This window comes from Oncorhynchus keta, chromosome 35 (genome assembly GCF_023373465.1).
Source record: "Oncorhynchus keta strain PuntledgeMale-10-30-2019 chromosome 35, Oket_V2, whole genome shotgun sequence".
Lineage (NCBI taxonomy): Eukaryota > Metazoa > Chordata > Actinopteri > Salmoniformes > Salmonidae > Oncorhynchus > Oncorhynchus keta.
Window position 1 is genome coordinate 34,239,802 of NC_068455.1, and position 102,849 is coordinate 34,342,650.

The 102,849-nt window shown below is 42.4% G+C and overlaps 4 protein-coding genes, 1 long non-coding RNA gene and 1 pseudogene across 7 annotated transcripts; 2 read left to right on the forward strand and 4 right to left on the reverse strand.

The window, feature by feature from the left end:
* Positions 1 to 9,458: 9,458 nt before the first annotated feature.
* On the reverse strand, positions 9,459 to 34,418 carry LOC118368409 (chloride intracellular channel protein 4). Its single transcript, XM_035752477.2, has 6 exons — positions 33,965 to 34,418; positions 16,640 to 16,749; positions 14,010 to 14,135; positions 13,765 to 13,871; positions 12,541 to 12,722; positions 9,459 to 11,087 (listed from the first exon to the last, which is right to left on the reverse strand). Exons 1-6 carry the CDS (start codon positions 34,031 to 34,033, stop codon positions 10,923 to 10,925), a joined length of 759 nt encoding a protein of 252 aa, XP_035608370.1. The 5' UTR covers positions 34,034 to 34,418; the 3' UTR covers positions 9,459 to 10,922.
* Positions 34,419 to 40,366: 5,948 nt separating this feature from the next.
* srrm1 (serine/arginine repetitive matrix 1) lies at positions 40,367 to 63,874 on the reverse strand. 3 transcript variants are annotated; one of them, XM_052496923.1, is made up of 16 exons: positions 63,707 to 63,874; positions 61,945 to 62,034; positions 61,350 to 61,472; positions 58,144 to 58,314; positions 56,202 to 56,287; positions 55,866 to 56,105; positions 55,427 to 55,741; positions 55,052 to 55,296; positions 45,958 to 46,038; positions 45,770 to 45,838; positions 45,441 to 45,582; positions 45,217 to 45,297; positions 44,632 to 45,096; positions 41,898 to 42,084; positions 41,465 to 41,650; positions 40,367 to 41,228 (listed from the first exon to the last, which is right to left on the reverse strand). In XM_052496923.1, exons 1-16 carry the CDS (start codon positions 63,725 to 63,727, stop codon positions 41,217 to 41,219), a joined length of 2,514 nt encoding a protein of 837 aa, XP_052352883.1. In that variant the 5' UTR covers positions 63,728 to 63,874; the 3' UTR covers positions 40,367 to 41,216. The 3 variants fall into 3 exon arrangements, with proteins under 3 accessions (XP_052352883.1, XP_035608371.1, XP_052352884.1); XM_035752478.2 differs by having other exon boundaries at positions 40,367 to 41,235; XM_052496924.1 differs by lacking the exons at positions 61,945 to 62,034; positions 63,707 to 63,874 and adding an exon at positions 60,975 to 61,096 and having other exon boundaries at positions 40,367 to 41,235.
* Positions 63,875 to 67,012: 3,138 nt separating this feature from the next.
* Positions 67,013 to 71,754, reverse strand: LOC118369256 (L-threonine 3-dehydrogenase, mitochondrial-like). Its single transcript, XM_035753711.1, has 9 exons — positions 71,619 to 71,754; positions 70,246 to 70,450; positions 69,679 to 69,721; positions 69,412 to 69,482; positions 69,096 to 69,245; positions 68,805 to 68,977; positions 68,046 to 68,136; positions 67,677 to 67,946; positions 67,013 to 67,289 (listed from the first exon to the last, which is right to left on the reverse strand). The coding sequence occupies exons 2-9, from the start codon at positions 70,433 to 70,435 to the stop codon at positions 67,144 to 67,146; spliced, it is 1,134 nt and encodes a 377-aa protein (XP_035609604.1). The 5' UTR covers positions 70,436 to 70,450; positions 71,619 to 71,754; the 3' UTR covers positions 67,013 to 67,143.
* A 2,638-nt stretch (positions 71,755 to 74,392) lies between these two features.
* On the reverse strand, positions 74,393 to 82,515 carry LOC118369099 (myotubularin-related protein 9-like; annotated as a pseudogene).
* A 1,132-nt stretch (positions 82,516 to 83,647) lies between these two features.
* Positions 83,648 to 86,322, forward strand: LOC118368412 (protein FAM167A-like). The gene is made up of 2 exons (XM_035752480.2): positions 83,648 to 84,143; positions 84,728 to 86,322. The coding sequence occupies exons 1-2, from the start codon at positions 83,775 to 83,777 to the stop codon at positions 84,989 to 84,991; spliced, it is 633 nt and encodes a 210-aa protein (XP_035608373.1). The 5' UTR covers positions 83,648 to 83,774; the 3' UTR covers positions 84,992 to 86,322.
* Positions 86,323 to 94,917: 8,595 nt separating this feature from the next.
* Positions 94,918 to 96,126, forward strand: LOC118369258 (uncharacterized). The gene is made up of 2 exons (XR_004822532.1): positions 94,918 to 95,389; positions 95,534 to 96,126. It is a non-coding gene; the product is annotated as an uncharacterized LOC118369258 (long non-coding RNA).
* The last annotated feature ends 6,723 nt before the right edge of the window (positions 96,127 to 102,849 follow it).

Genomic DNA, 102,849 nt, shown 5'->3' on the forward strand with positions numbered 1-102,849 from the left:
CACACACAGACCTGCTGATGATTGAGCAGAGATGGACACACACACACACACTGAAATGCCTCAGTCTGGGGCAGACGAGGTGTTGATTTTTTACTGTAACCAGCGGCAACCAGGCCAATGGAGCTGTTTAATATGGGCTGGAGAGAACGGGGGAGGCTCTCCGTTTTATGATCTCTGGAAAAAAAGACACATTTCCAACCGATGCTCCGTCCCAGGTTATGCGGTTGAGCCACAGGAGAAATGGACCTGCTGGGCTTCCGTAGCTCAATGAGTCTACTGAGCATTGGGGCAGACAGAAAACAGGGACTCTTCCAAAAATGGCACAGACACAAGCACGCACACACAGACAAACGTCCCTTTCCAGGCAGACATCTCAGTGGAAAAATGTGGTCACAAAGTGAAGGCCCAGGAGCATGAGGGAGAGCAGGACAGAGTAAGAGAAGGAGCAGGGACATGGTGGCTCTCTTATGGACAGGCCTGGGGAGAAGGCACCACACCCACCATGGACAGAACCTAGAGGGGCAAGCCTGGGCAGGATATCCCATCCCAGGTCTCGGAACTCTCTATAGAGGATTTACTGGGATAGTGAGAGAAGATCAAACCAATACACTGATTTTCTGAGGCTGTCTTTCAGTTCAATTTATAGACACTACAACAAGGAAGTATCATGAAATACAGGTGGACTGGTGTGTGTGTGTGGGGGGGGGGCATGCATGCGTCAAATTTGTGTTTCTCTGTGAGTCTGTGTGTACCATCAAAGCCAAACTTACCCAAAAATCGGCATGATTTGAAACAGTGAGGCTACAGTGCATTTCACTACAACCGAGCGGGACCTCACTCCTAATAAATAGCTTTTATAAAAACAAGATGACCGCCTCTAAGTCCCGGGAAACAGAACCAGACACAAGTGAACAACAAAACCGACCGGGCTCCTCCAACCTACGCTGCCTTTCAAGCCGCGCCAGCCCTGCGGCCCAGCTCAGGGTTCTGGTACCATATAACACTGATCCACTTCAGACCCTGTTCCAGATTAGCCCAACCTCTCCTCCATCGTTAAAGGTACTGAACCACACCATTGTTCAACCTCCTATTCTTTCTGTGCCGAGCCAGAGCCTTTACTGCAACATGTCCTGTGAGATTATGAGCAGACAGGGTTGAGTCTGGCCACAGAGATCACAGCTCCCTGCAACAAAGGAGCAGGCTAATCTAGGCTTTGTGGAGGTCTTATGTTCAGAGCAGGCCTCCTGGTAAACTGACATCCTTCAGGAGTAACACTTTCCATCTTATCAATGGTTAAAGCATTTTGTCTAGCCGTCTGTTACTTACGTAAAGCCTGCACTGGGCCTAATTGAGAGCTAAAAGCCATTAGGAGAGACAACCTGCCTCAAACACTCACGGAGGCCCTGTGTATTGTCTACTGTGGTAAAGCGGCAGGGCAATGGATATAGGCCGGGTTTTCCTTCCTTCTCCCCCTCCAGTGTTAATTTTAAATGTGATGGCATCCATTATGGCTCCTGGCGAGTAAAGTAGACACCTTGCTTTGGAGATCAGAGGACTGAGAAGCTGGGGGCGGAGGAGCACCTGCGGTAAGAGATCAGAGGTTCACTTTGGAGAGTGTCACACGGATCTCATGCGCCTGCTGTGATCTACTCCAGGGTTTCCCAAACTTAGTCCTGGGTGCACATGTTGGTTTCTGCCCTCGCACTACACAGCCGATTCAAATAACCAACTCATCATCAAGTTTTGATTGTTTGAAATCAGCTGTGTAGTGCGAGGGTAAAAAAACAAACGTGCACTTAGAGGGACAGCCAGACTGAGTTTGGGAAACACTGCTGTACTCTACTAACTGTGCTGTTTGACTGTACTCTATTCCACTGAACAATGAGTCTTCTCTACTCTACTAACTGTGCTATGTTTGACTGTACTCTATTCCACTGAACAATGAGTCTTCTCTACTAACTGTGCTATGTTTGACTGTACTCTATTCCACTGAACAATGAGTCTTCTCTACTAACTGTGCTGTTTGACTGTACTCTATTCCACTGAACAATGAGTCTTCTCTACTAACTGTGCTGTTTGACTGTACTCTATTCCACGGAACAATGAGTCTTCTCTACTCTACTAACTGTGCTATGTTTGACTGTACTCTATTCCACTGAACAATGAGTCTTCTCTACTCTACTAACTGTGCTATGTTTGACTGTACTCTATTCCACTGAACAATGAGTCTTCTCTACTCTACTAACTGTGATATGTTTGACTGTACTCTATTCCACTGAACAATGAGTCTTCTCTACTCTACTCTTTTCTATTGAACACAATACTGTGCTCCAACACTCTACTCCACTGTAGTTCTCTATATTATGTTCTGCCCTACACTAAAGCATTCTGACAGTATAATCATCTCCTCACCATATCTTTAAGTTGTGCTCCGAGTAAGTGGCCTCCAGTACTCTAGCTGTAGTTTCACCATGGAGACTTGGTAGGCAGGGGTAGGAGCCGAGTGAGCGTTTCTCTTTAATAGCCCTGGCCTCTGCAGTAGCTGGCGTGAAATGAAAGCCAGCAATTTGGAGATGGATGGCAGACCCAGCACTTCAAAGACCTCTTTCCCCTGTATACTGTATGCCACAGGTCTAAAAAGGGAACCTGCTCGTTCACTTTAGTACAAAGACACACACAAACACGCACTCCCAGACACACACACGCCTCGGATGATCTGTTTGCTAAACATACTGGTTCTTTTCCAGGGAATCACATTGATACTTTTTGTTTCTATATGCTAAACACAGACATACAGGCTTCAATAAACGCACAAGCATGCACGCACAGACGCACACAGCAATAGTTTGCCACATACCAGACAGATATGCCCTGAGGGCAACTCTGACACACTAGCATAGCATATAAATTGCAAGGTAAATCTTCTCGTGGGGGCGTATAGAGGGGTGCTGACGGAGCGAGTCTTTTATGTCTAATAGTTTGTCACAGACAAAAAAAAACAGAACGCTATTGTAATCTCATAAAGCCACCCACACAAATGACCAGACATACCAATCAAGAAGAAGATACTAAGCTCATGTAGAATGCATGTAACTTATACACAAACTTCCTACAAAAGTGCTAACCGTAGAGGAGATAAGAACAATGGCAGGTTTCCCAGTAGTAGTTTCTTAAGTATAACTGCTAGCCGACTAAACTCAACTCCACAATTTACAATGGAGTTGAGCGCCGACTAGTGTAGGCGGACTCGAGTCCGACTTCACATGAAATTAAGTTTTAATCAAACACTACTGATTTCAGCACCCAAAGAATAGCCCACAATAACATAGAACGTCAGCGCTCCAGGCCGCACACATTAGTCGCCACTCAACTTCATCGTAAATCGTGGAGTTGAGTTTAATCGGCTGGTAACTGTGTGTCTGAAAGCGGGTGTTACGAAAGAAGTGGGTAGATTAACAGCGATGGGTGTAACACCAGTGGGTGGATTAACAGCGATGGGTGTAACATCAGTGGGTGGATTAATAGCGATGGGTGTAACATCAGTGGGTGGATTAATAGCGATGGGTGTAACATCAGTGGGTGGATTAACAGCGATGGGTGTAACATCAGTGGGTGGATTAATAGCGATGGGTGTAACATCAGTGGGTGGATTAACAGCGATGGGTGTAACATCAGTGGGTGGATTAACAGCGATGGGTATAACATCAGTAGGTGGATTAACAGCGATGGGTGTAACATCAGTGGGTGGATTAACAGCGATGGGTATAACATCAGTAGGTGGATTAACAGCGATGGGTGTAACATCAGTGGGTGGATTAACAGCGATGGGTATAACATCAGTAGGTGGATTAACAGCGATGGGTGTAACATCAGTGGGTGGATCAACAGCGATGGGTGTAACATCAGTGGGTGGATCAACAGCGATGGGTGTAACATCAGTGGGTGGTTTAACAGCGATGGGTGTAACATCAGTGGGTGGATTAACAGCGATGGGTTTATCATCAGTAGGTGGATTAACAGCGATGGGTGTAACATCAGTGGGTGGATCAACAGCGATGGGTGTAACATCAGTGGGTGGATCAACAGCGATGGGTGTAACATCAGTGGGTGGTTTAACAGCGATGGGTGTAACATCAGCTCTCCATTATTGGTTAGACCAGCCATAGCCCGGAACACCGCAGTTCAGCTTAAATGTTTACATAGCAGTTTAGGAAAACTAACGTAGCAGGTTAGGAGACTCGTCGTGCAGCCCAATCAGCCACGAAAAACCGCCTTGAGCAGCAACAAATCTGCCCAATTAGCTTATTCACTTTCCATACACCCACTTCTGTTGATCCACCCACTTATTTACCACATCCACTTTCACACACACTACATGTATGCAGTTATCCATCAGTGAATCCCAACCACCACAACCCCCCACCCCACCACCCCACTCCTACCAACCCGCTCAGAGAACCCTCTGTTTTCACATGTTGCTGACGAAACTCAGAGGGTGACTTCCAGGGAGTGGCGATGGGGCCACTAACCTCATCAACCTCAGGACACACTCCTGACTTGAAGGATGCAATTCATGTTCCACTTTCAAATGATAAAACAAGCATGAAATTCTAATAAACAAATCACCACTGTTGTTTTGACAATATATTAACCTCCGTAACGTGTGTCAAGTCTCACAATCAGAGATAAACAAATGCACGTGGCATAATTAGGCACACCTATCCATTATTTTGTATGAAATTACAAACATATCACAGTGCATGTCGGTATAGCAGTTCACTCTGAAGCCTGCAGCCTCAGCTTTGGGACACTTGTGCAAATGGCGGAGGCGTACATGAATGCGCAAATGGGGGGCGAGGGGCAACGGGAAGTGGCTGAGTTGGGATTCAGGCCATGACTCCAGTTTCTGCCAGGTCAGGAAAACTGTTCCCTCCAGGCTTGGTGTGGTACAGTGTCCTCTAGTGCGGCCTGAGGGGCTGTCTCACAGACCACCCTCCACAGACTGTCGTATGCCCCTCACTGCCAGGCCAGCACAGAGCCACACTCACCACAATGTGTGAGTGAAGGGGCCAGGGGGTGTGACACCAGACCAGCTCAATGGGCAGCCCAAAGAGACACCACAACTCCCTATCTCCCACAAGAGTCCCCCATGCCCTGCTGAGAAACCTACCCTCTCTCCCACATCTTAATGAACCCTCAAACAAACAGTGTGCACACAAACCTGCCATGGTTAACTGCAGGCAACATGGGGAACGGCTCCTCTGAGTAGAATATAACTCTTTCCATTCGTAGACCGCCCTGTTAAGAGGATGGAGGGGTGACACGGCGCCACAATGCCATAAGCTGTGTGGTAACTGGCACAGACCTTGTATGTACATGCTCTTTAATGCTGTTGGCAGCCTGCTGTACCCCAGTCACATCTACAGTGCTATGTGTTGCTGAGCCACTGGCACATTGTCCTCAATGGGAGACTGCAGGCCTGTAAAGTAACTCACTCACTGACACAATCACATTGCCAGAAACTGTCAACCATCAGAAGAAACATGGAACCAGTCAGTCAGCTGCAGCTAACATCTGATAGCCCAATAATAAAACATTGACTTCTGATATAAACCAAAACACATGCAAATTCAAACTTAAAACACTTCATATGAAGATCTTAGCAGCACAGCAGAGAGACATACAGTAAATAGCCTACCCGCAACCCCCCAGGGGTAAGGATTATATACCTCTGCTATTTAAGGTGATTGTGGCTTGTACAGCAGTAGGCCTGTGCAAATAATAACAGACAAGGCCTCTAACACAGCCAAAAACGAATACGTAAGTCATAGGAGCACGATACATGGTGCTTCTGACTTTCATAAAGCCAGATAGAAAAACACACCTTGCTGGAGGATCAACATGTCCAACTCCCGGCGCTTTTCTTTTGCTAACAAGTCACAGACACAGTGTTTTTCTATAGGGACGTGTCGGATGCCAAAATATTTTCTCCATAAAGCCAACGCTGCCGAAGATGTAAGGCGCAGATAAAGTGCATGGAAAGCATTATGGGGCTGTGAGATTTACAGAACTGGAGTCCGGGAGGAATATTTCTGCCCCGTCGCCTTCCAAGAACAACAACACACCGCGTGCCCGCCTTGCCAGAAGCGGGCGCTTTTCGCGTCTCGGGTGGGTAGGTGCGTGTGAGGGGTACGTTAACATTTTTCAACAGGACAGCCTGGGCCTATACAGTGAAAGCTAAACACTGTGCTTTGTATTGCGGCCGGTGGCACAAATCAACAGTGAACAGCTCTTGGCAGTCAAAGTGGCAGCGCAAAAACGATCATGAAAATAATATTTGTCCATAAAATTTAATTTAACACCAGTCTCTGTGCCTCTAATATAAACATGTTCTTCATCAGGAGCCATGGGATGCGAAAGGCCAGATAATGACTATGAATGGCATTTTGTTTCTTCAAGACGACAGCATAAATCCACTTTAGACTGTCTGGCTCTATCAAATTATTTTTGTTTGCTACATAGTATCTATGAACTCTATTCAGTATATAGAAGTGTGTAGGTTTTTAAGATGGCCTGCTATCCCCTTCCCATCAGCAACCCGATGTCCCATTCTATGGCTAAGGGAACCAGAGGGTTGCAGGTTTAAAGCCCAGTTGGGACATCACTATGTACTTTTGAGTGAGATACTTTGCTAGGGTAAATATTTATCTAGCTGTATAAATGGGTGTTGTGTGGAACGTGTAAACCTCTGGCGCTGCCCTGCACGAGGTCTAATGCTAGGTAGATATAATAATACCCTACTGTGCTCTGAGATACCAGTCAGTCACTATGCTAACAGACATGAATTGTGAAATATGTGAAATTATATTTTTTCTATTGGATTCTTGTGACAACAGATAAACAAGACATTCAGTTCTAAAGAACAAGGGTATTGGCTGAACAATTGTCTTAAGTGCATTTAACATTGTTTGGTAAAAAAAAAAGTTTCAACCACTTGCTCAAAAACACAATTTAACACTATTAATATGGCCATATAGTAAGTAACCAGACACATGTCATCTTCTCTCAGGAGACAAGGCCATTGCAGATCATGGTGACTGGCTCCCCCTGTTGGTCTTCTGGTTCCTGCCTCCCTGTTCTCACCCAGAGCATAGCAGGGACTGGAACACAGCACGGGCTTAACATTTCGGACACACAACAACCCCTCCCTCACACAAATGACACAATTACCCTAATACACTATACCAACCTCCCCCCTAATGGATGTGTGGTCTGACTCTAAATGATAGCCAGCCTTGTTTTAGTCAGACAGAGACACAAGCAGACAGACACACACACAGCTCCAGTCCATCCATCTGTTTACGTCTGGGTGGATTTCCTCTGTGTGAGTTATGAGGAGACTGTGTGGCAATGCTATTCAGTTAAAAAAGAGAATGTCTGGGAGTGAAACACAATACTTTAATGATCTGGAGGGCACCCAATTGTACGCCCCCACACGTCTTCCTGCTTGCACAACTTTGGGAATTATCTGCGAGTAGAATTGACTTGTTTGTGCAGTGGAACAGAAGAGAATAAGAAGCAGGCAGGCTCCAAAACTTCAAGCTGGAGGCTGATTTTGAAGGCATCTTCAGGGGGGTTGGACATTCATTCCACTATAGTGAAAACTACGAAGAGGTCAATTAGTTAAACTAGAAACTGGTCTTAGTCCAGCTCCTCTGTCTACCATCAATAACACATACTGTAACCAGTGGTGGAAAAAGTAGACATACCTTAAAACCTCTTAAGGATTACAACCCTTTTTTTCAATTTTTGCCTAAAATGACATACCCAAATCTAACTGCCTGTCGTTCTGGCCCTAAAGCAAGGATATGCATATTCTTGGTACCATTTGAAAGGAAACACTGAACTTTGTGGAAATGTGAAAGGAATGTAGGAGAATAACACACAATAGATCTGGTAAAAAAATAAAATAAAAAACGTTTTCAATTTTTTTTGTACCATCATCTTTGAAATGCAAGAGAAAGTCCATAATGTATTATTTCAGCCCAGGTGCAATTTAGATGTCCACTAGATGGCAGCAGTGTATGTGCAAAGTTTTAGACATCCAATGAACCATTGCATTTCTGTTCAGAATGTATCAAGACTGCCCAAATGTCCCCAATATGTTTATTAATAACTTTGTTCAAAATTAGGCACTCCTCAAACAATAGCATGGAATTCTTTCACTGTAATAGCTACTGTAAATTGGACAATGCAGTTTGCTTAAATTCTTGTTAATATTTCTGCCAATATCAGATATGTCTACATCCTGGGAAATTGTTTTGTTACTTACCTCATGCTAATCGCATTAGCTTACATTAGCGCAACCGTACCATGGAAGGGACATCGATCCCAAATAAGTTTCAAATAGAAAGCTACTCAAGTAAAGTCACCCAGTAAAATACTATTTTTGTTGTAATTATACTTAAGTATAAAAAGTTGAATTTCAAAAATATACTTAAGTATCAAACAGTAAAAGTATAAATCATTTTAAAATCCTTATATTAAGCCAAGCAGACTGCACCATTTTCATATATATATATATATATATATTTTATGGCTAGCCAGGAGCACACGCCAACACTCAATATTTGCAAAAGATGCATGTGTTTAGTGAGTCCACCAGATCAGAGGCAGTAGGGGCGACCATGTGTTCTCTTGATAAGCGTGTGAATTGGACCATTTTCCTGTCCTGCTAAACATTCAATATGTAATGACTACTAAATATTTATGGAGTAAAAAGCACAATATTTTCTTTAAGAATGTAAGTAAGTAGTCCAAAAATATAAATAGTAAAGTACAGATACCCCCAAAACAACTTAAGAAATACTTGAAAGTATTTTTACACCACTGAACATAGCACAAGGACATACACAGTAACTGTAGGCCGCCAGGTCATTAGCCCAGAAGGGTGTTCCAGAAAGCAGGATCATATAGTTAGCCAGCTAACTATGATAAGCAGTTAAATATATCTTGATTGCCTGATTCATTTAGGAAGCTTAACTTGTCTTGAATATGGGTTGTTGATTAATGAGTAAATTATAGCATGCCAATTCTATATTCCTCAAAAATATGGTTATTTTTGCATTTTTATGACAGTTAGCTGGTTAAAACTCATTGATCCTCTTTTCTGGAACAACCCACAGGCAAATCACACCCAGAAACCAGAGTGCCAATAATAGGTTTTTCAATAATGTCAATATTTTTTTTTTTTTTTTTAAAGCCATGACATAGCCTGGATCTTTTCTTCTGAAATTGACATACACATGTCATAATTGCAGTGATTTTTGAAAACCGTCTGAGCAAGAGAAAACAAATCAGGCCAGAGGAGATGTCTTCTAGTACTAAACCCCCCCCAATTCAAACCAACCAATGAATGTATACAATTTACACATTGAACTCTGAATAATCAAAACAAATATTTACAAATCCTTTTATCAAATTTGTATTACAACAAATGTCTGAAAGGATAGCAAAACAAGGGGAGAAAAAAACAAAAAAATATTTTTGCTTTATCCACACTAAAGCATTTTTAAACTATGACAGAATACACTCACTACCGTTGAAAGCATTCTAAATAATGAGAACATGAAATCCTAAATGACAGTCACAACATCACCGGTCTCCTCTCCCCGACGACCTATCCTCATAAATATCTTTAGTGTCACCTTTTCTGATGGCTGATTGGGGATCTTCTGTATGCGATAGGAGAACGATGGAGAGTGTGTTGTTGTTACATCACTTAGTTTAGATAACAGGAGACATTCAATCCACAGTGAGACCCGAATAAAATGTCCCCTTTTCGGTGACTGAAGTGGAATAGAAAACTACCACTGCTGACAGCACAACACAAGCTAAAGATTTCCCTTCGTACTGTACAGCAGAGAGCGAAAAAAAAACATGTTCATTTTGGGCAAATTGAGCATTACTGCCAAGAGTGTCAGTGTCTATATGGAGCAGTGATATGAGGCAATGCAGTGATGAAGGACAGTTTGTATTCCCATACAAGTCTAAAAATGGTTGGTTTTGTTTGCTACATAGTATCTAATATTTCACGCATCTTAAATTCCCTTGTTCTGAGCTGAAAACATCTAATCTAAGGACCTGGCACATCTGAGCCGACTGTAGACTGAGCTCAGGTAGCATAAGTGTCATGGATGTTTGCACCCATGTGTCCACATACAAGGTTATGGAGTAAATGGTATCAGAACGTGGACAACAGGTAGCCTTACCTGTATTATAGTTATACCAATTGACTCAAGCAACGCAACAGTAAAATTAAGCATATCGCGCTGATATGTCAACTGTGGTTTGGCCTAGCGTCTAATGCAGTACATGCAGTGACACCTGCCCTCATTTACTCTCTAGAGCCAAAAACACTGAAGCTTTCAACACTGTTTAAACCAACTCCTTCGCCAACACACAAAATCAGTCTTGTAATGGTTACTTTCATAGCAAGCATGAAATGCAAATCAATATTGAACAGACAACAGAAGGGAAAAAAACGCTTGTGACCATATTCCCTTGTGGAAACAGAGGGTCAGCCGGAAGGCCACTATAGTGTGTGTATCGATGGCCCTCCAAAACTGATAAGCTCGGATACACACTAGCCTGCATCCAATCTGGCAGGTAGCTCGACCAACTCGCCAGTCAGACGCCTCGAAACAATCATCATAACCAAAAGAAAACAAAAAAGCAATAACCAACGGACCTTTGAGATTCATGTACTCAAGAAATCTTCCAAAAAATAAAAAGGGAACGGAAGGATCAGATATTTATGCATTAGGTTTGCTTTAAATGAGCTAAGGAAAGGTCGTTCATAGTTCTTGCTCGTGTCTGAACAGACCAGTCCCAGTGCTAGGGGGAGGGGGCATGGAGTAGCCCTATTTGACCAGCCTCTTGGCCACGTCTTGGTAGGCGATCTCAATCTCTTTGTCGCTGGGGCAGGTGTTGGTGAACTCCTCACGCGTATAGACATTCTGCAGGTACTGCCAGATGCCCATCATGTCCTTGGGAATGTCAAAGCCTCTGTACTTCTTGGTCACCACCTGTGGATGGAGGTGGATATTGATGAAGTGAGTTAGTCTCAGAACAAACATCTAGAGAACGTGTCCCTCTTCAGGCAAAGAGTGGTACAACATGACTTGGTCGCAGAATGGCATATGCTTCCAAGATACCCATACATAAGATGTTTTTGCAAACAGCAGTATTCCAGCATTGGGCTACCTTATCAAAGGTAGCTTTGATAAGTGATCACTATAATAGTCGGTCAGGCTCACTTGGGGAATAACGGCGCCGGGGGAGATGGCTGCCGTTTGACGGGCTCCTAACCAGTTCTGTAAGTAAGCATTTCACAGTAAGGTTTACACAGGCTGTATTCGGCGCATGTGACAAATAATAATAGATTCGGGGTGACAATGTGGCAGTATGTATGACAGCAGTGCAGTATTTTGAACAGTCTCTAGTTATCACACTTTCTTCCCTCCATATGGATTTTACCCTATGACAAACAATGTCAGTAGCCTATACCAGGGTTTCCCAAAGTCATATCTTGCCCGTGGTGACACGTGGTCTGCAGTTGTGAGGCCGGTTGGACGTACTGCCAAATTCTCTAAAACGACATTGGAGGCAGCTTATCTAAGCGAAATTAACATACATTCTCTGGCAACAGCTCTCAGCGCTCTCACACACACTCCTGGGTCATTTGGTTATATATTCTACATCACTATGAACTTAAGATATTTGGCATACTACAATAATATTTAATGCAGGCGTGGTCATGATCCAACGAGACCCTATTGAATTGTTTGGTGGCCATATTGGAAAAATACTTCTGTGTGATTAATGTGTGAATCCTGGGATGACCATGTATCTACAAATCTTTTCATTTATTTTTAAAACTGTTTTAGCAGCTTGTGTGAAATGTGGTGCCTCTATCACCAAAGTTACAATACAAAAACATAACTGCCCCACTTCATGGAATTCTATGGCTAAACGTAAATTATTCTGTCAGTGGCATAATATGGGTGATTTTTAAATAGTTGTAGCTGTGGCTTTCAAAGTTGGTTATATTTCCAGAATCACTTGTCAAACAATGTATCAGGGTTTCCTTTTTAAAGCAATGTATACGGGTAATTCTAGAGGTCAAAGGTCAAAGTTCTGTTGACCTGAACATTCAGAAAAATTGTTCTGATGAATAGTTGTGAATCAAAACTTTCCAATTGCACATGGTTAAAAAGGGTACACGTGACCAACAACTTCAGTAATAGGGAAAAACGAATGGGAAAGGAGGGAAGAACGTGATAACCGGAGAAAGCTCCACTTCTCGCAACGACTACCAGACATTTTCCAACTCTAGGACCATAGCCCTTCAAAGAACTCACTATGAGACATTGTAACCCCAAGTGAGCCCAAAGGCCCAAATTTGGGGGTCTGGCTCATGGACTACATGGACTCTGCTAATGTGTGTAGAATATCCTGTTTTGATACCCTCAGTCTCACCTTGACGATGTGCAGCTTGGGCAGGAGGTTGCAGTCAGCCAGTGTCATCTCGTCACCATCCAGGAACTTGCGAGTGGAGATTTTGATGTCCTCGATGCTGTTGTGGTCGATCTCGTCAGGCAGTGGGGAACGCAGGTACTCATCCAGCTTCTGCAGGGTCTTCAACAGCCCACGCTCCAGACCTACAGCACAAAAGGGAACATTCATCATCTCTCATTACACTATCGCAACTACTGTCAACTGCATTATAGCATTCACAAACCAGCCTGCCTGCATTGTGTTGAATATTCTGGACCCCTTCCCAAACAGACACTACAGCAAACACACAGCAGAGGGCAGCATTTCATAGCAAGATGGCAGAACTAGAGCTGCCGTGCATAAGTACTTTCAGACATTCCTCACTGACAGTTTTTAGCATTTTCTTCGAGACCCCAAATAAGGCATGGTCCACTCAGCCAACATAGATAGCAGGGGTTGGACTGTGGTTTATTGAGCAAATTCTACTGATTTCATTTGATTGTAGAGTATGTAGCCAGTTGGAGAGAGTGTGACGAGGCATGCGTTTGACATTTTAAAGTCTTATAAACAGGGCATGCTTATCATTCAGATAGGACTGTCAGCAGTGGTGTTGACATAGCCCAGAAGGAATTCAAAGCCAACCATCACGGTTGGGTCAATATTACAGCAGGGTGGAGAATAGAAACCATACCATCCAAGATACCAAAAGGACATGAACTGATACTCCATGTCATAAAACAGATTAACATAGCATACAGACAGAGAAACACTAGCCAATATGACCGTGGCAAAGCTACAGTATACCGTCATCTGTTGTCGTGTCCAAATCATGTCTTCCCATGGTCACAACACAATATGATAGGTAAGAGAGGTGCTTTGAGCTCACGTCCATCTCTCTCGGTTGTTTTTACCAGGCTGTTTGGATGTTTCTTTTAAGAGAGCCCAGCCAGGTGACATAGGGGACAGGGGAAGGAATGGGCCTGGGGACAGAGAGGCCACCCCAGAGAACAAAAGCCCTGTGTTCCCGTGTCAGACCCCCACTCTCACCCAGCCACCAATCACCTCAGGCTACCACTGTCGCTTAGCAACCACAGAACTCTTCTTGCACCACCAGTGTAACTCCATTTCTAAGTATTGCTTCTTCACTGACTTCTGAGTAGTAACCTGGAACTACATCTATCTATCGTATAGGGATGGAAAGCTCACCCTCGTTGGCATCTGGATTGGAGTTCTTGATGAACGCTGAGAACTTGGCAAAGATGTCCATCCCAGCTGTGTTGGACTCAGGGTGTCTGGTGCCAAGCTTGGTGAACCTACACACTCACACACATACAAAACCGATGATCCACCTGGTTAGATCTGACAATCAGAGAGTATACTGTATCGTAGGTATCTACTCGTGGAGGCAGTCTGATGTGAAATGCTGTTGCCAACCAGACCAGACGACTCACTTGGGCGGGCTGAGGACATCCTCTAGGAACTCCTCGATCTTGTTGACGTCGGTTTTGACCTCCCCGTTGAAGGTGATGAAAGGAGGGTGTGTGCCTGGGGCCAGGTTCTGGAGGTCTGCAGGCTTCCTAGGGAGCAGAGAAGAGAGGGGATTTAGTGGGCATGTCACAACGCACTGGTAAATATTCCAATCAGACAAATTATTATCTTATACTGTATTAAGAGAATGCCTGGCAGATAGGAGCGTTGGGCCAGCAACCAAAATATTGCTCGGATCGAATCCTAGAGGTAAATATCGGTCATTCTGCCCCTGAGCAAGGCAATTAACCCACTGTTCCCCAGGGGCCAATGACGTGGATGTCGATTAAGGCAGCCGATTCAGAGGGGTTGGGTTAAATGTATTAGACACATTTCAGTTGAATGCATACAGTTGTACAACTGACAAGGTATCCCCCTTTCCCTCTCCTTGATGTTGTTGAAATGTCTGTCTTGTTTGTACAGATGACTTCACTGCAAAACCAAGTTTCCCCTAGGGATAATAAAGTTCTATACTCAAACTCATTTTATATCCCTATAATCCATCTAGTCTATCTACTCTTTAAAATCATCAACCATTAAAGTGTTATTCTGTGTCTCCCAGGGCCCAGTTCTATTGCAGATCAGTGGAGGGGGCTGTGGCCAATAGACGGGACACAAATCCCTGTCCCATGCTAGACTGTTCCAGACCACTCTGGCCTTCCACAGTCCTCCCCCTCACACACCCTGGGTTGGACTTTATTTTCAACAGGGTCATGTATGCGCATGTCCATTCTTCTGTCCACAGTGATATTTTGGTTTTGTTCCAGATGTCTCTGGGAGGTGAGATGAACAGACAGAACATAATGAGTGAGTGATGAATGACCAATCAACAGCATGTAGCCCCGAGTCATGTTCCATAATCAGCCACAAAAAAAAGAGAATGACAAAGTAAAAAGCAGAATACTTTTTTTTTTGTGTCTGCTAGTTAGTTATCAGGGTTGTCATGTCAGAGCAAAATTTACCAAAGTGAGGCGCAAATTAACTTTGATGCAGAGAACAGCCTACCACTAATCTAGCCATAGAGACCGCGTCACATGCAGGCCAAAGGTATGTGCAAAGTACCGCGATTACGGTCTCCCTACAAGGGGAGCTGTGAAACAGACTCGTAAGACCAACTAGTCACAGGGGCACCAAAACAGGAAGTGACCTCAATCCTTTGGCATGAGCACAGGAAGCACCCTCGCCCCATGGCAACATTAAGGAACAGTGGGAGGGGGTAAGTGTAATCTCAAAAAGATAACTAAAATGTTACTCAAATTCAGCCAAACAGGCTTTTTGAACAGTTTTCCAAAGCAAGGTCATAACATTAAAGGTTAAAAAATGTACTGTCCTCGAGTTCCATACAGCGACAAAACAGGATTAAATACATTTGTGCAATACTTTGCCTCGTTCTGTTGACTGGAGCGTGAACACACTACTGTGTGGAAAATGTGAAGCCTTTATCAGTCATTTTTTGTTAAAGGTCAAAGCAGTATGTGGTCAGAACTGAACAAAGACATGTCTGACAAAAGAGGGAAAAACAGACACTGAAGTGGGCGGGACATCCTCCAATGCCTTTTACAAGACCTCTGGAAGCTCGTCTCGTTCGTACACACCCTCACACAGTTATAGATACATATGCAAATACATTCACAGATAGCCAAAGACAACTTCCCTGTGCTTCAAAATGTTTAAAAAAAGAGAAGGTTGCTCTGTGTACTACCCAGTCTTGTTTTGTTTCCAACTCTAGATTACCCACAGGACCAACCGTGACAGAGGTAGCAATGTTTGAGATTTCTCAGGAGAAGAGATGCTAAGCGATGCATACGTATCTGCATGGCTGAGCTATACCCTCTACAACACTTCATCAGAGCCTCCTGTATACTATACTGTCAGTCAATGATTTAAAAAAAGGCCCATGGAAATCAAGTTCATTACTATATCTGAAAATAATCACACACACTGTATGGTAATAGCCCTGGCCTGGGAAGAGGACAAACTAAATCAGGAAGTGTTCAGGTGATGCATTGAGGAATATAATGGTTGGGCAAGGAGCTGCCAGGCAGCCTTCTACAGAACATGGACAAGAACTTTTTCTGCACTTTCAGCCAAGACTAAATCGACTTCAAATGACTTTGGGAGGGGAAGCCGATCCTTTTAGATTCTGCTTTGATTTTAGAGTAAGAAAAATACAATTTACCCCCAAATCTAGGGAGGAAGTGAGCACAACCTCAAACAGCCTCTCCAGAATGCAGCTAGTTTATTTTCCAGATTTCTCCAGGTTGGGAAAGGGTCATGGGAAAAACAAATAATCCGTAAGGGTGGTGAAAATGTTTGAGGTTGGATCAGAGTGTTAGTGGAGAGCCCAGAAAAGCTCTGAGAGACAGCGAGCGAGAGAGAGAGAACATTCCCCTGGCTCTCCAGGAGCAGAGGAAGTGTAGAAGGCAGACCTCTTCTGGGGGAAATGAGCTAGCTAGCGTGACGTGGTGGTGTAGTGAGCGAGAAGGCTAGTGTAACGTGGTGGTGTAGTGAGCGAGAAGGCTAGTGTAACGTGATGGTGTGCATTCTCCCTCACCTCTTCAGGTCCACTGTGGTGACGTTGAAGACCACTCCCTTTAGCCACAGGATCATGAAGAGTCTCTGTGAGAACGGACAGTTCCCGATGCTCTCGCCATCACTTCCAGCCTGAGAGGAATCGGGAAGAAGGTCAGATTACATCAGCATTATTTACAGATAACGGATGACACTCGAATGACATTGCGTTTGTATGATAGGCTCTTGTAAAACCAAATAAAATGCACCAGGCTTAAATTGATTAGAGAAGTGGTTCTCAAACTTGATCCACAACCCCCTCAATCACCGTACACGCAAACAATCTCTGCGCAAATGTAGCCTGTCATTATAGCTAACGGTGATGCATTTTCAAAAAGCAAGATAAAGACTGTTTTACACCTGCATTTTGAGATGAATGTAATTCATGTTTGCCACCAATATCAACTAGGGATATCATGTAATTTCTCTGGAGTCCAGAGCAGGATCGGACAGAAAGCATGGTCTGTCTGTAGCCTTTTTCTTCCTCACAAATAATACAGTGACCAGAATGTTAAGTCTTCATCCCATAATTATTGAAGGCAGTGTGATGTTACAGACATATGTGAATTATGAAAATGATCAATGAAAAAAAGTGGCAGGTACCCCATTGTTCTGGTAAAGATGCATCTGTAGCAGACTGAAACAAGTGCTTTCTGGTCACTAATCTGGATAACGGTCAAGATGCGGTTCTGAACCTACATGAATTTGGTGCAGTACCATAGTTCAATGCTATTAGCCAGATCGAATAGGCAAAGGTATGAATATAAAATACAAATACACACGGAGTGTCCAAAACATTATGAACACCTGCTCTATCCATGAAAGACTGACCAGGTGAATCCAGGTGAAAGCTGTGATCCCTTATTTTTCACCTGTTAAATCCACTTCAAAATCAGTGTAGATGAAGTGGAGGAGACGGCTTAAAAAGCCTTATTTAACCTTTAAGACAATTGAGACATGGATTGTGTATGTGTGTCATTCAGAGGGTGAATGGGCAAGACAAAAGATTTAAGTACCTTTGAAAGGGGTATGGTATTAGGTGTCAGGCGTAGCGGTTGGAGTGCGCCAAGAACTGCCACGCTGTTTGATTTTTCACTGATAGTTTCCAGAGTTCATGCCCCAATTTAGACTGTTCTGAGGGCAAAAACAGGGTGCAACCCAATAAGGTGTTCCTAATGTTTTGTATGCTCAGTGTATGAAGCCCATTAAAATGCTAATGTTTCGTATGCTCAGTGTATGAAGCCCATTAAAATGCTAATGTTTCGTATGCTCAGTGTATGAAGCCCATTAAAATGCTAATGTTTCGTATGCTCAGTGTATGAAGCCCATTAAAATGCTAATGTTTCGTATGCTCAGTGTATGAAGCCGATTAAAATGCTAATGTTTCGTATGCTCAGTGTATGAAGCCCATTAAAATGCTAATGTTTCGTATGCTCAGTGTATGAAGCCCATTAAAATGCTAATGTTTCGTATGCTCAGTGTATGAAGCCCATTAAAATGCTAATGTTTCGTATGCTCAGTGTATGAAGCTGATTAAAATGCTAATGTTTCGTATGCTCAGTGTATGAAGCTGATTAAAATGCTAATGTTTCGTATGCTTAGTGTATGAAGCCTATTAAAATACTAATGTTTCACACTCAGGACCCCCAGTTTGATAACCACTGGAATGGAGTTAGAGAATCAAACATGGCTGACCGATCTAAATGAGTCTTGTAAGCTGATCGCAATAAAGTCAAGGTTGAGCCTTAAATGCAGTAGGGTCTTGGAACGCTGATATCATCAGACCTCGATTGTACAATTTCCAATGACCAGCGGTGTTCTACTACACTGACCCAGCACAGGCCTATTTAGAGCAGAAATGTATTCTACCACACAGTTGAGACTAGCTCCCTGACACCCAGAGAGCAGGCTGACCTTTGTCTCAAACACTTCAGCACACTTCCACAGCAGCCTCCATTCTTCCACACTGGCAGTCAGCCAAGTGGAACACAAACCCCAGATGTGACTAAGACAGAGCAGGACAGCGTTCTTGCGTTTCATTAGAACATGTATTTGAGTGGGAGGGGAAGGAGGATATGTCTGACAGTGCTTAATCAGCATGCTTCTCATTCACATATTTTGAGTTGTGAAACAACATTTAGTTCTTAGAAGAACTGTTATCAGACCATCTCTGGACATGAGGGGGGACAAGGAACTGCCCACTAGTAGAGATCCACCACCACCCAGGGGATTTTCCCTTCCTCAAATAGATCTGTTACTTTTACCTCCACTGTATGACAAACTACTACTGTGCATTGGAATAATGTACACAAAGACCTCCAGCCCAAGCAGTAAAAAGGAGCCAGTGAGGAGAATATACTAAACACTCCACTGGCAGACAGTGTCCTATAAAACACACCAGAGATATCTCCAACTACCACTGCTAGCAAACACTCCCCCTCACCCACTTCCCCCTCCTCAAGTGGTTCCATATCAATAGGGCTCTTCAGTACAGGCAAGTGCCAGTATCCAGCGAGTGAGTGGGGTAATAGATGTGGGAGAGAAGAAGAGACTGGATCCCAACGAAGGAGTTTAATGCAACTAACCTCTCCTCATGCAATATGTTACACGTGTACAGTAATTACTAAATTAGGAAATTGGGCAAGATTTTATTTGGATCGTTTGTAGAGCGTCTACAGATGGACTATCAGAGTAACATTTTAACTAACCGTAACCTTTATCCTAACCCCAAACGTAACACTTAGCCTAACCCTTATTCTAAACCGTAACCTTAGCAAGCAGTTGCTTATCAACAGATTGTCTATCCAAGTGTAACTGGAAAGTGAAATTAAAATATTCATGAGTAAAGACCTTGTGTAAGCAAACATCGTATAGCCAGAAAGGTTTTTAGCCTTTGATTTCACTCTAGTAAATAGAGTATTTTCAGTTAATGCCAGCTCATTCCGAGTTTGTGCTTGGATTTCTGGCATTGACAGCGATACCATACTACTCACATCTTGCTACTCTCACTATTGATCGCTCTACAACTGTATTTTCTGACATCAGTCCAACTTCATTATGTTTTTTCCTCTTAAGTGGATCAACTCAAGCAGTCTTCCACATGGTCCGAATCTTCCCCCTTCCCAGATTTACACAACTGGTTATGGAGTGTTCCATACAGACAGCGAGCTCAGAGGAAGGCCATTCTCAGAGCCAGTCCATTCTGAAGAATGCCCAGTATTCATCCATTCAGAAGGGCAGGGACGAAAGGAATTTCTTCCCTCTCCAACTGTAACAAGTCTTCACTAAACTGAATGGTTGCACATTCCCTCTTGGATCCTGTGTACTTTTCAGCCACTTTGTATCTGTCGATATCCTCTCGCCTATCCATCCTCTTCATATTTCTCTCTTGTGCCCCCTCTCCCTCTGACCAGCGCAGAGGGTATCTTGAGGAAAACTCCTCTCAGATTCAGCCCCATTCCAACATCAAAGACACGCATAAACTAATTAAAAATAGCATACCACAGACTTGAGTTATGGACTGACGGACCTGTGCCAAGATCGGGCTTTCTGGAACATGAACAAAATCATATTACTTCACATGGATCTAACGTCCCCCTCCACCACTAGAAATATGTCCAACATTTTTATTTTATTTTATTTTTTTAAACGTAGCCAAAAATCTAAAATGTAACATTTTTGGCCTAAAGTTATGCTATGACTGAACAGGGGACTTTCCAGACTGTTCCAGGCAGTGTGTCCAGCTAGCAGTGCCCTGCTGATTCGCTCCCTCTTTGCTGTGGAGGTCCGGTGTGTTCTCTGTTTGATCTGCCTGCTGCTAGAGGCTGGAGTTGCTGTTCTGTTCTTCAATATCTCAAAAAAGGTTGAATTCGATCAATTGATTCCATTACTGTCCTGTGTATGAAAGGTTTTCTATCAAATCATCGTATTGCTCAGAGAGATGAGTTCTTGTTGGTTAATGTGTCAGGGGTAGGAATGACAGTATGACATGGTGACTGTTCCCATGACGATGGAGGACAGACCCACATGACAAGCAGCCCATAATAAAAGAGGTGATTATCATGTCAGAAGTTTCCATGTGAAGGGCATCTCTGAGAATAAAATGCTAAGTAGACATAAGACATGGATTTCAGCCATGTTCAGAATACAGTGTCTTTTCCCCCCTCATAAATCTACACACAATACCCCATAATGACAAAGAAAACAGGTTTAGAAATGATTTGCTAATTTATTAAAAATAAAACAAATATTACACTCACATATGTATTCAGACCCTTTACTCAGTACTTTGTTGAATAACCTTTGGCAGCTATTACAGCATCAGGTTTGATTGGGTATGACGCTACAAACTCGGCACACCTGTATTTGGAGAGTTTCTCCCATTCTTCTCTGCAGATCCTCTCAAGCTCTGTCAGGTTGGATGGGGAGCGTTGCTGCACAGCAATGTTCATGTCTCTCCAGAGATGTTCGATCGGGTTCAAGTTCGGGCTCTGGCTGGGCAACTCAAGGACATTCAGAGACTTGTCCCGAACCCACTCCTGTGTTGTCTTGGCTATGTACTTAGGGGTCATTGTTCTGTTGTATGGGTGAACCTCTGGCCCCAGTCTGAGGTCCTGAGCCCTCTGGAGCAGGTTTTCATCAAGAATCTCTCTGTACTTTGCTCCGTTCATCTTTACCTCGATCCTGGCTAGTCTCCCAGTCCCTGCCACTGAAAAACATCCCCACAGCATGAGACTGCCACCACGCTTCACCGTAGGGATGGCGCCAGGTTTCCTCCCAACGTGACACTTGGCATTCAGGCCAAAGAGTTCAATCTTGGTTTCATCAGACCAGAGAATCCTGTTTCTTAGGGGTTTAGAGTCTTTTAGGTGCCTTTTGGCAAACTCCAAGCGGGTTGTCATGTGCCTTTTACTGAGAGGCTTCGGTCTGTCCACTCCACCATAAAGGCCTGATTGTTGGATTGCTGTAGATATAGTTGTCCTTCTGGAAGGTTCTCCCACAGAGGAACTCTGGAGCTCTGTCAGAGTGACCATCGGGTTCTTGGTCACCTCCCTGACCAAGGCCCTTCGTCCCCGATTGCTCTAGGAAGAGTCTCGGTGGTTCTAAACTTCTTACATTTAAGACTGATGGAGGCCACTGTGTTGGTGGAGACCTTCAATGCTGCAGGCATTTTTTGGTACCCTTCCCCAGATCTGTGCCTCGACACAATCCTGTCTCAGGGGCTTTACAATTGCTTTGACCTCGTGGCTTGGTTTTTCCTCTGACTGTGGGACCTAATATAGACAGGTGTGCCTTTCCAAATCATGTCCAAGCAATTGAATTTACCACAGGTGGACTCCAATCAAGTTGTACAAACATCAAGGATGATCAACGGAAACACGATGCACCTGAGCTCAATTTCCAGTCTAATAGCAAAGGGTCTGAATACTTATGTAAATAGGTATGTTTAAACATTTGAATACATGTCTAAAAAAAACTTATCTTTGTCATTATGGGGTATTGTGTGTTGATTGCTGAGGAAATGTTTATTTAATTTTAGAATACGTCTGTGACGTAACAAAATGTGGAAAAAGTCAAGGGGTCTGAATACTTTCCAAATGCACTGTATGAATGGAGTGAGCAGCAGCTTTAGGGGTGAGCTCAAGCAAAGCCCGTGCTCAGATAGTAGAACAGATGAGAAACTGTGGCTGGCTATCAGTCAGAACATGGCAGGGATCAATTCCACTGGAGGCTGCAGACTGCGAAAGAAGACATCAAAAACAGGCCTTGTCTGATCTTCCAGGTACACATCAGAGCTGCAGAGAGCCAAGCCCTAGTCTGCTACTGCCACAGACTCCCTGCAGCCCTGCCTTCTCTGAGATGGAGGTTGGGAGGGAGAGAGAAATGGTAGAGAATGAGGGAAGACAGAAATAGACTGGTGGAATTAGCATAAATCTAGTTAAGGAAAAAGGGAGACAAAAATAATAGAGTGGGTGAAAAGGGTCTAGGGGAAAAACAAGCAGAGCACAAGCCAACTAAGCATTATTGGCGGGCTTGCTTGGTGCTCTCCCCATCCTGGGCCCCTCACTAGGGGCAGGGGGCAGAAACTAGTCCGGAAATGAGGATGATTGTAAGCGGTGCATTTCTGCTTCTGACACAGCTGTATCTTCAACACACAAAGAAACCCTCTTAAGACGCATATGAAGAAGCTGATTTACAGTGAAGTCGTGTAGATATTCACAAAGCCACAGAAAAAAGGACATTCAAAAAAGGAAACAAGACATTCAAATCCATAAGATGTATTATTTACCTAAATATATTTATGAGCTACAAACTTTCTAAAATTATAAGCCATCCGATTGAGGTATTTGACAGACACAGTAGCTGTGACACTAGTCGTGTCCGTTAACTGTCTCTTTGAGTGGTGTAACAGGCCCTCCAACACTGTTCTCTCTCAAGTGTCCATTGCTTTGAGCAGTGTCCCAGAACCGTTGCATTCAGCATTGTGAATAGAGAGCTCCTTTTGGGGAATAACCAGCAGAAACTGTTTGTGGACGGTTCTGTGCATGTTACTGGATAAAAAAATGACCGATAAAATTTCATGAGGTAAGAAATGATTTTGGGCCAGCACCTAATTTGGTCATGAGATCACACTGATGTACGTTTATTTTCATTTTCAGATATTCGGCAGTGCTCATAATTTCACATTTTATATGTGGTAAGAAAACTGCAATCCCACAGTACTTACTGAAAAATATTACTTAACAAGTCGGCCATCATTCACTACATGACTTAGCCTTGCACTATTCATTTATCTTATTCATTTGCAGGTTAAAATTAGTCAGGAGATGTTGATGATTGCATCATATTCCAAATAAATTGTGCCAATGTTCCTATTTTACTTACAGCAAGCAATACATGCTACTAGAACATTAGGCTGCTGATATAGAAGTACAGAGAAAAACAGATTTTTTATTGAACCTTTACTTAACTAGGCAAGTCAGTTAAGAACAAATTCTTATTTACAATGACTGCCTACCGGGGAACACTGGGTTAACTGCCTTGTTCAGGGGCAGAACGACAGATTTTTACTTTGTTAACTCTGGGATTCGATCCAGCAACCTTTCGGTTACTGGCCCAACGCTCTAACCACTAGGCTACCTGAGTCAACACAGAGACACAGTTGTCCATCCAGTGGAGAGGATGACTCATGCCGAAGTCACTTAAGGTCCAGGGAGGCCCATCGGAGCACAATGGGACCGCAGTCATCCCCCTCCGTCACCAATCTACAGGAGACTAGCACAATGGGACTGCAGTCATCCCCCTCCCTCACCAATCTACAGGAGACTAGCACAATGGGACCGCAGTCATCCCCCTCCCTCACCAATCTACAGGAGGCTAGCACAATGGGACTGCAGTCATCCCCCTCCCTCACCAATCTACAGGAGACTAGCACAATGGGACCGCAGTCATCCCCCTCCCTCACCAATCTACAGGAGACTAGCACAATGGGACTGCAGTCATCCCCCTCCCTCACCCATCTACAGGAGACAAGCACAGCCACGTTACCAGTGTTGCGTTGACCTCAGATCATGATATCACGTTCACCCTTATGGAGCTACTTCTATAATGACCATCTTGAGGCATGTCAAGTCTGATGACACTGTAGGTTTTAAGCATCAGGATGTTGTAATACGCTGGCTTCTCAGCATTTTAACTGGCATTAAAAAAAAAAATGGGTATTCTTCCTCCCATAACATTTTATGGCTAAGAACATCCCAGCAATAGAATCATGAGCTGTACCACTCTGCCTCCCTCGCTCACAAACACACTTTAGGGAATGTATAAAATACCAGTGCCTTTAATCATTAGTGCCTTTAATAAAGATCTAACCCTTTTAAAAAGTCCTCATCATTGAGGCCAAAACTCTCCACCTGAGTGGTGGCTGATCAACGCTTCAGACCAGGACTGGTAACACGTCTATTGTTTTTCCTTTGGAGAGTTCTGCCCTGTCTGATCCAGGCCTAATTTTAGTAACATGACAGCCATGTCCTCCCCTCCACTCACAGTTAACATTCTAAATTGGGTGGGCTCGAGTTCAGGCCACACTTTTACCAAATAAGGAGCTTGGTGGGGGTCAGCCAACAAGTGTTCCGCTGCCCTCCTCTCGCCCCATGACACAGGCGGAATGTCCTCAGGGAAGGGTTATGTCATGCCTCCCCTAGGCTGGACAAGCATGCAAACTGGGTGTGGCTGGGATGACTGGGGCAGCTGGGACTGACTGGGCTGGGATGGCTAGAGTTGGGCTGGGATGGCTAGAGTTGGGCTGGGATGGCTGATGTAAGGCTGTTACTTTGAAGGGAAGGGACTGATGCTGACTTGGCTAAGGCTAGGTTTGTGGTCAGATGGATGATGGTGGTGGTAGAGTCTCGCCCTACAGGAAAGGAAATGCATCAAACCCTGGTGTGGCTCTGACTCATGTGGACGACATGGAGTGGAAACCTAACGTCTCCCAGACAGACAGGCTGACAGAGGTAGAGGACTTTAAAACTTGCAACATGAAAGTTTCTTTGGGACACTAACCAAGGGGTGGAGAGGGATAAGATTTAGCTCACGTCGAGTCATCAACAACGTGACCAATTACTCTCTCCAGGTTAAGAATAAACATAGAAAATATAAAGTCAGGTATGAATTTGAGTGAAACATGATTCAGGTAAAGTTGGAAGGAAATAAGACAGAAGGGAGAAAGACAGACAGGTGTGTGCAGGAGAAGTAAAGTTAAAACAATTCCTGCTGATCTGTGTGGCAGTTGTTTAAAGAGTGCGTGTTCCAACACAAACTCCGCCCTGGCCGGGTCAATCTGATAGAGGCAACTTTAACACTAAATGTAGTGATTCCCTCAAAAGACTACTGAAGTCCAGACCATTCTGAACAACCCCTTGGCTCCAGTATTGTGCTATAGGTGTTAGTACACATGGCAGCAAAGCCTGCACCATCACCATAAACCAACACCAGCCTCATTTGACATTTGAACTACACTAGGCATGGCTCGCTATCGCTCATTTTACCAGTGTAAAGCAGGATGTGAAACATAAGCAGATGGGATTGAATTGGGTTACACTGCCTGCCCTCAGAGTAGATTCCTTACACCTGAGGTCCAGCACTCAAGCACCCAAGTTACAAAAAAAATCTCCACACATGCAGAGATCATCCGTTAATCTACTCTGCTTCTCAAAGACAGCGGTTGAAACAAAAACAAAAAAACGCACATTTGGACCAAAAGGACAGATTTCCACCAGTCTAATGTCCATTGCTTGTTGTTTCTTGGCCCAAACAAAGTTCTTCTTATTATTGGTGTCCTTTAGTAGTGGTTTCTTTGCAGCAATTCAACCATTAAGGCTGGATTTCACACAGTCTCCTCTAACCAGTTGTTGAAATGTCTGTTACTTGATCTCCGTGAATCATTTATCTGGCCTGCAATTTCTGAGGCTGGTAACTAATGAACTTATCCTCTGCCGCAGAGGTAACTCTTCGTCTTCAATTCCCGTGGGGATGCTCATGAGCCAGTTTCATCATAGCGCTTGATGGTTTTTGCCACTGCGCTTGAATAAACTTTTGAAGTTCTTGACATTTTCCATATTGACAGACCATCGTGTCTTAAAGTAACGGACTGTCATTCCGCTTTGCTTATTTGAGCTGTTCATGCCATAATATGGACTTGGTCTTTAACCAAATAGGGCTATCTTCTGTATACCACCCCCACCTTGTCACAACTGATTGGCACAAACACATAAAGAATTAATTCCACAAATGAACTTAAGGCACCTGTTAATTGAAATGCATTCCAGGTGACTAACCCATGAAGCTGGTTGAGAGAATGCCAAGAGTGGCTATTTGAATATAAAATATATTTTGATTTATTTCACACTTTTTGGTTACTACATGATTCCATGTGTTATTTCAGTGTTGATGTCTTCACTATTATTCTACAATGTAGACAATAGTAAAAATAAAGAAAAACCCTGGAATGAGTAGGTGTTCTAAAACTTTTGACCGGTAGTATCGTTATGTGCCGATTTGGGGATCTGATAGTATTTCTAATTATATTCACTTCAAACAGCAAGCAAAGACAGTTTTTACATCCATTGAGAACTACAAGTCTCAATGCATTTGAAAAATGTTCAAGCGCTCTCCCTTTCGATAACCACTCAGCGTGAAAGTGGAAAATGTCATGGACTAAAATAGGTTCCGGTACTCATTTTGGGTGCTGCTACGGTTATATATTTTAGGTGCAGGACAATAATTTTGAGCTAATATTCTATAAGAGGAACAGGAGCTCAAGCACTAGAAAATGAGGTGCTGGTACTCAGCTCCAGTGAGCTCCTGCCCAAGTCAAGTGCTGCGGCGCAAATAGCTTACAGCTGTGTCTATCCCAAGCTCACTGGCATGGGAAACTGAGGGCCCAGAATTTGTTATACAATGTTGCAAGTCTGCTAGGCAAGGTTGGGCTGGACCAAGAAGTTGATACAATGTTTCAAATTCATTGCAGACAGGCCATGTGCAGCCAATGTGACTTATAGAATATACACACACTTTTTTAAAATCATTTTTAAAAATTTAAAATCAGGATGTTTTCTACCTGCAGGCTGCAATGTTTTTATTTATTTGCTTTATGTAGGCTATTTTTACATAGTTGGCAATAGGAGTTACCTAAAAAGTATATATTTTTATTAACCACATGACAATGATTGAGATATGAAGACATACTTATAATTGTGCATGTGAAAACCTTGATTGACACGCAGATCGGTAGAAATGGTAAGATAAATGGTCGTTCCACATGAGAAAGGGTGCAGACTCCTCATGTAGACTATTACCTGCAACTTCAGCAGAGTAATGGCAGAATCTGCCAAAGCCAGCAGGAGGAAAATAGTTGGCTCAGGTTAATGTTTTTCCTCTTCTAGATAACCAGATTTCTGGCGCCCTCGATGCATTTTTCTTATTTCATCAAACCATAAGCTCAATGCATATAGTTGATTTGATCATTTCTTTAAAACATGGGGAGTGTCCATACGGGAAAAAATACACGTTCATATTTTTCGAAAGAACAGTTGGCTTTCGGTCGACAAAGAGTTGGGTTTTGGGGGGGGTGGACAGCCCTAATTATCATACCCCCCTCATCTTGTGTTACATTGCTGTGTCCATTTGGCCGAGGCCCAGTCCTAACAGTTTTTAATAGTGAAGCATTCTCACCGCTACAGTACTGCACAACAGACCAGTTACAGACCATTAATCTTTGTCCCCCAACTCATGATGCTGACTGCAGCATAATAGTGCTTGGAGAGAATAAACTGCTATATTGATTTTACTATATAAAAAATATAAAAATGTAAAAACGGGCTACTCAGAGTGCCTTTGTGCCACTCTGGGGAGAAAGAATGTGTTATACTCAAAGTAATTATGCAAACAAGTGGCAAATGGAGATTGACATGTAGAATGCTACCAGCTGAAGTCAAGTTGACACGGGTATATACTTGTGACACAAGTTAAAGTTACTGCAGGGACACAAACAACTTATTGATGGTTAACCCAGAGTGTGTAAACTGTGGATCTTGCATTTTTAGACAATTACAACAGAAAGGCATGACTAAGCAGAGACAAAGAGGACAGAGTTGCCAAGACATCAAGAAAAAGTCAACTAAACATATCCTGTTTTTGCCCGTGTACAAGCTGTTCCTAATAATTCTCATACCAAACTATTATTATCCTATGATGGCATATCTCACATGACATGGAGTCACACAGCCATACAGTACAGGGAGGAAAGTGTAGGACGTGAGCAGCTCTTTCGTGATGTCTCTCTGGCCTGAGACTGAGGGAGAAGTGTGTTGACCTTTAGGATTTTGTCCTGGGTGGACATCCCTGCAAGGGGTTCTTTAAAAACCAGTGACTGGTACATAATTGGTCTCTGTCACCATAGTTTCCATGTGATTCTCTCGGAGTAACACAAAAATACAGACGGACCCCCTTCCAGCCACGGGACATAAGAATGGATTACTTTCGATGTCTATTTGCACTGCATTCATCCATGGAAATAGAATACCTGGATTATATGCCTTCCTCATTGGTGGGAGGTGGAGGTGTGCCTTCATCCCAGCCTTGGCACACTTGCTGGCAGAGCGACAGCATACAAACTAAAGATGAAAGCATGTCCTTTCGGATTTCATATGTGGAGTTATCAGAGTTCTGTATTGCTTCTTGTTCCATACAGTAATTTAGCATGATATTGGGGTGCTGGGTCATTGTGCATTAGTGTGCCTATCGATGAGCGATGCCCCAAGTCTTATGGTAATGTGGGTCATCAAGGAAAGATTACCACACTTCCTGTCCAGTGCTGGAGCGTCAAACCAAAGTGATTAGTGCATATGATGAACAGTGCAGTCTCCTAAAAGGAACTTCCTAATCACTTAGTCATTACTCTAGCACCATCTGTCACAGCGTTCAAAGAAAACCTTTACAGTCTACAATGCCTTCACCCAGAACGTTTAGCTAGTGGGTGATTCCGCACAAAACAAGACCGTGATATTGGCATATCATAAGTTCTAGTGTGGGATCTCTGCTAGTTTGGGTTGTGTTCCAATTTGTAAGCATTTCCAACAGAGTGAATGTGAAAATGGATTCAAAATGATCGCTGCTGATCATTTGCAATATGTGCAATAATGCAAGTAAAAAGAAGGCTGTGAATGGTTAAATTTCCTAGTATGCCAATTTCTCTGTACACAACTTGAAAACTAGCAGAGATGACACATTGGAATGTTGACATACACCCACAGAGCAGGGATGGGCAACTTGTGGCCCATGCCCCCATTTTGTAGGCCCACCATCCGGGTTTCAACTTACTGTTGACAGTTAGAATAGAACACAAAGTGCAATTTCAAAATGTAGTTGTGTATCAGCAGTTTCTCTTGTTATGTCAGTCACTAACCACATTTCCATCAGGTTATGTGAGTAAAGTCATACTGGGGGGGGACAAACAGTTGTGATGGAAACAGGAAGTTTTGGTACAATTTTATAAACGCCAATGGATAATTTGTTTGTTCGACATGGGATTTTTTGTGTCTGTAAAAATAAATGGCAGCGGAAACACAATTAAGCGCAAATACTGATATAACCATCATATTCAAGTAAACTTAGAGTCACACCATATTACTACTGTATGTTGTGTGGTCCTCCCGCTGCGACTCCAAAAACCATGCAGTTTATTGGGCTACAGATTGAATAAATTATGAACTTCACAGGGTGGTGAAAGTGCACAGCGATGAGCTTGATGCTCTTTTCCAATATAAATATCGACAGTCTTATTCTGGTGACACGATGAGCGATGTTTGACTGCCGTTTGACAAATAATCTTTCTTTTGTCCATAATAATCTCATCATGTAGACTAGCCTAACCGCACAGTATCTATGAGCTGTTGGCTAGAGCGCATATCGCAAATGTGCCTGCCAGAGTAAGCACATTTGCGATACAACGTAACAGTTTGTGACAAAACTATTGGTAGAGTTGAAAACTGTCGCCAATTGGAAGGAAACCTAGCTACTGACAGTCACTCAATTAGCCATGTCAGCTAACAATTTTGATAGTTAAATTAATCTAGCCAGTTATCATGGCCGAATACCAACCAGGCACGCAGGGCTTCGATTTTGTTAGTCACTCTCACTCAGATATGTTAACAATGCATAAGGCATGGCAAATGGTGTAGAATTACAGGCAACTAGCTTTAAAACTGCAAATAAGTATCTCCACCCCACGGCAAAATGGATAGAATTGCAGCACCCCTGATAAATAAAAATATAAAACTGTATTGCTTCTATGAGCAGACAAAAATAATCCTCTTTACTGATGGATTTTCAAATTGTAGACTGGCACCAGACAGGCTACAGTCGCAGGGGTACAAGGGTTCTACAACTCACCTCTACAATCAAAACTGTTTCCATAGAAACCTTGTAAGACAACAGTACACACTGCAGCAGGGAGATTTAAAGCGGGCAATAACCTCATATCATCATCACAATCTAGGTGGGTCAGCTAGTTTCAAAAGGCACTAAAGTCTCTCCCCTCAGACGCTAGCAGGATGATGAATGGGGATCAGGAGCCACTACGCCAGTCCATGCAGAGAGCACACAGTGAGCCTTATCAGCTGTTCCCAGTAGCCACCGTTTGTGTGGTGCCTATGGCAACGTGCACGCCTGCCTCATTGCCTAAGACGTCTGCCTGTGTTTAAAGCAGCAGAGCGGGAACAATGATGGACATCCTGGAGCATAAATAATGGGTGAGTTACATGTCTGCCTCTACACAGAGCAATGGATAGGATGTAGGGAGAGAACGTGCCACATATCAAAGTCTCCCTTGCTGTGTGCACACGCTGATAGAAACAAACACTGACAATGGGGGACGATCTTGTGTACACAAGCACTACAGAGAGAGCACACATAGCACAAGAGAGGGTTGGGCTGGGAAGCGGTTGTAGCAACATATAAAGTCACCTGGGATGATGTAACTGTTCCTGTACGCAGCGAGGGATGGCTGACTGAGGTAGGTAGCTATCACCTCCCTGTTAATGGTGCGCAGGTTGACTCATAACACGCAGTACCCCAAGGTTATGTCCTCCAAGCAGGCTGGCTTAGGGTCAATCACCAAATGCTTTTGGGAAAGGGCAGATAGAGTTAATGTCTATCCACTGAGGCAAAAAGATCCATTGGCAAAAAGGACAATGTCAAAGTTCAATTCAATAAGAGAAAAGCTGCAAAATTAAGAGTTGAAAATAAAGAGATTATACAAATTCGACAGTCACGAGACAGGGACTTTAAAAATGGGCCAATGGCACATCAAGGGAACTGTAGCCTGACGCAGAACAGAGCCACGTGTATCTAGATCACACTGTCAACAGCATAACCAGAGACAATCATAATCACCAGTGAAATACTGCTCAGAGGGGGGCAGTGAGTTTACATCACCAATAAAGCTTGGTTTCAAGATCAAGGCCTCGTGTAAGTTTTTTTTCCTCATTTAATTCAGGCCCCCAAACCCTCACCCCACTGGGGTTCCACCACCTCACCCTGTTTTCTCTCTCCTACTCTGCCAAACAAGCAGAGGAAAATAAAAAGCTTTCCAGATTAGCATGCGTCGATGCAAGCTTCAACAAAAAGTATACAAGGAAATATGACACAACCACGTAAAAATTATGCAAATTCTCTTGAAATCAACAGTGGCCATTACTGGAGCTGAAGCGAGAGAAAATATACTCAGTCTTGAGAATGAAATGTTGCCTATTCACATCTCATATCTTGCCTGAGTACAATATTTTATCTTTCTACGTGAATAAATACATGCTGTGTTAATTTTGTCATGGTTCCCTGCCAGCAACACTCATTGTAGTAAGCCCATAGTAAGATAAGAGCTAACTGGCTAGCTACTACTGTTAACTAGCCAGATAGGCACAAAGAATTGTTAGTTAGCTACCCACGAAGAATGGACCTTGGATAACATTTGTTTTAGGTCATTTTTGCCTGTTATACTAGCTGGTTAGCTGCATTATTACTATTCACATATACAGTAGCTAGCAGATAGTTATGAAGTCAAATGTTTGCTTTGTGTACATCTTGTTAAGTCTCTATTGTTGCCATTGTCATGGCTGGAATACGGTTCAGTGAATGGGGAGACGCAGCGTGAGGTAATACAGTAGGGGGAGTGTGAGTGCTTCTCAATTATATGCTTAATGCGTTCTCCACACCCTTGTCCTAACAAGCTAGCTAACAAGCTGGCTCCTGAGTGGCACAGCAGTCTAAGGCACTGCATCTCAGTGCTAGAGGCGTCACTACAGACCTTGGTTCGATCCCGGGCTGTAACACAACAGGCGGCAATCGGGAGTACCATAGGGCGGTGCACAATTGGCCCGGCGTCTTCCTGGTTAGGGAGGGTGTGGCAGGAGTAGGCCGTCATTGTAAAATGAGAATATGCTCTTCACGGACTTGCCTAGTTAAATAAAGGTTCAATTAAAAAACAAGAACTTACTCAAGAGAACATCCTTGGAGAATGCACTTGGAGCATGAGAGTGTGGAGCTGGTAGTATGCACATTGAGAAACACCCTATAAAACATTAAGGTTTTATTCCAGGTCAGACATCAGCCTGTGATGTCCCAAACTTTCTAGTGCATAATATACCTTTTTCAATTGAGTAACTTTACAATATTGAAATGCAAGGTCAAAGAGCTATCTATAGCTTCCTTACAGACACCATCACTACAACAAGCTGTATTTCTTCATCCCCAATACATGCCAACTAAAGGGGGGGCATCCTCATGAATAGGGAGAAAAAGGAAACATTTAAGTGCGGAAGCCAAATAATTCTGAGTCTTTTCTGTCAAATTGCCAAGATATTGGGTCACCAATTTCTTATAAACTTCAGGGGAAAGTCTGTTTCATTGCAGTTATTTGCACCACGCCCCTACCATTATCAACCTAAACAGGACAAAAGGCCAGTAATTGTAAATATATTCCAACTCTCCAATTGACAAATATCCAAAGTGTTTCATCCATATCCCATCTCCCATCTCCTTCCAACCCTTACAGATATCCCCTTTTTGACAGGCTGGAAATATTGTATTTCAATAGGGCGGCTACATTGTTTCGACCAGCGTGCGACCACCCGGTTGCGGTGCTACACTATCGTTTCGATAGAGTATGCTACAATGTCGCGCTGGTTAATAAACTATCGTTAATCTTAGCATGTATAATTCACGCTTAGTTTTACATAAAATCGAGGCACACTTAAAAAGTAGGATGGATGCTTTGTCTCCTTCTCCTCAAGATGATGGGAAGAGCACACAGCCGCGGTATCCGCCCTAAGTCTGACAAACTCACATGGCCACACTTTGGGAGGGTCTCAAACTAACCTATATTTGAATTGTTAAAAATCGTAAACGTTTGGGAAAACTGATCACCTACGCAATTTGAAAGACAAATTGACTTCTGTATGCTCAGTACTTCAAGAAACCGTTTTTGAAAGCAAATGGCAACAATATAATACAACCAAATGGTACATCAATAACGACAGCACACGTATTCACTGTCCTATGCACTCCAAGAAAGAAAAGTAGCTTATAGTCTTACTTTATACCGATATCCCCCCCAAAAACGTGCTCGACTAATTGCATTTGTTAATTTAGGCCTAATATCTACGTTAAATTTTTATTTAGACAAATACAGTCAAGAACAAACTTTTCCCATTGCGGCAGACAGCCTTGCTGGAGAATCTATTCTGGAACGTACCTTCACAAAGAGCTCGATAACGGGCTCGTTATCCGCCTTGATTCCATTCTGGGGTACAGACAAAGACATTGTGAACTAAACTTTATAAACTTTTCCAAACTAAATCGACACCAAACGGGTATCTTCAGCCTAATCGCTCTTCTTTGCCACCCCCTTTCCACGGAGTATTCGGATAACCGATTTTCCTAGGCTGGTGGCTCGCTGCAATTCTCACACAAGAGTGGTGGGAGGAGAAAGTCAAGCACAAAGATGGCAAGAGCTGTGTGCTATTGGTGCAGCCCGTCCACAAAACTAGATGTTGCAGAACAGCTCCCTTTGACTCTTCGGTATCTCTACAGGATTTCCGTGCACAACAAATTAGTGTCGTTTATCAAACTGTTGCACGCAACATAATCATTGATAAATCAGAGGCACACTATATTTCTGCCTCGTGAATGACCGTTACAACCCCGCATGGAAAACGCCCTCCAGTCACCTTTTATGGTAGCAAAAACGCCCTCATTTACTGTATGATTTGTAGATGTTGGGAACTGGGCCATGACCGTTTCTAAAAGAAAGCACAATGGCAAAATAGTTAAATTTTCTGTAGAGGTGTGGGCAGAATGTATAAAACCTTTTCAGTGACTTTAAAAAAAGTGCATGCATACAGCCAGTTCCAAACGCTGGCCGCACATTTTGGTATTTGGTATTTTATTAGCAGCAGCTACCCTTCCTGGGGTCCACACAAAACATGAAACATTACATACTACAGAACATTAATAGACAAGAACAGCTCAAGGACAGAAGTACATCAATAAAAACAATAAAACACAGTGGGAAGCAAAGCATTAGAGTCAACATGGGCCAATTCAATATACATACAATATCATTGCAATAGACATAGTGCTGTCCATTATTCCCAATATTTATATCTAAAGTCAATACAGTCTAACTGCAGACACTCGCAGGCCGATCGTCTCTCAGGCAGGCCCATCTCCAATACCAGGACCCCTCAATGATTTGACTATACTACCACCTACTGGTGGGGCGAGTTTTCAGTGTTGAATGAAAATGGCAGGATTAATGTGTGACCAAATCTTTTTTTAATATATTTTTTAATCTCGTTCTATCTGTGGTATTGGACTTTAGTATGGATCGTAATGCTTGTGTTTAACTGACACTTTGATATTCTGGATTTCCACTGATTGTCTATGCGATTAAAATGTGGGTCAAAAGGGAAATAAAACTATTTATTTTTCATTTAAACTATCATTGTAGTATAATTCATGTGCAACGTTTTAGCTTCACATGTATGTGTAATCTGTTGTGTTGGATAGCAGATGTAACACGAACATAACTGCAGAGCTAGGGTCATAGCTAGCCACTCCCTCCGCCGTAACTTTAACAGGACCGTGGGAAAACAGTGCTCGTCAAGTGACACTATGTACGGTTCATATCGTGAGTTGTCAGTAGTTTGGTCCTTGTGTCAGGCCCGACGCACCCTCTGCGGGGTTGAACAAAACCGTTTTTCAGGGAAAGTGGAAGAGAGCCTTTGCTTTTGAACATTAACCAGGCGACAGTCGATCTTAACTCCTCCACATTTACTGGATTGGTTGAACAGTGCAGAAAATAAACTGGCCGGAGGTTCTCTTTTCAGGACCAGAAATTAGGACACGCCGCCCTGGCGTTTTGTTTAGGCCTGGATGTGACGGCCCTGGCATTGGAGGAGCCTGCCTGAGGCGTCTACTAAACTCATCCAACCAGTAGGTGGCAGTATAGAAGGGCCTGAGATGTATCTCGTTAGAATCCTCTCAGAAATGGCCAGTGACGTGACATTTTATTGATAACCTATAAAACTGGGTAGCTGGCTCAACTCCCCCTGGCAGCAATGCTGGTTATACCCTGATGAAGACAGCTTGGCTGTCGAAACGTTGGTATTACATTTTTGCATCTGAGCTCCTAGAGTGTGCGGCTCTTTTATTTTCAAGTTTCTACTCCGCTAGCCAGCACCTCGTCTTAATAGGTGTGCGTTTCTTTTTCTTCTAGATAGCAATGCTGGTGTAGCAGCAGCTTGCTCAATGTCCTCACAGTGCCTGTGTCGGGCTGCCTCTGGAGCGGGTGTTACAACAAAAGCATTAACCATAAGAGACGTTTTTTAGTTACTGTAAAACCCTTACAAGACTCACATCTAGTACATTACATCATCAAATTCAGAATAGACATTTGTCCATTTACTGTATATTTTCTTACATTTGTATAAAGGTCATAAGTTATAACTCAAAGATGAGAGAAAATGGCACTATCAGGTAATCAGGCTCTACAGTGGATAGCTGTCGATCTCGAGTTGAACTAGTACAGCAAGCATGGCATTGTAAAACTGTAATAGAAGAAATATACCACTTATAAAAATGTATTGCACAGGACAGGCAGTTTGGCCAAGATGCCTAATAGGTCTACATGGTGTGTCTATCCGGTTTGTCTACATATCAATTGTTCTGCCTGCGGCTATGGAACCCTGACCTGTTCACCGGACGTGCTACCTGTCCCAGACCTGCTGTTTTCAACTCTCTAGACAGCAGAAGCGGTAGAGATACTCTTAATGATCGGCTATAAAAAGCAAACTGACAATTACTCCTGAGGTGCTGACTTGGTGCACCCTCGACAACTACTGTGATTATTTGACCATGCTGGTCATTTATGAACATTTGAACATCTTGGCCATGTTCTGTTATAATCTCCACCCGGCACATCCAGAAGAGGACTGGCCACCCCTCATAGCCTGGTTCCTCTCTAGGTTTCGACATTTCTAGAGAGTTTTTCCTAGCAACCGTGCTTCTACACCTGCATTGTTTGCTGTTTGGGGTTTTAGGCTGGGTTTCTGTACAGCACTTTGAGATATCTTTCCTTTACACGGATCAGTCGTCCTGGTCCCTTTGCAGAAAAACAGCCCCAAAGCATGATGTTTCCACCCCCATGCTTCGCAGTAGGTATGGTGTTCTTTGAATGCAACTCAGCATTCTTTGTCCTCCAAACACAATGAGTTGAGTTTTTACCAAAAAGTTATATTTTGGTTTCATCTAACCATATGACATTCTCCCAATATTCTTCTGGATCGATCATCCAAATGCTCTCTAGCAAACTTCAGACGGGCCTGGACATGTACTGGCTTAAGCAAGGGGACACGTCTGGCACTGCAGGATTTGAGTCCCTGGCGGCGTAGTGTGTTACTGATGGCAGGCTTTGTTACTTTGGTCCCAGCTCTCTGCAGGTCCCCCCGTGTGGTTCTGGGATTTTTGCTCACCGTTCTTGTGATCATTTTGACCCGACGGGGTGAGATCTTGCGTGGAGCCCCAGATCAAGGGAGATTATCAGTGGTCTTGTATGTCTTCCATTTCCTAATAATTGCTCCCACAGTTGATTTCTTCAAACCAAGCTGCTTACCTATTGCAGATTCAGTCTTCCCAGCCTGGTGCAGGTCTACAATTTTGTTTCTGCTGGTGTCCTTTGACAGCTCTTCGGTCTTGGCCATAGTGGAGTTTGGAGTGTGACTGTTTGAGGTTGTGGACAGGTGTCTTTTATACTGATAACAAGTTCAAACAGGTGCCATTAATACAGGTAACGAGTGGAGGACAGAGGAGCCTCTTGAAGAAGTTACAGGTCTGTGAGAGCCAGAAATCTTGCTTGTTTGTAGGTGTAGGTGACCAAATACTTAAATACTTTTCTCATTTTGTCTGTCATAGTTGAAGTGTACCTATGATGAAAATTACAGGTCTGTCATCTTTTTAAGTGGGAGAACTTGCACAATTGGCGGCTGACTATACTTTTTTACCCCACTGTATTAGCACTGCACACCACTCAGTACCCCTACTATATAATTTCATGCTGCACAATTCAAATTTACATATAAATTACATATAATTTTTATCTATGCAATCCCCGAAAGTAATAATCACGAGGGTACCATAAACATTAACTAGTAATGCGGCATACTCAAAGAAAGGTTAAAATGTCACCTTTCTGGTAAAAATAGTTCTAAAATGCTGATGTGTAGTCACTTGAGGACACGAGCTCAAGTACACAGTACATACATTTGAAGTCTTAAGTTTACATACATCTTCGCCAAATACATTTAAACTCAGGTTCACAATTGCTGACATTTAATTAGAGTAAAAATTCCCTGTCTTGGGTCAGTTAGGATCACAAATTTATTTTAAGAATGTGAAATGTCAGAATAGAGAATTCGTTATTTCAGCTTTTATTTCTTCCATCACATTCCCAGAAGTTTACATACACTCAATTAGTATTTTGTAGCATTGCCTTTAAATTGTTTAACTTGGGTCAAACTTTTTGGGTAGCATTCCACAAGCTTCCCACAATAAGTTGAATTTTGGCCCATTCCTCCTTACAGAGCTGGTGTAACGGAGTCAGGTTTGTTGGCCTCCTTGCTTGCACACGCCTTTTCAGTTCTGCTCACAAATGTTCTGTAGGATCGAGGTCAGGGCTTTGTGATGGTCACTCCAATAACTTGACTTTGTCCTAAAGCCATTTTGCCACATTGGAAGTATGTTTGGGGTTATTGTCTATTTTGAAGATCCATTTGCAACCAAGCCTTTAACTTCCTGACTGATGTCTTGTGGATAACATCTCAATTTTCCTCCCTCATCATGCCATCCATTTTGTGAAGTGCACCAGTCCCTCCTGTAGCAAAGCACCCTCACAACATGCTGCCACCCCTGTGCTTCCCCGTTGGGGTGGTGTTCTTTGGCTTGCAAGCCTCCCCCTTTCTCCTCCAAACATAGCGATGGTCATTATGGCCAAACAGTTCTATTTTTGTTTCATCAGACCAGAGGACATTTCTCCAAAAAGTACGATCTTTGTCCCCATGTGCAGTTGCAAACTGGCTATTTTTTTTTAAATTGCGTTTTTGAAACAGTGGCTTCTTCCTTGCTGAGTGGCCTTTCAGGTTGTCGATATAGGACTAGTTTTACTGTGGATATAGATACTTTTGTACCGGTTTCCTCCAGCATCTTCACATGGTCCTTTGCTGTTGTTATTGATTTGCACCAAAGTACGTTCATCTCTAGGAGACAGAACGCTTCTCCTTCCCGAGCGCTATGACGGCTGCGTGGTCCCAGTGTTTATACTTGCGTACGATTGTTTGTACAGATAAACGTGGTACCTTCAGGCGTTTGGAAATTCATCTCAAGAATGAACCAGACTTGTGGAAGTCCACAATTTTTTTTCCTATGGTCTTGGCTGATTTCCTTTGATTTTCCCATGATGTTAAGCAAAGAGGCACTGAGTTTGAAGGTGGGCCTTGAAATACATCCACAGGTAAACCTCCAATTGACTCAAATGATGTCAATTAGCCTATCAGAAGCATCTAAAGCCATGACATAATTTACTGGAATTTTCCAACCGGTTTAAAGGCAGTCAACTTAGTGTATGTAAACTTCTGACCCACTGGAATTGTGAATGTGAAATAATCTGTAATCAATTTGTTGAAAAATTACTTGTGTCATGCACAAAGTAGATGCCCCAACCAACCTGCCAAAACTATAGTTTGTTAAAAAGAAGTTTCCGGAGTGGTTGAAAAATGAGTTTAAATGATTTCACCGTAAGTGTATGTAAACTTCTGACTTCAACTGTATAAAAATAGACATTTCATATTCAACAAAACTATAATGCTTAAAATGACATACGCTTTTTAAATATAGCATAATCATATTATAAAACCAAACTGTAAGAGTTCACGTTCCTTATAACTGTAAAATACATGTTTGTTTAGAGTTAGAGAAAATGTGCATATTTTCTAAAGGGCCCTTGATCAAAACATCTGCCAGCACAGCTGTTAACATCTGAGCTCTATCTTGGCTTCCAGAACGCACTAGGAACTCACATTCAATCTCATACAAATCTTGTCCATCTATGAAAGTGTTTCTGCTATAAAAAAAATATAAAAAAATATTTAGATGAATGGCTATTAATCAATCTCAATGTGCTAGTGATGAAATTATCTCCTGCTGCGCTACAATGTAAGGATTGCAGGCATGTGCTTTGTCAGTGGCTGTGACGTAGGGTTCAGCAAGGAGTTGGACCTGTCGGAAGAGCGAATGAAAATGGTATGAGGGACATTCCATCGATCTGTGGACATCCCAGCTGGTTTCAGATTTTGCATCCTAAGCGGGGGAAAAAGACTAGCGTGTCAGTGGGAACGAGGGCTATCGCGCAATGCAAGCCATTTTGATCTACGGTGTCCACAGATCAATTTAAGCGAAAATGTCAGTGAGAACTTGTACCAGGCCCACATAGGTCCTCTAAAAACATGGGACTTTATATCTAAGATTTCTTTTAAGTGGCCAACCCTGTTTTCTGAGAGGCCTTAACCATGAATTTAGAATATACAACATAATCACTTTAGAGTTTAAATATAAAAAAATCTTTTAATTCTGAAAGGATGACAAGAGCAGGAGTTTTTAAATACAAGTCAAATAGCAGTCCCACAAAAATGAATAGCTCAAAGCAAGAGTGGACCAGTGTGAATTCAAAGTATGACTGCATATCAACCCATGTGGGAAATCAAACCCCGGCTCTCTGGTGAGGTCAGAATCCCCATGAAAAATCCAGTTCTTTTTAAACTTGTGTAGACTTTTTCTAAGACAGAATTTTATGGAAGGCCAAACACCTCTATTACATAACAAAAAGGGGAAAAAGACTGCTTGTATTTGCTTGTTTACAGTCCATTTCATGCACATCAGAGCAGAGACACGCTAGCTGCACATGCAATCCTAAATTCCCCAAGTCAAATCTTTTGAATGTCGTAGTATGAGAAACTTGTACAATGCAAGCATTATAATGAAACCGTTCCCATCCCTGATCTCATCTTGAAAATTAAGGGGTCCAACAAAGATAGTTTTACAGTTTGGATATAAGCAATAACACACTTTGGGTAAAATATTAGAAAATAATATTAATTGGGAGATCGTGACATATCAAGCTCTTGATAAAAAATATATTTCAATAGATTACCAAACCCGTAAAAAGAAAACAAAAACTAAAGAATAAACAATTTGTACATTCTAAAGCTGAACAAGGTTAATGAAAAATTCTAAACAAAGGGAATGGAAAATCAGGAAAGGAGAAAAAGGGAGGAGAAAGAGGGAGGGGAGTGACCGGGCTTCTCAGGACAGTGGAGGGGACAGCTTTCCAGCTTTCCTCATGGAACGCAGTGCCTTCTCTCTCAGGTGCTTCTCCAGGTCGTCCAGACATTCTTCTACTTCACTGTCTGATTCCTTAAGGAAAGGTAGCATTAATTATATCATATTTCGGTTACGTTGCAAGGTAGGTGGTATGATGCTGCAGCATGCTTCATCATAGTAATAGAATAAAGGAATACATTAGCTGATGGTGCACAAGTCAACTTCTACAACCTTGTCTGACTTTGTTAATCTTGAATGAAATGCTTAGATGATGTGTGAAGCATGCTAAAACCCCTCAGTAAATCAGAAGAGTAGACTTCACCTTTTTTGGGTTGGAGGCTGCGTCGCCCTCCATCCCCTGGTTCTCCTGGTCATCCCCAGCAGCAACCGGCACATCACACTTCTCCTTCTTGTGTTTCTTGTGTTTCTTGTGCTTCTTCTCCTTCTTGTGTTTCTTTTCCTTCTTCTTCTTCTTGTTTTTCTTTCCTCCAGGCTCAGTGTCAGAATTCTGAGAAGGGGATTACAAAGCAATACCACGAGTGAGTAAGTATTTCGTTGGCATTTAGTGAGAAGGGCCAAGCAGAGGGCATGATGACCTTCATTGGTTAAACCTCTTCAATCTTGCAAAAAGTTATGGTATTGGTGCCCAGAAACACACACCAGCTTTTACTCACAGGTGAACTCACTTAGTTGAGTCAAACAAAATGTTTAATCTCACATCGTACTATTAACAAATAGCAGCTTTAAAAACTCACCTTGTTTGGAGAAGGGCTGCCAGAGCCGCTGCTGGCCTTTTTAGCCGGGGGTGCAGGTGGGGATCCACTGGCTGAGTGGCCTGGAGAAGGGGAGCCTGAAGCTGGCCGTTTCAGGGCTCCTGGTTTAGGGGAACCAGACGGTGACCTTGATGACACTCTCCTCATCGGCTGGGGGCTCTGAGAGCCTCTGATAAGGAGAAACCGGAGAGAAAAGGTGTGATATCTGGAACGTACACTGAATGTACAAACATTAGGAAGACCTGCTCTTTCCATGACAAACTGACCAGGTGAAAGCTATGATCCATTTTTGACCAGTGTAGATGAACCAGTTTTTGAACCAGTGTAGATGAAGGGGAGGAGACAAGTTACCTTCTTATGGTTGGGGGGGCAGTATTGAGTAGCTTGGATGAATAAGGTGCTCAGAGGTGCCCAGAGTAAACTACCTGCTCCTCAGTCCCAGTTGCTAATATATGCATATTACTATTTGTATTGGACAGAAAACACAGACGTTTCTTAACTGTTTGAATGATGTCTGTGAGTATAACAGAACTCATATGGCAGGCAAAAACCGGAGAAATAATCCAACCAGGAAGTGGGAAATCTGAGGTTGGTCGATTTTTAACTCTGCCCCTATTGAAGTTAGTGGGATATTGGTCATGTTGCACTTCCTAAGGCTTGCACTAGATGTCAACCGTCTTTAGAAACTTGTTTGAGGCTTCTACTATGAAGGGGGGTGGAATGAGAGGGGAATGAGTCAGAGGTCTGCCAGCAGTCAACCGCTGGTCACGCGCATTTCACATGAGATATCTCCCGTTCCTTTGCTTTCTGAAGACAAAATGAATTCTCTGGTTGGAATATTATTGAAGATCTGTTAAAAACATCCTAAAGATTAATTCCATACATCGTTTGACAAGTTTCTACGGTCTGTAACGGAACCTTTTAACATTTCGTCTGCAACTAGTGAATGCGCTTCGTGAGTTTTGATTTGTTTACTAAACGCGCTAACAAAAGTAGCTATTTGGACATAAATGGGCATTATCGAACAAATCAAACATTTGTGGAACTGGGATTCCTGGAAGTGCATTCTGATGATGATCAAAGGTAAGTGAACATGTAATGTTATTTCTGACTTCTGTTGACTCCAACATGGCAGATATCTGTATGTGTTTGTCTGAGCACCGTACTCAGATTATTGCATGGTTTGCTTTTTCCGTAAAGCTTTTTTGAAATCTGACACAGCGGTTGCATTAAAGCATTTTTAAGCCTTAACCTGTTAAGTCGACCCTCTACTTTTTCGAACATTCTGTTAAAAATCGCGCAACATTTCAGCGCCCTGCTACTCAGGCCAGGAATATAGTATATGCATATGATTAGTACGTCTGGATAGAAAACACTCAGACGTTTATAAAACTGGTTAAATCACGGCTGTGACTATAACAGAACGTGCGTTTCATCGAAATGGAAATAAATATCCATCCGCGACTTCAAGGAATTGTTCAAAGTGAACCGAATTAAATGAGGCAGAGGTTGCAGTGCCTACAGCTTCCACACGTTGTCTAGAGTCTTGTCATTTGATTCGCAATTGATTCTTGGTCTAACCGAATCAAGGGAATCGATTCCCTCCTGTCTCCGACCGGATGTTTTGGTCGAGCTCTCTCCAAGACATTTTTTCGAAACAGACACCTATAGAATTGACATCGCCTCCTGATGAATTTTATCGCTTATTAACGTGTACTAATACCTAAAGTTGCATTACAAAAGTATTTCGAAGTGTTTTGTGAAAGTTTATCGTCGACTTTTTGAATTTTAAAAAATGACGTTACGTTATGAAACGCTATTTTTTTCCGTTTATCACACAGTCTTCATAGATCGATATCTAGGCTATATATGGACCGATTTAATCGGAAAAAAGACCCAATAGTGATTATGGGACATCTAGGAGTGCCAACAAAGAGGATGGTCAAAGGTAATGAATGTTTTATATTTTATTTGTGCGGTTTGTGTAGCGACGACTATGCGAATTACTTTGTTTACGTCCCCTGCGGGTCTTTTGGGGTGTTACATGCTATCAGATAATAGCTTCTCATGCTTTCGCCGAAAAGCATTTTAAAAATCTGACTTGTTGCCTGGATTCACAACGAGTGTAGCTTTAATTCAATACCCTGCATGTGTATTTTAATGAACGTTTGAGTTTTAACTAATACTATTAGCATTTAGCGTAGCGCATTTGAATTTCCAGAGCTCTAGATGGGACGCCTGCGTGCCAGGTAGGACCAAGAAGTTAAGACATTTGAGACATGAATTGTGTATGTGTGCCATTCAGAGGGTAACTGGGCAAGAAAACTACTTAAATGCCTTTGAACAGAGTATGGTGGGTGTGAGGCACACTGGTTTTGAGTGTGTCAAGAACTTCAACGCTGCTGGGTTTGTCATGCTCAACAGTTTCACGTGTGTATCAAGAATGGTCCATGAACCAAAGCACATCCAGTCAACTTGACAACTATGGAAAAGCATTGGAGTCAACATGGGCCAGTATCCCTGTGGAATGCTTTCGACACCTTGTGGAGTCAATGGCCCAACGAATTGAGGATGTTGAAGACAAAAGGGGGTGCAGTTCAATGTTAGAAAGGTGTTCCTCATGTTTTGTATACTCAGCATACATCTAATAGTGGTGGGAGTTATTGATGTGCAGCAGAAGCTATTGAGTTAATAAGGCCAATTAAAGGCTGCTTACCTCTGGTTCTTGCGGGGCTCTGGTGTCCGGGACACCCTGCGGATTGCCCTGTTGCCGTGTGAGGGGGACACCTGGCGCCTCTGTCCAGGTGGAGAGGTGTCAAAGCGCCCCTGAGGACTGGTTCGGCCACGGTTGGCAGGGGAAGGGGACAGGCGGTTACTGTGAGCAAGGGGGGGTGAGCGAGTGTCCCGGCCTGGTCGGTTGGATGGGAGCATGGGGCTTCTCCTGTGTCTGGGGGGAGAGGTGGACGAGGGAGGTGTGCGTCTCTTTTGGGGAGGGGGACTCCTGCGCTTAGGGGACCTGGAGGGACGGCGCTTGGGCACCGGGGATAGGCGTTTGGGAGAGGGAGACCCTGACAGCCTTCTTTTCTGTGGGCCCAAAGGAGTGGGGCTGTATCGCCGCTGGATGGGTGGAGAGTACCGTCTGGGGGAGGGGGAGCGTCTGCGAGGTGGTGGAGAGGGAGACCTGGGGAAACAGAGAGGACATACGAGACAAGTTATTTTTTGAATCTCAGGTGTGGTGCAGGTGTGGTGCACTGAATTCTGGAGAATGAGGGAACCTAAAACAAGGCGTCAAGTCTTTTACCTGCGCCTAGGAGGAGGAGAGGGAGATCTGCGACGCCTTGGGGGAGATCTGCGTCCTCCGGGGGATGGAGAGCGTCTTTTTCTGTAGAGGGAAAACAAAGACTTACATGAGGAATGCATATGGGACAGACAGTGTGTGTGTGTGTGTGTGTGTGTCTTGTTGGTATGGGAAAAACATACAAAATCTATAATCATGACTGCATTAGATAACTGTCCGTAGCTAACCTGGGGGAGCCGTCCCGGTGTCGTCTCCTGGGAGAGGAGGGCGAGTGACTGCGTCGCCGCCTGACATCCCCGTTCCTCGCCACTGGCCCCCTGCCCGGCCTCTTGGACCCCTCACCCTCTGAGGATGATGATGATCCAGCCTCTGTTACCAATCCGAAAGAAAACAGCACACGTCATTTCCCAGTAGCAACATGTGGATGTTTCAAAGGGGGGGGGCACCTAGGTGGGGCTTCGGACCCACAAGATGAGGTTGCAAGACGAGACGGACACAGAGTGGGTTAGAAAAAAAAGATGGGGTGAGGTGGGGAACAAAATAGAACGCTTGTAACCTGAAGACGTTTCCCGATTCTGCCTGCGATACTGACGTCGCTGCTGCACAGAATCGGCTGTAGCCCCCTCTGAAATGCAAAGCAGTGAGTCCCCATTTAGAGCTATAGAAAACCGCTAAAAACACAACCATCCACCCACGGTGCATCACACCAGACCGAGACAGACAGGCACTAGAAGGCAAACACACCTGACTCTGATGCCTCAGACTGCCTGGGTTTCGGAACAGGGGACGGTGAATCGTTCCTCGTTCCTGGTTTCTTCTTTGACCCTGAAAATCAAAACTGTTTTAGTTGCCAGAATCTTAGAGGAAACACTGTTCAACCGACGACCAGAAGTCAGCCTGCAGGCGGTCGGCCCGCCACTAGGAGTCGCTAGAGCGCGATGAGCCAAGTAAAGCACCCCCGGCCAAACCCTCCCCTAAACTAACCCGGATGACGCTGGGCCCTATGGGACTCCCGGGTTATGGCAACTAACAATTGCAGTTTCCAGGTCACTGATTGTATAGACATAAACCCTTCCTAATAATAAAAATAATAATAATAATAAAAGAGCATCCAGGAATGGTTGTGTATCACACTCCCACTGACTGATCATGTGACAAGACAGTCACTATGAGGCGAGGGAGTCCCATGTTTGAAAGGTGAGGAAGTTGGATAGGGCTGAATTCATTACAGACCATTGTTGATAAAGTCCCAAAATGTTTTGCATGTCTGCAGTCAAGTTAAAGATACTCAAAAACAAAAAAGTCAAACTGTCATGTCATCATAATGCAAAATGCCAATATCTTGAAAACTTGACATGCACAACACTGGGACTGTATCAACAGTGGACTAATGGGAAAAAAAACACCAAAAGATAGAATATCCACCCAGAAACTGTTTAAAGCTGCACTATGTAGAAATCGCACCGCCATTTCCTGGTTGCTAAAATTTGAATAGTTCGCCTAATTTCAGGTTGTGTGACAAAACAAGCACGTATAGTGTAGAGAATTATTGAACCATCTAAACTGCTGTAAAATATATTTTCCATATACAAAAAACATCATTTTCAGCCGGTGTACAAAACTGAACGTAAAAGACTCAAACTTGACATAGAATTGGCGCACATAGAACATATATACCGCTTCCTAGACTTGCTTTCAATGAGAATGCCACAGCTATAACCAGTGGAGTAAACTACCGAAGTAATACCTTCAAGTTCTTTTTACTCAAGTAATTTTTGGGGGTACCTGTAGTAGAGGTCGGCCGATTAAAATCGGAGTGGCCGATTCATTAGGGCCGATTTCAAGTTTTCATAACAATCTGATTTTTTTTTTTTTTTTGCACCTTTATTTAACTAGGCGAGTCAGTTAAGAACACATTCTTATTTTCAATGACGGCATAGGAACGAACGGTGGGTTAACTGCCTCGGTCAGGGGCAGAATGACAGATTTTCACCTTATCAGGTCAGGGGTTCCAATCTTGCAACCTTACAGTTAACTAGTCCAACGCAATAACGACCTGCCTCTATCGTTGCACTCCACAAGGAGACTGACTGCCTGTTACGCAAATGCAGTAAGCCAAGGTAAGTTGCTAGCTAGCATTAAATGTATCTTATAAAAAAAATCAATCATAATCACTAGTTAACTACACATGGTTGATGCTATTACTAGATATTATCTAGCATGTCCTGTGTTGCATACAATCTGACTGAGCATACAAGTATCTAAGTATCTGACTGAGCGGTGGTAGGCAGAAGCAGGCGCGTAAACATTCATTCAAACAGCAACTTCGTGTGTTTTGCCAGCAGCTCTTCGTTGTGCGTCAAGCATTGCGCTCTTTATGACTTCAAACCTATCAACTCCCAAGATGAGGCTGGTGTGACCGAAGTGAAATGGCTGGCTAGTTAGCATGCGCTAATAGCGTTTCAAACTTCACTCGCTCTGAGCCTTGGGGTGGTTGTTTCCCTAGCTCTGCATGGGTAACGCTGCTTCGATGTGGTGGCTGTTTAAGTTGTGTTGCTGGTTCGAACCCAGGGAGGAGCGGGACGGAGCCTATACTGTTACACTGGCAATACTAAAGTGCCTATAAGAACATCCAATAGTCAAAGGTTAATGAAATACAAATGTTAGAGAGAAATAGTCCTATAATTCCCACAACCTAAAACTTCTTACCTGGGACTATTGAAGACTCATGTTAAAAGGAACCACCAGCTTTCATATGTTCTCATGTTCTGAGCAAGGAACTGAAACGTGAGCTTTCTTACATAGCACATATTGCACTTTTACTTTCTTCTCCAACACTGTTTCAACACTGTTTTTGCATTATTTAAACCGATGTATTATATTAAGTTAAAATATGTGTTAATTCAGTATTGTTGTAATTGTCATTATTACAAATACATTTCCCCCCGGCTTTTTTGGTCCTCCAATAATCGGTATCGGCGTTGAAAAATCATAATCGGTCGACCTCTAATCTGTACTTTATTTATATTTTTATAACTTTTACTTCACCACAATCCTAAATAAAATAATTTCCCTGACAGCCAAAAGTACTCATTACATATTGAATGCTTAGCAAGACAGGAAAATGTTACAATTCACACACTTAAAGAAAACACATGGTCATCCCTACTGACTCTGATCTGGTGGACTCACTAAACAAATAAATCTCCTGTAAATAATGTCTGAGTGTTGGAGTGTGCCCTTGACAATCTGTACATTTTAAAAACAATAATATTATTTATATACTTTTGATACTTGAGTACATTTAAAACCAAATACTTTTAGACTTACTCAAGTAGTATTTTATTGGGTGACTTTTACTTGAGTCATTTTCTATTAAGGTATCTTTACTCAAGTATGACAAATGGGTGCGTTTTCCCCCACTGGCAAAAACTCACATTTCTATGTGAATTTGGTCTGGTCACCCAAAAGTTACATACTGCAGCTTTAATACACATGAGGGCAAGGATCAAAGAGAAGGGGGCATATAGTGCCTTCCGAAGGTATTCAAAAAACTCTACTTTTTCCAAATGTTGTGCTGCAGACTATTTAAAATTGATTAAAATGTAGATGTCACTGATCTATAGACAACCCATAATGTCAAGTATTCAATCCCTTTTATGGCAAGCCTACCGTTCATGAGTAAAAATGTGCTTAACAAATCGCATAAAGTTACATGGACTCATTACATGTTCAATAATGGGTTAACATTTTTTTTGAATGACTGCTCAATCGCTCTATCCTACATATCCAATTATCTGTAAGGTCCCTCAATCAAGTAGTGGATTTCAAGCACAGATTCAAACAAAGACCAGGGAGGTTTTTCAATGCCTTGCAAAGGGCACAGAGTGGTAGATGTGTACAAATAAAAATGCAGAAACTGAATATCCCTTAGAGCATGGTGAAGTTATTAATTTGGCTTTGGGTGAGTCATTACAAAAAAATACAGGTGTCCTTCCTAACGCATTTGCCGGAGAGGAAGGAAACTGCTCAGGGATTTCACCATGTGGCCAAGGGTGATTTTAAAACAGTTACAGTTTAATGGCTGTGATCTGAGGATGGATGAACAACATTGTAGTTACTCCACAAAACTAACCTAAAATGACAAAGTGAAAAGGAGAAAGCCTGTACAGAATAGAAATATTCCAAAACATGCACTTAACTTCTTGGTGACAGGGTAGCTTGGATGAATAAGGTGCCCAGAGTAAACTGCCCATCTGTCCCAGATGCTAATATATGCATATTAGTAGTAGTATTGGATAGAAAACACTGAAGTTTCTAAAAACTGTTTGAATGATGTCTGAGTATAACAGAACTCATATGGCAGGTGAAAACCTGAGACAATGTTGTTTGAGGCTTCTATTGTGGAAGGGGGTCAAATCAGTGCTGTTTCAACAAATGGACTAGGCTGTGGCCAAATCACTTGTTAACTGCGCGGTCATGCGGGCACGCCGTGCCTTTTCCCCCTGTAATGAATACTCTATTGTCCGGTTGGAATATTATTGACGATTGATTATAAAAAGACCACGGATTGACTGTAAACATCGTTCGACATGTTTCTACAAATTGTAATGGAACTGGACTTTGTCTGGATTTTGCGCTCGCGCATTGTGCCTTTGGAATAGTGAACTAAACGTAGGTATTTGGACATAAATATGGACGTAATTGAACAAAACAAACATTTCTTGTGGAAGTGGGAGTCCATTCCGATGAAGATCAGCAAAGGTAAGTGAAGATTTATAATGCTATTTATGACTTTTGTTGACTCCACAACTTGGCAGGTATCTGTATGGCTTGCTTTTGTGGCTGAACGCTGTTCAGATTATTGAGCCGTAAAGCTTTTTTGAAATCTGACAAAGCAATTGCATTAACCTTGTGACTAGGGGCAGTATTTTCATTTTTGGAAAAATAACGTTCCCGTAGTAAACGGGATGTTTTGTCAGGACAAGATGCTAGAATATGCATATAATTGACAGCTTAGGATAGAAAACACTAAAGTTTCCAAAACTGTAAAAATATTGTCTGAGTATAACAGAACTGATATTGCAGGCGAAAGCCTGAGAAAAAAACAACCCGGAAGTGACTCATCTTTTGAAAGATCTGCGTTCCAATGCGTCCCTATTGAGCAGTGAATGGGCTATCAACCAGATTACTTTTTCTCCGTATTACCAAGGTGTCTACAGCATTGTGACGTAGTTTTACGCATTTATGTTGACAAATACCCGTAAGCAGCTACATTGCGCAACTGGTCACCTGACCCAGAGTGATTCTCGCGTAAAATACAGAGGTAGCCATTATTCCAATCGGTCCTACTGAAAAACCAATTGTCCCGGTGGATATATTATCAAATAGATATTTGAAAACACCTTGAGGATTGATTATAAACAATGCTTGCCATGTTTGTCGATATTATGGAGCTAATTTGGAATATTTTTGGCGTTTTTGTGACTGCAATTTCCAGGCGATTTCTCAGCCAAACGTGAAGAACAAACGGAGCTATTTCACCTACAAAAATAATATTTTTGGAAAAAAGGAACATTGGCTATCTAACTGGGAGTCTCGTGAGTGAAAACATCTGAAGCTCATCAAAGGGAAACCATTTAATTTGATTGCTTTTCTGATTTCCGTGACCAAGTTACCTGCTGGTGGGTGGGCAAAATGCTATGCTAGGCTATCGATAAACTTACACATGCTTGTCTAGCTTTGTCTGTAAAGCATATTTTGTACATCTGAGATGACAGGGTGATTAAAAGGCTAAGCTGTGTCTCAGTATATTTCACTTGTGATTTTCATGAATAGGAATATTTATGTCAGTTGCGTTATGCTAATTAGTGTCAGTCGATGATTATGCTCCCGGACCCGGGATGGGGAGTTAGAGTTTAAGAACAAGTTTATCTTTAATTCTATGGAAAACATGCATCTTTCATCAAAGTTTATGAGTAGTATTTCTGTTATTTGACGTGTCTCTACAATTTCTCCAGATGTTTTGGAGGCATTTCTGAACATGGCGCAAATGTAAACAGAGGTTTTTGGATATAAATATAAACTTGATCGAACAAAACATACATGTATTGTGTAACATTGAGTCCTGGGAGTGTAATCTGATGAAGATCGTCAAAAGGTTAGTGATTCATTTTATCTATATTTCTGCTTTTTGTGACACCTCTCTTTGGTTGGAAAATGGCTGAATACTTTGACTAGTTGCTTTCGCCAAAAAGCCTTTTTGAAATCAGACACTGGTTGGATTAACAACAAGTACATCTTTAAAATGGTTTAAAATACTTGTATGTTTGAGGAATTTTAATTATGCTATTTCTGTTTTGAATTTGGCACCCTGCAATTTCACTGGCTGTTGGCGATGTGGGATGCTAGCGTCCCGAACGATCCCAGAGAGGTTAAGTAACACTGCAAAAAAATGTGGCAAAGAAATGAACTTTTTGTCCTTATTACAAAACATTGTTTGAGGCAAATCTAACACATCACAGAGTACCACTTCATATTTTAAAGCATGGTGGTGGCTGCATTGTTAGGGTATTCTTATTAAATCAGCAATAACTATTTTTAAGCATTTCAGAAACAGAATACAGCTATACGCCGTGGCAAAATCCTTGAGGAAAAACAGTGTCTGCTTTCCAACAGACATTGCGAGACAAAGCCACCTTTCAGCAGAACAATAACCTAAAACACATGCCCAAATAGCCACTGGAGTCAAATATCAAGACGACAATTGAATGTTCCTGAGCGGCAAAGTTACAGTTCGGACTTAAAAATCAGCTTGAAAATCTTTGTCAAGAATTGAAAACGGCTGTCTAGCAATGATAATCAACTTGACAGAGCTTGAGAAATGTACAAAATGAATTAGCAAATACTGTACAAAGTTCTGAGACAACCAAAAAGACCCACTGCTTTAATCATTGCCAAAGGTGTTTATACAAAGTATGGACTCAGGGGTGTGATATGTATTATAATTTTTTCACTTTGTCATTATGGGTTATTGTGTCTAGATAGGTGGAAAAACATTTAAATCTATTTAGAATTCAGGCCATAACAAAATGTGGAATAAGTCAAGGGGTATGAATACTTCCCACAGGCACCGTAACGACATTTACGACGACAAAAAATAATAATAAATAAAACACGCAACAATTTCATAGACTTCCAAGTTAGTTCATAAGGAAATCAGTCTAAATAAACACGTCCCTTTTTCAGGACCCCATCTTTCAAAGATAAATCCAAATAACTTCACAGATCTTCAATGTAAAGGGTTTATACACTGTTTCCCATGCCTGTTCAATGAACCATAAACAATTCATGGTCGCAGTGGCAAACCACGTGTAACAACACTTGCACAGGATCGGTACATCCGAACATCACACCTGCAGGACAGGTATAGGATGGCAACCACTGCCGGAGTTACATCAGGAACGCACAATCCCTCCATCAGTGCTCAGACTGTCCGCAATAGGCTGAGCGAGGCTGGACTGAGGGCTCGTAGGCCTGTTGTAAGGCAGGTCCTCACCAGACCAGCAACAACGTCGCCTATGGTCACAAACCCAACGTTGTTTGACCAGACAGGACTGGCACAAAGAGCTCTTCACAGACGAGTTGCGGTTTTGTCTCACCAGGGGTGATGGTCAGATTTGCGTTTATGGTCAAAGGAATGAGCGTTACACCGAGGCTTGTACACTGGAGCGGGATTGATTTGTAGGTGGAGGGTCCGTTGTGGTGTGTCACAGCATCGGACTGAGCTTGTTGTCATCGCAGGCAATCTCAACACTGTGCGTTACAGGGAAGACATCCTCCTCCCTCATGTGGTACCCTTCCTGCAGGCTCATCATGACATGACCCTCCAGCATGACAATGCCACCAGCCATACTGCTTGTTCTGTGCGTGATTTCCCGCAAGACAGGAATGTCATTGTTCTGCCATGTCCAGCGAAAAGCCCGGATCTCAATCCCATTGAGCACATCTGGGACCTGTTGGATCGGAGGGTGAGGGCTAGGGCCATTCCACCCAGAAATGTCCAGGAACTTGCAGGTGCCTTGGTGGAAGAGTGGGGTAACATCTCACAGCAAGAACTAGCAAATCTGGTGCAGTCCATGAGGATATGCACTGCAGTACTTAATGCAGCTGGTGGCCACACCAGATACTGACTGTTACTTTTGATTTTGACCCACACCCCCCCTTTGTTCAGGGACACATTATTCCATTTCTGTTAGTCACATGTCTGTGGAACTTGTTCAGTTTATGTCTCAGTTGTTGAATCTTGTTATGGCCATACAAATATTTACACATGTTAAGTTTAAAATAAACGCATTTGACAGTGAGAGGACGTTTCTTTTTTTGCTGAGTTTAAATTCATTAGGCCCTAATCTATGGATTTCACATGACTGGGAATACATCTATGCATCCGTTGGTCACAGATACCTTAAAAGAAAGGCCCCTAGATCAGAAAAACAGTCCGTATCTGGTGTGACCACCATTTGCTTTACGCAGTGCAACATCTCCTTCGCATAGAGTAGATCATGCTGTTAATTGTGTCCAGTTAAATGCTGTCCCACTGCTCTTCAATGGCTGTGCCAAGTTGCTGGTTATTGGCGGGAACTGGAACATGCTGTCGTATACGTCGATCCAGAGCATCCCAACGAGTGACATGTCTGGTGAGTATACAGGCCATGGAAGAACTGGGACATGAATGTAATAATATAAGCCATTTAGCAGACGCATTTATCCATAACAGTCATGCATGCATACATTTTACATATGGGTGGTCCCAGGAATTGCGTACAGACCCTTGCGACATGGGGCCGTGCATTATTTTGCTGAAACATGAGGTGATGTCGGCAGATTAATTGCATGACAATGGGCCTCAGGATCTCGTCACGGTATCTGTGCATTCAAATTGCCATTGATAAAGAGCAATTATTTTCTTTACCCGTAGCTTATGCCTGCCCATACCATAACCCCACCATGGGGCTTTCTGTTCACAACGTTGACATCAACAAACCACTCACATATGGCAAACAGTGTGTATGGCTTTGCCTCGGTCCTTGTACAGGTGAAACCAGGATTCATCCATGAAGGGCAAACTTCTCTAGAGTGCCAGTGGCCATCGAAGGTGAACATTTGCCCACTGAAGTCAGTTACGACGCTGAACTGCAGTCAGTTCAAGACCATGGTGAGGACGGCGATTATGCAGATGAGCTTCCATGAGACGTTTTCTGACAGTTTGTGCAGAAATTCTATGGTTACTATCTATAGTTTCAACAGCTGTCTGGTCTCAGACAATGCCGCAGGTGAAGGTCCTGGGCTGGCGTGGTTACCCGTAGTCTGCAGTTGTGAGGACGGTTGGACGTACTGCCAAATTCTGTCAAACAACATTGGAGGTGGTTTATGGTAGAGAAATTAACATTAAATTCTGTAGCAACAACTCCGGTGGAGATTTTGTCATTCAGCATACCAATTGCAGGCTCCCTCTAAACTTGAGACATCTGTGGCATTGTGTAATGTGACAAACCTGCACATTTTAGAATGGCCTTGTGTAATGACCATGCTGTATAATCATCTTCCTGATATGCCACAGCTGTCAGTTGGATAGATTATCTTGGCAAAGGAGAAATGCTCAGAAACAGGGATGTAAACTAATTTGTACACAACATTTTAAATAAGCTTTTTGTGAATATGGAAACATTTTTTGATCTTTTATTTCAGCCCATGAAACATGGGACTAACACTTCACATGTTGCAATTATAATTTTGTTTATTATGGAATGGAGTAAAGTAAGTAGAGCTAACATACCAGCTGATCTGGATGGGGAGGCTGAGGCCCGGCCCTTTCTGGCCCGCGGGGAGGCAGAGCGTTGTGTCTTCCCAGAGGGGCTGCCATTGGGGGCTCTTCTCCTGGAGGGGCTAAGGGAGGGATCAGCTGCATGGCCGCGGGGCTGTTTTCTGGGTGGTGTGGTTGACGTTCTCTTCATTGCCTTCTTATGAGGTGAGTGAGATGTGGAGCTGCTCCCAGAGGATGATGGGGAGCGAGAGCGCCGTCTATGGGATACAAACAGAACAAATCAACCACAACTGCTGTTTGGTAAGGTAGCTAGTTAATTCCGAAAGGCTGTTAATGACAGCTTCAGTGACAGGCACTTCTGCTACACTTCTATGGCCCTCTACTCACCTGCGGACAGGGGAGCGACTGCGCCTGTGTCTGGGGCCTGGGGGGCCACGTCTGGGGGGGCTCCTACGCCGAGGGGACAACCGTCTCCTGGGGCTCGGCCTCCGCCGGGGGGAGTAAGACCTGGAGCGTGATCTGGGTCGTCTGCGGGAGCGGGAATGGGAGCGAGAGCGGTGGTGGGGCCTGTCTCTCCTGCTGTCCTTCTCCCTTTCCCTGGGCTTGGGCCTCTCCTTTTTAGGAGCCTTATCTGGGGAGGGTTCTTTGACCTCAGTCACAGAGTCAGGTACCACAACCACAGTGTCCGGCTTTACCACATCACTGGAAAATTAAAACATACTACAAATTAGATTACATTTTTAAGTCAAGAATGGAATCAACAACACGGACAAATCCCATCCCTGCATATTTCCAGATACAGTCGGTGCCTAAACCTTTCCCTTGCCTGGTGGAGGAGGCCTCCTGAATGACTGGCTCAGGTATGGTGCTCTCTGAGGTGTCTGGCTCAGGCTGGGGCTCCTCAGTGCTCTGGGGCAGGGTAACACTGACAAGGGTGACAGCTGGGGCTGGTGGTGGAGGGGAGCTGCTGGGACTTGGCTTACGCCTCGGTGAACGGGAGTGACTGCGCTTCCTCTCCCTCTTCACTGGAGATCGTCGCCGTGGAGACTGTGACCTTGACTTCCTCCTGTACCACAACAACATAAAAGCCAATGCCATATGAACGCTTTTACATTTTGATTGAGGTCGACTTCCAAGTGCTTTTATTTACTGCGATTCTCACCTTCTGGGGCTCTCCCTTTCTCTGTTTTCCTTTTCCTTCTTCTCATCATCAATCTTCTTCAGAGAAGCGAGCTTCTCTTGCTCAATCTGCAACAGACAACAGCATGCGAGGTCAAAGCAGTAAAACACTAAAAATTAGGGCTGCACGATTAAATCCAAATCAATTCAAAATTGCATGAAGCTGAGATTCTCTGATAAAACAAAAACTAGACTATGGTGCCTCCTCCAATGAGATGCGCTAGACTACGTTCAAACTCAGAGGATGCTGACCAATCACAAGCTTGCGCTCACTCTCACACATTCTGGTCAATCTTTAAGTGTCCCCTTAAAACATGCAGTTAGCTGCAGGTGAAGAGAGAAAGTGCTTCCCCTCCAAAAAGATTTTAACTTACCGGACATCCAAATGCTTTAACCTTGTGACTAGGGGGCAGTATTTTCATTTTTGGAAAAATAACGTTCCCATAGTAAACGGGATATTTTCTCAGGACAAGATGCTGAATATGCATATAATTGACAGCTTAGGATAGAAAACACTAAAGTTTCCAAAACTGTAAAAATATTGTCCGTGAGTATAACAGAACTGATATTGCAGGCGAAAGCATGAGAAAAAAACAACCCGGAAGTGACTCATCTTTTGAAAGATCTGCGTTCCAATGCGTCCCTATTGAGCAGTGAAAGGGCTATCAACCAGATTACTTTTTCTCCGTATTCCCCAAGGTGTCTACAGCATTGTGACGTAGTTTTACGCATTTATGTTGACAAATACCCGTAAGCAGCTACATCGCGCAACTGGTCACCTGACCCAGAGTGATTCTCGTGTAAAATACAGAGGTAGCCATTATTCCAATCGGTCCTACTGAAAAACCAATTGTCCCGGTGGATATATTATCGAATAGATATTTGAAAAACACCTTGAGGATTGATTATAAACAACGCTTGCCATGTTTCTGTCGATATTATGGAGCTAATTTGGAATATTTTCCTGAGTTTTTGTGACTGCAATTTCCAGGCGATTTCTCAGCCAAACGTGAAGAACAAACGGAGCTATTTCACCTACAAAAATAATATTTTTGGGAAAAAGGAACATTGGCTATCTAACTGGGAGTCTCGTGAGTGAAAACATCCGAAGCTCAAAGGTAAACTATTTAGTTTGATTGCTTTTCTGATTTCCGTGACCAAGTTACCTGCTAATAGCTGGACAAAATGCTAAGCACCGTGGGTGGATGCCCTAGTGCATTGTGTGCTTAAGAGGAAAGCTCTTTGTTTCTGGCCATTTTGAGCCTGTAATCAAACCCACAAATGCTGATGCCCCAGATAATAAACTAGTGTAAAGGCCAGTTTCATTGATTCTTTAATCAGAACAGTTTTCAGCTGTGCTGACATGATTGCAAAGGGGGTTTCAAATGATCAATTAGCCTTTTAAAATGATAAACTTGGATTAGCTAACATAGCGTGCCATTGGAACACACGAGTGATGTTGCTGATAATGGGCCTCTGTACGCCTATGTAGATATTCCATTCAAAATCACACGTTTCCAGCCACAATAGTCATCTACAACATTAACAATGTCTACACTGTATTTCTGATCAATTTTATGTTCCTTTAAAATTGACCAAAAATGTGCATTCTTTCAAAAACAAGGACATTTCTAAGTGACCCCAAACTTTTGAACGGTAGTGTTGGTGTAATGATCCTATCAACCATGTTGGAAAATATTTGTCTCATTTAGTTTTGCGTTTAGTTAGCACCGTATGTATTCATTCATATGATCTCATTTTAGAAGTGATGTTCTCTACCCCGACACTTGTTTTAACCATGAATTAAGTATAACCAGTGTTAGAAAATGTCAATATCGTGCAAAAAATGATCACGTGTCTAAATCGTTCAGCCCTAATACAAATACACATGCCTGACAAGGTTGTGATTGTGTCTGGTTGCTTACCTGTCTCTGTTTGATCTCCTCTTTCTTCTGCTCCAGGAAGGCGGAAGGGATACCGGCGATGTTGTCCTGAGCGCTGAGCAGCAGAGGCCACAGGTCCCTCATGAACTCTCGGGCATTCTTCCCATTCAGGAAGCCAGTCAGGTTGATCTGCATCATCTTACTGTCCGGGTGCTGCAACACACACACACACCAAGGGAGAGAGAAAGACAACACACCAATTTAACACGGAGGGAGAACTCACAAGAGTGAAAGGAGGGGGAGGGGGGTCTCGCTCAGACGACTGCCCCCCCTTTGTTTCCTCACTAAGCTACACCTGCCTGCTAAATAATAGCAGCCATCCTCCATAACAAAACAATAGCTACAGTATGACCCCTGTGCCCCAACACAGACTGCTTCATGGCAACAAACTTTGTTCTGTTGACTTGAGGCTGTGATAAAATTGTGCAATTCAAAATGTTTATCGCCACCCCACTAGTAATTGAAACCTGAAACTGAGAATATCTGAGGGGAGACAAAACTAGATCATCCATGTATAAGCACCCCCACTGCATGCATTAAGGCAGTTTCCTTAAAATATTCTGAAAAATAAATCCCCCACCCATCACTAACATTTTCATCAATTATGATAGTTATTTTCTATCAGATATCTTTCCCTGCCAGTCTTCCCACTAGTTACCCTGCCCTGTTGTTCTCGGTATCCCCAGTCTACTCTTTGAGAGATTAACAGATATCCACAAAACAGAGTGCATCAAAACCCAACACTGCGAGTACAGTCCCGGTGTCCTCAGCGTGTCCCGCAGGATCAGTGGGTATGGAGCGCCCGAGTCTCCTGCAGAAAGAGACGCTCCCTTGGCTTGCTTCCGACTCCCTAGTGCTTGAGACTCAACCACCTTGAGTTTATTGTTATATCATTTATCTAAATTGCAAGAGACGAACAAGCAATAATGAGTGCACAAGACATTTGAAAGGGGTTTTATTTCAACATGTAGGTCAAGAATTAAAGTTAGATACCCCTTTACCTCACTAACAATGACGATTAAGGACTTTTCTTATCATTACTGTGCTGTTAACCTCTCTAGGCTAGGGGACGGTATTGTCACGTCCGGATGAAAAGCATGCCCAAAGTAAACGTCCTGTTACACAAGGTCCAGAAGCTAGGATATGCATATTATTAGTATATTTAGATAGAAACTTCAGAGTGTTTTCTACAACTGTTTGAATGATGTCGGAGTATAACAGAACTTAATTGGCAGGTGAAACTCCAAGGACAAACCATCCAGATGTATTTTTTATGTCACGCTTTTTCAATGTGTTTTCTATGTGGATCTAGATTAAGGCACTTGCTTGCAGTTCCTATCGCTGTCACTGGGTGTCAACAGCCGTTAGAAATTGGGTGATATTTTTCCTTTGAGAATTTAAGAAGTAGGGCTGTTCAGAACGAGGGTCGAGTCTAGTGTACTGATGTGGTTGGGGCACACCTGAAAGCTCGCTCCACTTTGTTTTCATTCGATATTGAACACAGTTTATCCCGCCTTAAATTTTATTGATTGCTTACATTAAAAAAATACCTAAAGTTGTTTGAAATGTTTTGACAAATATTACAGGTAACTTATTAGATATTTTGTAGTCATGTTGTGCGAGTTGGAACTGGTGTTTTTCTGGATCAAACGCACCAAATAAATTTACATTTTGGAGATATAACGACGGAATTAATCGAACAAAAGGACAATTTGTGATGTTTATGGGACATATTGGAGTGCCAACAGAAGAAGCTCTTCAAAGGTAAGGCATGAATTATATCGTTATTTCTGAGTTGTGTGTCGCGCCTGGCGGCATGAAATACGATTGTCTGAGTTTGATGGGGCGCGGTCCTCAGATAATAGCATGGTTTGCTTTCGCCGTAAAGCCTTTTTGAAATCTGACACCGTGGCTGGATTAAAAAGTTTAGCTTTATTTTGACATATTACATGTGTATTTTCAAGAATGTTAAATATTTACAATTCTGTAGTTTGAATTTGGCGCCCTGCACTTTCCCTGGATGTTGGTCAGGTGGGACGGTAGCGTCCCATCTAGCCTAGAGAGGTTAAAGTATTTAGCTTAAAAAACCCACCCCTCAAAAGATAACAGCACAGAAAAGAAATCAAGTCGGTAAGAGGTAGCTGAACGTTATTTTCCCTCCCATTATTAGGCTAGGTTCACTAAAACATATAGTAAGAGAACTTACAGGAGTCCAGCAACACCTTTGTATGAATATAAAGCATCCTAGGGTTGTTGGGAGTCATTTGTTCATTAAAAAAAACAGTTGTTTATCAATACCCTTGAACATTTCCTCTGGGGTTTCATCCAGTTAATTATATGTAATTTCCCATTGAAGTCATGTTTTATAGGCCAAATGCTAGTTAAGCTGGGGGAGAAAAATGTGGTAGAATGCACAAGTAAAATTTTAACCGTGCGATTAGATTTGCCAACTTAAGGCAATTTCAAGGAGGAGCAAATGACAATGTAACAATGTGGAAACAACTTTGGACATCTAGTGCACCAATTTATTTATGCAGAACAGGGTCCATGTGCATTGTAGTATTCAAAAATCACTTAGTGGGCTAAGTAATAATGTTTAAAGCACAGTTTTGCCACAGCCCAGATTGAAGATACTTCGGATGTAATTGTAATATAAACTAATTAAATGAGGATCAATAGTCTAAAGTTCAACTGTATTCTCAGTCAATTTTTTTCACCATCCAAAGATGCGGTGCGATTCAAAAGTATATGGAGAAAATGGCATTGTCCAAGTGTTTCTATCACTAGCATGTTGATCCCTGAACATAACTCACCTCAAACCACACACTGCATCAGGGAGAGTTGGGCTCAGTGACACTTTGGGCTCAGCAGAGAGCTAATAAGGTGTTGGTGCTATACTTCTGATGCAAGGTATAACATCCATATTGGTTCAGGCCTTTTGAATCATAAATCACATCATCATTAGAAAACTGTGGCACAAAGGCACTGTCACATATCACAGCAAAAACTTGGGGTCATTCAAATTATGTATATTGGACACCGGTGGTCGCTCTTTCCCCCATCTGCATTTATATTGTGTCTTATCAATACACTTGATTAAATCAACCTCTCTTTGCCTTGTATTAAGTTAACAAATAACATCTGATGTACATACAAGAACAGGAAGGAATTGGAGTCAATAGTATTACCTTTTCTTCCAGCTGGTTAAATATAAATTCTATGACGACGTCATCCTCGAACCCCAGGATCTCTGTCACCCGCTGAGTGATCCAAGGTTTGACGACCTCCAGGTTCACCTTGGTCATATCCACCTAGGAGAGGAAGAATCAGGAAGACGTTCAAACACATTCCTAACTTCAACCCATTGCACACTTGAAGGGATATGTAGAGATTTTGCCAATAAGCCCCTTTATCTACTTCTCCAGTCAGATGAACTGGTGGATTCCATTTTCATGTCTCAGAGTCCAGTATGAAGTAAGTTTGAGGTAGTGTCGTGAGCCAATGCTAACTAGGAATAGTGCAATGACTGGAAGTCCATGGGTATCTGTTAGCATGGATACCAATAGACTTCCAGTCATTGCACCAGTGTTATTTAGCAACTTCCTTCAAACTGCATGCAGACTTAAAAAATAGCATCCACCAGTTCATCTGACTCTGGGGAAGTAGGTAAATGGCATCCCTTTAAAACAAATTAGGCAATATATTAGTTATGGCTATTACCATATTTACTTGTGGTGGAATTTCAATTCAATTAAAAGATGTGCTTTGATGTGTTATTTATACCTTTTTTTCCAGACATTCTGCAAATTTCAGTTGCTTTAGAAGTTTCTTCTGCTTGTTGCTGAAGCGATTGTCCTGTTCTGCACTTGTGCCCTGTAAGAAACAAAAACATCTGTATCAACTATTACAATAAATGTTTGTTCTTGTCCATGCCGCAGACACTTAGCTGAGGAACGCTAAACTCCGTTTTCTTATATCGAGGCAGAGTAGTCGCAAGATTTTTTAGCAACAACATTGCGCTACATGTACTTGCACAGGAATAATTCTATATCAAACTGATTATGGCAGTAGGCAGATTATGCAAGTCATGTAAACATACTTTGCTCATCGTAAACTGGCGTACGGTCAAAATTGAAGTAAGCATACGCCAATTTAAACAGCTGGTTTTCTGAGCAATCTCAAATTATTAGGACATGCAAATACCTTAAAATCAACACTCCAGCAGTGTATTTGATCTGCGCACGTGCACAGCACAAGTTGTGCAAGCCTGCCTCTTTAGCACAAGTTTAGGGAGTTCGGAACAATGGATGACTCTTATAAAGTTTGTATGTGGAGACCATTTCTATGTCCAAACTCAATCATATATATACTTCCCAAAAAAATAACCTGGTCACTGTGGTATAACGTTTATTTTGAGTGGCAATTTTCTGCATTTAACAGTGTGCCATCAGGTAGCTTGATTTCAGAAGTGTTCATGTAAAGAGGATTGTTAGGGAATCAGTTCTTCTTGTAAAGTATGGTAACGTTTTAAAAAAATATTATATTAATCTGACTATCCACAATAATCGCATTATTGTGTGCATGTAACGTTAACCGTACTCATTGAGTCACCATCGGTCAATAGGCTTTCCTGTACCTGTTTGTCCTGTACAACTGCGGTCCATAAGCGGGGTGCTGAAATTCATACTTTTAATATAAACTTTTATTTAATACAACGGACTTTTTACTAATGTGTTAAATTAGTGAAAAGACGGTAACTGTGTTTTATTAATGTTTTATTAAAAAAGTATGACTTTCACCATCGCGCGGAAGGACAGCAGTTGTACTGGACGAACATTTACAGGTAAACGTTTTCAGAATTGACATTCTTACAATTACCTACTGACGGTGAATCGATGTTTTTCGCAGTAACGTTAAAATCGCGCCACCACCAACACTCAATTCCGCCTCGATGTAAGAGAACGTCAGCTAATGTTAGCTACGTCACAACAGTTAAACATAACGTTAGATAGCCGACTTTAGAAACATGTGACACATATACAAGTAAATTATGTAGAATTATTAAATCCCTAATATGATCACTCATTATGGAGAATAAACGTCAGTTTGTTGCTAGCTAACGGTAGTGTTAATCTCGATGTGCGATAAGGCCCGAGTACGAGTACTGTAACATACTCAGCCCGACTAACGTTACAGTAGTATGGCTAGAATTATACAAACCCATTTTGCAACCAAATCTTATACTAGGTAACACATTGTAGTTATCACCCTTAACTACATCAGTAATAACAATCATTTGAAATGGGAACACACAACACATGCACAATTTATCGGCTAGCTTCAATCCAACATATTTATAGCTAAGCTAGTTTGCTAACAGTTAGCTGGATAACTTGCAGCCGCCATCTTTACATTAGCTCCTCATTGCAGCGGAATGGCGCACGAGCTCGTCCGTCTACAATGGCACATACTTACAAATACAAAATAATATATTATACATTTGGAACACAATTTAACGAGTAATAGTATAACTTAAATATCTTACGCGGAAGAAACCCGCGTCCATGTTATACGTTGAGAAAGATGTAAAAGTGGGTGTTGGTAGAGTCTGGAGAAAGACGTGATCACAGCGCTGTCCACGACCTGCTAACAAAACCCCAAGATACAGCGCGCGACAGGGCTCCTCCTTCTCAGCAGAACGGAAGCAGCGATGACGAGAACAACAGGTTCTTCTACACTTTTTCTGAAAGACGCTAGTCAGATTCCCATAACGATTAATGTGATTAGAATCCTTTTCCAACGCATCTGGTCTGCATCACAGTGCTAGAGGCGTCACTACAGACCCGGGTTCGATCCCCGGCTATATCACAACCGGCCGTGATTTCAGTCTAGAGGCTTACAAAATGTTAACCCTCTTATTAAAAACCCAGAGAAGAAGCTTAATCAATTGCTCCAGAGGGACTTATCTTTAAAAGGAAGAGTCCTAATAACAAAGGCTGAGGGTATCTGTAGGCTAGCATATGCCGCTCTATCTTTATATCTTGACGATAAAATAAGCAAAGAGATAGACCAGATGTTTTTCAACTTTCTGTGGAGAAACCGTACCCATTACATTAGGAAAACTGTTGTAATGAACACTTATGAGTATGGTAGGGTGGATTTTCTGGACTTTACTACCTTATATAATACCTTTAAGATCAATTGGATAAAACAATTCCTAAGAAGACACACTTCTATGTGGAACTTTATTCCTCATCATGTCTTCTCTACTTTTGGTGGCCTTTACTTCATGTTGATTTGCAGTTATAATATTGACAAAGTTCCAGTGAAACTCTTGTTTTTCATCAGAAGGTTTTCTTGTCATGGTCCTTAATTTCTAAGCATAATCTTTCTCCACACAGATATTATATATGGAATAAACGGGATATATTGTGTAAAAATAATTATTTGTTTTTAGAATATTGTTTCCGAAATAATATCCTGTTGGTGAGCCAACTTGTAAATGCAGAGGGTCTTTTACTGAATTATAAGAAATTCTTAGCACTTTACAAGATCCCTGTAACACCTAAATATTTTTCAATTGTTTTACATGCCATTCCCTCAGGTGTTGCTTTATTATTCAGGAACGTGTCAAGACCTGACCCTCAGGACCTGCCTACGATTAACCATGTTGACTCATCAGTAGGAAATATTTGTTTTTTTTTGGTCCATTCAACAACAATAAAGCTATATGAGCCTTGTTTCAACAGGATGTTGTATTATGTCATGCCTTATTAGAATGGTTTTATTGACACTATCGGTTGAAAAAAGGGTTGGATGTTACCACACACATACCTATTTATTCTGCCTCGGCATATGACAATTTCTGCACTACTCACCCTCAAAACCTCAAACTGCCTCTCTCGCACAGGACATTTCTGATCCCCAGCCCCATGGGCACCCCTACAATTAACACACACCAATACCTTCCCCAATGCTGGTTGAAAGAATGCCAAGAGTGTGCAAAGCTGTCATCAAGGCAAAGGGTGGCTACTTTGAAGAATCTCAAATTTAAAATCTATTTTGATTTGTTTAGCACTTTTTTGGTTACTACATAATTCCATATGTGTTCCATACTGTAAGCAACATTCTATTGCAATGTTACATTCTAGCAATCAACTGTATGTTATGTATCAATCAAACCTAATGAAATGTGATATATTTTGCACCAACGTTGTCTTTGGATTGTAGCTCAAAATATTGCTGGAGTTATGAAACCCTATGATGAAATTCAAAATTATTGAATGATCAAATCAAATGTTATTGCTCACATACACATACATTTACATTTACATTTAAGTCATTTAGCAGACGCTCTTATCCAGAGCGACTTAGAAATTGGTGCATTCACCTTATGACATCCAGTGGAACAGCCACTTTACAATAGTGCATCTAAATCTTTTAAGGGGGGGGGGGTGAGAAGGATTACTTTATCCTATCCTAGGTATTCCTTAAAGAGGTGGGGTTTCAGGTGTCTCCGGAAGGTGGTGATTGACTCCGCTGTCCTGGCGTCGTGAGGGAGTGTGTTCCACCATTGGGGAGCCAGAGCAGCGAACAGTTTTGACTGGGCTGAGCGGGAACTGTACTTCCTCAGTGGTAGGGAGGCGAGCAGGCCAGAGGTGGATGAACGCAGTGCCCTTGTTTGGGTGTAGGGCCTGATCAGAGCCTGGAGGTACTGAGGTGCCGTTCCCCTCACAGCTCCGTAGGCAAGCACATATTCAGCAGATGTTATTGCAGAAGTAGCGAAATGCTTGTAGGCCAAGGTCTGTTCATCAACACACAGTAGGCCTACCGATTAGTAGCCTAGAATACTGCCATAATAAATCAGTCCCCCAACAGCAAATAGCAAAACAGAATGAACAAATTAAGAGATTTATTCCATTCCTGATCGAAAGTACACTGCAATTTTGTTCATTACCCACAAATATATTTCTAATTAGTCTTTAAATTTATTTGGTACCCATTTGTACCCAAAATAACACTGTGCCTGTAAAGAAATATGAAGATATTTTAACATCTTCTGAAGTTGTGCTGTAAAGGCAGGCCTTTTTATAAACATTGTGGATTCTCTGTTTCTTCTGCATCCATTATGCCTGATAGGTTTCCCTATATCTCTCACTGCTGCTGTGTCATTTCACTGTGCCCTCTATACTACCCTAATGCAGCAGGCCAAGAGGGAAATGAAATGATACTGTAAACTGATGGTAGGGGTACTCTACCTACATGTACATATTACCTCAATTACCTTGACTAAATGGTGCCCCCACACATTGACTCTGTACCGGTACCCTCTGAACAATATCACTATTGTTATTTTACTGCTGCTGTTTAAATATTTGTACCTTTTATTTTCATTTTTTTTTTACTTATCTATTTTTTACTTAACACTTATTTTTCTTAAAACTGCATTGTTGGTTAAGGGCTTGTAAGTAAGCATTTCACTGTAAGGTTGTTGTATTCGGCGCATGGGACAAATATAATTTGATTTGACTTAACTATATGTAAAATAATTTGCCTGAAGCCTATTTCCCCCAGAGGTTTGAGGCTAATATTAAACCTGCTATGATACTTAAATGATCTCTATCACAATTAAAACAACAGAAACTGAAGAAAGTCACAACAGAAGAGAATGATTGACTGTAATGAGTAAGGCTTCTATTATGAGAGCGTGTGCTGCCTACCATGTGTGTGTGTGTGTGGTTTCAGTGTCTGTGTGTGTGTGGTTTCAGTGTCCACTGTCGTGGCAAGTTGAGTGGTTCTGGCTGAAGACTCCTGGTTTGAAAATAGTCCCTGGTTTATTGGTAGAATATTCCTGACATACAAAAGGTTCCTTGTTTGGAAATTATGCTAAGGTTAAAGAGGGTCTGTTGTGATATGCAGACCCAGAATAAGTGGATTTAAGGGAATAGTGATTGGCAGGTCAGTCTATGTGAGTTGGGCCTGCTAGCTGACTGGCAGTCCGGCATTGGTCTTCTTGTCATGGATGGAGCTTAGCATGTCTGAGACGAGCTCCTCAAGCCCATAGGTCGACTTCCAGCCCCAGTCTCTCTGTGCATTGGAGTCATCAAACCTCACTGGCCAGCTGTCCGCTACACACCAGGGGACAATCATGGTCAACAGTTATTTTACACATCACAACTTTCATAGGACCCAATGATGACATCATTCATGACTGGGGACAGTGTGAAGCAAACCTTTAGCGAAAAAAATCAAATTTGATTCGATTCGATTTGAAATAGCAATGCTGTAGGATGTCAAGGATGAGAGAAAGGCTGACATGTAAGGCTTACAATATTTAATACTACTACAAAAAATACAATGTATGTACAACTCTAGCCTATACACTATGAAGGAGAAAACGTTCCATATACTTCTGCTATGGCTTAATTCAAATCACACATCTTGAGGTTCAATAACAATTAAAAACACTCCACAGACAGTCAGACACACACCAATAAGGTGAACAATGAACATACCAATGGTCTGGCGGACAGAGTCAGGGTTATAGGTGACCTTGAGGTGGGGCAGGTGCTTGCGTATTTCCGTGGAAACTTCCTCGGGGGTGAAGCTCATGGCAGCGATGTTGTACGTGCGCAGCGACAGTTGGCATTCCGGGGCATGCATGAACTCCACAGTCGCACGGTGGCAGTCACCAATGTGCATCATGGGCAGACGTGTGTCAGCGCGTAAATAGCACTCGTGGTGACCTGTGCTGAGTGCATCGTGAAAAATCTGGACAGCATAGTCTATGGGAAAGGAGAGCAAAAAAGTACACAGAATGTATTGGAATATATCCCTATGGCATTAATACCTTATTAAATGATTATATGATAAATATGGGTTACCTGTTGTTCCTCCCCCAGGCTGTGTGTTAGCTGAGATGATGCCAGGATAGCGTAGGCAGCGGAAGTCCAGTCCATACTTGTGATGTAGATACTAACAGAGAGAGATTTAACACAATCAAAGCAAATAACCAGCAAAAGCATATTTAACTTAATCTGCACTGTTAATTCATTGACTTACAACTCTCTGAAAAATCTACATGTGAAAACTCTCTCGCTTTAAGAGAGGACCGGCAGGTTGTGTGCTCTCGCTTTAACAGAGGACCGGCAGGTTGTGTGCTCTCGCTTTAAGAGAGGACCGGCAGGTTGTGTGCTCTCGCTTTAACAGAGGACCGGCAGGTTGTGTGCTCTCGCTTTAAGAGAGGACCGGCAGGTTGTGTGCTCTCGCTTTAAGAGAAGGCCGGCAGGTTGTGTGCTCTCGCTTTAACAGAGGACCGGCAGGTTGTGTGCTCTCGCTTTAAGAGAGGACCGGCAGGTTGTGTGCTCTCGCTTTAAGAGAGGACCTGCAGGTTGTGTGCTCTCGCTTTAACAGAGGACCGGCAGGTTGTGTGCTCTCGCTTTAACAGAGGACCGGCAGGTTGTGTGCTCTCGCTTTAAGAGAGGACCGGCAGGTTGTGTGCTCTCGCTTTAAGAGAGGACCGGCAGGTTGTGTGTGTGCAAGAGTGTGCATTTGACAGCAATGTGGTCGCATTACGACTGCATCTATCACTGTTTGTGTGTTGATGTGTGTATATTTGTATGTGTGAACATAACAGGTCACACCTCCCCCATCAGTTCGGCGTGCACTTTGGACACCCCATAAATGGTATGAGGCCTCTGGACACACAGGTCAGGTGCGGGGTCACGGGGAGAAGAAGGGCCAAAAGCTCCGATGGTGCTAGGGACAAAGAGACGTAAGCAGCTCTCCAGAGCCAGGTCCAGCACATTATGAAGGCCTAGAAAGAACAGCAAGGAGTGAAGCTTTAGACAAAAACATACAAACCTTGCAAAAAGGGATACAGTGATACTGCCCTGGATACTGTGGTAGCGTGTGTGTGTGAATTTGGAGCTGACCTGTGATATTGATCTTGCGTGCCAGGGCCACATTGGCCTCTCCTACAACACTGAGTAGAGCGCTGTAATGCACCAGCCAGGTGATGCGGTTATTCACCACCAACTCTCTGAGGTTCTTATAGTCCAACACGTCAGCATACACAAACGGGCCTGAGGGAGAGGAGAAAAGATTGACAAACTATGGATTGCCCCTCCAAGGCAGGGAACATGTTATTTTCTGCAGAAAAGAAGAGGATTTGAGAAGCGCAGTATGGAGATGTGCATGGACATTGAGATCAATAGAGAATTGCTGATCGTGCCAACTAAGAAAACTCACCACTTCTGTACACTTCTGGTGGAGCCTTCTTAATATCCGATAGGATAACGTTTTCTGTTCCGTACTGTTTCCTACACATTGATATTCAATTAATATATGACATTTCAGTTCATTCCTGGAATTTACGGAATTGAATTGGATAGGAGCCCAACCCCAGAAGGTAAACTAGATGTTAAGTGAGAATTTGACAACCTGGGGAATATTCATGCTATCAACATCGAAGAAATCAGCATTGAAGAAAAGATTACTTTTTAGTTTTTTTCTTACCTCAGGATTTCTGCAAGCCCCACACCTAACTGGCCAAGGCCTCCTTAACCACGAAGAGAAAAAGAATGCATAATACAATGCAGAATTCATAACCATTCATGAAACAACACCATCTCAATTGTTCTTGTTCATTTGTATTTGCTAAAAGGTCTCAGAGAATATATGGTGAAAATGTGTTTCTTATGTACAATTTCAGAAAAAAGTAGGGCTGGATGTTTTGTCATATTCTGCTTCAACCAGGCTGCAACCTTTTTTGTTGTCACCAAAGCTTTATGTACAGACAAAAACTGGCCTCAGGCCATTATTCTGCCCTTGGTCACTTGCTAGGGCCTTTTTGTCCCCAGTCTACTCACAGCCTATTGTACTAAGGAAAATAGGATGGCCACTTACTGAACAGTGAAAACAACTCGAAATGACAAAGAGAATGACAGCATGCCTATGCGTGTATAAAAAAATGGAACAGATTTGACTCAATTTCATAAACACATATACATCCTATAGGGCCTATCTATAGACTATGGGCCATAAAGTGTTATTTGCTACTTGAGATAATAAAGAATAGTTAACCTGTGATGAGAATTCGTGGGTTCTCTGCAGTAGATTGACTTGAATCCTGACTGTTCCACCGGCTGTTCTGTCTGGGTGACCAACTACAGCCCCGGAATGACAAACTACGCGCCCGGCTGCGACAGCCATGGCACAACGATCCGAATAGAGCTGCCGCGGAGGGCATACAGAACCGCATACCCGGTAGCATGTGGAGCTGTTGACCCTGTGGAAAAAGATGGATCAAAGACAACATGTTATCTATTTCATCCGGCAAATCAATCTCACTCAGTAGGAATGACACCATTTAGGCCATAGGCACGGTTCATTCTATGGATTAATTCAAAAATTACAATTTGAACAGTGCAATGGAAAAATCAAATCAAATTTTATTGGTCGAATATGTAACGTCAGCAGATGTTATTGCAGTTTTGGCGAAATGCTTGTGTTCCTTGCTCCAACAGTGTGGTAATATTTAACAATACACAACAAAGTAAAAGTAAAATAATGGAATTAAGAAATATAGAAATATTAGGACGAGCAATGTAGGAGTCCAGAGTGTGTATAAATATCAAATCAAACTGTATTTGTCACATGCGCCAAATACAAGTGTAGACCTTACTGTGAATTGCTTAACCCAACAGTGCCGTTTAAGAAGAGTTAAGAAAATATTTACCAAGTAGACTCAAATAAAACGTAATGATAAAAAGTAATAATAAAAAGTAACACATTAAGAATAACAATAACGAGGCATATACATGGGGAACCAGTACCGAGTCAGTGTGCGGGGTACAGATTTGTTGAGGTAATTTGTACATGTAGGTGGAGGTGAAGTGACTATGCAGATTTAATACACAGCGAGTAGCATATATGTATGTATATATGTATATATATGTGTGTGTCTATGTTTGTGTGTGATGGGCTGTAATAGACATTATGGACCGTGTGTGGATAGAATATGTAGTATATCTGAAGAATACGTGGATAGAATAGTAAATATACAGCATTAGTTGAATAGGATGGCCTTGACTAGAGTACAGTATATACATTTGAAATTGGTTAAACCGTATGTAAACATTATTAAAGTGACGAGTTTTCCATGTCTATGTACATATGGCAGCAGCCTCGAAAGTGCAGGGGTGAGTAACCGGGTGGTACCCTGCCTGTAAGTTCAGGGCAGGGTACTGGATGGAGGCCAACTCGTGATGCCCATTTAACAGTCAGCCTTGAGATAGAAGCTGTTTTTCAGTTACACATCCGTACAACAATGAGTAGGTTAGTTATGTAACATTGTTGTTTAGCCCATTTAAAACATCAACTTTATACAGTTCATATTGACTGAAACACCACGCGTTATCTCTCAGAAGTAGAATGGATACAAAACAACATGTTACCTGTGTGTTGACAAAAACCTGCAATCAGTCTCTGTTCGTGCCAACCAAACTGAAGACTTTACAGATCGCACAATCGCATTTCATGCTATGTTACAAAACGAATTTATGAAAATTGCGCTGGTAAAACGGTTTTCATGGTAGTTAACTCTTAGAATTAAAAGATTACCCTCCGATTGGTCACGGATTAAGCGCACCAAGCATTCATTGGGTAAAGCTAGATAAACGGGTGATGAAAGTCATGCTGGGATATGTGGTTTTCCTTGTTGTGATGTAAGAGCGCAAGAGGGCGTGACTCAATTGTAAAGGACTACAATATCCAGCCTGCAAGGCAATACATGTGTGCAAACATGCTGACTAGCTGCTCACAGTGAATTTGCATTGTGTAGAAATGTTTAGCTGAGTTTGGCTTGAGCAGGACTGGAGCGTAGAGGCAGGCTTACTTCAGAGTCAGAGAAGGGATCAAAAATATATTTGACAAGTGACAACAAGCATTATGCTACTTACTACAATTTGGTGTAATATATGTCACCTCAGGTGTAGTGTGTTGTGTATAAGTCAAATGCTGTGAAGAGGACTTCTGATTCCTGTCTTTAAAACCCAACAGAAACACACATCAACCAACCAAATCAGAAAACAGAAACAATTTATTAACAAAAACAATAAGATACAATACCGGTCAAAAGTTTTAGAAAAACTACTCATTGTGTGTACTATTTTCTACATTGTAGAATAATATTGAAGACATCAAAACTATGAAATAACACATATGGAATCATGTAGTAACCAGAAAAGTGTTAAACAAATCAACATATATTTTACTTTTGAGATTCTTCAAAGTAGCCACCCTTTGCCTTGATGACAGTGATGCACACTCATGGCATTCTCTCAACCAGCTTCATGAGGGAGTCACCTGGAATGCATTTCAATTAACAGGTATGCCTTCTTAAAAGTTCATTTGTGGAATTTCTTTCCTTCTTAATGCGTTTGAGCCAATCAGTTGTGTGGTGACAAAGTAGGGGGGTTGTGCAGAAGATCACCCTATTTGGTTAAAGACCATATTATGGCAAGAACAGCTAAAAAAAACAAAGAGAAATTACAGTCCATCATTACTTTAAGACATGAAGGTCAGTCTATACAGAACATTTCAAGAACTTTGATAGTTTCTTCAAGTGCAGTCGCAAAAACCATCAAGCGCTATGATGAAAATGGCTCTCACGAGGACCGCCACAGGAATGGCAGACCCAGAGTTACCTCTGCTGCAAAGGATACGTTCATTACTGTTACCAGCCTCAGAAATTGCATTCCAAATAAATGCTTCACAGAGTTCAAGTAACAGACACATCTCAACATCAACTGTTCAGAGGAGACTGTGTGAATCAGGCTTTCATGATCGAATTGCTGCAAAGAAACCATTGGGATAACAACACCCACCCGTAGTACGCGCTCCAGCAGGTATATCTCACTGGTCATCCCCAAAGCCAACACCTTTTTGGCCGCCTTTCCTTCTAGTTCTCTGCTGCCAATGACTGGAACGAATTGCAAAAATCGCTGAAGCTGGAGACGTATATTTCCCTCAATAACTTTAAACATCAGCTATCCGAGCAGCTAACCGATCGCTGCAGCTTTACATAGCCCATCTGTAAATAGCCCACCCAATCTACCTACCTCATCCCCATATTGTTTTTATTTACTTTTCTGCTCTTTTGCACACCAGTCTTTCTACTTGCACATCACCATCTGGTCATCTATAACTCCAGTGTTCATTTTCTCAATTTTAATTACTTTGCTACTATGGCCTATTTATTGCCTTACCTCATGCCATTTGCACACACTGTATATAGACTTTCTTTTTTTCTATTGTGTTATTGACTGTACGCTTGTGTAACTCTGTGTTGTTGAGTGTGCAAGCTGTCCTCAAGGCAAAGAGTGGCTATTTGAAGAATCTCAAATATAAAATATATAGATTTGTTTAGAACTTTTTTGGTTACTACATAATTCTATGTGTTATTTCATAGTTTGATGTCTTCACTATTATTCTACAATGTAGAAAATAGTATAAATAAATAAAAAACCCTTGAATGAGTAGGTGTGTCCACACATTTGACTGGTACTGTATGTGTTGTAGGTAACCTGATACTGTAAGCAACATGACTAGGTGTTCCAAAACTTTTGAACGGTAGTGTATATGGGGCGGCAGCGTCGCCTAGTGGTTAGAGCGTTGGACTAGTAACCGGAAGGTTGCAAGTTCAAACCCCCAAGCTGACAAGGTACAAATCTGTTGTTCTACCCCTGAACAGACAGTTAACACACTGTTCCTAGGCAGTCATTGAAAATAAGAATTTGTTCTTAACTGACTTGCCTAGTTAAATAAAGCTTAATAAAATAAAAAAAATGTGTGTTTTGTCCTGAAATGCATCATAGTACTAGGCTAAGGTTAAAAGGACATCACATTCGTCCTGCACGAAATAAGCTATGAAATCGTTTGAATTCATCTTGTTAAATGTTTGATTGTCAACAATAATATACATTACATTTTCCCTGATCTCTTAATTCTAGAAAACATAATCTGGATTTGCAGTGAAAACAGTATAAAAAAAGGTAGTTAGAGCAGATATGTGTCATCATGAGAGAAACATTTTTTAACAATGAGGAACTTTCACAGTATGCGATGCAATTTGATGTCCATAGGAGCAGCAATCTCTTGCAATAAAAGTAGATTTGTTCTCTCCCTCAACAGTCAATCAACCAGGATGAGCCTCCAGTGTCTCTGTATGTCACTGTATTGTTGTCCTCTCTTCATCAATGTTTTCAACTTTCCTCACGGCACTCAATGACAAGGTTCCGTATCTTTCCCGGTGTTCCCTAAGGTGAAGAGCATATTGGGTCCACCGCAGGAGCAGACCTTAGAAACATCCAGAAAAAGACATGTTCTTCGGGAATAATGCAATATTTTTTGGTGCGTATTACTCATCGATTAACTGTTGTAGTAAATACTCTTCATGTAATAGCTATTTCGATTCACCCATCCAACATTCAGCGTATGTCAGAGGGCTGCTGAAGGGGAGAGCAGCCCCAGATCTGCCTGTAGTACTGTAACTCACCTCTCCAGAGCTGCAGGGACTGTGGCTCGACAGAGGGCCAGATGACCAGCTCAGTAGGCTCATACAGGGGGTAGAGTAGTGCTCCCTCTCACAGGGCCTCAGGAGGGACTGGAACAGACAGTGGGTTCTCTCCTTCACCCCTGCAGCACACCTAACAATAGAGAGAGACAGATGAAGAGCAAGTGGAAAGGTACAGACAGATGCGGATTTAGTGTGGATAGACTATATAGTCTTGGACAAGGACTGTGGATATAAGGAGTCTGGACAACGGATGAATCCAGGTGTCACACATCTCAACTCTCCTGATCGCTGTTGCAGAGGAAGGTGCCATAGTCTGAAGCGTAGACCTCATTGGCCAGCCGCAGCAGCACAGGCTCAAAGAAGCCCGCGGCCAGGGGGAACTGCCGGGCCAGCTGCCACACATAGTCCAGCATCATCATCAACACTGGATGCTGCTGATCGTCCCATGAGCTCCATCACTTGATCTAAAGAAATGATGAATTACCAGACACTGACAATGATTTACGGATGATGAGAAGCACATTTCTTTATTGATAATAATGTGGGGTAGAGATGTCCTCTTGATTGTTGCTGATACTTTCAAACGAGAGTAGACATGAGAGTTTATGGTCGCACGCTGTCAATAGGTTTGTGCGCTCAAAACCCATTGTTGTGCATTGCTCAGTGTCATGTTCTGACCCTAGTTATTGTGTTAATTGTTTGTTTTAGTTGGTCAGGGCGTGAGTTGGGTGGGCATTCTATGTTTTGTGTTTCTAGGTTGTTTTTCTGTGTTCGGCCTAGTATGGTTCTCAATCAGAGGCAGGTGTCGTTAGTTGTCTCTGATTGAGAATCATACTTAGGTAGCCTGGGTTTCACTGTTGTTTTGTGGGTGATTGTTTCCGTGTTTGTTTCACCACACAGGACTGTTTCTGTTTTCAAATCTATTGTTTTGTAAATTTGAAGTGTTCAGTTTGGATTTATTTGTTAAATAAGATGAACACTCACCACGCTGTGCTTTGGTCCTCTCTTTCCCAGGAAGAAAGCCGTTACACCCAGTATGTAACTCATGTATTTATGATCAGGAAGTACAACTGATGTATTCATGTTTGACTATTAAATCACGAGGATTAAGCTTAAGAAATGGAGCTGCTTACCTTGTTTTCCTCATTAATTGAAGAGGGTTATCTATTAATTTCCTGGTCTGAGAATTGACAGAGAAATGGGGCGTGTTTGAGCGCATAGTTTCTTACGTACAGTACGTTTATATCCCTGATTGTATTTATGCTTAAAGCATTGTGTAGAATCTTTATTGAAGTGTGTGCACTATGGAAATACATTTATGTTTATAATATGAACAGGTGTATATTGTAATGGTTGCCCTTGATTCTGAGTATGCATCCTGGTAATCTGTCTGGACCTGCGGCCTTGCGAATGTTAACCTGTTTAAAGGTCTTACTCACTCTCTATAGAAAGTGTGATCACATAGTCGTTTGTAACAGCTGGTGCTCTCATGCATGGTTCAGTGCTGTTTGCCTCAAAGTTAACATATTTGGTATTTAGCTCGACTGGTAGGCTAGCATCACTGGGCAGCTCGCAGATGGGTTTCCATTCGTAATCTGTGATATACTGAACAAAAATCTAAACGAAACACAACCATTTCAAAGAGTAAATTGAAATAAATTCATTAGGGCCTATCTATGGATTTCACATTGCTGGGCAAGGGCGCAGCCATGGGTGGGTCTGGGAGGGCATAGGCTTACCCACTTGGGATCCATGCCCACCCACTGGGCAGGCTCAGCCAATCAGAATACGTTTTCCCCCACAAATGGCTTTATTACAGACATAAATACTCCTCAGTTTCATCAGCTGTGCCCGGGTGGCTGGTCTCGCAGGTGAAGCTGGATGTGGTGGTCCTGGGCTGGCGTGGTTACACGTGGTCTGTGGTTTTTAGGCCAGTTGGACCTACTGCCAAATTCTAAAATGAAGTTGGTGGCAGTTTATGGTAGATAAATTAACATTAAATTCTCTGGCAACAGCTCTGGTGGACATTCCTGCAGTCAGCATACCAATTGCACGCTCCCTCAAAACTTGAGACATCTCTGGCATTGTATTGTGTGACAAAACTGCACATTTTATTGGCCTTTTATTGTCTCCAGCACAAGGTGCACCTGTGTAATGACCATGCTGTTTAATCACCTTCTTGATGTGACACACCTGTCAGGTGGATGGATTATCTTGGCAAAAGAGGAATGCTCACTAACAGGAATGTAAACAAATGTGTGCAATTTGTTTTTGAGAAATAAGCTTTTTGTGCATAGGGAACATTTCAGGGATCTTTTATTTCAGCTCATGAAATATGGCACCGACACTTAATATTTTTGTTCAGTATAGTTTTCAAGCCCTGCCACGTCTGATGACTGTCAGAGCCGGTGTAGTAGGATTCGATCTTAATTGTGTATTGACGCTCTGCCTGTTTGCTGGGGCTGAGCTCCCTGCCATACATGACCTCTACACCAGGTGGTGTCAGAGGAAGGCCCTAAAAATTGTCAAAGATTCCAGCCACCAAGTCATAGACTGTTCTCTCTGCTACCGCACGGAAAGTCTGCCCCCAATCCATAAGACTGCTAAATAGTTTGGTTGAATAGTTGTTCACGATGCATGTAACGAATACAATTTGATTGTTAATTAATCATTGTGTGAAACGTATTCCCATTGGCGGATGCATTGTGGGTATTAGAACCCTGCTATTTCATTGTTTGAGAGAGGCAGGGATCAGGTCAGCATGCCTCCAGTTTTAAAGCTATACTTGACACCTGGGTTTTTCTTTGATAGAGTTCCACATATTTTGATTCAGATTGTCTTTGATCATCAACCACTGTTTATTTTTTTTGTTGTAAATACAGTTTTCGCCAGTCTATTTTCTCCATCTACATATAAAAAGGCTCACTCTGGGAAAGAGAAGTCAATATCTGCTGTTGCCTCCTCACTGTTATAATCCAACCGCATGGCCAACCTTACACACATACACACACAGGAAGCCGGCCAGTGTGCGTGTATTTGGGTCCAGGATGAGTTGGGCCAAAGAGCTCACCAGAAGGGTGGTGTCTGTGACCTTTGAACCATGGACTAGAACAGTGTGGCCATCCCTGGACACAGCCACAGAGCACCATAGAGGGTTACATAACATACACTGAACAAAAATATAAACACAACAATTACAAATATTTTACTGAGTTACAGTTCATATAAGGAAATCAGTAAATTAAAATATATTAATCAGGCCCTAATCTATGGATTTCACATGACTGGGAATACAGAAAACCAGTCAGTATGTGGTGTGACTACCATTTGTTTAATGCATCGCAACACATCTCCTTCGCATAGAGTTGATCAGGCTGTTGATTGTGGCCTGTGGAATGTTGTCCAACTCCTCATCAATGGCTGTGGGAAGTTGCTGGAAATTGGCGGGAACTGGAACGCGTTGTCTTACACATCGTTTTCAGAGGATCCCAAACATGCTCAATGGGTGAGTATGCAGGCCATGGAAGAACTGGGAGTTCTCCAGCTTGCTCAGTAAGCAGTCCACACTGTGGGAGTGATCCCCACAGGCCTCCACCAGATTTATCAGACTCTCCTGGGGCACCTTTCTCCTGGGGATACACACATACAACTATTCAGTCAATAGGCATAGAGCTATTCAGCCAAACAAATGTGGCATTGTTTGGCATGACAAAAAAAATGGGTTGGCTAAAGCAGAAACAACCTGGCAACTACGTTAGACATACGTAGCCACAAACACATGAAAGAACTCACACACAACAGGCAAACACACACCTTTCCAGTTGGCAGTACAGTCTCTTCCAACAGCTGTAGCTAGATCTGGACTCCAACCTGCCCTCTGTCATTCTGGTCTGCTGAGCATATTGCTTGGAACGGGTGTCAACGATGTAACCCAGCCCAGAGCTGTCAATTACCGACTGGAGGAGGAGCGCAGCCTCCCTACAACGCTTCCTATTAGCTCCCGTTAGGGTCCGGCTACTGCACATGATGACCTGGGAAACACAATGTTGCTATTTGATACCGTAGATGCCATCTAAAGACAACAGTATGGCATTGTAGTGACATGAATGTATCTGTGTGTGACTGCAACTCCATTTATGTGCGTGTGCATGTGTGGGCTCCCGAGTGGCGCAGCGGTCTAAGGCACTACATCTCAGTGCTAGAGGCGTCACTACAGACCCTGGTTCGATCCCGGGCTGTATCGCAACTGGCCGTGATCGGGAGTTCCATGGAGCGGCGCACAATTGTCCCAGTGTCGTCTGGGTTAGGGGAGGGTTTGGCTGGCGTAGGCCGTCATTGTAAATAAGAAGTTGTTCTTAACTGACTTGCCTAGTTAAATAAAGGTTAAGACACACAGTGTAGTCTCTGTTCACATGACTCAGTCTCTACCTATCCTGCTGCAGGGGGAGATGAAAGTCGGAAGACACAACAACACAGATACATATAGTTCACTGTTAAACAATGAGGGTGATTTGTGGTTCTATATATATACACACAACCTTTTGAGGGCCATATATGAAGCGAGCCATTGAACCCTTTTTGGTTTGAAATAATATGATTTCTTCTATTAGGTTGTCTTGACATAGCGATCTCCAGGCTATCATATGTTTTAGAACTACAGTAGCCTAAATGTACCATGTCAAGGGTTTCACAGGAAGCTGACTATATAGCTTAGCAGGGATTCATGTTGTTTCCCACATGTACTGTGTACACTACACAGTCATAATGTAGTAAGTGAAACCACATGTACTAGGCTGTAGAGCTGGTATTGTGGTCTCAGCAGGATGAATTGATCTGAATCTTGACCCTTCCATTGTGTCTGCCCAGTGACCCATAGGCATGTTGCTCTGTTCCCAACCCCCTCTGTGGACTTCCTGATCCCAGCACTCTGTTTTCCTGTCACATGTGAAGACCTGGATTATAGTCTGTGATGATTGTCTCTGATTTTAGATTTAATGCAACAACGACGGGATATATATGTGTGTGTGTGGCACTTACTAGCTCCTCCATTTGAGCGTAGGCCTGTGGAGGCGATGAGATTCCCCACTGGTCCTGGAGACTGAGTTTAAACGGTCTGTAGAAAAATGGATACATATCGGACACATTTACCAGAGAAGAGAGAGATCACAGAGAGCGAGAGCAAGAGAGGGGGGAGCGAGAGCGGAGGGGGATATGTATGAATGACAAAAAGTCACTAACTAGCCTAAATAAAATGCTCGGTGTGTATGTAGAGCATGTGTGTATTCTACCACCCTGCTAGTGTACCTCAATATCCAGCTAGAGGACACACAGTACCTTACAGTACCTTACACTTGAGGGTGATTGTTCCAGAGTACCCGTATGGCGTTTATATGAAACACACACAAGGGCCTGTCTCACCCTACACATTACACTCAACACTACCCCGCAGGGTTCTATGATCTGGGCTGAAAAATAAAGTCTTGGAGTTTCTCTAAGTGACAGTATGTCCTACATTTCCCCTCCATTACAACTCTTTGTCTGCAGTACATCTCCGGACCAGATTCATCACGGCTGCAAATTAATGCTGAAAGTCCTCAATTCTTTGCAGTTCATGACAAAAAGCATGTGGAGGAAAACATTAAGAATCCTCTGTTCCTTTCGCACAGTACTACGGACATGGAAAGCAGCATAGTGCAAAACACAAAAAACACATCCAGACTCACACACAAGATATCTCACCATTATGTAAATCCTTTGTCTCTGGCCTGTACTAGAGAAGAGGCCAATAGGTTTTCCATAATGGGCAGGGAGGGAGAGAGAGTTAGGATGGGGCTTTGGTTAGTGAGACATCCTTATCAACAGCACTCTTAATAATAATAACAACAACAGTAATAATAATATATTCCGTTTAGCAGACGCTTTTATTCAAAGCGACTTACAGTCATGCATGCATAACCAGAAACCCTGACCTAACATTCACTGAGTGATTGTAGGCAGGGCAAGATTACAGAACAGACAGGCAGGGCACGTGCTGGTCAGCCAAATGCTTAATATAGATTATTATGGAAATCTGAAGACATAACAACTAGGATAGGTTGCTAATAAGACTAGGATTATGCCTTTGGCTTCTAGACAAAGAAAGAAAGTTGATATGAAACCAATAGAACAGGAGAGAAATGACATGAGGAAGTCTTTAGGCCTATAAAGTAATTCCCTAAAGGTTTCTATGGTCAGATTTGGCTAGGCTACTTTGAAGCAAGGTAAGAGTACCAATTATACCGTGACATTTGGGGGACTCTTTTTCACAGGGCCAATTTTTTTATGGGCCTAATAGTAAAGACATGTACAGTGCCTTGCGAAAGTATTCACCCCCCTTGGCATTTTTCCTATTTTGTTGCCTTACAACCTGGTATTAAAATAGATGTTTTTTTGTGGTTTTGTATCATTTAATGTACACAACACGCCTTACCACTTTAAAGATTCAGAATATTTTTTATTGCGAAACAAACAAGAAATAAGACAAAAAAACAGAAAACTTGAGCGTGCATAACTATTCACCCACCCAAAGTCAATACTTTGTATAGTCACCTTTTGCAGCAATTACAGCTGCAAGTCTCTTGGGATATGTCTCTATAAGCTTGGCCCATCTAGCCACTGGGATTTGTTGCCCATTCTTCAAGGCAAAACTACTCCAGCTCCTTCAAGTTGGATGGGTTCCTGCTGGTGTACAGCAATATATAAGTCATACCACAGATTCTCAATTGGATTGAGGTCTGGGTTTCGAGTAGGCCATTCCAAGACTTTTAAATGTTTCCCCTTAAACCACTCGAGTGTTGATTTAGCAGTATGCTTAGGGTCATTATCCTGCTGGAAGGTGAACCTCTGTCCCAGTCTAAAATATCTGGGATGGTATTTTCCTTGATGGCCAAAATGCTACATTTTTGTATCATCTGAACATAATACCTTCTTCCATATGTTTGGAGAGTCTCCCACATGCCTTTTGGCGAACATGTTTGCTTATTCTTTTCTTTAAGCAATGGATTTTTTTCTGGCCACTCTTCCGTAAAGCCCAGCTCTGTGGAGTGTATGGCTTAAAGGGGTAATATTGACAGATACTCCAATCTCCGCTGTGGAGCTTTGCTGCTCCTTCAGGCTAATTCCTTGGTCACTTTCACGCCTCTCTGATTAATGCCCTCTTTCCTGGTACGTGAGTTTTGGTGGGCGGACCTCTCTTGTCAGGTTTGTTATGGTGCCATATTCTTTCAATTTTTTAATAATGGATTTAATGGTGCTCTGTGGGATGTTCAAAGTTTAGGATATTTTTGTATAACCCAACCATGATCTGTACTTCTCCACAACTTTGTCCTTAACCTGTTTGGATAGCTCCTTGGTCTTCGTGGTGAAGCTTGCTTGGTGGTGCCCCTTGCTTAGTGGTGTTGCAGACTCTCGGGCCTTTCAGAACAGGTGTATATACAGTTGAAGTCGGAAGTTTACATACACTTAGGTTGGAGTCATTAAAACTTGTTTTTTAACCACTCCACAAATTTCTTGTTAACAAACTATAGTTTTGGCAAGTCGGTTAGGACATCTACTTCTACTGTATCTCCCAGGCATATTAGATAATTTATGCAGCAGCATACAAGACATTTTTGTACTCACCTTGGTGTGCTCACTTGAATAGGAAGGTGGCGCAGCGGTCCTTCGTGGGCCAATTTTGTCATCAAAGTCAGGCATTATCTGGATTAATGGTGCTTTCAAGACAACTGCAAACTCTGAAAAAAACAAGGTTGAATCATGACGTCAGTGATCTTCAAGTTGTTGCTCTAGAAAGAGCTGTGCCTAAGAACAGCCTAAGAACAGCTCTTAGCCCTGGTATATTGGCCATGTACCACACCCCCTTGGGCCTTATTGCTTAATTCGACCATTGGAGTTGAGTATGCATAAAAATCATACTAGATTTTATGAGTGAAATCTGCTGTCTCTTTCAAGCTGTTGTTGAACCATCCCAGACTAGTTCGTTTACATTACTCATCTAGTAACTTCAGGTCACCAATCCAAAGCAAGCCACTGTATTGGTCAACATTTGTGAATACCATTCTCATTCCCAGTGTGTTGACCTAGTCTTTGATAGAAAATGGATCATCTGAAGGTCAAACAATAGGTGGCAGAGAGTAGACACTCACATATAGTGTAAAACTTGCAGCAAGCTGCTTGCTAGCCCATCCATATTTCCATCCGATAATTGAGCAAGTCGAATTGATTCCCCGTGTGTTAGACCACCACCACTAGATGGAGGCATTGCCCTAAATGAAAACATTCCAATCCTATTTCTGAGGAGTTAACGTTTGCATTTAGCAGACACTTATCCAGAGCGACATACAAGCTAGGTAAGACAACCACATATCACAGTGAGTGAAACCTTTTTTTCAGTTTGTCAGCTGTTCCAGTCAGGATCATGCACTGATACATCATTTGTATGAATAGCTACTATACCTGTCCTAATAAAAATGAATTGGTAACACCAACATAATTTAAATCGAATCAAATAAAAAATATTTTAATTACAAACATTGCATATAAATACAAAATATATCTAGGTATCATCTTAACTTCACAAGTTTCAGAGATATGGATAAATCAATGTCACTTTTATCCCATTGCCATTTTCGAGTAGGATTTTTTAAAGCCTTTGAACCATTGACAAATCAAATCCTTGCGTTCCAATGTTAAAAGTTGCACCTGAGTGCTGCCATAAGTAGACACCGCTAACTCTTTATTTCACCAACGTGTGGTCACATGAATACTTGAGGGAGGCTGCACACTTGCATGGCCTACACCTCTTCTCCCTCGCAGCCTCGCTCAATAAGGGGCGGTAACTTTTGTTTATCCTTATCACTCTATAAATAAAGTAAGGAACACCAGTGCACTCCAATCCAGAACTGGCAAGCCCACTGACTGGCAAGTCCACTGACTGAACACTCAAGGGACATATCCTGCGCTGAGAATAACTCATTCAAAAGTTTTTACAGCCTCTATGATGACTTTTTACGCAGATCCATTTAAAACGTCTAGTGCACTTGCAATGGACTTCAAGGAGCTGGGAGGCGAGGACAACTGCGAAGGAGATACAGAGGGAAACGCTGAAGATTTGAACAATGTGAAAGTCCTTACCGAAAAACTAAAGTTACAAACCCGCAGACCATCCTACCTTGAATGGCAGGAGCGCTTGCAGAGCCGACCGTGGAAGGAGAACCCAAATGGTTTAGATAATAGTCAAGAGACTGCAGAGAAATATGTGTTTTTGCCTGAAATAATGCGGGATGAGAACTCAGATCTAACCATCCGCAACATCTGTGGCTTCGATACCATTGATGATGCGTTGGATTTTCTTAGAAAAGAGCTGGTGAGTGCACTTATTTTAATGCAGATATTGTCTCTTTTTCTCCAACTCTGACTCAGTTATTTTTACTTGGACATGTTAGAAATTAATAAGGCTGCAATATTTCTGCACAACGTCCTTTAGAATCAGATATACAATGAAAACACTCAAGTCGATTTGAATAGGACACAATGAGACGATTTGGCAAACATAATTACCAGGTAGATAGTTTCACTGGTTTGGTTTGCCTGGTTTCTGCATCCTCGTGAAGCAAGTGTGCCATAGTGCAGAGTCTATGTGCCAGCTACCAGTGTCATGTGATGGAGACATCTATGGAAAATAAACCTGTTTTCAGGTTGAGCTCTGATTACAGCATGACTTTGTGCTATCTTTCCATCCAAAACAATGCAAACACACTAAAACCACAGGGACCTTGTTCATTTCAGAGCGGAAAAATCCCAAAATAGAAATGCACTTTTTTTTTACACAGATCATGTGTTGGTGTCTTTACACATCAATAACGAAAACATAATCCAAGGGATTGAACGCTTGAATTGATATTTGATTGCTAATCTCTTCCCTCTCTCTTTCCCTTCCTTGTCATACAGAGGGAGATGCGGTTCCAGGATAACCGTCTGGCGCGCCAGCTGATCCGTCTGCGTGTGGAGATCCACCGGCTGAAGGTGGAGCAGGTGTGTCACCGCCACAAGGAGATGCTGGACGACGCCACCTACGAGCTGGAGGAGTGTGGCGAGGAGTCCGACCTGCTCTGTGACATCCCCATGAAGGCTGCCTTTGCTCTGTCCACCCCCCTCAAACACCTTGGCCTCACCAAGATGAACATCAACTCCCGACGCTTCTCCCTCTGTTGAAACATATACCACCCTGCGAGGCTTGATTTACTGTATTAAAGCCTCTATCTAATCTATGCAGGGTAATCGGGGGTTTTCCACTGCACAGGTTTCTGTTATGACATGAGAGGGAAGAAGAATGGCTGGCAGAGCGTGCAGACTGTAATTAGCCAAGTGGGAGGAAATGGAAATGACTCCTCTGATCCGTGCCCTAGTCCTGACGTGAGAGAGACACAGGCCTCCATAGTAGAGCCCTGTAGGCGCACGGCATACACCCATAGCAAAGCTGCACCTTTCCAATGCACCTCAGGGAAGGTGCAGACTGATAGGTCAGAGTAGATGGACAGGGAAGCTAGTGATGAGGTGTGGCTCTGGAATGGATATGGTTTGAGTTTGAATTGCCATGGTGTCAGATCAATTGCACTGTATTTAGATAATTAGTTATGATGACCCACTGACATACAGAATAGGCCTGACTGCCATGGTGGTACTGTAACTAGAGATGTCTCTTGAGCGTTGCACAGGGGAATTGTCTTTCTTCAGACAAAGAAAAAATGGTCACAGCGCTAACACTCATTAACACGAGTCCCATACTTTAATCACAACCCAGGAGGAAGTATGTATCTCTTCATAGACACCTTAACACTAGTCACACCCCCAGGGACATTTGACAGCCCAATGGGAAGCATTTCTCTCCCCTCTGCATTGGCAGAGTCCCAGTCCACACTCTCCAGGAAGCTGTAGGTCACATTCCAGCATTCTGTCACTTCTTCTGAGACCAAAAATAGCAAGGACCTCCATGGGGTCATGGCTTCCGTGATAGGACATTATTGGAGGCGATGCCTTATGTAGTACTCCATGCGTTTTATTGTCCTTTAGATGATCCAGATGTTGTAGACAGACCACAGACCACAGCCCAATGTGCTATCATTGTGTTTTACAGTAGATTATAGGCTTGGCCTACTGCAATGTTGTCCAAGTAAAAAACTGTATCAAAGTTTTAGATGTATTTAAAGATATTGTTCTCAGGAAGAGAGAGGAGAAACTGAAAGTATTTTGGGGGGGAATTTTGAGGGAGTGAATGTTGAACAGGATTTAGTGGGTGTTAATCAATGATACAAAATGTTTGCTGAATATACACAAAGCAAAATGTTGATTTGTAAGTGCTTTTTAATGATTATGTACTGATTCTACTCTGCTAATGCAGGAATATCTCAAGGCCATCCATTTAATGTATGAGGGAAATGACTAGAGGCTGACTAGAGCGGTTTTCAAGATGCTTGTTTTTCAATGTTTTTGTTTAAATGCACAAAAAATTGCAACACACTTGAAAATACACTTGAGAAAGAAAATTGTTGTCTGTCTGTCCATTAAGGTAGGCCGTCGTTGTAAATGAGAATTTGTTCTTAACTGACTTACCTAGTTAAAGGTTAAAAAAGTTAGAACAGGGTAAATGACCGGAGTCGTTACGCGAGACCTCAATGAGTGCTCAGTCAGCTATAACCTTTCACATCCTGAAATACCTTCAATGCGCAGTTTCCTCTTTCAACTACATCAGGCGTTTGTCTCTTAAACATTCCGTGGTGTAAGCTGATCCTATCAGAACAACTCCTAAGGCAGGGTTCCCCAACTGGTTGTTTTATTTGCGCCCCCAAGTTTTCTGAGCCATAAAAAAATACATTGTTGCACAAACTGTAAAAAAAACAGATCCGTAGATCTCAGAGACTGGATTGTGTTGAGGCACAGATCTGGGGAAGTTTAGCAAAACTTTTCTGAAGTATTGAAGGTCCCCAAGACCACAGTGGCCTCCATTCTTAAATGGAAGAAGTTTGGAACCACCAAGACTCTTCCCAGAGCTGACTGCCAGCTAAATTGAGCAATCGGGGGAGAAGGGCCTTGATCATGGAGGTGACCAAGAACCCGATGATCACTCTGACAGAGCTCCAGAGTTCCTCTGTGGAGATGGGAGAACCTTCCAGTAAGACAATCATTTTTGCCGCACTCCACCAATCAGGCCTTTATGATAGAGTGGCCAGACAGAAGCCACTCAGTAAAAGCACTTGACAGCCCGCTTGGAGTTATCCACTCTCAGACCATGAGAAACAAGATTCTCTGGTCTGATGAAATCAAGATGGAACTCTTTGGCCTGAATTCCAAGTGTAACATCTGGGAGAAAACCTGGCTATATGATCACACCGGTAATAGATTTGTTGTTGTATTACTTGTGAAGCACAGCTGAGTAAGAATACAAATAATTCCCTTTTTATTTTTATTTAGCACGGAGTGGAAATAGGAAGGACGTGCATTTTATGGCTTATACAAATGTTGAATACAAAGTGTTGACAGTACTGAGTAAGAACTTTAAACATGAACTAACTCATAAAAACAGCATCTCTTTGTTGTATTCATTGACAGTCTCTCTTGTCATGGTTTTAAACTAGGGCTGTCAAAGTTAACGCATTAATAACGCGTTTCATGCTTACATTTTTAATTTAATTTTAAAAAAATCACACCATTAGCGCATTTTCATTGTTTGACCCCCTGAACCATCCATACAGTGGCAATTTTAGCATGCAAATCTTGGTGGTGCAAACTGCAAAAATAGTTTTAGATGCTTTCCAGCAAAGCCACAACACTAAACAATACATTAATTGCACGATAACGGTGACAAACGGTGCTCACAAAGTGTTAGGGCCTTCTGTTCAGCCACTGCTACACCTGGCTATCATCAAAACAGTTCATTCAGCCTCATTTACTGCTGTTTAAAAAAAAAACATAACTGATATGGCTGACTTGGTTAAACAAATGTGGTTTCTACTGACAATTGAGATGTACAAACTATGGAATAAGGGGAGGACGAGCGGATAAGAGGAAACCAGTCAGTTTGATTAAGACATTAATGAGCGAGCTGGGGAAAAAATAAAGGGGGCATATAAGGAGACAATGAAAGCTCTTACAATATTCGATGATGACATCTCTCTAAAACAGCCTATAGGCTACATGTGCACCACCAAGTCAGAACAGTAGGCAAAGTTAGGAGTGTGAAAGGGACCATATTATTAGGGTGTGGCACATGGGCTACGAACAGCTTACTACACAACATGCACTTAATATTACTTTCTTAGATACAATATACATATCTCCCTGGCATATTACATAATTTATGCAGCAGCATACAAGACATTTTTGGACTCACCTTGTTGTGCTGTACTCACTTGAACAGGAAGTTGGTGCGGCTGTCCTTCATGGGCAAATTTTGTCATCAAACTTTGTCATTAAAGTCTGGCATTCTCTGGATTTATGGTGCTTTCAAGACAACTGGGAACTCTGGGGGAAAAAAACAGGGTTGAATCATGACGACTGTGATCTTCAGGATCGGAGCTCGAGTTCCCGACTTGGAATTCCGAGTTGGATGACCATTCAAAACGTATTTTTCCAGTTGGAGCTCGTTTTTTTTTTTTTAGTTCCCAGTTGTCTTGAACTCTCTGAAGTCTAATATTTCCCAGTTCTGAGTCTCCAGTTGTTTTGAACAAGCAAATATATTCAACCTTTTCTGGCCCATCATGCTGAATGTTTATCCTTTAAGTCTGGAAAAGAGACCCTTAAACCCATACTTGAACCACACACCCACTCCACTGAATAGCAGTCTAGTGATTGATTTGCAATGCTTGCAGTTTTTATTTATTTGATTTTTTATTGCACCTTTATTTTTCCAGGTAGGCTAGTTGAGAATAAGTTTTCATTTACAACTGCAACCTGGCCAAGATAAAGCAAAGCAGTGCGGCACAACACACAGTTACACATGGGATAAACAAAACATACAGTCAATAACACAATAGGAAGAAAAAAAAGTCTATATACAGTGTGTGCAAATGAGGTAAGATAATGGAGGTAAGGCAATAAATAGGCCATAGTGGCGAAATAATAACAATTTAGCAATAAAGTTAGTGAGGGAGATATGAGTCTCCAGCTTCAGTGATTTTTGCAATTCGTTCCAGTCATTGGCAGCAGAGAACTGGAAGGAAATGCGGCCAAAGGAGGAATTGGCGAGGAATTGGCTTTGGGGTGACCAGTGAAATATACCTGCTGCAACGCGTGTTATGGGTGGGTGCTGCTATCGTGACCAGTGAGCTGAGATAAGGTGGAGCTTTACCTAGCAAAGACTTATAGATGACTTAGAGTCAGTGGGTTTGGCGACGAATATGAAGCGAGAGCCAACCAACGAGAGCATACAGGTCGCAGTGGTGGGTAGTATAAGGGGCTTTGGTGACAAAACGGATGGCACTGTGATAGACTACATCCAGTTTGCTGAATAGAGTGTTGGAGGCTATTTTGTAAATGACATCGCCGAAGTCGAAGATCGGGAGGATAGTCAGTTTTACAAGGGTATGTTTGGCAGCATGAGTGAAGGATGCTTTGTTGCGAAATAGGAAGCCGATTCTAGATTTTGGATTGGAGTGAGTCTGGAAGGAGAGTTTATAGTCTAACCAGACACCTAGGTATTAGTAGATGTCCACATATTCTAAGTCAGAACCGTCCAGAGTAGTGATGCTGGATGGGCGGGCAGATGCTGATAGCGATCGGTTGAAGAGCATGCATTTAGTTTTACTTGCATTTAAGAGCAGTTGGAGGCCACGGTAGGAGTGTTGTATGGCACTGAAGCTCGTTTGGAGGTTTGTTAACACAGTGTCCAAAGAAAGGCTAGAAGTATACAGAATGGTATCGTCTGCGTAGAGGTGGAACAGAGAATCACCAGCAGCAAGAGCAACATCATTGATGTATACAGAGAAAAGAGTCGACCTGAGAATTGAACCCTGTGGCACCCCCATAGCGACCAGAGGTCCGGACAACAGGCCCTCCGATTTGACACACTGAACTCTGTCTGAGAAATAGTTGGTGAACCAGGTGAGGCAGTCATTTGAGAAATGAAGGCTGTTGAGTCTGTCGATAAGAATGTGGTGATTGACAGAGTCGAAAGCTTTGGCCAGGTCTATGAATACAGCTGCACAGTATTGGTTCTTATTGATGGAGGTTATGATATCGTTTTGGACCTTGAGCGTGGCTGAGGTGCACCCATGACCAGCTCGGAAACTAGATTGCATAGTTGAGAAGGTACAGTGGGATTCTAAATGGTCGGTGATCTGTTTGTGAACTTGGCTTTCGAAGACCTTAGAAAGGCAGGGTAGGATAGATATAGGTCTGTAGCAGTTTGGGTCTAGAGTGTCTCCCCCTTTGAGAATCTGGGAATCTCTGGGAATCTGAGACGATACGAAAGAGAGGTTAGAATGAGAGGGTCCAGATGGTCTAGTCCTGCTGATTTGTAGGGGTCCAGATTTTGCAGCTCTTTCAAAACATCCGCTATCTGGATTTGGGTGAAGGAGAAATGGGGGAGGCTTGTGAAAGTTGCTGTGGGGGTGCAGGGCTGTTGACCAGGGTAGGGGTGGCCAGGTGGAAAGCATGGCCAGCCGTAGAAAAATGCTCATTGAAATTCTCAATTATCATTGATTTATCGGTGGTGACAGTGTTTCCTAGCCTCAGTGCAGTGGGTAGCTGGGGGAGGTGCTCTTACTCTCCATGGACTTTAGTGTCCCAGAACTTTTTGGAGTTTGTGCTGCAGGATGGAAATTTCTGTTTGAAAAAGCTAGCCTTTGCTTTCCTAACTGCTTGTATATATTGGTTCCAGTTAGCCACTGATTCCTTCCAAACCACTCATTGTTGAATTTGCGATTTCCAACTGGTTGTGTAATGTTATTGTCCAATGGCCGATGAGCACCGATACGTTTTATCTATAATTTCTCTTCATAATTTCTCTTCATATGACAAGGATGGAAAAGGATTTGCCAGTAGATTGTCGTCTTGATTCATGATGAAGACCTTAACATTTTGAAAGTATGACGTTGACATGATCAGTTCAATCAAAGCTACGGTAGATATAACGTGACTTGACGTCATTTTATCTTTGGCCAATGACCTTCAGCCTTCATGGATGGACACTTCTAATGTAACTCTATGGCAGCACCCAATGGACTACCTGTAGATTTTGCATTGACGTAGTGTTCCCATGACAATGACAGAACACTGAGCCAATCATGGTGCAACTAGAGAACATTACCAACCCCTATTTTCCGCTGGCTGTCCCACCACCACAGAAAGCACTGAGCTAGGCTGAAACACTGGCATTTTGGAGCTGCCTTACTCAAGAAAGCAAAAAAGAGACCATGTTTGTATGTGGCTTTATTAACTCAATTATATATATTTTTACATTGTTTGCAAACGGATAAGTTCAGGGTTGGGTAGGTTACTTTCTAAATGTAATCTGTTATAGTTACTAGTTACCTGTCCAAAATTGTATTCAGTCACGTAACTTTTGGATTACCCAAACTCAGTAATGTAATCTGATTACATTCCGTTACGTTTAGATTACTTTCCCCTTAAGAGGCATTAGACGACAACAATTGAACAACATCTATAACATCTACATCTATAACAAGATAAATCAATGTTAAAGTTGACATAGCTGGCCATATATGGATGTTCAATTTTACTTTATGGGTTGGTTATGTCGGCTTCTTCTAACACATTGCTTTTTTAAAATATTTTTTATTTATTTCACTTTTATTTAACCAGGTAGGCCAGTTGAGAACATTTACAACTGCGACCTGGCCAAGATAAAGCAAAGCCGTGTGACAAAAACCACAACACAGAGTTACACATGGGATAAACAAACGTACAGTCGATAACACAATACAAACATCTATATACAGTGTGTGCAAATGCTTTCTACTACATATAATACGATTAAATGATATATTTACATTAAAAACCAAAGTCTATCAGAATTCCAGTCATTCCAATAAATGTTATGCACCTTGATCTTCAAGAATAGGACTTAGTATAGATTAGCCACATTTTTTTTTACCTGAGCACAAACCCAAAACTAAGGACTTTGATGTCTTGATAACATGCAGCTGTTTAAATGGCAAATCCACAGATTAAACAATAACAAAATGGTTACCCAGCCTCTGTTTTGGTAAAAAGCTGTGGGCCTGGAGAAATGTAACTACTCTCACATAAATAGACAGAGCTATGAATGCAAGGACTGACCATCCATGATATCAAAATTACAGTTTTAACCATGTTATGAGGCTATACAGTGGTCGTTTAGATTTACAATGTTTACAAACATTGGAGAAAAACATGCTTATATTTTGGGTTCACATGGAGTATGACAGTTGAACTAAGCTCATGAGGCATTTATAAGTTATTTTCTTCAAGAATCAATGGATATACAGTACCAGTCAAAGGTTTGGACACACCCACTCATTCAAGGGTTTTTCTTTATTTTTACTATTTTCTACATTGTAGAATAATAGTGAAGACATCAAAACTATGAAATAACACATATGGAATCATGTTGTAAAAAAAAAAGTGCTAAACAAATAAATTTGAGATGCTTCAAAATAGCAATGACAGCTTTGCACACACTTGGCATTCTCTCAACCAGTTTCATGAGGTAGTCACCTGGAATGCATTTCAATTAGCAGGAGGTGTGCCTTGTTAAAAGTTAATTTGTGGAATTTCTTTCCTTAATGCTTTTGAACCAATCAGTTGTGTTGTGACATGGTAGGGGTGGTATGCAGAAGATAGCCCTATTTGGTAAAAGACCAAGTCCATACTAAGCAAACGACAGTCCATCATTACTTTAAGACGCAAAGGTCAGTCAATCTGGAACATTTCAAGAACTTTGAAAGTTTCTTCAAGTGCAGCCGCAAAAAACATCAAGTGCTATGATGAAACTGATGAGGACCGCCACAGGAAAGGAAGACCCAGAGTTACCTCTGCTGCAGAGGATGAGTTCATTAAAGTTTCTAGCCTGCAGTCCAAATAAATGCTTCACAGAGTTCAAGTAACAGACACATCTCAACATCAACTGTTCAGAGGAGACTGCATGAATAAGGCTTTAATGGTTGAACTGCTGCAAAGAAACCACTACTTTGAGAGATGCAGAATTGGTGAACGGATGATCTTTGCATGTGTGGTTCCCACCATGAAGCATGAAGGAGGAGGTGTGATGGTGTGGGGCTGCTTTGCTGGTGACAATGTCAGTGATTTATTTAGAATTCAAGGCACACTTAACCAGCATGGTTACCAAAGCATTCTGCAGCGATACGCCATCCCATCTGGTTTGCGCTTAGTGGGACTATCATTTGTTTTTTCAACAGGACAATGACCCAACACATCTCCAGGCTGTGTAAGGGCTATTTGACCAAGAAAGATAGTGTTGGAACACTGCATCAGATGACCTGGCCTCCCCAATCACCTGACCTCAACCCAATTGAGATGGTTTAGATGAGTTGGACCGCAGAGTGAAGGAAAAGCAGCGAACAAGTGCTCCGCATGTGGGAACTCCTATAAGACTGTTGGAAAAGCATTGCAGGTGAGGCTGGTTGAGAGAATGCCAAGAGTGTGCAAAGCTGTCATCAATAGAAAGAGTGGCTACTTTGAAGAATCTAAAATAGATTTTAATTGGTTTAATACTTTTTTGGTTACTATATTTTTCCTGATGTGTTATTTCATAGTTTTGATGTCTTCACTATTATTCTACAATGTAGAAAATAGTAAAAATAAAGAAAAATCATTGAATGACTAGGTGTGTTCAAACTTTTGACTGGTACTGTATATATCATTTATAAGTCCAAAAATGGATGTAGCAACTACAGAGTTCCCCTTTAAGTCTATCAAAAGTGTGCAAGTTTGAGTATGTGTCCATTAGGCCTATGGATTGTTCTTGTATCAGCATGAATTAGATTGAGCAATAAAAGCCCCACTTTTATTCCATAGGCTTGGAACCGCACTGTGTAGCTTTTGCAAGAGCACATTTTTCACTCGCTGTCCACTGGTTTCAAAAACAATGATGGATAGGCAGCTTAAACTGCTTGAATTCAACCATTGTTGTGTTCAAATATACATTTAGATTTGTGAACAGCCATCCACAACAACCACAATCCTTAAGGCGTAAATAGCTAAATGAGAGAGCAGCAGTGTGATTCACATCAATGCGCTATGTAGATATCAATAATAAGTGATTTCCGTATCGTTGTATGTTACACCACTGCTGTCATCCTGACCTCCAAGCGTTTATTCAAGTTGGATAATCTTTGGATGCCGACAGCAGTCGCACCATTGGAAGACATGGCTTGGACTGTAGCCTACAAAAGCCTATTCCTGCTCTTTTCATGCGTTCCACTCAGGTTGGAACACATTTAAATGTGCTCCTCTTTTCAATGCTGATTTGAATATCATTGCGAAAACAGAGAAGTGTCAAAGATTTGTTTTCACAAACATCCTTTTAAAAGTAATCCTCAAAGTAATCATATTATCTAGTTTTTCGAAAGTATCTGTAATCTGATGACAATATTTTTGCTGGTAATTTAACGGATTACAGTTACCGGTTTTTGGTAATCCCTTACATGTAACGGATTACATGTCATCCGTTACTCCCCAACCCTGGATATGTGACAGGTATTAATGCTAAAATAACATGCAAAAAGAGCCCTACCTGCTTTGAATGACGGGTCGCCACTGCATCATCCATAGTTCAAATTCAAGCCCTGGCAGCCAACGGGCTAGTTTGACAATCACTTTACTAGCTAATGTTGGCTAATTATATGCATTAATGATGGAGAATGCTAGTAAATGGCTAATTACATTTCAAATCCCTCCCAGATGGCTCTCTGGATAAAACCAAAGTAATTTGCGTCTACTGCAGGCTGAATTGATTTATCACAAAGTACATTGAGTCTTTGTTAACATTTACAAGCGAAACATACTGTTGACGCCAGCAATACAAGTAACTTTACAAGTGGCAATGGAGGAATATTGGCAGGTTGAGCTAGAAGAGTGTGCGCGCGAGAGGCCTATGGACAAGTCAAGGAGCAGCAAGCTAACACAAGCAATAGCTTCGTCTTGCTGGCCAGTCCACATTGTGTTGAACGAATGCTTGGGGGATAGCATCAAACGACTCAACGTATGAGTTACCCTCGAGAGCCACCGTCGTTACAAGAATACACCAGCTGTATGAAAGCGGAGGAGTTGAAACATGCAACCGCTGTTGCTCTCACGGGAGAGCACTGGACTTCAGCCAGTAACCACAACTACCTTGGGGTTCTGTGCACCACATTGATGAAAACTGGAAACTGCATTCACATGCTCTGGCCGTAATGAAGACAAGAGAGGCACTATGCTGAAACGTGCACCGGGCATTTCATGGATCTAGCAAAGCAGTGGAACATTGAAAACTAAGTTACCACCGTTTGCACAGACAGTGAACACAGAGATGCTCTGGTCCAACAGAATACTAACATCACCATGCCAACCACAGCTGAATTGGAGAAACTGTAGAAGTTGGAGGCACTGCAGGTAATATTTTACCTCTCTTAGTGTTACAATACGATTTGTTGTGTGAAAAAGTGTGTGTGTGTGAGAGAGAGGGAGCGAGAGAGTCTGTGTATAACAAGTTAATCACAATTAACTGAAGTGATTTTGAATGATCTTTCACTGCAGGTATTTGCCTGAACTTCTGGGAGGAGAGAAGTTAATTTCCTGCTCTGTGGTGTTGCCTGCTTTCTGCCATCTCCTTCAGGTGATGGAGAGCTCCGATGATGACCTTGTCTAAATGGTAAGATTCAAGCTGACATTCACAACAGACCTGGAGAAACGCAAGTGGAGAAAACACCAACCTCACATGGCTGAAGAACGCCACAGCACTCGACCCAAGGTTTAAGGACCTGAAGTGCCTTCCCAGACCTGAGAGGGGTGAGGTGTGGGCTTTGGTCAGCAACTTGCTGAAGGAAGAGAGGCCTGCACAGCAACCTGATGAAGCAACAGAGACAGAGCAACTAAAGAAGAAAGCTGCCAAAAAGCTACAGAATATTTTTAGTGTTTCAGTCCTTACATTCCTATAACTGAATAAACTGCTTTTTTAAATGGAAATATGTTCATTTAGTCGCTCTGGATAAGAGCGTCTGCTAAATGACTTAAATGTAATGTAAATGTAAAATTTGAGCAACAAAAAAAAGTGTGATTAACTTCAGAATGTAATGCAATTAATTATTTGAATAATTTGACAGCCCTATATTAAATGTTTTGAAATCTCACAGTATCAACTTCGCTGTAGCTTTCTTTTATGCCTGCTATAGTACATTACTGCAGACACGGTCATCTGAGCCACCCGATTGGCCAGCGGTAGGCCTATAGTCTACAGTGCACTTGATTTGCTCTCTGGACCGGCCAGGAAGGCAGAGTTTGTGCCTTCAGACACATCAAATGGTTCAAAATTGCAACAGTTCGACTACCCGGCGAGCAGGGCAGCTGAATCAGGAGCAACTACCGCCAACAGCCCTATAAAATGACATTAAAATGGGAACACAAGGCTTTATCGTTGTTTTTTTTACAGAAATGTTTGGCGATCAACTAGGAATGCCTTGGAGATCGACCAGTCGATCACGATCAACCAGTTGGTGAACACTGCTCTTGGAAGTTGAGTGAAGTTCAATCTCTGTTGGCTGATATTTCTGCTTCTCGAGGCTACTGCACGCATGTTACTTGTCTCCACATAAACCTGATTAAACATGTTTACACTGAATCAATGACTCCTACTCATAAATGAACATGTACATGATGTGTCTGTATGAGGGTCTTTCTAAACGAGGGTACCTGTGAGGATTTCCTACACTGGACAACTTGTTCCAGCTGCTGATAAGTCATTGATAATAATCTGGCTATTTTTTTCATGTCATTACATTAAAATATGGGGGGGGGGGGATCATAGCTATATTACATCAAGTTCACGAGTTGATTTAAAACCTATATGTTTAACCCTTTATCATGTCTTGAAGGATTTGTCAAAACAATCACGTGACATAAACCATTACTTGTCTGTCCTTGCAATTATGGCAGTGTAAATTGTCATTTATATAATATATTAAGCAGTAATCAGTTAAATTACATTGAACTTGAACCCTGTAAGAATCCTGGATCTAGCTGTTGAAGTTTTTTGTATAGAGATCTCAGAAATGTTTTGGCCTGCCTACAGGTCCTGCTTATACACGACTAGTAAAGGCCCAGTGCACTACTTTTGTGATTATTTTATTATATATGTATATAGAGAGAGGGTGCTGCAGCACCCTCAGCACCCCTACTTCCCGTGGCTAGGTACAGCTGTGGTGATAGCCAAAGTGCTGTAAAAAAATATGTTAACGAGGAAATGTCAAGGACATTTTGGTGTCTCACTCATTACACTGGTGAAGATAGTTGTGCCTGGATCCAGGTTGGATCTAATATCCCCAGCAAATTGATGTTGATTATATGTTGTTGTCTGCTTGATTTAGAACAGGGCCTCATTAGATTTAACAGAGAAAGCATTATTAAGGAAATCAGTTCATGTTTCTGTGCCTAGGACTGGACACCGAGTCTAGTGTGCACAATCGTGTAGGATTTACTGTTGCGCAACACCCAATTATATTCCTATTAATTATTCTAGATATGACAACAACACATTAGGCTACTGGAATAGGCATATCTTGAAAATCAAATCCTCAATTTGGTGCTTGAGAAGTCCTTGTAATTGTTGTAGACAATTTACAGTGGGGGAAAAAAGTATTTAGTCAGCCACCAATTGTGCAAGTTCTCCCACTTAAAAAGATGAGAGACCTGTAATTTTCATCATAGGTACACTTCAACTATGACAGACAAAATGAGAAAACAAATCCAGAAAATCACATTGTAGGATTTTTTATGAATTTATTTGCAAATTATGGTGGAAAATAAGTTTTTGGTCAATAACAAAAGTTTATCTCAATACTTTGTTAAATACCCTTTGTTGGCAATGACAGAGGTCAAACGTTTTCTGTAAGTCTTCACAAGGTTTTCACACACTGTTGCTGGTATTTTGGCCCATTCCTCCATGCAGATCTCCTCTAGAGCAGTGATGTTTTGGGGCTGTTGCTGGGCAACACAGACTTTCAACTCCCTCCAAAGATTTTCTATGGGGCTGAGATCTGGAGACTGGCTAGGCCACTCCAGGACCTTGAAATGCTTCTTACAAAGCCACTCCTTCGTTGCACGTGCAGTGTGTTTGGTATTATTGTCATGCTGAAAGACCCAGCCCCGTTTCATCTTCAATGCCCCTGCTGATGGAAGGAGGTTTTCACTCAAAATCTCACGATACATGGCCCCATTCATTATTTCCTTTACACGGATCAGTCGTCCTGGTCGCTTTGCAGAAAAACAGCCCCAAAGCATGAAGTTTCCACCCCCATGCTTCACAGTAGGTATGGTGTTCTTTGGATGCAACTCAGCATTCTTTGTCCTCCAAACACGACGAGTTGAATTTTTACCAAAAAGTTATATTTTGGTTTCATCTGACCACATGACATTCTCCCAATCTTCTTCTGGATCATCCAAATGCTCTCTAGCAAACTTCGGACGGGCCTGGACATGTACTGGCTTAAGCAGGGGGACACGTCTGGCACTGCAGGATTTGAGTCCCTGGCGGCGTAGTGTGTTACTGATGGTAGGCTTTGTTACTTTGGTCCCAGCTCTCTGCAGGTCATTTACTAGGTCCCCCCGTGTGGTTCTGGGATTTTTGCTCACCGTTCTTGTGATAATTTTGACCCCATGGGGTGAGATCTTGCGTGGAGCCCCAGATCGAGGGAGATTATCAGTGGTCTTGTATTGTCTTCCATTTCCTAATAATTGCCCCCACAGTTGATTTCTTCAAACCAAGCTGCTTACCTATTGCAGATAGTCCAGTCTTCCCAGCCTGGTGCGGGTCTACAATTTTGTTTCTGGTGTCCTTTGACAGCTCTTTGGTCTTGGCCATAGTGGAGTTTGGTGTGTGACTGTTTGAGGTTGTGGACAGGTGTCTTCTATACTGATAACAAGTTCAAACAGGTGCCATTAATACAGGTAACGAGTGGAGGACAGAGGAGCCTCTTAAAGAAGAAGTTACAGGTCTGTGAGAGCCAGAAATCTTGCTTGTTTGTAGGTGACCAAATACTTATTTTCCACCATAATTTGCAAATAAATTCATTAAAAATCCTACAATGTGATTTTCTGGATTTTCTTTTTCTCATTTTGTCTGTCGTAGTTGAAGTGTACCTATGATGAAAATTACAGGCCTCTCTCATCTTTTTAAGTGGGAGAACTTGCACAATTGGTGGCTGATTAAATACTTTTTTGCCCCACTGTATAAGTCTCCTACTCCCTTATAATTAACCGTGATTTAATTTGTGATATGTTTTTGTGAGAGATGGTGATACTTTGGTTTGTTTCCCACTGCTTCAGTTGAAGGGTATTGCGCTACTCTGTTGCGGTAAAATTATGTGCGGTTATTATGAGGAAGAAGACAGCATCTGTTGGCTTCAATATGGCTTTACATACAAACACTTCCATTAAAAATATTACCTGTTTTTTGATCACTTTCTCATGATAAAAACAGCAATGGTGAGATGAATGCTAATGTGTCCCTGCGTCAGCCATATAGGCAACAGGAAAATCGGCATGTAAAATCTTTTTATTTTTTGTTTCAAAGCATTTTGAAATGTTGATCCCAATGTCACACATCTTTATAGAAAGCCCTATGAGCACAAATCTGCTTCTCTCTTTGATAACCCGGCACACAGAGAAGACGCCAGCCACATAGGTCACCTTAGAACTTGAAAGTAAAACTACAAAACAATGTTTCCTTAATTTGAGTGGTTTAATGTGTGTATTAATCTCTCCTGTAGCAGTCACACTTGCACCTACTTCAGTGAACTTCCTGTACATGTTTGGGCTGACTTCCTGTCAGTACATGCTATAGAGTCTAGAGCTGCAGCCTGCCACTTCAACAAAGATCTATGTTGTCCGCAACACTCCCTTCAAGAGAGGGGGATGTGACTGGAGCTTCATATTCATCACATGCTTCTACACCTTTGTCATTTGACAGTGGAACAGGGCCGTGCTGTGGTCACAGTCATGCACATCACAGAGATGGTGTGTAAATAATCATTTATGGGAGATCATCTGAGGGTTTGTGTAGGTGTGTGGATGTTTGTAAGCATACCAACCAAGAAATGAATGGTGAAAATCAAAGCCGTTTTCAGATTGTTTTGTGACCAAGTAAACTAATCAAAACTGACTGTCTGTGGATCAGTGATAAACCACACCATTGACCAAAATAACTTGAAATAACATCTGTCATCCCAGACCAGAGCACAGAAAATATGATGTGACTAGAAAATAAACAAAATTACATTGAGTATCGATTGCGCAACCAGGGGTGGAAAAACCTTGGATCATTGTTACTCTAACTTCCGCAACGCATATAAGGCCCTGCCCCGCCCCCCTTTTGGAAAAGCTGACCACGACTCCATTTTGTTGATCCCTGCCTACAGACAGAAACTAAAACAAGAGGCTCCCACGCTGAGGTCTGTCCAACGCTGGTCCGACCAAGCTGACTCCACACTCCAAGACTGCTTCCATCAATTGGACTGGGATATGTTTCGTATTGCGTCACGAATACGCTGATTCGGTGTGCGAGTTCATTAGAACGTGCGTTGAAGAGGTCGTTCCCAAAGCAACGATTAAAACATTCCCTAACCAGAAACCGTGGATTGATGGCAGTATTCGCGTGAAACTGAAAGAGCAAACCACTGCTTTTAATCAGGGCAAGGTGTCTGGTAACATGACCGAATACAAACAGTGCAGCTATTCCCTCCGCAAGGCTATCAAACAAGCTAAACGTCAGTACAGAGACAAAGTAGAATCTCAATTCAACGGCTCAGACACAAGAGGCATGTGGCAGGGTCTACAGTCAATCACGGACTACAGGAAGAAATCCAGCCCCGTCACGGACCAGGATGTCTTGCTCCCAGGCAGACTAAATAACTTTTTTGCCCGCTTCGAGGACAATACAGTGCCACTGACACGGCCTGCAACGGAAATGTGCGGCCTCTCCATTAACTGCAGCCGAGGTGAGTAAGACATTTAAACGTGTTAACCCTCGCAAGGCTGCAGGCCCAGACGGCATCCCCAGCTGCGCCCTCAGAGCATGCGCAGACCAGCTGGCCGGTGTGTTTACAGACATATTCAATCAATCCCTATACCAGTCTGCTGTTCCCACATGCTTCAAGAGGGCCACCATTGTTCCTGTTCCCAAGAAAGCTAAGGTAACTGAGCTAAACGACTACCGCCCCGTAGCACTCACTTCCGTCATCATGAAGGGCTTTGAGAGACTAGTCAAGGACCATATCACCTCCACCCTACCTGACACCCTAGACCCACTCCAATTTGCTTACCGCCCAAATAGGTCCACAGACGATGCAATCTCAACCACACTGCACACTGCCCTAACCCATCTGGACAAGAGGAATACCTATGTGAGAATGCTGTTCATCGACTACAGCTCGGCATTCAACACCATAGTACCCTCCAAGCTCGTAATTAAGCTCGAGACCCTGGGTCTCGACCCCGCCCTGTGCAACTGGGTACTGGACTTCCTGACGGGCCGCCCCCAGGTGGTGAGGGTAGGCAACAACATCTCCTCCCCGCTGATCCTCAACACTGGGGCCCCACAAGGGTGCGTTCTGAGCCCTCTCCTGTACTCCCTGTTCACCCACGACTGCGTGGCCACGCACGCCTCCAACTCAATCATCAAGTTTGCGGACGACACAACAGTGGTAGGCTTGATTACCAACAACGACGAGACGGCCTACAGGGAGGAGGTGAGGGCCCTCGGAGTGTGGTGTCAGGAAAATAACCTCACACTCAACGTCAACAAAACTAAGGAGATGATTGTGGACTTCAGGAAACAGCAGAGGGAACACCTCCCTATCCACATCGATGGAACAGTAGTGGAGTGGGTAGCAAGTTTTGAGTTCCTCGGCCTACACATCACAGACAAACTGAATTGGTCCACTCACACAGACAGCATCGTGAAGAAGGCGCAGCAGCGCCTCTTCAACCTCAGGAGGCTGAAGAAATTCGGCTTGTCACCAAAAGCACTCACAAACTTCTACAGATGCACAATCGAGAGCATCCTGGCGGGCTGTATCACCGCCTGGTACGGCAACTGCTCCGCCCACAACCGTAAGGCTCTCCAGAGGGTAGTGAGGTCTGCACAACGCATCACCCGGGGCATACTACCTGCCCTCCAGGACACCTACACCACCCGATGTTACAGGAAGGCCATAAAGATCATCAAGGACAACAACCACCCGAGCCACTGCCTGTTCACCCCGCTATCATCCAGAAGGCGAGGTCAGTACAGGTGCATCAAAGCTGGGACCGAGAGACTGAAAAACAGCTTCTATCTCAAGGCCATCAGACTGTTAAACAGCCACCACTAACATTGAGTGGCTGCTGCCAACACACTGACACTGACTCAACTCCAGCCACTTTAATCATGGGAATTGATGGGAAATTATGTAAATATATCACTAGCCACCTTAAACAATACTACCTTATATAATGTTACTTACCCTACATTATTCATCTCATATGCATACGTATATACTGTACTCTATATCATCGACTGCATCCTTATGTAATACATGTATCACTAGCCACTTTAACAATGCCACTTTGTTTACATACCCATGTCATATGTATATACTTTCGACACCATCTATAGCCAGTTGGTAGAGCATCTCATATGATTATACTGTATGCACACATGACTGTAAGTCGCTTTGGATAAAAGCGTCTGCTAAATCATATATTATTATTATATTACTGTATCTTGCCTATGCTGCTCTGTACCATCACTCATTCATATATCCTTATGTACATATTCTTTATCCCCTTACACTGTGTATAAGACAGTAGTTTTGGAATTG

Bases quoted from the DNA above. Each gene is read 5' to 3' on its own strand.
- LOC118368409 (XM_035752477.2), bottom strand. From the start codon at position 34,033: ATGTCTTTGTCTGTACCCCAGAATGGAATCAAGGCGGATAACGAGCCC. The intron at 14,136-16,639 runs GTGAGGGAGAAT...TCTGCTCCCTAG, and splicing joins ACCACAGTGGACCTGAAGAG to GAAGCCTGCAGACCTCCAGA. The intron at 11,088-12,540 runs GTGAGACTGAGG...CTCCATCCACAG, and splicing joins CCAAGCTGCACATCGTCAAG to GTGGTGACCAAGAAGTACAG.
- srrm1 (XM_035752478.2), bottom strand. From the start codon at position 63,727: ATGGACGCGGGTTTCTTCCGC. The intron at 62,035-63,706 runs GTAAGATATTTA...TGTTTCTTACAG, and splicing joins TGGACGCGGGTTTCTTCCGC to GGCACAAGTGCAGAACAGGA. The intron at 41,236-41,464 runs GTGAAGTCTACT...CCTTTCCTTAAG, and splicing joins CAGCCTCCAACCCAAAAAAG to GAATCAGACAGTGAAGTAGA.
- LOC118369256 (XM_035753711.1), bottom strand. From the start codon at position 70,435: ATGCTACCGGGTATGCGGTTCTGTATGCCCTCCGCGGCAGCTCTATTC. The intron at 69,722-70,245 runs GTTAACTATTCT...TTCGTGGTTAAG, and splicing joins CCCACGAATTCTCATCACAG to GAGGCCTTGGCCAGTTAGGT. The intron at 67,947-68,045 runs GTAACCCATATT...CCTTTCCCATAG, and splicing joins GCCTGGGGGAGGAACAACAG to ACTATGCTGTCCAGATTTTT.
- LOC118368412 (XM_035752480.2), top strand. From the start codon at position 83,775: ATGATGACTTTTTACGCAGATCCATTTAAAACGTCTAGTGCACTTGCA. The intron at 84,144-84,727 runs GTGAGTGCACTT...CTTGTCATACAG, and splicing joins ATTTTCTTAGAAAAGAGCTG to AGGGAGATGCGGTTCCAGGA.